Genomic DNA, 134,452 nt, shown 5'->3' with positions numbered 1-134,452 from the left:
GAACTTCAGAATAGCTATTATTTCTAGTTTAAAATCAACACGTAGATCAAATACATCTAAGTAAGATCGACAACTTAAAACCAGAATAAAATCAAGTAAATTAAAAAGTAAGAACATAATCAAAGTAAAATCAAACATAAAACCTGAAGGAGGTAGAAGGAGAGGTTGTATCGAGTTGAAGGAAGTTATTATTGGGCAACAAATCGTACATAAACTTGAAAATGAAAAAATTCTCCTCACTGTGTGCTATGACCCTTGCAGCTCTTAGGTAAATTATTGTCATCGTCGAGAGACTTACTTCAAGCCTTTGATTGAGATGATTATATGAAACTCTTGATTGACATAATTTCATGAAGCCCTTCATAAACCCTAAAATCCTAACTTTATGTACGAAAGTTGAAGGTCTTGAGAAGAATGGGAAGGGAAGAAAGGGTTAGGGTTAAGATTTAGGAGAAGAATCGGCCACAACTTCAAAAGAATCGTACAACGATGTTTTGATGATTTTGGGATGGAATAATTGTTCACTTTCACTTTTAGCGCTATGAATTTAAGAAAGGAAATGGCACAATTTGTTTCAGCGCTCTATAGCAAGATGACTTAGCAAGAAAACCAGTTGAATATTTGTTTTAACGCTCTAGCAAGAAGACCATGGTTCGATTCCATCGAGGACTTTTTCACAAATAAAATTTGTTTTAATCAAACATAGGAGAACGGTCTCGTATAATTAATATTATATTAAAAAAATTAAATACTATATTAGAACGATTTTAACATGTTAGTAAAAACATTTCTCTTGTCATCAATAAGAAAGGTTTTCAGCCGTTGTATAATATTTGTAAAGATACATAAGAAATAACAAATAACACAAACAGTCAATATCACTCATGTGAAGGGGGCTACCTAAAAATGGCCACAACTATTGTAAAATCACCTCGCTACTCACATGTTAGATCTCCAATTAACCAGATTCACCATCAACAGATATGATCCCATCGAATAAGAACCAAAAACTCAATCACCAACCTTTGAATCAAGGCAATGACACTATTCACTATATGTGCAAGTAAATGATTGGATTCTCAAGCCAATCTGTGAATGTGCAAGAGTTCACTCCAAATTTACTAAAAAAATCATTTATATGCTAAAGAAATACTCTTCTCTTCCACTTCATTATGGACTTTCCAATTGAACCAGACTATAATGTGTCTATTAAGCTGAAGTTGCATCTATTTGCCTGCCAACTATTTAATTAATTATTTGTGAAAAATTATAGTTTTTTCAATTATTTAAAGGAGGTTCGGTACCCCACAATGTGGCATACCACGCCAACTTTCATTAGATCAAATATACGGCAAATACCGAAAATGTAAAGGGAAAATTTTGGAATGGTCATTATTTAAAAAAAAAAAAATAGAGACTAAAAACAAATTTTACAATATTTAGGAGAACCACAAACTTATTTAATCATTAATTAAATCAACGATAAAATATTTAAATAGTTTTACAACCAAAATAAATCTTAAATGGAAATTATGAAATAAACTCTTGACAATTTGACATTAATCTTGATAATAACTCCACAAATAATTTATTTTGATTAGAGAAAATGACAAGAAATTAACAAAATAGAGTTGTTAGAAGGCATAGCAAACGTGATGAATTATTTAACTCTTGATAGTTCAGTTCTCCTTTTGTAGATTTTCTTATATTCACCCATCTTTGTCAACAACATTTGTTTAACTTCTATGATTAATTATGTTTAGTGAAACAACTTTTTAATTTATAGATTGATGACTTCAAACCATTTGATGCGTGACATCTAGATTCCATCATTCCACGCAAAATTTATTACTTTCTTTTAACAATAAAATTTTATCAAAGAAAAATAAGATTGACCAGGAATAATTTATGCCACCATATATATTTAATTTGTACCAAAATAAGCTATACTGTTATATTAAACCAACTCTCAAATTAGCTAGCATCTATCTATTTTCAAGTATGCTATCTATCTATAAATAAAATTGAGTTATGAAATTGATGTATTTAATCGAAAATTGATAAAGGTTTAATGATAAAACAGTGAGTAAGAATATGGAACAAGTAGACTTTTCTCTTCTTGAACAGGTAATTTTGCATGCAAATGTCATGTTAACCATTCAGATTGATATTTGAAAAAACCACAAATTTTATTCAAAATCAAATATCAAAGAAAAGATATGAAATTATAATTTACTTTCAGGCTGTGCTACCACATTAGGCCCAATAGTTTTTTTTTTAATTATCAAATTAATATATTTTATGCTTGTTTCTTAAAAAAAATATAAAGTTATAATTTATTTTCAAAATCTATTTGTGTAAAATCCTAACTTGTTTTTAAAATCTATGATTTTATATCGGGTTTTTTAAAAATTTAATATAAATTCATACTTTTTAGATTTATTATATAAAATAAAACAGAGGTTCTGAGGGGCGGAGTTCAGCTAGTCCGGGCAGGTGTTCGGGTTCAACCCTTATTTTCTTTGTATTCCCTCCAATTTAATAGTCGAATTTTAGACAAAATCAGAAACAAAATTAGAGACAAAATTAATAAAATTAAGGTGTGAAAATTAAAACAGATAAATAATCAATAATGTAAAATTTGTGTCCAGACTGCATAAAATTTCTGGCTGACTCCGTCACTGATTAGACCAGCCTTAAATATAACAAATAAAATATATAAACTACTATGCATAATTAAAAAAAAAAACAGATAAACAACTTGCCAGTGTTTGTATTTTTTTTGGTTTAGTGCCAGTGTTTATATTTACATTTATAATATATTGTAATGTAATCACATGAAACACGATAATTCTGTCTTTATTATCTACACCTTTAATTGGTAAAATATCAAGGTAACCATTATAATTAGGAAAATGACAGATATTCAAAATAAAGTATAGAAAGAATAGCCTAGATAGGAAATATATAGTACTTAATTTGGCATCAAAAAATAAAGGACTCTTTCTTTCTTCTCCGTCTCAATTTGCTTTTTAAAATGCCTAAAAAGGTTTTATGTATGTGTTTAAGTAATAAAAGCGGAAAGAGTTTTGGCTTAATGCGTTTGGCCACTTCTAATTGTTTATTCACTTAGCACTAAAAGCGAATAGTAACACTAAATCAAAATAATACTTATTTAAAGACAGAGAAAAATCTTTTGGTTACTTGAGGAAGATTGTTGGAGCAATAGGCAGCAGTAACATCCAACCAAATATATTTGTATATGGCTCAAGACGACACAGGAATTAATTAATTAATATTCATATAATTGAATTGTATAAAGAAGTAAATAATTTAGCTTAAGGGGTTAGTAAATTCTATTTAAGACAAATTATTTTTTAAAAAAACTCAATTTCAAATTTTGGATGGAATATTTTGTAGTAGACTTTATTTGCTTTTCGGCTTAATTAACAGAGTTAACAAAAACATATATTTAACACATTTTATACTATATAAAACACTCTCAAAACACTAAACTAAAATATATGTGAGAGATCGAAAGATTTAAAAAAAAAATGAGAGAATAAAAAAGTGAGATCAAATTTTGTTTTCTAGATGAAATAAAATGATAGAGAAGTTCTCTATCTATAAGTAAAACTGTAGTTTAAATTTGGAAACTACTCATGGGAAAAAATGAATGTCGTAATCGATTAGGCCAATTGATACCCTAAATAATCGATTATGCAAGCCACAAAGTGTAAGGTTTTTATATATAGTTGTTATTAATCATTAAGAGACTGTAGCAATCAATTTTAAATTTAACCAAATGGAAATAATTGATTAATGGCTAAATTATTCCCAGGATCCTTTAAGTTATTTAATTGTAACAGTTTGATCCTTCAAGTTTTTTTTGTAACAACTTGGTCATTTTGGGTGATTTCTGCCTTCTTTTTCTCTCATTTTAAACATTTAGAAATGTTGATTGTTGTATTTTTTATTGCACTTCATCATTTTTATACCACTCAATATAATTGCATCCATAATTAGCACATTTTCTCTGTTAAAAAAGGATAACGGTGTGTACATTTGATAACATAAAGGACCTAGTTGTAGCGCAAATAACATGAAGGACCAAACTGTTACAATTAAATAACTTAAAGGACTCTGGGAGTAATTTAGCCTTGATTAATTGATTAGATAATTAGAGCTAATCGATTATCCAGTTGAAAAAACTCATCCAATTGATCAGACGATCTCTTAATCAATTGGTTAGGCCCTAAAAACATCTTCAGGTGGTTTTCATCAAATATGAGAGACTTCTCAAAGGATTTTTGTGTGTGTGATTTTTCCATAGTATTTCCAAAAGTATCCTTGTGCCTTTGCAAGACACTCCTCTTTCACAACTATGAAGCTTTAAGTCTTAGTATCATTATCTTTGAGTTTAACATCACACAAGAACCTTGAATCTTCTTAATGAGACTTGACATATATATCTTCATCTTGATTACCATCGTCTAAGAGTTTAGAGGTCAAACTACTAGTGAACCTTGGAACAGAATTCTTCACTTGAGTGTGATTTAATCACAGTGTTGACTTCAAAGAGATGACTTAATCTTCATTCAAGAGCATCTTCAAATGATAACTTATTTCAAGAGGATAGATAGATAAAACATCTTGAGCATCTTTGACCGCTTGGACTGTCTTCAATAGATAAGAACTTCACTGGATATCGTTTGATATCATGTGTTATAATCATCAAAACCAAACAGCTAATCGGTTGACTACAACTTTGCTATCAACAAACTTCACCACCTTGGATCACCTTGACATACCTGCAAGCACATAAACTCACAAAAAAAATTATTGAGAAAGAAAGAACACAAAAGGTGAGATTAGTCGCCAAGAAATTATTGATCCCTTTGTCACAAAAAGAGATTTTAAAAAACGGCTATAGATGCTTTGAGTGGAGTCAAATGGAAGAAGATAGTCATAATGAGGAGGAAAAAGACTAAAAGGGAAAATGGAAGTACATCGTAATTATTACAGGAGGTCTTCTCGTGCCTAGGAACCCTTCCAATGGAACTATTAAAAGAAAAAAGTCGAACTACTAATCAGCTGACTACAACTTTGCTAACAATAAACTTCACCACCTTGGATCACCTTAACAATACCTGCAAGCACATAGATCCACGGAAAAGATGACCAAGAAAGAAAGAACATAAGAGGTGAGATTAGTCGCCAAGAAATTATTGATCCCTTTGTCACAAAAAGAGATCTCTTAAAAAAGCTATAGGAAGTGGATCCAAAGGGAAAAAGATCGTAGCAATGACGAGGAAAAAGATAGAAAGAAAAAATAGAAGTACATTGTAATTATCACAAAAGGTATTCTCATGCCAAGGACCCTTCCAATGGAATTATTAAAAGAAGAAATGTCGAATTGATGGCACTCAACAGGAAGGAGAAATAACTCCTGAGGAGAAATCAGAGAGACCCGTCCATGGGTTTGGCGATAGTAAAAAGGTGGAGAGAAACTCGAACAAAATATTTCCCTCAGCAATAACGGATTCTCTGGCCAACTTTGATATATCTAGAACCCTCATAGATGATGGGAGTTCATGTGACATCATGTACACAGAGCTTTTTTACAAGCTCGGGTTAAATAGAGAAAAATTGTCGTCATACGAAGGATCATACCTACAAGCCTTTAACGACACGGTAACTCAACCCTAGGATACACTAAATTAATGTTCACTCTTGGAGAATGAAGAGATACTAGAATGGCCGATTTGTAATTTTTGGTTGTCTTTGTAAGAGTATCTATAACTACATTCTTGGTAGATCTTTCGCAGCAACACTGGACATTGGACATGGTGACCTCTCTAGTCCACCTGAAGATGAAATATGATAACACCCATGATGAGCCGGTAACGATATGTGTTGATATGGTTGAATTCCAAAGGATACCAAAAGTCTTACAACACGACAGAGAAAAAACTGGTATTCACACTAGATATGACTTTTTTTTTGACAGACACTAGATATGACATGAATAATTCTAAAATTGATAATTGTAGGAGATAGATGCAAAGGAAGGTTGAAATCAACCACAAAACATCGTACTATGATGCCTAGAGATCAATAAGTAGCGACATAATCGCTTGGTTAAATATCTTTATTTTACATGTGTAAAATTTACTATCATATATATATATATATATATATATATATATATATATATGTGTGTGTGTACGACTAAAGCAATCAAAACCTCATAACAAAAATTGTAGAAATAAAGACAATACACCGCGTAATGAAGCGGTGATCAATTTAACACAAAATTAATGTAGTAAATTTTTCTAATTTTTTTAGAAGCACGTAGAATATAATTTTTTTTAACAAGAGAATAAAATTTTAAGCAAACTAGTGTTAAGTTGGACTTTGAAAAGGTCAAATTTTGACTCAAATAAAACTTATGACAAATAATATGTCGGACTTTGATTTTCATTTTTTTTTTAAGTTGTCTTCTTTTGTTTAAGCAAATTTTGACTAGACATATTTTACTCTTATTGCTAATAGAAAATGAATCTAATTTACAAAAATGAAAAATTAATAAATGTTACTTGGCACATCTAGAAGCATGGAATTAAAAAGCAAATTGAAACCATTTATTTGGGCCTTCTAAATATGATCTCATTAGGCCCACTTGATTCATTATATGGTTTATGAATAGCTTAGTGTTTCAAACTCAAACTTGTATTATTGACCTCTAGCAGCATATGTTTATTCATATACGTGAAGGCTAGTGATGTTAATGATCTGCTCTCACTTTACATTCGATGTATCTACTCTAATATAACATTTTTACAATCTTTAAAGAATTTGTTACACATAAAACTCAATAGATTGAATTATGTTTAATTATTTCTAAAAAAGACATTAGCCCTAAAACCATCAAAAACAATTATGATACATATATGTCAACATTTGAGGTAACATTTTTTTGTAACAGTAAATTGATGCAATATGAAAATATAACAAACTTTTATTGAAAAAATAGTTTTAGTATCTGAAAAAAAAGGCCTTATTATTGATTTTTTGGGGTGGGGTGAAAATTCTTGTTAGGGGTTTGAACATAATAAAAAGAAACGGAGACAAAAAGCCCATATGAGAAGTGGAAGGGTAAGAAAGCCCATTACAAAGAGTTAAAAATCGTAAAAAAAATTAAAAAGAGACAAAAAGCCCATATGAGAAGTGGAAGGGTAAGAAAGCCCATTACAAAGAGTTAAAAATCGTAAAAAAAATTAAAAAGAGACAAAAAGCCCATATGAGAAGTGGAAGGGTAAGAAAGCCCATTACAAAGAGTTAAAAATCGTAAAAAAAATTAAAAATCGCCCACCGTGGGGCTCGAACCCACGACCACAAGGTTAAGAGCCTTGCGCTCTACCAACTGAGCTAGACGGGCTTGGTGTTTTATTTTCATAGTTTTAGATATTTAAACCTAATAACTAAATGGTGAGTAATTACATTTTAAAACAATTGAAAGAACAAAAGAAAAAACAATAATTTTTAGTAATTTTTTATTTAATAAGGTTTATTATTTTACTTTATTTCTTTAAAAATATATATCTTTTAATGGTAAATTTTTTTGTTTTCACTATTTTTAAAACATTTTGTTTATTTTTTTTACTATCAAAACGACTCATATGGATGTAATATGAATATGAGATGCAAATGCTAAGTATTTGTAAGTGGCACTTTCTTTTAAAATCGAAAGTTCTCATTGAAATTAACTAGGAAGTGTTATGTGATGAATACAAAAAACTAAAGGAGATTATTAATAAATGTAAAATTATTTCATGTGTGATATTTAATTATAATTTAGCGCAATTCAACATAACTTCGTATTACTAAAATTTACGAGTAAGATGTATTGGTTCTTTCATCATTGTTATGAGTTTGTTCAAACACGTTCTTCTTAAAGATATTTTGGGCTTACACAATTAAGTGTTTAACTAAGAGATTTGAGCTCCTTTGTCAACTGGAGGTGAGAATAAAGAGATATTTGAATTGTGTTAATAGATTAAAACTTTTTCTGGATTTGTTAAATAAAGTTCAAGTCCATCACAAATGATATAAGAAAAATAGATAATGGAAGAGATATTCAAACACAATATTTATCATAGTTCACCCCCTTAATTCGAAGTTGCGTCCAGTCCCCTCACAAATAGAGATTTTTGTTATAGTCAAACTTAATACAAAGATCAATGAGATATTTTCTGATCTAATTAACACATATATTTAATTTCTCAATTACAAAGAATTGGTCTCAATTGAAATCTTTGTCTTCTTAAATAATCTAGCTAACATTTAGTCCTTTAAGGATTACAATCAGATAAAAGATGGACTTATTACACAATATCGCTCAACAGAAAGAGTCTTACAATGATATTACTTTCTTATTTAATTATTAACTTTCATTAAAGCTTCTTTTCTATATGACGTTCTTTTGAATGTTATTTTCTTTTCTTCTCAAGTTGATTCTCTTAATGTTTATTCACATCAGTTTTTCACCTTTTTGACTATTAAAGAGGTTGGGATTATTTGAAATTTAAATTTCAAATATTCCCTTATAGTAACTAACACAAACTCTGGTGCTCTTTTGGGTTATGAACCTCTCGAACATCATTACCCAGTGTTTGATAGTGATGGCTAGAATCATACTAGTTATCTAGTCTTGTACTATCACGTATGGGTGTTATGCTAAAAAGACTGAAATTATTGGGCCCTTGACCTCCCTTAAAGTCACACACTCTAATGCAAAAATAATCGATTTGAATGACCCATGTTATTTATTGACCTACACCAGGGTCTCATTGAGTAAATACTTGAATATATCAATCTTACATATGATCAACACCTCTCTAGATAACCTATAATACACAAGTTTAGTGCAAGCGTAACATAAATACAAATAAATTTTTTAAAGATAGTTGTACCTAGTCTCTACTCAATTTTGAATTCGAATCAAATAATACACTTATCTCTTTGTCCCATCCATTACATTGTTAGTTAGCTTGAAATGTTGGTGTAAGCCCTATATGTCAATAGTTTCTCATGATTAACTGTCCATGATAATACTACATAGAATGTTATTCAGGTGTCATAATTTATTCTCATGGTGATAGTGGTGTATCCCACTCTTTGATCTGAAACCACTATGGATTATATGTGTGGAGTTAGGTGCTTTATTTTCTCTCAAATATTGTCCATAATAAGATTACCATAAAGATGGTTGATGGGTACTCCATAAATTGTGTTAAGGGACATAAGTGACCTGTGTAGAATTTGTCCATCTTACATGTAGGATAAATGTATAACGGGCCCGTTATTAAACTAGACAAAGGTGACATGGTTTATACCATATGTTAAATATATAAATGAGGCAAAATGGTTATTATACACATAATTCTCAAAAGGTTTCATCATATCACATGACATTTTCGTCAATAGAGTAGAAGTGATGTGTCATTAATTATTGCTCTATGTTTATTATAATAAATATAAGTTTTAATATAAGTGTTAGTGTTATAAGAACCTACATAGTCACACATATAAGAACAAATTGATGACAGGTAAAATAAATAAGTGAAGCTTATTAGATAGTACAATCTTGCAATGTGCTGATGTTAATTTGAGAAACATGGTACACCATAAGGTATGGAGTACTTAAGTAAAGTATAGAACATTGTATGATACGTTGTACTTAAGTGAAATAAGACACACAATAAGGTACGATGTTCTAAGAGGATTTGTTCATCTTATATCTTGCACAAGCAGTTCTATTAATAGAACCCTTGTGTTGAAGTAAATTTCACTTGACCAAACCCAGTTTGAGTAACTCTAGTTTTCTAAAACCTAAGGTTTCATTATCTCTCTCCAATTATTTATTTGAATCATATATCATTATGAGTTAATACATTTTGTTTGTGTGGATTGAGTATAGGTGTTGTCATTTATGTCTTACTTGTGATCTCTTTACAAATCCAGCTTCAAGGGTTCATCACTATAAGAGGTAATCATTTGATCATTAATAATGACCATTTGTAAGGATTCATAAAAGGGGAAATTATATATTCGCTGCATATTGCACTTAATTTCCCTTCAAGAAACTAATTGGTTCATCTTGACTGCAATGTTAAGATCAGAAGTCTTCTTATTACTGGTGGTATGAGCAATAGTGAATTGAATAAGGCTTATTTTATTTGATCAAAGGACTTTATTTAATCTTCTATCTCTACCATCTTGTTTTAGTCTTTTAGTATGAGGAGCGATGTGGGTTGACCTCACTTACAAGATTTTCTTAGATTTGTTATTATCCACCCTAATACACCTGTTGTGTCCTAGAAAACCTATATACATTCACAATTAAGACCTAAAAGATAAACTTATTATAGAAGTTTCTAGACCTGGCCACCACATCATGAATATAGACTTTCAAACTTTACCAATGAGGTTATGGGGGATATCATTTATTTATCTTTGATAGGTGGCGTATACATTCTTCAGTGAGAATAACATAACAAGACACTCATAGATTCCAAATGCATTTATACATCTGATGATTTTTATAGATATCTTACTCAGTTACGAATATTTGTCTGTAGCTTGAATACACATCCTTAAAAATAAGAATTTCATGATGTTCCATGTCATAACCTAACATGTCGAATACAAGCATATTTTTGTCTAACATGTGAGGCCTTTAATGATAAACTGCACTTATTGGAAACTCGAAATTAAATGGGACGAATTGTGTTATAAAGATAAATCATAGAATAATGATACTGAAAATTCTCAAAATTCTATCATACATGTACATTATTTTGTGTCATTACAAAGTTGGATATTTTGTTTTAGAATTCATGCAGAAAATGTTTGGGCGTGGCTGAATTGAAATAGATGTAACTAAGGTTATAAAACTTGGATTGGGATAAAACCAATTATGTTTGCAAGATAGTTAGAAGCAAAGGAATTTCTAGAAGGTCTGGATTAAAAACTTGGATGGCAGATGGTAGGAAGACCTTATCAGATCTTATTTTTCTGCTGTGTATTACTTGTAGACATATGTGTTGTTTACATTCTTATCTATAGTTTTGTGATTTATACGATTTTTATTATGTCATCTTCAACTTTTGTATGTTTATTTGTACCATATTATAACATCACTACATATTATTCTATACGTATATGTATGGGGTATTACAGTTTTATCCTTCCAAGTGGCATGGCTTGGGTTTATGTAATTAATGTAAACCCTGACTTAGCCCCGTCTTTTTTATTACTTTCACTATGTTGGATAGTCATTTCACATATACATTTGTTCTAATATAGCATACTTTGAGTAACCTCTCAATTTCATATTCAATCTAAGGCATTAGTTAGGGGTTAGATCTCCTTGGGATTTGTTCGTGTGGTAAATACCATTCTTTGATATTTAGCATGCGTTAAACAATTCTATATTCAGAACAGGCGTTGTGTGATAACTTCATAGGAAATAATTTTTATATCTCTTAATTAGTTTAACCAGCTGATCTCTTGTCATTGGCATAAAATGATTGATATTAGTCATCTTAGATTTCTAGATTAACTTCACTAAGCGATTTTTCGGGTTCAAAGGGTGGAAACCTCATTTGGATTAATTATTTGATAGCTTGATCCCTTCCACCTTCAGTCGAAATTGCAAGTAGTGTCATTTCTTCTAGTTCACTTTCATTTTCATGGAACATAGAATTCAACACCTTTGATTCAAATCATAATATCTATAGCCCATCAATTAACTCCCTTTGTTTATGGTGAACTAACCATTGAGAACCTATTTAAAAGGTCATGAGATTCTCATTTCTTCATCGACCCACACTTCTATAGAGAATTATCATAATCTTCCAAATCATCTCCCTCATTTAAGACAATATAACTTTATATCATATTTTCAAAAAACGACATCCTCTTCCAATATCAACAAGTGTTGATCATTGGTTATCAACTTTGGGAGTACAAGGCTTTACGAGGGTGCAGTTACCGTGCATAGATAAAAATCTATGCACCATGCATAGATTATTATGGACCCTTGGATCATTAGATCAAATTCTAGACATCAATTGTTATTACTCAATACTTAATACTCACCACTCAATACTCAATACTCAATACTGGATTAAGAACATGATCCAATGGCTTATGTAGGCTTATGCATGGTGCATAAGTAAAATCCTTATGCATATTAGCCAAAGCCGCTTTACGAGGTACTGACTTGGCTACTTTAGGAACAAATTCATGTTGTTTTCACATTCTTATTTGCCTCATAAGGTAAAAAACATGTTAGACTAATCAAGTGGTACCTCGGGATTGGCCAAAGGAAATGTCTTGTCCAACACCTCTATAACATGGAATGGTGATATCTTATTTTCACATTGGTTATGAGTTTTATCAATGAGTTTGAGAGTTTATTTCATATTAAGTAAAGATCTACTCTGTTTTTTCCTTTTTTTTTTCACTCAAGCAAGGGTGATTACATGGTCTTGCATATTCTTGTTGAACTTAACAAATGGGTAGTATATTGCGTCAAACAAAATTTATAAGCAATGAATATTATTATCGTATCCAGTGATATTTTCATAATTCCTACGAGAATAAAGAAATCGTAGTTGAGTCTAGGAAAACAAAGTACATAATTATAAATGAGGGGTACACGTGGCATATTGAATTGGTTTATGAACAATGTTAAAAATGCATAAAAGAAACTAAGTGTCACTACTACAAATAACGCTTTTTATGACGAAGTTTTCACCTCAAACAATAAAAAAACTGAGGGTTTAGGTTTTGGGAAAGCCATGTTTTATTTTTTTTTAAAAAAACAATCATTTCCCTCTGTTATTACAAAATCAAGGGAATATATCTATAAGGGAGTTCGCATTTTAAGATTTTTTCCAATGGTTTTTAATTTATATTTCTCTGTTGGCGGCTTTCCAGCTTTCCTTTTTTCTTTGTTAATTTTTCTTTTCATTTTTTTATCCATATTAACCTCAATTATTTAGTCCAACTGAGAGTTAATATATTTTGCATCAATATTTTCAAGTTAATATTTTCAAAAGCCCATTTTAATTTTTTTATTTTGTATATTCAATTCCCTCTGTTTTCACCAAAAATCGACGTGATATATATTTTAAATGAATTCCCATAATATGGTGTTATTGTGATTTTTATATTTTCTAAGTTTAATTAATACTTCCACGTCAATTTTAATGTAAAATCGGCGTGTCACATCTTTTGCATGAAATACTTCATAGAACTAGATTGTTTCTAACTTTTCATTTACATATCAATGCTCTGACGTCATTTCATCATTCTTTTTTTGCAAAAACCCTATACGATTTTCATCGTCAGTCTCATCAAAACTCTTACAACAGATATTCATCGAAACTCGGACTTTATCTTTATTCCAACCAAAACTCGTTTGAGGTACGTCTGTTATTTTCATCACGCTTGAGGTTTATATTAGTGAAATGATTTATATCACTTGTATGTTTGTTCTTCGTTATCACATTTGAGGTTCATATCACTGAAATGGTTTATATACTTAAATATTTTCTCTTAATCATTTTGTTTTTCTATTTATTTTTCACTTAAACGTTGATGTCTGATTCAGGTTGCTTGATTCACTAAAATAGTTTCTCTTGATCATTTTGTTTTTCACTGAAACGTTAGTTAGTCTCTTGATCATTTTGTTTATATACATGTTTGTCTCTTGACAGTCATGGCCGATTCAACAAGCACCTACCATACAACATTTGTTGCAACCTCTGTTAATACAAAACGTAAAAGAAAAACTAGAGGTGCCACGATGTATGCCAAGGTGAAAAAGGCCCACAAAAGTGGTGTTCGCTACTCGGTTACAATTGATATAGAAACCGACATTGCTTAAGGTGAACATGCTGAGGATTTTATGGGTTACATTGTGTTACAAGGTAGAAGTAAAGTGAGTATTTTGTTATATAGTTGTCACGCAGTTGACGATGAATTGAAATATGTCATATGGGAGGATGTTACAATATTTATTTTAAGTTGTATGCATTAAGTATATATAATCATTTTTTTATTGTTTAATACTAATAACATCTCTATTGTGTAAACATAGAAAGTGTTTATTGTTAGTTCAAAGGATAGTATCGTGAAAAAGAAATTTCTTACATATTATGGTGAGTGTTGGAGGGGCTTTAAGACACAACTCACCAATGATTTATATTCATTATCCTAGTGATAAAGACAAACCTTCAAATAAGGTGTATTCACATATTGATGAGGATGTTTGGGAGAAATTCGTAGAGTCTCGCACCATTCCTGACTTCTTGGCAAAGAGCCAAAAAGAAAAGGAAATCGAGCTAGAAATATATATCCACATAGATTATCTCTTGGAGTATATCAAAAACTTGAAAAATAAGATGATTGAAGAAAAAAGAAAAAAGGGAGCTAGATTTGGGAGATTCTACAAGTCTTGATCATACTTCATCTCCACCATCACACCATGAGAAATGGAAGATGGAAGGTTAAAGAAAAGACGACGAGTTCACATCAGGTGTTACAGACGAAGTGGCTCAAAAGATTGTAAGTAGATACTATTTTCAACAATATTTATTTAAGTTAAATTAATTTGGTAAAGATGAAATTTCATATGTGTTGTAGGATTATTTGGTTGAACAAGCTAAAGTCGGCCTCTTCCTTTCACAAGATCGTTGTGATATCTTGGTAGAAGCGATTGGAACCAAGGAACATCCTGGAAGTGTCTGTGGTCTTGGAAGAGACGTTGACTTCAAGATATTTTTTTGAACCATCTAAATCACCTACAAGAGTAAACCATAAGAGATAGATTGAAGATCTTTGTCGTCATGTAGTGTTAATACATTGTTTGACTTCCACAGAAAGATCCTTGTCGCCCTACGAGATAATACATCACTGGACTTCCACAAGAAGATCCTTACCGCTCTACGGGGTAATACATCACTAGACTTGCACATGAAGATCCTTGTCGCCCTGCAGAGTAATACGCCGTTGGACTTCCACAAGAAGATTACTGCCTTCCTACGGGGTAATACATTATTGAACTTCCACAAGAAGATCATTGCCGCCATACGGGATAACTACATCATTGGACTTTCACTAATGGATCTTCCTCGCCTCAGTGGATTGCTTATTTAGCATCAAACTATGAATCACTCCCTAGCCTTCTCTCTTAATACACTAGTAACATAAGAGCTATAACTCTAAGAGTTTCACAAACAAATTCTCATATGAGAAACTCAACTAAGTCTCATCCGGAAGACTCAACTAAGTCTCGTCAGAAAGACTCAACTAAGTCTTCCCTGAGGGACTCAACCAAGTCTCACCTGAAGGAATCTATAAAGTCTCATATGGAAGACTCAATTAAGTCTTGCCAACAAGGCTCATCTAAGTCTCATCCGAGGGACTCGTCTAAAGTCTCGCCTGAGGAACTGAATTAAGTCTCACACGAGAGACTCAACTAAGTATCGTTCGGAAGGCTCAACTATGTCTCGCCATAGGAACTCAACTAATTCTCATCTCAAAGACTCATCTAAGTCTCTTCTGAGGGGTTCATCTAAAGTCTAGCATGAGGGAATCAACTAAGTCTCGCCTGAGGGACTCAACTAAGTCTCGTCAGGAAGGATCAACTAAGTTTCACTAGAAAAGTTTAACTAAGTCTTGCTTGAAAGACTAGACTAAGTCTCATCAAGAAGGCTCAACTAAGTCTCTCCTGAAAGACTCCACTAAGTCTCTCCTGAAAGACTCCACTAAGTCTCATCAAGAAGGACCAAATAAATCTCGTCTGGAGGACTCAACTAAGTCTCGTCACGAACGTTGAACTAAGTTTCGTCCGAAAGGCTCAACTAAGTCTTGTTTGAGGGACTCAGCTAAATCTCGTTAGGAAGGCTCAAATAAGTCTCGCTTTAGGGACTCGACCAAGTTTTTTCGAGAAGGTTCAACTAAGTCTCATCGGGAAGGACCAACTAAGTCTCGTATGGAGGACTCAACTAAGTCTCATCACGAATGCTGAACTAAGTTTCGTCAGGAAGGCTCGACTAAGTCTTGTTTGAGGGACTCAACTAAATCTCGTTAGGAAGGCTCAAATAAGTCTCGCTTTAGGGACTCGACCAAGTTTTGTCGAGAAGGTTCAACTAAGTCTCATCAGGAAGGATCTTTTAAGTCTCACTTGAGGGAATCTTCTAAAGTATCACCCGAGGGACTCAAATAAGTCTCGCCTAAGGGAATCAATTAAGTCTCGTCATGAAGGCTCAACTAAGTCTAGTTAGGAAGGCTTAACTAAGTCTTGCCTTAGGGTCTCAACCAAGTCTTGTCAGGAAAACTCAACAAATTCTCGCATGAAAGACTTAACTAAGTCTCATTAAGAAGGCTCATCAATATGGCTCATCTATGTCTCCTTTGAGGGACTTACCTAAACCTCTTTCAGAAGGTTCATGTGAAGCTTTGAGAACTAAATGTAAAAATGTTTCGACTAGGCTCATATGGAAAGCCAAAGATGAGTAAGGGGTTTAAACACTTTGACCTCTATGAGCCATTGTGCTTAAGGGACTATGTGGTGGTATATTTGGAAGATATCATAGGAAACATGGTGAATGCGAACGAATCGGCAATTGTTCTTTCCAAGTTACCTTTTTATTGTTTTGAGCGCCTCTCTTTCGGATAATGCATTCCTTCTCTGGACACGTCGCCTAGATCCTTAGTGTCTTCGACCATAACACACGATCGTGTGTGAAACGTGTATTGTATCAACAAATGTTACATAGGGGGCCGTGGAATTTAACTACGCTCCTTGGATTTCAAGGAATCAACTGCCCATTCTCAAAGTGGTTGATATATCATATGAAGACATATGCTCAAACTCTGGAGATTATAAATACCCCAACATTGTAATAGACTAAACTAACAACAACACAAGAAATATATAAATACATGAACTCTCACTCCACGTGAGGTAGCTCTTAACCCTACAACAATCTTAAAGTCTTTGACAACCCTTAAGCATTAGGAATTGTCACACATTTGCACCCTTTTTTAAATCAAAATAGAATATATTAATTCAAAAATAGATGAATACAAGGTGAATTCGAAGTTCCATCCCTCCTACAAGACAAATAACCAACATACCCCTATAGCACCAGCTTTGCTATATGTTTTCTAAGGTGTAGAGAATTCCACCCTCCATACACGATTTTTTCTATAATACTTCCTACTTTATATGTATTCTATTTCCTCTAAAAAATGATTTCATTTCTATACAACCATATTCCATGTAATGATTCAGTAAGAGCAAGCTTCAACATGTTGGCTCTTCAGCCTTTCCTTTTGATATACTCTAATGCCCAAACTCTTTCCTCAGTCCACCCTTTATGTTCATGCTCAATCTCTAACCAGTTTAAAATCTCTTTCCATATTGCTTTTATTACTCTGCAGTCAAAGAATAAGTGATTATTTCATTCCTCTTCTTCTTTGCACAAACTGCACATACTATCTTGTAACATTCCAAACTGCCTTAACCTATCCTTAGTGGCTAGTTTGTCGTGGCACACAAGCCACAAGGTGATAACAACTTTAGGTCAGACACATTTTTTCCTGATAAAGTATCTTGAAGGCACATAACTGTTATTTCTAATTATGTCTCCATACATATCTTTCATAGAAAATTTACAACAGTAATTTTTCCCAAGTCTGGGAATAAAGCCTTGCCTTCTCTCTTTGCATCAAAATATTTTGAATCACCCAAGACCAAGTGTTACCAACTTCAGCCTCCATAACATCCCTATTCTTCAGGTGGTACATATGCACCCATTTGACCCAGAGGTTATCCGTTTTCCTGCATAAGTTCCATAAGTACTTCAACATTGTCACTTGGTTCCAAACTGCTAGATTTATGATGTTTAGTCCTCCTTAACTAATTGGGATGCATGCAATTTCCAGATCACAAGGATTTTTCTTTTCACTTCATGTCCACCAATCCATATGAAAGATCATCATACACTATCTATCTTGTGAATTACAAATTTGGGCAAGGGCAGACATTGCATTCAATACCGGGCAATGTTAAAAGCAATACTCTTCACCAACTGTATCTTTCCTGCATAGCTGAGTAGCCTGGTTGTCCAGTGCCTTATCCTGCAAACAATTATATTAACAAGTGATAAATAATTCTTTATGTTAAGCCTCTTACTAGTAAGAGGCACCCCTAAATATCTTACAGGGAGTTGCCTCTCCTCAAATTTAGTTGCCACTTAGATCTCATGTTTATTATCCTCATCAACACCCCCACAATAGACTTTACATTTACTAGAATTTACCACCAAACCTGTAGACTCTGTGAATCTCTGTACATTCTCCATCATTATCATCACAAATTTGATATCACCTCTGCAGAACAATAGCACATCATCAACAAAGGATAGGTTGGTAATGCTAATCTTCTCACATTTGGCATGATGATTAAAGTTATGATCCAATTACATTTTCACCAGCATCCTATTAAGGTACTCCATCATAATAACAAAAAGCAAAGGGAAGATATGACCCCCTTGCCTAACCCTTCTACAAGCTTCCATAGGTTTAGACATTTCCATTAATGTTAAACTCGTATGATACTAAAGTGACAACAACCATTATTCAGTTGGTAAACATCCTAGGCAAACCTATCTCAAGCATGATTTCCTCCAATGCCCTTCAATCCACCATATCATAAACTTTTTGGAGGTCTAATTGCATCATACATCCGAGTGTTCCTCTTTTTCCATCACACCCTTTTATAAGTTCATAAACCAACATAATATGATTATGTATATGCTACCTTGATACAAAAGCAGCAAGCCCTGACACAAAAGATATATATATATATATATATATATATATATATATATATATATATGAAAAATATAATTTTATTATTAAAAAGACATTTTTTTTAAATTATTAAATAAAAATTAAATATAATTAAAAACTAAAATAAACATTATTTTAATCTACAAATTTTACAAATTCATGAATTGTTACGGAATTGATTTTATTTTCTTTATTTTGTTAATTTTTTATTGTAATGAAAAGATCTATATATATATATATATATATGAAAAATATAATTTTATTATTAAAAAGACATATTTTTTTTTTAAAATTATTAAATAAAAATTAAATATAATTAAAAACTAAAATAAACATTATTTTAATCTACAAATTTTACAAATTCATGAATTGTTACGGAATTGATTTTATTTTCTTTATTTTGTTAATTTTTTATTGTAATGAAATACGAGCATTTCTTGCATGGACACGGACCTAAATCCATATATTTAGGAACAACCAATAAGAAGAGAGAGAATTTAAATTTATTTAAAATTTAATTTCGTTTTTAATTGCCAACATGGAGGGTGATTGTGATAATGGAGGAGAGAGATAATTTTAGTTTTATTATTTAATTAATAAAAATATGTGATTGGTTGTGTGTAAATCCAGGTGGTGTAGCTGTGTCCATCTAAGTATTTTCCATGAAATACCAACTACCTTTAAATCTTTGTTTATTCTATTTTAACTATAAACATTTATTTATTTTTATACTATTTACTTTTCCTTTTTTCTCATTTCAAAATTTTAAATAGTTTTATTTTCTATCTTTCCTTCATCAATTAAATAAAATTTAAATGTGGAATTAATTGATAATATCGCAACTGAGATGAGGAATAAGAGTAAAAGAATTCATTATTCATTATTGGTGAAAGAATGTACATGGAGCTGTTTATATATATATACACTTGTATTAGTAACTAACTGCACTAACCACTAATATAAGATAAGCTAAGTGTAACTAACTTATGCTAAGTGATAGCTGTATGTGCATTATCCTGATACCTCCCCACAAGTTGGACTATGGATATTACATAGACCCAACTTGGACAAAAAAGACAAAAATAGAGGAGCATGGAGTGGTTTGGTCAAAACATCGGCAAGTTGAGAGCTGGAGGGAACAGGGAGAAGATGAATGAGTTTTGAAAGTAACTTCTCACGAATGACATGACAGTCCAACTCTATGTGCTTGCTGCGTTCGTGAAACGTGGGATTATGAGCAAGGTAAATCGCAGACTTGCTGTCACAATACAATGAGGCAGGTGCAGAGAAAACAATGCGGAAATCATCAAACAAATATTTCAGCCATTGAATTTCGCAAGTCAGAGACGCAAGGGCTCGATATTCCGCTTCAGTAGACGATCGAGACACGGTGTTTTGCTTCTTAGAACGCCAGGAAATGAGAGAGTTACCAAGGAGCACACAATAGCCAGTGACAGACTTGCGTGTGTCTGGACATCGTGCCCAATCAGAATCGGCAAAGCCATGAAGTCTGAGCTGACTGGAGCTGCTGAACAAGATACCTTGAGCAGGAAAGGCTTTCAAGTATCTTAAGACTCTAGTAGCTGCCTGGTAGTGAGAGACAAAGGGATTGGCCACATATTGACTAAGGTGCTGTACTGAATAAGAAATATCAGGCCTCGTGTTTGTGAGATAGAGTAGGCGTCCAATTAACTTTCTGTAGGATGAAGGGTCATCAAGTGGAATCCCATCTGAAGAGGAGAGTCTAACATTGGGATCACAAGGGGTTGAGACAGGTTTGGCTCCAAGAAAACCTGTATCTTCAAGCAATTCTAGAACATACTTCCTTTGATTGAGGAAGATACCTTTGCTAGAACGAGCAATCTCCAAGCCAAGAAAAAATCTGAGGTGACCAAGATCCTTAATACGAAACTTATTGTGTAGAAAGGCCTTGACATGTTGAATTTCAGCAAGAGAATCACCTGTTAAGACAATGTCATCAACATAGACTAAAAGAGCAGTAAAACCAGAAGAAGAACTTTTAGTGTACAGGGAATGATCAGCCTCAGATTGAGTGTATCCCAATGAAAGTAAGGAAGAGGAGAGCTTAGCATGCCACTGCCTACTAGCCTGCTTCAAACCATAAAGAGACTTTGTTAGCTTACACACTTTATTAGAATCAGAAAAGCCATAGCCAGGAGGTAAAGACATGTAGACCTCTTCATGGAGATCTCCATGAAGAAAGGCATTGTTGACATCAAGTTGCTCAAGATGCCAATGCTTGATAGCTGCAAGAGAAAGAAGTACCCTTACTGTGGTAATTTTGGCCACAGGAGAAAATGTGTCAAAATAGTCAACACCCTCTAACTGTGTGTACCCTTTTGCAACCAATCGGGCCTTATATCTCTCTATGGAGCCATTGGCATGGTATTTAACCTTGTAAACCCATTTACAGCCAACTGGGACCTTACCTGCAGGGAGATCCACAATAGTCCAGGTTTGGTTTTCTGCAAGAGCAGCCATCTCAGCATCCATGGCCTTTTTCCAACAATCCAGTTTAGATGCTTGGGCATATGTTTTTGGTTCAGGGATGGATGAAATGGTGCAACAGAATTGTTTGTATGTAGGGGAGCAGTTTTGGTAAGAGAGAGAGGTAGAGAGAGGATATGGAATAGAGGTAGAGGAGTTGATGGTAGAGTGAGGGAGAAGACTACAATGGTAGTCTTGAAGATAGGTAGGTAAAACTCTGGCTCGGGTAGATTTTCTAATAGGGGGGGCAGGAGCTGAAATAGCATCCAGGCTGGCAGAAGAAGGAGTATTGGAGTTATTAGTATTATTAGTATTAGGGTCAATGTCAACTAGAATAGGACTGGAGGATAAAGATTGAGAGGTGTGAGAAGGAGACAGATCAGATGAAGTAGGTGTAGAATTCAGAATAGGTGACTCAGGTGTAGCATGCTGTAATGTGGGACCACTGTCAGGGGAAATTGGGATAGGAGCCACATCAGAATCAAGGAGAGGATGATTAATATCCAAGGGGTTTTGGGTTGGGACAGGGCTGGATTTAAGAGGTCCTTTGAAAGGGAAGGTAGATTCATAGAAAATGACATTCCTTGAAAGGAAAAGTTCATTGGAATTTAAATCATAGAGGAGGTAGCCCTTAGTGCCATCCTTATATCCAAGGAAAACAGCTTTTCTGGCTCGAGGCTGGAATTTTGTTCTATGGTTTTGAAGAGTAGTGGAGAAACATAGGCAACCAAAAACTTTAAGGTGAATGATCACAGGAAAAATATTGAAGAGTTTTTCATAAGGGCATTTAGAGTTTAATAGAGGACTAGGAATGCGGTTGATTAAGTGAACAGCATGTTTGATGCTAAAGTTCCACAGATTTAAGGGAATGTTAGAGTGGAAAGTGATAGCTCGAGCCACATTCAATATGTGCTGGTGTTTTCTCTCGACTACCCCATTTTGTTGGGGAGTCTCCACACATGATTTCTGGTGTTGAATGCCTTTAGAGAGGAAATAAGACTGTAAAGTGAGGAACTCTGTCCCATTGTCAGACCTAAAGCATTTTAGAGTAGTATGAAAATGATTTTCTAAAGAAGAAATGAAGTGAATAACGCTTTGTTTGGTTTCAGATTTATTTTTGAGAAAGATTACCCATGTAAACCTAGAGTAATCATCTACAAGAGTAAGAAAGTATTTATGGCCTAAAATGGAATCAGTGGCAAAAGGCCCCCATAAGTCAGCATGTAGAAGATCAAAAGGAGAAGTAGTACATGTATTGCTAATGGGAAAGGGAAGTTTCTTTTGTTTAGCATAATGACAAGAATCACATGGATTCATGTTGTTTTTACAGGGAATGATAGGACAAGATTTTGCAAGTAATTGTAAACTAGAATGAGAAGCATGGCCTAATCTTAAGTGCCATGTTTCAAAAGAATTTGAAATAGCAGAATTGCACATGGAAGGAGCATCAGGAATATCAAGAATGTAGAGACCCTGTTTCAAGCTAGCTGTACCAATCGTTTTCTTCGAATGGTTCTGCAAAATGTGACAGAGATTGGAGGAAAAATTAAGATGACAATCATTGTTAATAGTCAACTTAGGGACAGAAACCAGATTGACATGAAAAGAGGGGATATATAGAACATTTTGCAAAGATAAAGAGGAAGAAATGGCAACATTACCAGCTATGCAGGCATTCATAAGAGAGCCATCAGGCAATGTAACAGATATGGGAGATATTGTATGATAAGAAGTAAAGAGATCAAGACTAAACGTAATGTGTTCAGTGGCACCGGTGTCTAATATCCAAAAGTGTGAAATCTTACCAATGTGTGAAGAGTGAGAGTTTAGGGCTAAGGGAGATGAAACTATGGAGTTAACAGCAGGACTGGATTTGGATTGCTGAAGCAAGGCACGGATACTTTGAAGTTCGTCTTGAGTAAAACCAAAAGAGGCCTGTGACACTTCTGCAGGAGGAGCAGTTGAGGCATTGTTGGCTTGTGGCTGAGAATTGCAGTCGTTAGCCGGAGGAATTTTGCCTTTCTGCTTGAATCCAGGGGGATACCCATGCTTCAGGAAACATGTTTCCACGGTGTGATTTGTGCGTCCACAATGTGTGCATACACGACCAGTGCCTTTGGACTGCTGAGACCATTTACCCTTTTGATATCCTTTGCCTGAGGAAGAACCTTGAACATGTAGTGCAGAAACTGCAGAATCAGTTGAATCAGTAGGAGAGACAAGACCTAACTCTCGTTCTTGCTGAATCACGAGTGAAAACACCTTGTCAATGCTAGGCATTGGATTCATCATCATTATCTGCGATTTAGAACTGGCAAATCTCTCATTCAAGCCCTTCAAGAATCTAATCACATAGTCTTGTTCGCGGTAGATCTTGGCGGAATCAACGGCACCACAAGAACAAGTAAAGGAACATCTACAACATGGTAGGGGACGGTAATTCTCCAGTTCGTCCCAAAGCATTTTCAATTGAGTAAAGTATTCAGAGACATCAAGAGTACCTTGGCGGAAGCGATACAATTCCTCTTGAATATCTGAGATTCGAAAAACGTCACTCTGCGAAAACCTAATTTGAAGATTCTTCCAAACGCCAGCTGCGGAGTCGATCCATAGAACGGATTTCGCAATCGAAGCAGAAATCGAGCGTTGAATCCAAGAAACAACCATGGTGTTGCAACGAGTCCATTGAGCGAATAATGGATCGGTGATGAAGGGTTTTGGGAACGAACCATCGATAAACTTCTCTTTATTCTTGGAAATCAGCGCAAGTAGCATAGATCGTGACCAGGTGTGATAGTTCTTGTTGTCCAATGGTGGAGCAACAAGAATCAGCGCAGGGCTCTCGTTTGGATGCAAGTAATAGGGATTTGCAGAGTTTGTTGCGAAATCGGCATAGCTCTGGTGATCCATTGAAGAATCAGAGGAAGCTCTGATGAAGAGAAGGAGAGGAATTCAATATCTGAGGAATGAAAAAAAAAGGGAGCAAAGGAGAACCTTCCAGAATATTGATGCAGGGTAGAGGAAGAAGAAGCGGTGTGGTCACCAGAGCTCATTGAGCTCTGATACCATGATAATATCGCAACTGAGATGAGGAATAAGAGTAAAAGAATTCATTATTCATTATTGGTGAAAGAATGTACATGGAGCTGTTTATATATATATACACTTGTATTAGTAACTAACTGCACTAACCACTAATATAAGATAAGCTAAGTGTAACTAACTTATGCTAAGTGATAGCTGTATGTGCATTATCCTGATATTAATCTATTTTAATATTTTTAATATTTTTCATAATTTATTTGTATAAATTTAATTGAATCTCATAATCGTATTTTTAAGGATTCAAATGAACCTTCACTTAATTTTTTTAATTAAACGATATTATATTCTAGAATTGATTACAAATATGACTTTTTTAATAATAATTTTTTGTAATTTAATATTTATTGTTTTTTTAACTAGAAAATTGAGATTACTATAGTCTATAGTGAATGAATAATGTAATGATAAGAACGAAAATATTCTCTACTTTGACCATAATACCAATTCATGATTTTATTTTATTTTTAAAATTTAAATTTATATAGAAACTTGTGTAATCAATAAATACAATAAATATAATAAATATTCAAATTTTAATTTCTTTAAATGTAATTTTTTATCTAGAATTGTTGAAAAAGATATTAAATATTTTGAGAAAAAATTTATTTATCTAGAATTTCCAAAATTTATATACTTTTTTAATAAAAAGAAAGAAAAAAAAAGAGTAGGAATTTACGCAAATAAAAACCTCGTGTTCTGTATTCTACAACAAGTACCGAAAACTCTCTCTCTCTCTCTCTCTCTCTCTCTCTCTCTCTCTCTCTCTCTCTCTCTCTCTCTCTCTCTCATCGGAGTACAGTAGCTTCTTCTTCTTTCACTGTGTCATCGTGTCTGAACCCTAATTCCACCGCGAAATTCTGCGATATCATCAAATTTAGGATTCAACATTATCAACTAAAAGCCCTTTCAATTCATCACATTTCGCTCCTTCATTTCTGTCTTTCGAAGAACCGTTTCATGATTTTGTGAAACCAGTGTTATTTACTTGGAGAGAGCTCTGATCGGGGTGAAACGGAGTTTGTACTGTTTTGATTTTCCGGCGGTTATTTTCCCGGTTGCCGGAGGATGGGATTTGAGCAATGAGCGATGCCGGTAGGGCGTAGTGGAGCGCGCCGGGGACGGCCACCGAAGCGACAACGACAGGCGCAGGGGGAGCAGCGACAGAGTCCGGTTGAAGAGGAAGCGATTGCGAATAGGACGAGACGGAGGCGTGCAGCTGCAGCGGCTGTGAACGATAAGGTTGATGAGCAGGTGGCTGTGGTTACGGCGGGAAATGAGAACGTAGTTGTTGCTGCGGTGGAGAAGGAAGGGGAGGGTGATCGGGTATTGGAAGAAGGGGGAAAGGAGAAGAAAGAGATGGAGGAATGTGATAACGGAGGTCACAGCAATGGGAAAGCTGAAGCTAGTGAAGAGGACAGTAACGCCTTGGTTATTCCTGAAAAGGTCTCTTTTTATTCTTCTTCTTCTACTTCAGCATTTTTTATTCGGCATGTGTATGTTCTGTTGCGATTCTTTTTATCTACCATGCAAGTATTATCTTTTAGTTTTAAGTAGGTGTTAGGATTTGAGGACTTGCATGTTTTGCTGTGTTCATTTTCTAGTTGTGTTTTAGGTCAGAGGTTTGAAATGGTATTGGGGATTGTGATTGAGGCTTGTTTGTGGAGTGAGTTATTGTTAAATTTTAAGTTTTTTAAAGTAAGGAATCATGTTTGTTAATTAGATCCTCAAGGTGAGCCTAGTGGTTTAGAGTATCTAGGGTGGGGGGACCTAGTCTGAGGATGGTGAATATGTCATTGTCTTTTTGTTGTGATTTGTTGGTAGTATGGTTTTTCAGACAGGAAAAGGGGCACCGTCACAATCTGTTCAAGCTCTAACTGGAGCTAATTCCTTAAGTAATAATGGCCGTAGTCATGATTGGGTATCACTTACCTGGGGGTGTTATCAGGGGGTGTACAACCAAACAACTCATTTTTCACTGATATTATGACTATATGACTTAATTATTCAGTTTTGAAAACCAAAAGACATTCTGTTCGTAAAACTGTACATATACATACAAGTTGAAATATTGGTTGACAAAGTTTGTCTTTACTAAACAAAACTTCTCTACTTTCTTTACTTTATATCGGTCATAGAATGAGAACATCATATTTTTATTTCATCTTACCGCTTTCTAAAATCACAGCATTTGGATTTCTTGATTCACACATTCCATTTTTTTCTGATACTCTATGCCATCATAATTTGTAAAACTGTGTAGTTTTTAACATGTATTCACATCAGCCCAGTCTCTATATAAAAAGTATCCATGATAGTTTATCAACCCCAGCCCATATGTGACAATCCGACATAAAATCATAAAGTGAATATTACATAATCATTTTTGATTCTTGATGACATCCAACCAACCTATTGTCTCCACCACTTGAACTATAGTCAACTCTACTCAACGTTTCTCAACTCAACACTTCATGATCTTATAAAAGTATGATTTTTTGCTCTAGAAACTGTGTATAACATTGGTCTAATGGCATACCCTTCCATTTATAATAATGATTGGAGTGATGTTATGTATGTAAGCATAGTAGAAATTTTGGCTTTCCATGCAGCCTTGACATTTTGAAAAGTAACTCTTGAATACATTTAAAAAAAATAGTTATTGAAAAGGCTCAGGTTGTTGTTTAGCAGTAATTTGTTCAAACTATTTTTTTTATTGCTAGTTTTCTCATGGTTTTATTCAATCATGGACACCAATAAAGTATAATAATACTTTGCTACAAATGTTCCAGTTTCCCTAATCTATAAATCTGTTCTGGTAATACTTATATTGTAATTTTGTTTTCTTCTTATCACAGGTTCAAGTAGGCAATTCTCCTTTGTATAAAACAGAGAAAAAACTTGGCAAGGGTGGATTTGGTCAAGTATATTTTGGTCGGCGTGTTTCTGGTGGAAATTTGAACGAGAGAACTGGACCTGAAGCTGTAGAGGTATATGTATCCTATCGCTAATGAGTGATGAGTAACATTTCTTATATTTTTGCATGCTAAAGCATTTTAATCAGGAATTCACGGTTCTTAATTATTTAATCAGGTAGCAATAAAATTCGAGCACATTAGTAGTAAAGGATGTAACCATGGACCACCGAATGAGTGGCAAGTGTACAAGTGAGTGTTATTATTGCTCATTCTTGTATTTTCTCTTAATTTGCTATCTATTTTTAGGGTATTTTATGCATGTTTTTCTATAACTTTTGTTTGTTTGTACAGCACCCTCGGTGGAAGTCATGGTGTGCCACAGGTGCATTACAAGGGTATGCAAGGTGAATATTTCATCATGGTATGTTATTGGGTTTTATTCTTTATTCATTTGGATTTGATTTTTTTTAATTATTATTTGAACGATAATGTCATTTTTCTTTAATTTGAGTTTGCTTTGTTTGAAGATCCCTGTTTGGCTTACGGCTTTCATATGTGCAGATTATGGATATTCTAGGACCTAGCTTGTGGGATGTTTGGAATAATTATTCTCACACGTAAGTCTTTTGTTAATTATTTGTCAGACATGCATAAAAGTATATTCCCTGTTGTTAATTTTGACTTTCAATTGCAATGTTAATATTTTTTGTCAATTCCAGCCTGTCCACCGAAATGGTTGCATGTATTGCCATTGAAGCAATATCTATATTGGAGAAGATGCACTCTCTAGGGTAATTTTATTACCACTCACCTAATTTATTTCCATGCATGAACAATCATTTGCATTCATTTCTTCTGGGTTGTGCATGTGAATATTGGATAGAACCTTTTTTGTAAAGATATACCTATTCTTTCTCCTTTTCCTATTCTTCTACTGACATTGGTGATGCACATAGGAAAATGTGAATTAAGATATTTTATAATTGTAATTGAAATTCTGTTAGGTATGTGCATGGAGATGTGAAGCCTGAGAATTTTCTGCTTGGCGCTTCTGGGACACCTGACGAAAAAAAATTGTTCCTGGTAGATCTTGGATTAGGTATATTTTAGATATTGACTGATTATTTACTGGTCACATGTTATGTTTATATTTTAACATCAGCTAATAACTCATTTGGCTTTTTATGTGCCATTTTGTGCTTGCAGCGACTAAATGGCGGGATAGTAAATCTGGTTTGCATGTGAAATATGACCAAAGGCCTGATGTTTTCAGGTATATTTATAATTAATTTGGGATTTTGGAGAAAATGTTGAAATATTTTAGAGTACTCTATTTATATTAACTTGTATCGTGTGAAAAATATTTTCAGGGGCACAGTCCGCTATGCAAGTGTGCATGCACATTTGGGGAGAACTGGAAGCAGGAGGGATGATTTGGAATCTCTTGCATATACACTAATATTTCTTCTTCTAGGCCGTCTTCCTTGGCAGGGATTCCAGGTTGGTCATATTTAAACAACTTTTCATTTTTTTCTCATTTTGAGAATGTTGTTCTTAAGCATTTTTATCTCAGGGAGAAAACAAAGGATATCAGGTTTGCAGGAAGAAGATGGGAACGTCTCCAGAGACACTCTGTTGTTTTTGTCCCCAGCCTTTTAAAGAGTTTATTGAACATGTAGTAAGCTTAAAGTTTGATGAAGAACCTAATTATGCAAAATACATTTCTCTCTTTGATGGGGTTGTCGGTCCAAACCCAGATATTAGGCCACTTATTACAGAAGGGGCTCAAAAGGTATCAGTTTGTCTATCCTTTACTCTTGTGTTGTTTTATATAGAGACGTAGTTTGTAGTCTAACCCTTGATACTGCTAATTTTATTTTGCTTGAAGCTTGTTGGTCTTAAAAGAGGCCGGTTGGCTTCCAACGAAGATGATGAACAACCCAAAAAGAAGGTTCGAATGGGTTTGCCAGCCAACCAGTGGATTAGTGTTTACAATGCCCGTAGACCGATGAAACAAAGGTATACACCAATAAGTCTTCAAAGTTTGTTGATACAAGGGGATGACTTCCATTTTCCTGTTCTTAAAATTAAGGTTGAAGAGTGTGATTCTTCAGCCCATACCATATGTTCGACTTTCTTCAGATTTAATATTTGGATTACAAAAATTAGATGCTAAGGATTATTATCCGGTTTTAAAGCTTATGATGTAAGGGAATTGTTATGTAAAAGGAGTGGGTTTCTTTGTGCTGTAGATATCATTACAATGTGTCAAGTACAAGGCTTACCCAGCACATTGAAAAAGGAAATGAGGATGGCTTATATATTAGTAGCGTTTCTTCATCTCAAGGCCTATGGGCCTTAATCATGGATGCAGGGACAGGTTTCACTTCCCAAGTTTATAAACTCTCCCCCCAATTTTTGAACAAGGTAAATTTCAATTTACTGCCATATATTCTTCTACTCGTGGATTATTAAATTTTCTGCTTAGCGCACCAAATGTGCATGCTTGTTGAAATTGTTAATCCTTATATTTTCAAGCTACACTTATTATTTACAAGGAATTTTCTGTTTTTTATCTATTAAAGGAATGGATCATGGATCAGTGGGAAAAAAATTATTATATCAGTGCAGTTGCTGGAGTTGTACATGGGAGTTCACTTGTAGTAATGTCTAAAGGTTGGTTCCTTTTAAGATATATATTGGCTTATGTGCTTTGGCAATTCTCCACTTTGCTTTTCTTTTTAACTTAGATCATGGATTTCAGGCACCCAGTATTTGCAGCAATCGTACAAAGTTAGTGATTCATTTCCTTTCAAATGGATCAACAAAAAGTGGAAAGAGGGCTTTTATGTAACTTCAATGGCCACCGCAGGGCAAAAATGGGGAGTAGTTATGTCCCGTGGGGCAGGGTTTACAGAGCAGGTCATTTTTTATTTCAGCTTTTATCCGTCAGTACTTAAGTCATAATGCAACTTAATAGTATGAATTAGTATTCATTTAAGTTTATAAATTTGCAGGTGGTGGAACTAGACTTTCTGTATCCTAGTGAAGGGATTCACAAGCGATGGGAGTCTGGATACCGAATCACATCGCTTGCTGCAACTTGGGACCAAGCTGCTTTTGTTCTGAGTGTTCCTAGTAAGAAGCCCCAGGACGAAACTCAGGAAACGCTAAGGACTACTGCTTTTCCTAGTACCCATGTTAAGGTGGGTCATATAGCCACATTTGTTGTTTATGCACCTAATTTAGAGTTAATTGAAATCTGATCATATTTGGTTTTACAGGATAAGTGGGACAAGAACCTCTACATTGCCTCTATTTGCTATGGACGTACCGTTTCTTGATACTGCCGATCCTCCAAGGTGCGGAAGTATTTGGATTTCAGTTGAAAAGCTCCAAACGAAGGATTGGACCCAAAATAATTAAGTTTTTTTGGGACAAACATACTGTTGGACTCTAGTATATATCAAGAAGCATGATGAGCTGGGGACAGGAAATTTTGATGGCTATTATGTATGTAGGAGAATGAATATTTTCAGTAAAACTAAGTTAACACAGCTCACTTTTCCGATCTGGTGGAAATTGAGTTTATGTCAGTGATAGTTAATGTTTTGCAGAGGTTCTTTTAATACAGGTACAAAGGTATACAGATTTTAAGTTTGGTAGACCTTAAAAAAATTCTTTATGTTAATAAGGTAATCATCACATCACATTAAAAGATAACCTTCATTGTCTATTAAGTATCTGATGCAATCAGATAAATCTCTTTACACCATTCTATCCGAGGCCCCAGGAGCCTATTTAAGCCTATAGATAACTTTGTCTAACCTACAAACAAGCATTTTATCCGAGGCCTCAAAACCAGGAGGCTGCTGCATATACACTTCCTCCTCAAGAAGACCATTGAGGAAAGCATTGTTTATATCAATCTGCTGAACGTTCCACATGTGAGTGATTACAAGTGTTAAGACAATTCTAACCGTAACACGTTTCATAACAGGTGAACATTTTCCAGTAAAATCACTTCCAACCCGCTAATGAAAATCTTTGGCCACAAGTCTGGCCTTGTATTTATTTATGGATCCATCAGGATTTTCTTTCACCCGAAAAACCCATTTACAACCAATAGGTTTCTTAGAGACAGATGATGACATCAAAGTCTAGGTCTGATTTTTCAGAAGGGCCTGATACTCATCTTTCATAGCTTGAAACTAATGGGGAGCATCCAGGGTCTGACTAATTGAAGTAGGTTCCATGTGAGTGAGAAAAAAATATAGGGTTAAGTCTAGGTTGAGTAATACCACTCCTGGTTTTGGTTTGTATGACATGAACATTGAGAGGATTAATTAAAGGTTGGGAGGGATGAGAAGGAATGTTAACATGTCTGGCAGGGGAGATAGATTCAAGGGAGATGAGGGTAAAACAGTGTTGGATTTAGCTAAATCAGAGAATATAGAAACATGTGAGGAGGGTGAAGCTGAAGAGAAAGTTGTAGGAAAGCTAGATGAGGCTGATGAATCAAAATTGGCAAGAGGATTGTGAGAACTGTGGATAGGATTAGGTTCAACAGTGTAGTTGACAGAATTATTAGGAGAATAAACTATATGAGAAGAGGGAGTATGACCGACATGATGGAGAAGAATCAAAGATGATGAGGTTGTTGGCATAAACCAAGAGGAGCTAGTGAAAGGGGAACAAGATTTAGTGGAAAGGGAAGTTGAAACATTGTTGAATAAGGGAATTTAGATTCACGAAAGAGAACATCCTTAGAGATATATATGATCATCAGAGGTTAGGCATTTGTACCCTTTATGGGTAGTAGAGTACCCAAGAAAAATGCATTCCTGGGACTTCAAGTCAAGTTTATGACAGTTATAGGGGCAAAGGAAGGGAAAACATGCACAACCAAACACTCTAAGACAATTATAATTTAGGGTTTTGTTTAGAAGTTTGGAATAAGGAGAGTGATTATAAAGAGTAAAACTAGGAAGCCTATTAATAAGATAGGCTACAGTGACAAAGGCATGGTCCTAAAATTTGAGGGGTAGTGTGGACTGTGCAAGTAATGCTAAACCAGCTTCCACAATGTGACGATGTTTTCGTTCAACTATAAAATTTTGATGAGGAGTGCGGGGATAGGTAAATCTATGAGTGATTCCTAATTCAGTAAGGTATTTGGTGAAAGGCCTGAACTCACCACCTTCATCACTTTGAATACCTTTAACTATACAATTAAATTGGAGTTCAACCATGTTTTTAAAATGAATAAACTGGGCAAGAGTATCAGATTTCATCCCGAGAGGAAAAACCCAAATAAACCTTGAATATGCATCAACACATGTAAAAAAAATATGTATATCCACCCGAGGATTGAACTGGTGCTGGTCCCCATAAGTCACAGACAACTAATTCAAAAGGATGGTGATACATAGTGGGGGACAATGAAGTGGGGAGCCTGTGAAATTTACCTAAACAGCAGGCAGCACACATGTTATTTGGGATTTTTGAGGGATAGGTAGTTGACATAGCTTGAGCACTTATGCATGAGCATAATGGTGAGGGGGCCCTAAGCATATGTGCCAATATACATACTTGTTATTAGATATGGATATGTGATATTAACATTCTGGGGTGAGTTAGGAATAGAAGCAGTAGCAACATTGGGATTAGGAGAAAAATGACAAACTAACAAATTTTGTTAATGGAAGAAACATTAATACATAGAGAAGTGCTATTGCACTTAGCATTTGAATTCAATGCATGATTAAATGAAGAGCTAAGATTAAAATATACATAAGATGAAGGTACATTTTTATTAAAGCTAGGAGATGACTTTGACGGTTGTTGAGTAGGGTTGGGAAATTTGTAAAAAACATTAGCTCCAACAAAGCCACAGAGCAGAACTTCAGACGAAACATGTGATTTGACAAAACAAAGTTGAGGGTGAAACTCAAAGAAAACATGATTACATGAGCAAACTTACTAACAATGATCAGGTTTTGGGTTATGTGAGGTACAATAAGTAAATTGTGTAGAGCGAGAGACATGGAAGGAAAATCAGGTAAAGGAAATTGCATAGAACTTACTGAGTTAATAGTAAAACCTTGGCCATTTCCCATAAACACCTGCTCAGATATAGGCAATGAAACAAAGTTAGACATATTTGAAGCCTCAGGTATAACATGGTGAGGCACACTTGAATCTGGGTACCACCATTGGTTGTTGAAATTAGGATTTAAATCAGTTAGGAAAGCTTGAGGAAGTGGAGGTCTGGAGGGAGCTGGCCTTAACGCAGCATATCCAAACGAAGAGAGATACATAGGACGTGAATCCATCATAAAGGGATTGAAGGAAGCTCTCCTCTGAGAGAACGAAGCAATGTTAGAGTGTGAATATTTATGATAGCAGATAGATGCGTCAATGCGTCATGTCCAGACTTGTGACATATATGACATTGAGGTTTTCCAAAGCGACCTCTTCCACAGCCAAAACGGCCACCGCCACGACCAAAACGACAACCTCTTAAACCATAACCATGATTTTCAGCGTGTGCAGTAACATGACTAGTTCTAAGAGGAAAGTTAGGGAATCATTCCGTACCAGCAACAAACTATTCAGTTGTGATCAGCGAAGATGATGACCGAGCCTGTGTCAAATTCACCGACACCGGATGAGTGAGGACATATTTCTGATACTTTTCAAGCCTTGATTCATGCGCAATGAGACATGATTCGAGTTCATCAAGTGAGCCTAGATTTTCTTTACTATTCACAACTGCAACAATCAGATCATACTCCTAAGGAAGCGCATCAAGCACAATTTCAATTCGGTTTCGAAGCGGTACAATAAGCCAAACAAGCACATAGGCAATGCTTTTTTTGGCCATAACAACGCTTTAAAGCGCTGCCTAAACCAACACTGCTATAAGTAAAAGCAACGCTTTGGATTAATGTAAAAGCGCTGCTATATGTCCCCTTTAGGCAGCGCTTTGAATTTAAAAGCACTTTCTTATGCACCCCTTTAGACAGCGCTTTGGAAAGTACCCCTTTACCAGCGCTTTTGGTCATCTTTTAGGCATCACTTTAGACAACATTTTCTTAAAAGCGTTGTCTATTCCCCATTTTAGGCAGCGCTTTCCCACTTTAGGCAGCGCTATTCCCACTTTAGGCAGCACTTTTACCCACTTCAGACAACACTTTTCTCTTTAAGCGTTGTCTAATTTTCACGAAATTTTTTAAATATAAAACTTATTTTCACTTACAAAAAGCGCTGCCAATATATAGAATAAATTTTCACCGGATTTTCACCATATTTTGCACCAAATTTGATAGCTTTAATATATACATAACAACAACTTAAAAATTCTACATATATATAGCTCCAAATTTGCACATACAAAAAATCTACATATATATAATTGATGATATATACAAAAACAACTTGAAAGTTCTAAAATGCTAAATTGATGTTAAAACTACATATTACTATCTTCGAGAATTTCTAAAAAACAACAACAATGAACTTGTTAGCTCTATCTTCTACATCTGCACCTATAACCTAAAACAAAACCAAAAGATCGAAATTCATACCATGATAAAACAAAACTTTATTCGAATTTATACTCAAAACTCTAAGGGTATGTTTGGTTCGGGGTAGATGGAGGGGAGGGGAGGGGAGGGAATATTTTTAATTAAATGTGTTTGGTTCAAATTTCATGAGGGGAAGGGAGGGGAGGGAAGGGGAGGGGAGCAAAACCCCTCCAAAACACACTTTTTGCGTCCCTCCAAATTGGAGGGATTTTGAGGGGAGGGGAGGGAATCTCAATTTTAATATTTTAAAAATTATTATAATTACTATAATATTCTCAATTTTATTTAATATTTCAAAATTATTCATTTTCTTTTGTATTATTGTTCTCTTCTGTGTGACTTTTCTCAATTGTTTCTATCAACTTATTATAATTATTCTCCATCTTCAAATTATTTTGAAATTTTTTGTCCTTAATATAAATCATAATCATTTCTCTTTTTTGATTTTTTTTATAACTCTTCTATGTTTTTTCATGTTTTTTTTTCTAATTTTGTTATGTATCCTATCGTATTTTCTTTTATATCAAATTTTAAAATTTTCATTTTAATTTATTTATTTATTTTATTAAAAGATTTAAACCATTTATATTTAATAATAAATTATTTTATGTATTTTATGTGTTAAATAATTCATTACGATTTCAAAGTTGTTATCAACATATAGTTTAATTTGTTTTTGAATATTTTGTTCAAATTAAGTGAACTCAATTTTTTAATGTTATATAATAAATTATAACTTTTTAATCACTCAATATTAGAAATTTTACTAACAAAAAAATATGTACAAATTTTTCACATTTGAATATCATATTGTATTACTTATATAAGAAAATAAGGATAAAAATGTAAATTATTAGTAAAACCCCTCCCCTCCTGAACCAAACATATTTTTAATTAAAATACCACCCTTCCCCTCCCATCCCCTCGTTTGAACCAAACACCCATCTGATTAAAAAAATTCCCTCCCCTCCCCTTCTCTCCCCTCTATTAAAATCCCTCCCCTCCCCTCGTTTGAACCAAACACACCCTAAAGTTATACTCAAAATTCTAATCAATGAAAGAAAGACAATATACCTTATAAAATTCTTAACTCCATAATGAGTTGACACCATTCCTCCATAAGTTTATCCAATTGATCTTTTGAGTAACGAGCACGCTTGAATTCATCAAAATACTACATAATAATATAACATAGTATGTGATTTAGTTAAAACACTATGCCATTTTACGAGAAATATTAAAATAATTCCTAAGTTAGAAATCCATACCGTGGATGAAATCTCTATTAGATCTAAAAGAAGAGTTTCTTTCATAAACCTCAAGATGAAATAACCGCAATCTATACCATTACGCTGACTAGGACACTACACATGGAAAAAATTACGGATATATATCAGGATATACCCCTTAACTTGTTTCATCAAGTATCACCACTAATATAATCAAAATTGTGAAAATATACCTGCACTCTAATCCATGTAATGTTGTTGGCTCTACTCTTTGGTACTTGAATATCTCTTTGTGATCGAAAAGCTTGTAGAACGCTATAATAAAATATAAACAACTATTTAGAACAATCTCACATAGATAAATAAATATACACACGAATATTTAGAACAATCTCTCTTATGTATCAATCACCGTCTTCAAATATGGGTATGTACTCCAATCATTGTCTAACGAATCTAGATAATATACAACTTCTCTTACAGGATTAATCGCAAGCATTAGAAAAAACCAGTGTCCACTGTAAGATTAAACAAATGTTAGATGGAAAGTTTCTACACAACATCAAAAAACAAAAAAAATATAATAGATGAAGTTAGGATGAAAATGTTGTAATTATTAAAAATAAAATAAAAAAGTAATTAAGTTTTTAATATATTTTATTAAATCAATTAGAATTCCTTTTAATTAAACTTCTTTTTCAAAGTTAAAGTATTTATCAATAATTAATATTTTAATCCTAATGAATAAACAATAACGGATAGAAATAATCCGTTGGTTGCTCTTTATCATGTGGTTGTCTTTTAAATTATTGACAACAATAAATATGAGTTAATTTGTTCAAATTAACGTATATGTCTTTAGTGGTCTATAAATTTAAAATATTTTAAATGTTTAGTGAATAATTTGAGTGCAATCAAGTGAATTGAATAACTTTGATTTGGTTTTAATATCAATTTATTCTATTCAATTTTGTGTTACAATATCTTTAAAAAGTTGAATTAGAGTATATATTCTCTAACAGTTTTAATTCTAGGCAATTAATGTGATTGGCAACAGAGTTTTTATGCCAACGTTCTAATATTGAGAAAATTCAGTTTTGTCAATATACCTTTAAAAATACTATTAATTTTTTTCTATGAGTGTCAGTTACGGGTTGCTCTTTAAAAGGTTTTGAAGTAGTTTTATTTAGGAATGAGAAAATTGGAGAGATATTAGAAGAAAAAAATACAGCATAGATTAATTTCAAAATAAATATATTATGGGTTAAAACATCTCAAATAGAGAATTTTTCTTGCAAGTTCTGTATCCTCCTTTAGCGAGAAGAGTCTGTTAAATCCTGGAGGACTAGCATAATACGCAGAAAATCCTTGAGGACAGTGCGGCCAACACGTCTCAAACTATCTTACCGGTTTTTATTTTGCAGGTCTTCGTAGCATTATCAACTACAGAAAATCTAACCCGTTGCCAATATTATATGGTAAAAAGAAAAAAATTTATGAATATTTGCGGGCCACAAATAAATCGAGTACATACGCTATGACATCATCTGGTTTTGTTTTGATTAACCATGCGTTGACAGTGTTGGGAGCTAAGAAAGTGAATCTTTCTTCCAATCCACGCGGGCGCATCACTTTGTCATACGGAAACCTTAAATAAAAACATCATTAACATTAGACTATATTCATTCAAATGAGTAAATAAATTGCTCATTTAATTAAACAAAGTTGATTAGAGTATACTTGATGTATATACTGATAACACTGAGGCCTAATTCCAAATGTTTAAAAATTTGATCCATATCCTCTCTACCAATTGCTTCCATATATTCAAAACCAAAAATGTGTGCATTCATAGGTATAAGACAAGTACCACCATCAGGAATATCTGTTATTCCTAGATATGTCAGAAGGCACGTCCTATATTGAGAAATAGGTTTTTTTCTAGCCGCAGTCTTCTTAGGAACAACCTTTTTTTGTGTGAAAATGTTGCTAATATCAGGCTCCTTACCCCTACTGACTTGTTTAATCTCTTTAGCATGAATCTAAATTTCATAAAATTAGTTAGGTGAAATATAAGATCAAGAATTAATATTTTCTATACATAAATATCATATAATTGTGTTATACTTATTCACTAACATCTCTTTCTTTTCTTGGTTGGATTGTGAATGTGAATGGAGCTTGCCCTTCTTTAACTAACCAAACATATGTTGATTGAAGTTTTTCTTTGTGGCTTGAAGATTGTTTGAGCTGTATATGAATGAAGCAAACATGAAGTTGTTGGTCAACTCCTCTATAGGGTATTGGCTCCCAAATATGTATTACATGTAAAAGAAAAGAACTGTTTTGATGTTTTGATATTTTTTTTTGTATGTTTCATTCTCATTTGTATTTTATGCTATAAGGTAATTTGTTTAGAGGCTTGTATTTATACAAATAATTTAGATGCTTGTATTTATCAATCAATCAAGATGATTTAATTTTTATATGAGGCAGGAAACTCAATCATGTGCAATTGAAAGATGCACGAACCTTTGTTAAGGATATTTTAATTACCTTTGTTCCATTGTTTTATAATGAACATGGTTAGTGTAGGATGAATAATTGACTTCATGCTAAAACTGGAATCTTCCTAGTTCTAGTTAAAATAAGTTTTCTCGTTCCTATTAAAACGCCAATAAATATTTGCATTTTTAATTATCGATACAAGTTATTGATCAATTAATTATATGTTGCATTTACATTTTGTATGAATTTATCCAACAATGAAGGTGTAGTTATTGCACGGGTATAGAAGATGATGGTGAAGAGGGATGATGTTGAACAACTTAGGACTTGATATGGACGGGATTTTATTGAATTAATTGGGTTATATTTATTTATGGTTTATCTCCGTTTTATAGAAAGTGGACCAAATGATTAAAGTTATTTATAGATATTTATGTTATTTTAATTTGGTTGATTTTGGTCTATATTTAGGTAAAACAATTTATTGATATTTATTTAAAATTTAATTGTGATGATTTGGTGCTATAATGTGTACGTTTTCATGTAACTTTTGGGTTTGATATTAAAAATTACAAAAATGTATAAAAAATCAATATTGGGCTTGAAATAATTAATACTTTTTAATTCAAATATTCAATATATTTTTTTATAAAAAATCAGTTAATTTTTTCATTTTTAAAAATAAATAAAATTTATATTGGACTGAAATTGGACTTGATATTTGTGTTGCCCATTTACTAGTTTGGTAATAAGAATATTAAAAAAAGTAAAAACTAAATTTAATAAATTTATTAATTGGGCTGGATTTCGAGTTAGCCCAATAAAAACTGCAATCCGAAATAAATCGGTCTAGTTACCCGAATCCGTTTTAATCTGAATCAGAAAAATCGATAATTAAACTGGTCGGAATTAGGCAACTAGAAGCCCGTCGATGGTTGGGTCGAATTTAGGTTTTGGGTCTGAACTTGAACCGGCCTGAACCAATGCTCACTTCTAATTGAAGATTTCCTCAATATAATTAATATTTCTTAGGAGAAATTGTATTTAAGATAATTAAGTTAGTAAGATTTGAAAAGTTCTCCCGTGAAAAAAAGTGCAGTGTAGTATAAAATTATGGCAAAATAAAGGGTGCAGTGAAAAAAGACACTTTACGGAGATTCGAAATTATTTCGGAGACGTATCTCCAGACATTTTTCTGGTAAAATTAAAAGTGTCTCATTCTAATAAAAAAATGTCCCATTTGCAACGTTTTTTTTAGTGTGATTTTAAGTGTGTCCGAAGATATATCTCCGGACAATAGAAACATATTTAGATTTTCAAAAGTGTGGGACGCACCCATAGGATAGAAAGATCAATCACATGTTAGAATGTGTTATTTCTACATATTGTTGAATTGTGATCATGTGAATGTGAAGTTTTCTACATGTTGGGCGTTGCTTGCAGATAAAGAACTTTACATTCACATAGGAGAGAAATCCTTCAAACTTTATCTTTATTACATGTGTGAGGCTAATTGCTCACATATACAAGAGATGACAGAGGAGGTGAAATGTATTAAATGTGTGAGGTTTAAGGCTCACATATACTAAATATGATAGGGATGGCAAAATTTATTATATGTGCGAGGCTTATTGCTCGCATATACTTAATATGATACGGAAGGTAACATTCATTAAATGTGTGAGGTTTATTATTTGCATATACAAAATATGATAGAGGAGGTAAAATTCATTACATATGTGAGGCTTAATGCTTGCATATACTAAAGATAACAGGAGATAACTAAAGATGACTTGAGAGCTAAAATTTTGTTTAACATCTCATATGTAACGAATAAGTATCGCATTTGAGAGACAAGCTTGAAAAGAATGCTTTGATTATGTCTTGATTTTCATTACAATGGTATGCCGGACAATTTAAATGAGATGTGTTATTCATATGTGGCCGTGTGCGTTGTTCATATGTGGCCGTATGTAGAATTGCACGCTATTTAAGCCAAAAGTCAAAATTATGAAGGTTATAACTTAAAAATCCTTAACCATGACTTTGGAGGTTTCTTTATACCTTTTAGAGCCCTCTTCTTCAAACATTAAAATTCTCTTGTTTAATCTTTTATTTCAGATCAATTCTTACATCTTTAATCATGAGGAAATTATTTTTCAATCTCAAATCATTTCTTAAAATTTTGATCATGATCAATTCTTTGATGGCATGTGTATATTAGTTAATAGGTTGAATGATAATGTGTTGATTTCCTATATTTTTTGGGTGAGAGTTGTCTTTGGAAGACAAAGGAGTTGATGTGGTGCTGCACGTTGCTTATGGTAATTTCTTGTTACCAATATTTTCATAACTCATTTGTTACACTTGTTATGAATCATTTCCTACTTTTTTCTCGGATCACCGAGTGAGAAGTTGCGCCTAAATACAAAGAGGATTGGCCTCGTGCATTCGATTTTGTCCCGTACAGGGGGAATGGTGCGGTTGAGTCATTCAGAGTCTCTCTTGACTGTATGGTACCAAATGACATTTGCTTCTTTCTGCTCATACGAGGGTTACAGCCAGACACGTCAGGTTGGCGTCATTTTTTTATACTCTGATTGGCTGGGATGTGGATAATCTCTTATGTATCCATATTTGCTTGAGCGAGTGATGCGCCAGTTTGGCTACTTGAAGATTATTTCGAGACCTCCCCACGAGTCTACTCCTCCCACTGTCCCCCATAGAGACCTACAAGCGATACTGGATACTTTTGAAAGCCACCTGATACTAGAAGAGAATCGTCGGGAGCTAACTCATGTACATTGAATTTGTGCTAAGGGCTACATGACATGATTTTATAGGGTGCCACATCCTATCATGACACCAGACGCTCTTGGAGAACCACATTGACCGGCTAACTACGAGGTAAGGCATACCCAGTAGTTTATATTGGAATGTATTTTTTTGTCGGTATTTTCGGACAAATGTTATGTATGAATTTTTATCCTCCTTTAACTCTAATAAAAAATGAAATACACTTTGATTTTACGTTAATATAAGTTGACCTCACAAAAATTAAATGTTTAAACAATGGTGTTGATCTGATATGATTCAGGGAAGATTACAGATATGCATCTCCGAAATAATTTCCCCTTTGTATTTACCACACTTACAAAAATTATCAGAAGACATTTCGGAGATGCATATTTGAATACTCTAAATATCCATACGAAGATGCATCTTCGTACCATGTTTTGTTAAAAAAGAAGATGGATCTCAGAATAACACCTTTTTTTTTTTTGTAATTTGGGTGTGTTCAGAGAAATAAGAGCAATTTTGAATTTTGAAAGATGTGGTATACTTATATAAATTATAAATATCTAATGAACAACTCCCTTCAAATTTAAAAACTTTCACTCCTCCCCCCCACCACCACACCAAACTACCAAACAAACTTTAGAAATTGGCAATGTATTTCTTTCAGCTCATTATAGTGTGTCTCTATAAAACTTTGCTTCCAACAAATGATAAAATAACAAGTTTAATATTAAGCATATGTATACACTAAAGATAATATTATGATAATAATGGTATTATTTGACTTATCATGTACTAATACTCATAATTCTAGAGGAAAATACACTATTATATTCAAAATCCCATCTAACTTCTACACAATTTACTAAGTTTAAAAATTAATATTCTCATATGCACCTATTGTTTGATATCTTACCAAATTTTCATCCTAAATTTTGGCATTTGCTTGTAATTACCTTTTTTTTTTATTTCTCTCCATCAAAATTAATTTCAGTGAATGCTTTTGCATTTCGGGTTATCTGGTCAAAGTTCCGTATATTCTCTTTCTTTTTTTCCTAATCTTTTGGTAGTAATATCCGCATATCAACTTTCAAGTAACATTTTGATAGACAGACACAAAGGATCTAGAAGGGAAAAATATCAAAACAACATGATTAAAAGACATGGGATCAAAGAAAAATTTTGTTAAAAAAACTAGGTCAAATAACTTATTTCAGCCTCGAAATTCAAATTCTTCTTATGTTACATGGTAGGAGACAAGAAATATAGTTCCCAAAAAGAAAAGGGAGATATGAAACAACAATTGTTTTTTCATCCCCACAAGGTCGCTATGGGATTCATGAAAGGTTCTAAGGGGGCCTCAGCTTCTTCCTGTGTTGGTCTACAGCACAAACTGTCACAACGAACCTCTTCCTGCAAAAGACACACGCATGAATCAACATCAGTAAAGATAAATCAGCGAGAATGTTGATGACATGGAATGATTTTATCTATAAAGAAGGTAAGATATCAAAGATCACCTCAGACATGTCATGGTAAAATCGGACAGTGAAGGTGCAGGTACACTCTTTGCTATCATGCACCCTCCTCTCGATTTTCAAAACACGGGCATCACAGTAGAGGGCATAATCAGATTTTACCTGTGAACAAACAATGAAGGGTCAAAAGAGTAACCATAGTTAGGGTATTTATGGATTAGTTCAAGGCAGAAAAATATCCATCTGGACACACATCATGTTTATGTAGTAGAGTAAAAGGGTTGGAATCATTTACCAAGAAACATAGTACAAGATGTCCTTCCTTAACCTTGTGACATTCGGAAGCTTCCAGTGGGATGGATCTCTCTCGCACCCCTTCTTTCACATTAACCCATTCATCTTCCTCCTTACCAAATCCATGATATCGTACACGAGCTTCCTTAAATCATGTGACAAGAAACGAGTCAGATTCACCAAAAGCATGCATAACACTTGGGGAACACTTGACTATCAGTACTATGATCTTTGGGACTATCTAGAGTTTGATGCTTAATGCAAAGGCTTAATGAATTGAAAGACATCATAGAGTTTGTTGAATTCCGCAAAAAAATGGCATAGCATAACAAATGGACACTAGGGGAACACTTGACTATCAGCACTTAGATGCATGATTTCTTATGCTAGTTTGAGGAAATCATTTTGGGCTGTAACAGCCACAAGTTCAACAACTTGTTTTCACGAAATCAGCTCCCCTCAAGTATAATTGACAAAAAAACCCATCTTGAGGTATGGTCCGGTACTCCTACTGGTTATTCTATTTGTCATCAGAAAATTGAACATATAATAATGAATTAATACCCAGCCACAAGATGTGACCAGATACTAAGCAAGGATTACAACTCCCATGGACCTATCAAAGGAACACTGTAAGATAAAAAACTGACCCACATCTTAAAACACAAACTCTACCTCCACACACCTCCAACAAACTGCCCTCCTATTCTGGCCTAGTATCTACCTTTGCTTGGTATTGTGCCCTGCCCATGCATGATTTTAAGCTTGAGCAGTTTAGAAGTAATGACACCATTTTTACATAGTACAACTTGCATTTGAGAATGCCCTTTTTGTAAATGTCCTGTCATGTACCAATTTTCAACCATAGTAAGTTTGATTCTCCTCTGCCTGAGGTTTTTCCTATCAATGGCTTTTCTGCGTTCTTGCTTCATTATCTCTCGTGTCCAAAGTTTGACATTCACTTTTAACGGCTGAGTTTCTATTGCTTAAAAAAGTTTTAGAGTTTTTCTTCATTTTTAACTCACTATGTTGAAAGAGACAAAATAGTTTATATACACTGTGGCAGCCTAACATGCACAATTCAAATTCAAATGAAAGAAAAAGAAAAGGCAAGCTTAATAGTCAGCCGCCATGTTTTATGCAAAAAAAAAAAAAAAACTAAATATAAAGATGGGTATTTTAAGTAAAATAAGGAGAGTGTTGCAGGTATGAAAGGAACTATTGCTTCTATACTAATTAGAAATTCAAAACAATTCAGTTTCTTAACAACAAAATACAAGAGAGACTTACAAGTTCGCCTGTGCTTAGAACTCTATAGTTAAGAAACATTGCAACATCATGCCTGTAATTGGAAAAGAAAAAAATCACCAAATGGTGGGTCAGTATCTAACTAACAAACTATCTAACGATAAAGGCTTAATGGCTGTGAAGGGGAGATGGGTTTGTTAATACTAATAGTGTTTAAATAAATCTTTTTGGGGTAAAGGGTAGTTGGTGGGAACACCTCATTTTTAATCTTGTTCTTACTGCAGCGCCACAAATAAAAAACCAGACCATGTCGTATAATTATCACGTAATCCGAGATATTTAAAAATGTCACAATGCACAAAGCACAATATGCCTAAACTCAAAATAGAACTGCAGCTTAATCAGAACTTTGTTCCTCACCATGCTTTGTCTTTTATAGATATTGATTCATATCCCAATTCCGACAAATCTTCCGCTTTAATACCTGGTATTATGTGTTAAGAATCAAAAATCAAAGAAAAGTAAATAGCAGAAAAAAGGGGGAAATCGCTGGAAATATGAAACTGCTTGTATTATTGAAAAAGAAGGGTAACTGGATAAGCGTGAACATCCCTAATGCCTACAAAGCCATGCTCATATAGAGAACGATGTTCTATGCCCATAACTATCACAAAAAATGCTTTTCCAAAAGATACCCCTCCCGTCTCTATTGAATTCCTATATAACCAGATTCTCTTACACAAATAGCACCCTTTACCTTACTCTTTGCCACATCAACATTTTCCTTCGTCCCACTTTTATTTTCTCAACAAAAATTTCTACCTAATGGGCAAGGAAGTAGGAGTCTGCAGTTGGGATCCTCACACTGATCTGAAACTCTAATCATAGTGTGGAATTTTTAATTATAATTTATCCATAGACCTGCACTGACTGTGTTGATCATCATTTATTAATTCTGCATTGCCCATCATTCCTCCCGATTGCTTTCTGAAAATAGGCTAAATTTGTGTAGTTTATAAAACTCTGTGATAATTATTATCATTATTGATACTATTATCAGGATTTCTTTTTTGGTATGCTATTATTATTTTCTTCAGGTGCCTTATTTTTTCAAAACAAACTGGACATGGCTCGGGAATTCTATGAACCTATGACCTACAATTTGCACAGCTAAATAAAAGAAAACATGATTAAGTATAACAATTGCAGATGTTCAATGATTATATTTCCATTAACATATATTAAGTATTGTTGTTTGTCTAAGACAACAGGCTACCTCGTGCAATTGAAAGGATCAGGGTTCTATATGTAAAGGCTTCGCTCATGTTTATATTTTCATTGTTTGTAACTGCGAGAGGACAACTTTTTTTCTAAAATAACAAATTGTCTCATTTTAAATACGGATACTGTTCACGTTGCTTCCAAAAAACAATTTACCACTAGGCCATAACGTTAGGATCAGTATTGTCAATTGTGGATAGCATTAAGTAGTGGATTGTTAAAATTCCGCTATGCAATAATGCTATAGTGCCGAAAAAGCGGCTATTAGATGATATTAGTACTAAATTACGTATCACGAAACAATAGCGGTTAACAACATTGGTTAGGATGACATTAATAAAAGCCAAACATATTTATAACTAAGGTAAATATAAAATTAAGGAATTTAACAGATGCTCGTGCATGTGGTTTGATCACATTGACTAACTGGTTAGCATAATAATAATCACATAGTATAGTACATTGACCGAGTTAACAATCAATCTAAGTCTGATAACAACAACTTTATTTATAACTTGTGATACGTGAACAGAATATCAATTCATTCAGAACATATTCAGTCTCCTTTAATTCTATCTAATTTTCTAGTTTTATCATTTTGTTTCCGCATTTCATAGTTGTCTAAACTAACGGGATTTAACTTAAAACAAATGAATGCTAAGTAATGCCAACACAGTAAAGGTAACAGTCACAGACAACTAAAATGAGAATGTGTTTCAATGCTTTAGTTCTATCTTCCTTTTTTGAATTCATAGCAACATTAAAATCAAAGAGAGAAAAAGGACAACCTTTTGGATTCGGAGAGATCTTATGTTCCTTTCTTGAAGAAGATTCATCCGAAAGATCAACATAAAGATTCAGCCCCTCAAGCTCAACTGATGAAACAACTTGACCCGTCAACTCTCTATGTTTATTTTGGAACCACTGCTGCACCTGAAACCCATTACAGCCAAACACATCATCATAACATCACGCTGCAATTCCTATAGTCCAAAATTCGTCAAAATGACAAAGAAAAAACCATTACCAACCTGTTCCCATGATAAGGATTTTTTATTTGATAAGGAACTGCAAAATCAAAGCATGTAGATCACTTATAACACATTATGATAATAAATAGACTAGTAATCTTTGATACACGGACACCAGAAACAGAACACCGGTCACCGACACTAACATGTCGACCCCAGTAAAAAAAAATTTAAAAATATATAAATTAAATGAAATCATAAATGTCGGTGTCAGTTCCAGACACTGGCATAGACACATTTTTTTTGCCAGAGGTGTCTGTGCTACAAAACTAATAATCCTCTTTATCTGAGGCTATGATTAAGAGAAAAAAACTGAATTGACCTCAAACTTGTAGCAATCTCCATGCAGAAACTCTGATCGAGTGATTTTTCTCTAGCACCATTATAAGCTCTTTCCAATTCCAGTATCTATAAACAATGATGAAAAAAAGGGAAACTGTTAGGGTTAGTCAATAAAATTTGCATGCAATGAAAATGAAAGCAAATAGAATATTAAAAACGTGATATGGAATTGTTACATATAGCACTAGAAAAACCTCTAGTTGAATTTGAAGAGTTTGATACAGAACGGAAATTACCTCATCCATCGAGAGGTTAAGGAACGGTGATTCGTTTGAAGTTAACTCTTTCATAGCTATAAAATGTGAGAGAGATGAATGTGTATATACGTTTCTAACGGCGGCAGAATCGCAGTGCCGGCGGCCGACTACCAACTCCGGTTCGTTTTCCGAGCAGTTAAGTTTCAGACTGCACAACCAAATTGTTGTTTTTTTCTTTCAAAGGAAGAGGATATATATATATATATATATATATATATATATATATATATATATATATATATATATATATATATATATATATATATAAAACGTTAAATTTTTTTTATGAGTTCACATTCAATATTTACCGCTTACTTTTTTTTATTTAAAATATTATTTTCAATAATAATATTTTAAATTAAAAAAATATTAAAAAAACCGGATGTGAACACATATAAATAATATACAGCAAATAGGGATTCAACAAAGATTAAGATAAGACTTAGGGCCAGTTTGTTTCAGCTTTAAAAAAATGGATTTTTTAAAATTGTTTTTTAAAATATTACAAGTTTTTTTATATTCGTTTTTTCTAAAATGAAACACTTAATTTGACATCCTATAACATAAACATACATAATTGAAGATCAAAACTTAGTCAAAATCATAATTTTTTCAAAAAGTTGTATTTCAAAAATGATTTTTATGAAAATCTATTTGAAATAGCTTCAAAATTAATTGATTTTTTGAAATTTTGATATCCAAATTTTTTTCCCATAAATAGATGAAATACCTAAAATCACATTTTAAGAATAACTATTCGAACAAAATTTTCATTTGAAGCTTTTATAAAAAGTTTCTTTGTAAAAAAATTTTTCACAAAATTTGGTAACACTATAAAAATCATTTTTAAAAAAGCCAAAACAAACGGGCCCTTAAGTTATTGATAATAAATTTAATTTTATGTTTAAAAGATTGATCATGGAAGTGATTTATTTATTATAGCGTGTGATGAAACAATATCGGTTGAATCAACAAGACCTGCATTTAATTTTTATTAATTTGGAGAAGACGTATAATAAAGTGCCTAGAGAGATTTTGTGGAAAGTCCTAGAGAAGAAAGAGATTAAAATTGCATATATTTGAGTTATCCAAGATATATATGAAAGAGTATCGATTAATGTTTAGACACAGGGTGGAGAGACAAATAGTTTTTTCATTGCAATTGGTTTGCATCAAGGTTTAACCTTAAACCCCTACATTTTTACCTTAATTTTGGATGTACTCGCGGAACACATTTAAGAGATAGCATTGAGATACATGTTTTTTGTAGATGATATAGTCCTTCTTGGTGTGAGGCGAAGGAGGATTTAGCTAAGATGTTGGAAACTTGGAAACAAGCCTTAGAAACGCATGGTTTTCGTATTAGCAAAAGTAAGATAAAGTATACGGAATGTAAGTTCAACAAAAGAAGAAGCGTTTATAACTTAGAGATGAGAGTTGGAGATCATATTATCTCTCAAGTTACACGGTTTAAATATCTTGGATCCATAAAATAAAATGTTAAAAAAATAGAAGGGAATATAAACCATCGAATTTAAGTTGAATGATTGAAATGAATAAAGACATAAGATGTTTTAGAAAAAAAAACAGAAAAACATAAAAAAGATATATAATAGATTTTATGTATTAGAGACAAGAGAAAAATAGATGAGAAAAATATTTATGTAATTTTCGGAAAGATACAAATATTCTTAAATAAAAAGTATAATATTATATATATGTATTAAACTTTGATATATTTTCAATAATATTTAATTATATTAATTTAATACAATAAACTATTTTATTTTATTTTATGTTAGAAAAAATTAAACTTGTTGAAGCAAATGGGTTAGTAATTTATAAAAATATTTTTAATTTAATTAATTAATAAAAATATTGCTTAAAAGAATTCTATAGTACATCTTTTAAACATACTATTAATTTAGATAACACTGTGCTAGTTAATTTATTTGTTAAGATATAAATATATTTAGATGATCAATAATTTAAAAATGAATTATCTAATTATAAGATAAATACTAATCATATGAAATTATAAACTAAATTGTCCTAGAAAAAATAAATTTTGATTATACATGAAGTATTATTTTAATTAATTAAACAATTAAATTAAGTGTACTAATATATAATCTTCACTTCTAAAAAGAGACACATAAGTTAAATTATAAAAACGAATATAAATTTTTTAAATAACCTTGTGGAAATATTACTACCATTATCTTTTTGCATTTTTTAATAGGTTATGAAATTTAATACATATTTCAGAAGAACAAGATAACCAGAGTAGAGTCTGTTATTTACGGATTTTGAAAAGATTGTCACGGAGGAAGTTATCGGTTGAGTCGTGGAACAATATGCTTTGTTTAAGACGTTTCGAGGTACTTCCAAAATTGAAAATTATGCAAAGCAGTTCTTAATAACCACGATATCTCTATGATAAAACAGTTCGTTCACAAAAGGGTTACGATTATCACTTGCATTGTGATGAACCGTTCAAAGAAATACACCTTCATATGGTATTTAAACCACTTGTAGTATCTGAAATAATTTCAGTCGTTGATGGCACACAAGGCCATTCGAAAAATAAAGAAGGAAGTATTTGTTTTGAGATGAAGAGAAAAGAGAGGGATAAGAGAGATTCCAAATTTTTAGAAATCTGGCGTGCGTTTCTAATAAACCTAAAAATCATATCAATAGGTAAATGATTCAACTAAGTGGAAAGGAAATAGTGGGAGAGTGGAGAGAAAATTATGGGAGGAAATTACTTAGTCAAAACTAGGTTTTGATGAGTGACTCATGATTAATTAATATTAATAATTAATTCCACTAGAATTAACTCCCATCAAAATAAGATGACCCTTTCAATTTACATTAAGTTTCCAACAATTCCCCACTTGAATTTGAAGGTGATATTAAAAGTAACGTCAAAATGTTTCTAAGATTGTGCATAAGCAAAGGTGTCTACGACTTGAACCTTTGCGTAACAAGTAGAATTCTGATTCAACAAGAGCGACACAAATGTATTGAACTCTATCTCAGACATCAGACCCGCACACAACCTTTCTTAAGGTGTATTCTAATAGCACATGCTTTAATGGCCATGCACGTGTATCCCAATTTAGTGAAGGCTCTAGGAATTCTGCCGCAAAATTCCATAGGAACCAGCCTCAATTCCACAATCACATAGGTGAGTCTAACAAGAGTACTCTTGTAGCCCAGGTACTCCCTCATATAGAGTATAGATCTCATTAAGAGTTTTTATTATCTCATCCTCTTATCGCTTTAGGAATCATGCTTTTCTTATTTACTCTAGCATGATCGCCTCATATTACTCACAACTTGTTATTACCCATTGAACATATTTCCTAGGATCTCCAATCATTTAGGTTGGGATACCATCATGAGCAACTCATATTCTTATAGACATTGGTCCCATCTTATATGATGTATTATAGACTTTCTCTCTAGCTAATCCTTTCGTCAAAGGATCTGCTAAGTTCTCATCAGTGCGTACATGATCCACTCTTATAGCTCCTTTAGAGATACAACTCTAACAATGTTGTGCTTTCTTATAATTTGACATATTTTACCATTATAATAACGGTTCTCGATTTTTGCAATAGCCGCGATACTATTACTGTGGATCAACACAACTGGCATAGGTTTTTCCTATAAGGGAATCTCTGTTAGCAAGCATTTTAACCAACTTGCTTCTTCACTAGCATTCGCTAATGCTCTCATTTCAGACTCCATCGTGGATTGAGCCAAGATAGTTTGTTTTTTTATTTCCAAGATACAACTCCTCCAACTATTTTGAATACATAACCACTAGTATCTTTGGAATCATCTGATAGGGTATTCCAATATGCATCACTGTATCCTTCAAGTACAACAGGAAATCCCTGATAATGCAAACTAAGGTTCATTGTCTTTTTAAGGTACCGCATGACTCGCTGAATAGCTTGCTAATGCTTCTTACTCAATCTACTCGTAAACCTGCACAATAATCCTACAACATGTGCAATGTCTGGTATAGTACAATCAGTGGCATACCTAAGACTGTCAATGATGCTTGCATATTCTGTCTGTCTAACACTTTCACCAATGTTCTTAAACAGTTTCATGCTTGGATCGTATGGTGTGCTCACTGGTTTACAGTCAAAGTAATTATATTTCTTTAAGATTTTTTTCCATATAATGTGATTGATCCAAAGAAATTCCTTGCTCAGATCTTGTGATCTTGATACCAAGAATCACACTCGCTTCTCTGAGGTCTTTCATATCAAAGTTGTTGCACAACAATGATTTCATATCATTAACAGCTTGAATGTTTGATCCAATTATGAGTAAATCGTCTACATATAGACATATGATTGTGCATATGCGATTCTCAGACTTGTAATAAACGCATTTATCACTTTCATTCACTTTGTACCCATTCGATATCAATAGGTTATCAAACTTTTCATGCCATTGCTAAAGAGCTTGTTTTAGTCCATATAGAGACTTATCTAACTTACATGCCTTTTTTTCTTGTCCATGGATCACAAATCCTGCTGGTTGTTCCATATAGATTTCTTCTTCTAAGTCACCATTTAAAAAGGCTGTTTTAACATACATTTGGTGTACAATTAAGTCATAAATAGCAGCTATTGAAATAAGTACCCTAATGGATGTAATCCTGGTGACAGGAGAGAAGGTGTCGAAGAAGCCTATATTTTCTCTTTGTCTAAAACCCTTGGCTACAAGGAGAGCCTTGTATTCATCAATAATTCCATCAGGTTTTAATTTATTTTTCAAAACTCATATACAATCGTTTGGTTTGCAACCAGGAGGCAAGTATACTGAGTTTTAGGTCTTGTTAAATTCTAGAGATTATATCTCATGATTTATAGCTTCTTGCCATAAATCTGCATCCAGAGATGACAAGGCTTCTTGAAGATTTATTGGATCTTCTTCTATATTATAAGTCGCATAATCGGGCCCATAGTTTTTAGCAACTCTTACTCTTTTACTTCTTTGAAGTTCTGTTTCTACATTATTGTTGCTTTTTGTACTTCTTATCACAGGAATGTGACTCGATTGGATGCCCCCACTATTTCTCGATTTGAAAGGAAATTTGTCTTCATAGAATTCAACATCATTTGATTCTATGATCACTTTTTCATTTAGGTCATAAAACTTGTACGCCTTACTGTTTGCTGCATACACAATGAATACGCATTCATAGGCTCTACTAGCGAGTTTAACTCATTTCGAATCCAGAATCCTGACATAAGCCAGACATCCCCAAGTTCTCAAATAAGACAAGTTTGGTTTCTTTTTCTTTAATATCTTATAATGTGAGATCTTACTTTTTAACTTGGGAACTCTATTCAGGACATAGCAAACAATCAGTGAAATTTCCCCCCACTAGTGAGGTGCAACACAAGAATTCATCATAATTGCAACAACAAGTTCAGTAAGAGTTCTATTATTTCTTTCTTCTTTATTATTCATTTAAGGAGAATATGGAGCAGTCATTTAAGGATATTCCAGTGCTTGAATAATTTAAAAAGGGATGGAGCAGAGCAGAATATAGTGGTATGAATTCCATTCCATTCCATCACTTACCATAATATTTCTTCCACTCTGATTTGGGAGGAATGAACAATTTGCCTTAGAAAAGGAGTCTTGTTGGGTTAAGGTGTATGAGTGTTATATATAAACTACCCCTTAATTCCTAATAAATGTGGGACCATTTTCCACAACTCGAGGCTAATGGGCACGGTGTGAATGTCGAGTTCCAACGGACGGCGCCAATGTGATGTACCATCGACCTCAAGTCTATGCCATTGTGAATACGAGGTATTGTCTGCTTTGGGTGTTAGAACCCTCGCGTATTTTTCCTTTAGAAAAGGTGCCTCGTTGAGTTGAGGTGTAAGAGTGTTGTATATAAATTATGCTTACCATCAATTCTCAAATAATGTGGGACTATTTTTTCCAGACTGGAATAATTCCCGTTTGAGAGCAACTTACTGGTGCATTTTCAATTTAACAAAATCATGTATTATGTTCATTGACCGGGGAAAGAAACTTTACACATCTATCATAAGAAAAGAAAACAACATTGTTATCATGTAAGGAAACAAAGTTTAGTTATGATATTTACTACCAAACTCAACATTTAAGTAGTGAGAAAGGTAAGAGTCTTGGTATATTATATATAAGCATTAACATTTAAGTTACATTTAAATCATGGACAAATTTATCATCCTCAATGTCATTCATTTTGGGATGATTTTTTTTAGACATAGCTATGAGATTCACACAAAGAAGCTAAAATATAACTTGTTTACTACCTCTCTCCATTACATTATTAATATTATTTGAGTTCCTAATTTTAACGAACGTGTTTAATTAAGAATACACAGTTGCAGAAAACAATTGACATTATTAAAATTTCAAAGCTATCCATTAAAAGTATATTTTATCATCCAAAAATATAAATGAAGAATAAAAGGGTCGGAGAACAAAATGGAAGAACATTCAATTAATCTGAGTTGTCAATAAATAGAAATTTGTAAATGCAATTTATGAAAGAAAAATTAAAAACTACCTTAAATGAATATATGAAGTCTTTAAGCATTTAACAATATCATGAATACCAAGTACATCTTGTAAAACTGCAAAATAAAAATAAATTGATTCAAATCTATATATGAACAAAGCCATGAAGAATAAATAAAATCTATTTTATTAAGAAAACTTGAACATGCATGATAGTGTCAACAAATGTTTTAGATTCTGCTTGAATTGATATTTACTATTGGTGCTCCACCCATGAAAACAACAAACTAGAATGCTCAACATGTGACTCCACACACAAGAGGGTGAATTATGAGGGTTTGAAAAATGATAATTTAAAACAAAATTATTTTTAGAATCAGAGTTTAAAAAAACATTTTTCTAAGAAATATTTGAATATGCAGTGGAAAATCAGTGTAAAGAAAATAAGCAGAAAACATAGAGTTTAGAGAAGAGAGATGACACCGGTGATTTATAGAGGTTTAATCTAAAAAGAATGAACTACTTGAAACAAACAATCGGTAATAAGTAAACTCACGAACCCCTGATACAAGGAAAATTGAAGTTTCAGGTTTACTTGAAACAAATAATCGACATTAGATATAATAAACCCAACTCAACAAAACAAGATGAGAGCTTCATAAAGAATCACAAAAAATATAAACTCAATATCAATAAAAATATAAAACTCAAACTAAATAACAACACATAAGCAGGAGATGACACGTTTTCGATTGCATGCACTTCGTCTCTTGCAAGCCTCCACGCGTCCTTCTCAAGGAACAAATAAAGCCAAAATACCGTTATTGGCCTATTATTCATGTAGAAGTATCCAGGGGGACCTAGTCTGAGGATGGTGAATATGTCATTTTTTTTTTGTTTTGATTTGTTAGTAGTATGGTTTTGTAGACAGGAAAAGGGACACAGTCTCAATCTGTTCAAGCTCTAACTCGAGCCAATTCCTGAAGCAATAATGGTCGTAGTCATGATTGAGTAAAGAGCATAAGCAGGAAAAATAGAGTTTAGAGAATAGAGATGACACCGGTGATTTATAAAGATTTAATCTAAAAAGAATGACCTACTTGAAACAAACAATCGGTAATAAGTAAACTCACGAACCCCTGATACAAGGAAAATTGAAGTTTCAGGTTTACTTGAAACAAATAATCGACATCAGATATAATAAATCCAACTCAACAGAACAAGATGAGAGCTTCACAAAGAATCACAAAAAAATATAAACTCAATGTCAATAACAATCTAAAACTCAAACTAAATAACAATAAATAAGCTACAACATGTAGATTTTTATAACTTTAGGTAGTAGAACAACTTAACAACAACATCAACAATAACATTAACAACAACTTCAACAACAACAACAACATCAACACCAAGTCTCAACAACAACAACTACATAAAACCTTTAGGGTCTCAACAACAAGTCTCAACAACAATAACAACATTAACAAACAAGATAAAACATATAACATAAATTTGTTTAAACAACGACAACAAGACAAGTCTTATAGCATAAATCTGTTTTAAAACAAACAACTACAAGATAAACTTCTAGGGTTTCAGATCTCAACAACAACAATATGAGAGTGATGTTTGACGTACCATATCTCTGAAGAAGAAATGAAAGAAAATGATTTAGACCTCTAAAGAAGAAATGAGAGCCCTAAACACATATCATATTCGTATTGAAAATGAGATGTATTTATGGATCACTTAGTTTAAGGCTCCCTTGTTGGCTCTCTTGTTAAGAACTCTTCGTTAGGATTGTGTTTGTGTTGCTTATCAAAGTGAAACTGAAATCTACAAGCTAAAGCTATATAAATCAGAGAAACAAATTCACCTCGGTTGGAAAAGAAAACTGAGGTGAAAAGTGATGTATTTTTGGACTATAAATAAAATATCCCGTAAGGCATCACTTTTAATGGAATAAAAAAAAAATATGAAGTTGCTATGATTCGAAGCATGTACACTAAAATAGTTTACCCATCAGTTTTCATAAAAAGTTGACTGAATAAATTGTATATTTTTTAAGAAAAAAACATGGCACGTCAAGGACTTATACCTTGTTTTTTTTATATGTGAGGTGAAATCATTGTCATGAAAAGTAGTTTTCTAGTAGTGAAAGTCTGTCTATAATATTTTGCATACAAATTTTTGTATATTTCATCAAGCGTGGTGATTTTCATCTGTAAGAAAGTTGTTGTATAGATTACAGGTGTTTGCAAATAAGGAAGGTGTCATTCTATTTATTGGAAAATGTCCTTTGAACCGAGGTAATTCAAAGTCTACCATAGTTGTTTGGTGTTTGTAAAATCAAGAAAGTGGTGTGCTTTTTTGTTGTTGTTATAAGATTGTAGAAGAAGTCTTGGTGTGAGTCTTGTACAAAGATCTAACAATAGTGAAAATCTCTTATGGCATGTGAAGAAAATAGATGTACCATTGGTTGATAAGAGAAACTATTATATATCCATGTGTCAATTTTCTTTACTGCATTGTATTTTTCCAGCAATATCCTTCATTTAAGACGTGAAAATCTATTTATTAAGACTCTTATATAAACTAATTCGACTACAACAGTCTTTTACTCAGAAGATTACACGTTTCCGATTGCATGGACTTCGTCTCTTGTAAGCCTCCCCACGTCCTTCTCAAGGAATAAATAAGGCCAAAATACCGTTATTGGCTATTTCAAAATCCTCAACGTTGAACTCCAAGTCCGATTGACTCAAAATATTTCTAATTACAGATAGAACAAAAATACTTATCAGTTTGACTAGCTGTTCGTCAAAACATTCTATCGAAAGTATCTTCATGCTATGTCGAAGTTAATCTTTCTTCACGAAATCAATCCTTTGTTTCAGAATCTTATTTTCAATGAGTGTTGAATTTGCAGCTAACAAGGGGTTGGAGTGTTAATCATGCATATCAGCCTTATCTCCACCGAATCAGAAGAAGCAAACCACCATACGAGATTATGAATTCACTCTTTCGATTATCATCTAGTTATATGGCATATCATTGGCTCTATCTATGGGATTAATTTATGATTCTTGCGATTTTCCACGACCCAACTTGGATTGGTTTATGATTCTTGCGATTTTCCATGACCCAACTCCCCTCGATTCAATCTAATTTTTTCCAATAGAAATCCATATCTCCTTCGATCAAAGCACGAATACTCATTTCTTGATCAATCACTTCAAATTCAGATCTAAGCTCTCTTTCGGTTTGTCTATCAAATATGGTGGCGCTAATTATTAACGTCTCAAGGTGGAGACATTATTCATTTGATGTGTAGAAATTGTTAGCTTTGACTTTGGCCTACACCAATTTTAAATTTTGGGTGGAGACACTAGTTTTTTGATGTGTAGCAATTGTTAACTTTGACTTTGATTGACGTTAATTTTTAACGTCTCTTAGTGATTTTGTTGCCCGTATAATGAAATTAGATGACAAAAATCTATTGTCCTACCTAACAATGCTTGAAGGAACACCAGAACAAAGAAAGAGTCTCAAAATTTCTAACATAAAACAATTACTAGTGGATTGGAAAAGAATACAATAAAGGATACACCACTATAGACAACCATGGACTCCTCCCGGAATTCTTTCAATGGAAAAACTCGTGAAAATAGGAAGAATATGTAAAATGAAATCAAGACATACATATACATCATCCAATAAGAAATTTTTTATCAAGTATAAACAACAAAACTAGAGGTGTAACATGCTGTAAGTTTATAAATTAATATTGGGTCTTGCTAACTTGTGCTCTAAGGGCACATGTTAAGAATACCATAATTATAAATTTTGAGTGAAATAAAGTCATATTTAGAGTTTCGAAAATTTGATTACACGCATTCCAAGAGATTATTTATATAAATGGTTTATTAACTAATGCCCTTGGAGCACATATTATCATTTTCCATTAATATTTAGTTGAGCGAGAAATGATACTAATAAAGCAAGAAACCACCTGATATAAAGGAGTAGACTCACTTGCATTATCACTAACTGCCTGATTAGGCTCATACTCACCAAACAAGGGGTGAAACCCACGTTAAATATTGTCAAAGTATCTATAATTGGACCAAAGAAAATGCAAGGTATATAGGTACATGTTTCAACAATAAAAACTGAATACATTAACTTATATTGATTTATAATAACCATATAAGCATACCCCATATACTAACCTAAAATAATATAAATATTAATGTATATCCATAAAATGGGTAACTTGAGATCAATCAAATGGGTAACATGAATAGGATACTTCAAAGTTGAATCGCCACCATTTTTACACAACTTTCCGACACAAAACGTAATGTTCCTTCTATTTGTTGACTCATATGACACTATTTTTGTAAGTACTAATGGCATCACTGGCTTCGAAAATAATATCACATTTTATAAAACAAACAAAAAATCTAAATGCTAGCACAAATAAAATAATTTAGAAATAAAACAAGCAAAAGAATTTCATCTATATAGTCTGCAATAGAAAAACCCACGTTTTGAGTAACTTCAGTAAGGCAGGTAACAACCATGGTCAAAACTTGAGGGGGGTGAAAAGCTTTCTGATTTTCAAAATGAAAATATTAGTTTATGGTTTAATTATACATTCTAATCATAAAATTGTTTGGTTGCAAACTCACAGTAAATTTAATCAAATGATCAAATAAACTTACAAAAATGGAGCAAATTGAGCACCCGTGGCGTTTGCAAATGCAGGGAGAAGATAAAAAAATTGCATCCATAAACACTTTATAATGTGAATTATCATCGTCATCAACTTTACTGTCTAACTCTATCACCTGACAAACATATTGCTCATAGAGCAACAATGAGGTTGCATATACAGGCTTAGGCAAGTCTGGTAACAAAAAATCTCATATTAGCCTTAGCTCTGTAAAATAACATTAGGTGATAGGTCAAATAATTCGATGTTTACATGGCTCAATATTTTCATAATCATAAATATCTAATGATGTCAGAAAAGAAAAAAACAATGATCAACCAAACAAATTGGAAAATTTTCATTGATAATGTGTTAGAAAGAGGTTTATTTATGAGAAACATGTCACGCTTTTGGTATATATTTCTAGTAGAGCATTCAGCTGTAGACTACTCTAGTTGCTTCAAGAAGCTTCTACATTACCTAGTCAACTATTCTGGTATAGTTAGTTAGCATTAGTTCATTATTTGCATTTATCTACTAGAATCTACATTTTTAGATCAATTTTACATAAAGCAACTCTTAGATCCTGCCTAAAATTTTCTCTCACTTTCTATCTTTCCTTTGTTGGGGAAAACAGAAAATTGGAGAAGAAGAGAAGAGAAATAATAGTGAAATTGAGAGGAGGATCAATTATATTGAGTTGGTTAGTTAGTTTGTATACAACATAATTTAGATTTCACTCAACATCCCTTCTTAATTCAAGCTATCAAAAGATATGACTCCTACTCTAAGTTCCCTTATCAACTTTATGAATTGCACTCTTTTAATGGATTTAGTAAGAACATCAGCCACTTGTTCTTCTGTTGGACAATACACGACTTCAAGCTTTCCTTTGGTGACTTAAGCCCTAAGAAAATGAATTTTGGTTTCTATGTGCTTGCTATTTCCATATGCAATTGCATCAGAATGGGATTTAAAAATAGGAACCCATGACAAAATGAGATCGTAGTCACATGTGGGACAACAAAGCCAATCGCATCAGAACACGATTTAGAAATAGGAACCCAGAAGAAGATCAACACACGAAAATTGTTACCAAGGATGATGTAAATATAAAACAAATTTAATCTTCCAACTATACATCTTTTTTTGTCAACGTTTTAGTCTTGCTTCCTTTTTTTCTCATAAAACTACTTCCAAATAAGGTATCCTATTACATAATCACTGTTCATTGTTTCTTATTGCTTTATGATAAATTTTGGAAATAATTTGTCATTTTCTTACAAGTTAATGACATAATATTAAAATGTTAATTTTGGAGGTGGCATTTAAGTATTTGGTTGTGGTTGGGATGAAATCAGGCGCAATTCCTACCTAGGTATATATGATGCATTTGTTATAATTGTAATTGCTTAAATATTTTTATTTGTTATAACCGACTTCAAGATTTTCTTGATTACTTGCTCTCTCTTTTTCCCCTTTTATTTTACTGGTTCTATATTCTGATTTTTACAACACAAAGATGATTTTTATAGTAATCTATGTACGAAGATATGTTATTTTATATTAACGAAAGAACGCGTAAGTGTTTACTATTTGTAGTTTCAATATTAATAAAAGGATAATAATTTTCAAGCCACAATTATGATTTCACAATCCTTAAATAGAAGATAGTACATCAAACACATAACAATTTTATTACTTATTATCAAATACAAAGTACATTAGACTAATGAGAAAGTCTCACAATACACAAAAGCTCACACATAGCTCTAACATATTAGAACTACTTTTATTTAGGATACATATATTATACTTTTACATAAATTATGATGTTTTCACATCATATTTCTCTTCATATATAACTTTAAAACAAGTTTCAACTTGAGATCACCATGAAGGTGCAAATTTGTAACCATCATGTTCAATTTTAATGTTAAAAAGTAATATATAAGAGAAGTAATGTGAATGATTAGAGAAGGCCTAGATGACACGAGGACAATCATCATACTCACTCACATTATCATTAGGAACCCATGCTATAGCCTTGTTGCCAATAAAATGACAAATAGGGACAGTTCCAGGTCTAACTTTGAGAACTTTATAAAGTGCATTAGCATTCATACCTCTTGTATCATGGTGGCAAATAGTAAGCGCATTTGATTTAGTTCCATCAGAGGCCACTAATGGAACCTTGTAAATGGTTGTGGCATTGACTTGGTGGCAATAGAATACAACATTTTTTAAATTCATTTTATGGCACATAACTGCTTTGTCTCCGATTTTCCTCACTTCCTCCATCACATATTGATTTTGATTTTGAGCAAATGAACTTGACATCACTTTAATATTCTTCCCAAGCTTTGAAATGGCGAAATCCATCATTGATTCTAGTGATGTTACACAATGCCTATCTTCCCCTATGGCTGATGGTTTCTCACAATAATCATGAATAACGTGTGCCTCTTTTTCACCTGATGGGCGAGTTATGGAAGTTTGACTTACTTTTTCAATTTTTTTAATGGTTGTTTTATGAGGCCATACTACAGCTTCAAAATGTTTGTTTGGTCTCTCAATTTCTTTATTAATCTCTTCATTTCGCCATGCCTCAAAAGGTTGGATTGGCTCCTTAATTTCTTTTTCATTCCGCCATGCTCCAAAAGGTTGAATTGGCTCCTCTATTTCTTTTTCATTGCGCCATGCTCCAAAAGGTTGTATTGGCTCATCTATTTCTTTTTCATTCCGCCATGCTCCAAAAGGTTGAATTGGCTCCTCTATTTCTTTTTCATTGCGCCATGCCCCAAAAGGTTGAATTGGCTCCTCATTTTCTTTTTTAGCTGCTTCATTGCGCCAAGCTCCAAAAGGTTGGATTTGTTCCTTTATATCTTCTTTAGTTGCTTCGCCATGCCATGCCAAATCTTTTAAAGGTTTCATTGATTTCTCAACTTCTTCTTTAGTTGAAAAATGTGGGCTTGCTTTTTCTATAAGTATTTGTGCATTTGATCGTGATGGTTGAACATATGATTGCTTTTGAATCCCCAAACTTATTTGTTTTCCAGGATAAAGATCATGGTTGAAAAAGACAGTCCAATATTGTTTCATCTCTTGTCCTCTAATGAGCTCTGTGTTATCTGTAATATTAAAGACCAAAATAATTTAATTTTCTAACTCATATATATATATATATATATATATATATATATATATATATATATATATATATATATATATATATATATATATATATATATATATATATATTCGCGGGAACCAACCCATATATATTATAATCATATACTATTAATGATGTATATTTTAAAATATTTTATAATTAATATAAATATTATATTCATCTACCCTCTTATTCTCATGCAACACATTTTTATAAAAGACATTTTGATAAATGTACATACTTATTTATGAAATCAAGAAGATTGATTATATTTAATATGTTTTTTTATAAGTACAAAATTATTATTATTTGCTTACAATTAATATCAAACTAATATTTACTAACCCATTAGCACCAAATCTGAAAGAATCTTAGGTACAGGAGTGTCTGGCCAAATTGATTTCCAATATTCTTCTCCTGACTTAGATGCATTAGTTCCCATAAGAGCCACCTGAAATATATATTCATGTTAAAATTTTAAGAGAAGAATATTGAAAATCTATTAATACATCTAAGTAATTCATGATTTCATCACAAATGAGTTGCACAATGCAGCAAAATGAAATTTACGGTACGGCCGCGTGATTGGTAACTATGCCTCTCTTTATAAATGGCACAAAATAAATTGAGTATATATATCATATTTTTATAATGGTAGTATATATTTAAAACTATGAAAAATCTTTAATCTCTATACTTTAGACAAACAACAAGGTGATTCAATAATCTATGAGAATAATATTGATGTTGCAACAATGACCTAATCTTGTAAAAACATTAAACTGAACTGATGTGTAAAGTGTGTATTAAAAAAAGCATATGTGGTAAGACAGATAAAAACGTTTGTGAGATGCTCGTGATATATTTTTTTATACATATAACATTGCTTTAAAATGCACTATCTCCGTTTTTTATTATTAGTCATTTAAAATTTTTTATACATGTTAAGAAAAATAATAATTAAAAATAATAATTATTATATGAAAATTAAAAAATATAATTTTATAAAGAAAATTAAAAAATATAATTTTTTTTATAAAATTATTATTCATTGATGATATGTGAAAGATAAATTTACATAATTAAAAAGAAAGAAAATAATAAGGCTAAATTACAGTTTTGGTTCCCCTATTTTGGCCAACTCATGAAATCAATCCCCCTATTTATTTTTAAACAGTTTTGGTCCCACATGTCCATTTTTCATTAAAAAAACACTATTGTGTACTATTTTTTAGATGCGTAGCATACTTTTATTGACTTGGAATAAGAAATATTAATTATTGACGACGTTTTCTTTCTTTAATCGTCTTTTCTGATCGTCGCATTTTTCTCCCAACTTGTTCGTTCATCTCTTTCATTCTCCAAAAAACACTCTCTACGTTCTCTCTTGTTCAAAAAGTATCCCACGAATAATTTTTTTTGAAAAAATCAACATTTTTTGGACGAAAAATAGACATGCAGGACCAAAACTGTTTAAAAAATAAATAGGGGGACTGATTTTGTGAATTGACCAAAAATAGGGGACCAAAATTGTAATTTAGCCAAATAATAAATATTTAAAAATATAATAGAAAAAATATCATTAATTATTTATTGGAATTGTAAAACGACCTATATTTAAATACAATTTTTTTTTCAAAGCGACTTATTATAAAAAAAAAAATAGAGGGAGTATAATTTATAACTAAATATATAAAAATTACGAAATAGTAGACAAAGAATAAAGAAAAATATATGACTAGAAAATCATATAAATATGATTAGAAAAATATAATAATGACAAATAAAATAAATATGCATTATAAATAAAAATATAATAACTTATTTTTGTTATTTTCTTATTTGAAATAATCTCAAATATAAGCATTATTAAATATATAAAACAACAATTTATGTAAACAACTTTAACTTCTTTTTTTTATCCATTATACCACATCATTGTGTCTCCAATAAAAAAATTAAACAGCATTCCATAAACCCACTTAGATACTTTTATTGAAAATGCTCTAACATAATTAATTATTGATTAACAATTGATAAAAATAAAATAAAATATTCTAAATAATATAAAATATTGAGTAAATTTGACACAATCATAAGTGGTGAAGAAAAGCAGAAAACAACTTACACAAAGAAGAGCTAAAATAGAGAGACTTGTAAACTCCATTTAAGCTGTAAAGTTGTAGAAGTGAGTGTGTATGAATCTCAAGACCTACAATGCATTATATATAGTAAATTTGATGACCATAGCAATAATTGTCCGTTGTCACTTTGCTATAATAGATTAAAAAATAAAACACTTCTATAATATTAAAGTATTTTTTTCTTTCAACAAAATTATTTCACATGAATTTATCCTCAACTGACCAATGAAAATTAATCATTAAATTTTAATCTTATTTTAACCATTAAAACCATATCACATTGTCGGAGTATAGAACTTTAATTTTTAACTTTTTTAAAACAAAAAATATATCCTACCAGAAAATGAGAATCAGTAAAATAAAATGGAACAAATATAGGTACAATTGAGATAATAAAAGAGTGGACAATTATATAACCGTACAAGCTGACTCACAACAAATAACTTCAAAATTTTAAAGGCTTCAAACTAAATATTTTAGTTTAATAGTATACTATATAATGCATCAAAGGAGATTTATAAAGCAGGTGTTTCATGATTGATCAACAACACATCATTGAATTATGCTGTGGCGGAGTCAGAGTAAAAATTTTATATCATGTTTTTATTAATTTTACACTCTGTTTTAATTGATTTTGTCTAAAAATTCTGTCTTTGATTTTGTTCAAAAATTTTACACTATATTTTTACTAATTTTGCTCCTAATATTGTCTAAAAATACAAAGAAAGAAATGGATGAGTCTGGGCGCATGCCCGAGTTCGCTGGATTGTAGCTCTGCCCATGGAATTACCATGGAATTACGCATGAAAAAGAAATGTAAGAAAAAGGTAACATAAGATTATGTATAAACCAGGATTCAACACCATAATTTTTTACTTTTTACACTCCACATCATCTTCTCTTTCTTCCACTTAATAATTCAACACTTATTCAACTTTTACTCACTACAATGATTTTTGTTTAATAAAATTCAACACCCTATCCCACCACTTTTATTTCATATTCATATTTTCTTTTATGTTTTGTTTTTGTGATTATATATTAATAACAATTATCAATTGAAATTAAATTAAAATAATTAAGCGTTAAATATTTTTTTTCTAATTTAATAACTTATTTGAATTTTATTTTTTTTAATTTTATATATTAGTAGAATTTTGGGTGTTAAAAGGTTATTATTGAGATCTATTTTACTAAAAAGATTGTTAGTGTTACAAACAAAATTTTACTTGAGACTAAATAGAAATATTAGAGAGAAAAATCTCAATTTTTTCCGTGTCCTAATCTAATAAACCAAGTCTCTATTTATAGAAGAAAAAAATAATAAATTTTGATGAAAATAAAAATAAATAAAAAATTGACTTAAAATAAAATAATTAATTTTAAATAATTAAAGTGAGATAAAAATCTAAACAATTACAACAACCAATAAGATTTTGCAAAATATTATAGTGGCCATCACTTCCTCCTCATTCAACATGTTGAATGTTTTCAACACAAATTAATCCACATCATTTTCAACACTCCATTGTAACTATTCAACTATTAGTTTATAAAAAAAAATTCAACTATTGAATAATTTTTCAACACCACCATTATACATAAGTGGGGGCAAAGTCATGTAGAAGCCTTTTCATGTAGGTCTCAGGTGCCAATTTGATTGACACATGCAATAAATAAAATCCAAAATCATTTTTTAAAGAGATAAAGACTTGTTTGAGTGAATTTTAGTTTTTACTGTATCATGCTTTTTATCCTTTTTTAATGGTATGATAAAAGCCATTCTAATGTAGAACTCTCAATAAGAGTTTTAGAATTTTATTGATTATTTTTAATAAGTAAATTTTATAAAAATATATTTAAATTAGTAAAGTTTTTTAATTTTTTAATATAGTCCATATTAGATGACTCATGAAAATTATTATATCTTTTATTTGACTTTATTTATTTAGATTCTTAATTATATTTTCAATTTTATTTTAGATCCCATATTTTCTATTGGTTCTATGTTGCTCTGTTATATTTCAATACCAAATACTTTAACACTTTAACTTTTATTTTGATGTTTTATTTTATTTTAAAAGTACTATAGGTTATAAAATAAATTAAATAACATTGCTTTGAATTTTATAAAAAATGTTTTAAATTAATAATAAGTAAACTTCAGTAAACCCCTTAATCATCTTCAACAGCAGAAAGTTAAGGCTAGGGAGGAACTCAAACAGGCTCATGAGGAGCACATGGTGAACAAGTTTGAAGCCAATATCATTGATAAGGTGAAATACCATACTGATGAGGTTATTCGAATTAATGAACTGGAGGAAAAAATTCTAAGGCAAAGAGCTAAAGTAGATTGGCTTAGGATGGGGATGGGAATAATCATTTTTTCTATGCCTATATCAAAGCCAAACAAACTAAGAGAAATATGAGGGGCATTACGAAGGCTGATGGCACTATTCTTCAGGGGCATGAGGAGATAGAGGCTGAAATTTTAGAGTTCTATGGTCAGCTTATGGGTAAGAAGAGTAATGACATTCGATGCATAGACATTGAGGCCATGAGAGGTGGCCCTCAATTGAATATGGATCAGAGAGCTAACCTTATTAGCACCATTTCTGAGGAAGATGTTCTTAGAGCTCTCAAGGGGATTGGCGATTTGAAAGCTCCGGGCCTGGATGGATATGGTTCTAAGTTTTTCAAATCTTGCTGGAATATTATAAGGCAGGATGTCCTTGCAGCTGTTCAGGAATTCTTTGATACAGGAGTTTTGTACAAGCCCTTCAACAGTACTATAGTAACACTCATCCCAAAGGTTGATTCTCCTAAAGGGATTAAGGACTATCGGCCAATAGCAGGATGCACAACTTTCTATAAGATTTTGTCTAGAATTATGACAGACAGATTGGGGAAAGTTCTACCTAGCATCATCAACCAAACACAAGCTGCTTTTGTGCCTCAACAGAATATCCATAATCACATACTTTTGGCATATGAGTTACTTAAGGGGTATAAGCAGAAGAATGGCACTCCAAGGATTATGATGCAGATTGATTTGCAAAAAGCGTACGATATGGTTAACTGGCATGCACTGGAGAGTATATTAAAGGAGATAGGGATCCCTAGACAGTTCATTGGATGGATCATGGCTAGTGTATGCACTGTGTCATATAAATTCAATGTTAATGGGGAGCACACTAAATTCTTGAAAGCTAACAGGGGTATACGTCAGGGAGATCCCATCTCACCTATGTTGTTTGTGATCATAATGGAGTATATGCATAGACTGATGGCCAAGATGCAGACCAATCCAGAGTTCCACCACCATGCACAATGCAAGAAGCTTAGCCTCACAAACCTTATTTTTGCTGATGATGTATTGTTGTTTTGCAGAGGAGACAAAAGATCTGTGGAGCTTATGCAGGGAGCTTTCACCACATTCACTAAATCTACTGGGCTCATTGCAAATGCTAACAAAAGTCGAATGTATTTTGGAGGCATAACTGAAGGGATGAAACAAGAGATGCTTCGGATGACTGGGTTCACTGAGGGTGAACTGCCTGTAAGATATCTGGGTGTGCCACTTACAAGCAGAAAGCTGAATGTCCAAAACTACATGCCTCTAATTGAGAAGATTCTCGGGAGAATGCACCACTGGACGACTAAACTGCTCAGTTATGCTGGCAGAATTCAGTTAGTGAAGAGTGTAACACGAGCCATTGCACAATATTGGATGCAATGCTTTCCCATACCGAAAGCTGTTATTAAGAAGATTGAAGATATTTGCAGGCGGTTCGTTTGGACTGGGAACACTGAGATCAAGAGAAGAAAATGCCCTGTTGCATGGAATAGAGTCTGCAGCAGGTATAAGCAAGGTGGGTTGCAAATTATGAACCTGTATTGGTGGAACTGTGCTCTCCTTATGAAGTGTTTATGGAACATTAGCGAAAAGGCTGATAATCTATGGGTTCGATGGATTAACTGTCATTACTTAAAGGGCATGGATGTCATGGATTATGATATAAAAAATAGTAATAGCTGGATGTTTAAGGGTATCCTGAAACAAAGGGAGTATATGATGAATATGATGCAGAATTGGAATGAGGCCAAGGCAAAGCGTAGATTCGTAACCACGAAATTCTACAATTGTCTAAACTCTGATGGCAGCAATGTGTCCTGGGCCAGTGTGATACAGAATAATAAAGCTCAACCTAGGGCTATTGTGTGTTTGTGGATGGCTTGCCATATGAGGCTTCCGACTAGAGATAGATTGAAACGGTTTGGGATGTTGCAGGAGAGTGTGTGTCTTTTATGTCATGCTGAGGAAGAATCACACAATCACCTTTTCTTTGAGTGCAGAAAAACTGAAGCTGTTTGGCAGAGCATTCTCAACTGGGTAGAGGTGGATCATAAACCCCTTAAGTGGGAGGATGAACTCCTTTGGATCACTGCAGTAACTAGGGGGAAGGGTTGGAGAGCTATGGTAGTTAAAGTGGGTATAACTGAGACCATTTATAGCATTTGGAGATTGAGAAATGATACATGTTTTAAGAATAATGTGGATAATACGAATATAGTGGATAGAATTAAGGACAGTATAGTTTACAGATTGTGGAACATTAGGAAGTTTAGACAACATGTAGCTCGTATTATGATGTAATGTTGTCCGTGTCTATCTAGATGGTTGGATCGTGTGTGATCACCATGGGCTTGTATAGATTTTTGAATTAATATCAATAATATATTCTTTGATTCAAAAAATAATAAGTAAACTTATTATATATGAATTTTGTTAAGATAGAGCCATTTAATTTTTAGAAGGAGTACTTTAGTAAACTATAAATAAAGTAAATTGTGAAATGTATTTTAAGATGTATCTTATTAAAACATTTCTTAAAAAAAAAAATTGTAAGTTAGCATCTTCTATAAAATTTGTTAAAATAAATCCATTTATTTGTTTAGAAGGAGTCTGTTAGTAAATAATAATTAAAATTTATTAAATACACGCTAAGGTGCATATTGTTAATAACACTCCTTTATAAAAGAAGTGTGTGGTAATAGCCTCTTATCTTTTCTGTTTCGCCTAAAAATTCGACCAGCGATCTCTTGAAGGGTTTTAAGTTCTACAAGTTTAGACGAAGCCTCTCGAAGGTGCTCTAGCAGAAGATGTATGTGGAGCTTCCCTGATCAATCAAAACCCTTTTGATCTCCCAATCATCGTGTAATACGGTGAACTGACTTTTTATCAATCGAAATGTCGCGGTTAAGCATGAGTCGCCACCGACTTTTATTTTATCCAAATTTAATTAGAAAGGCTAAAAGAACAGGAAAAACCTTTTAAATAAAATAGGGTTCGGGGGGTAATTATGCGAAGGGAAGGTGTAAGGCACCCTTTGCATCCATGGTTATCCATGGGCTCTTAACTTGCTTTGCTCTTTTTGTTTCAGAAAGGTAGAAGAAGAAGATATGGACTTTAGCTCGTAAATGAGCGTAGCCATATTGAAGAATTTTGAGAAAGAATATTTGAAAATATTTAGAGCAAGGCAAAGCAATTTAAGAGCAATTTACCTTATATTTGAGAAATCTGTTCTTTCAGCCTTTCAGAGCGAAAGGGTCTATCCTTGCCATAAGAGGGCAGGAAGCCTTTCATTTGGAGGTTTAAGGGTCATCGAAATATCCTTTGCCATAAGACTGTCCCATGCCATAGAGGGGCAGGTAGTCTAAGGCAAGGATCAGAATAAGCCTTTTCGTAGGCAGCCAGAAGATACCTCAGCCTTTTCCGTAGGCAACATCCGAGGGTCGAGGTCATTTGTGTATCGAAGGCAGCATCATTAGGGTCGTGACCTTTTTATCGAGGCAACACGGCTGAGGTATCCTCGAATTCGAGGGACATGGCTTATTCTGCAGAAAAACGAAGGCAACAGGCAACAAGGCAACAGGCAACAGGCAACAGAGAGGGTTACCCAAAAAGCGTGCGTGTGTGCATCAATCACGTGATTCAATTCGGATATTTATCTTTTAATTAATTATGCTAGTCAGTTTAAGGTTGCCACTCCCTATTTTACTAACCACGCAGTATATAAAACAATAAAGGGAAGGGGGAAAATGAAACCAGCGGAGGAGAGGGGAATTGTAACCAGCGGATCCCTTAATAGGGTTTGACACAAGTAATAATTAAACAGAAAAATAAAAGGGTAGAGTTTAGGGTTACCAAACTCGTAGCTTTGGCAATCCACAAACCTGAAAATGCAAACCAATAAATAAATAGGGTGAGTGTATGGTTAATTCAAAGGCGAATGAGATTAACCCTAAAATAATAAAAAATATAAATAAATTTAAAACAATAATATAGGCTACGGTACTTAGCTTTGATTTGATCTGATATGGTTAGAGTCGGAGGAAACCTCGGAGGTAACCCTAAAAAATGGCAAAGGCAGACAATAGGTGAATGTATGCATAGTTCAAGAAATATAAGAGCAAACCCTAAAATCAAAGGAAACCAGATAGACTTTGAAATAAATTAATACTTAACTTCGTGAAGGGCGTGGCGTACAATCGGGAGGTATCTGAAAATAACCTTAGCTGCTGTGATTGGATGTGGTGCGCTCCTGCTGGTACATGGTGGTCCGGCACCTGCGTATGCATTGGATTGATGGCTGCGAAGATCTGATAGTTGCAATCCAAAGGTGTACCATGGTCTGGTGTACGTTGGAGGCACATGATCGCGCTAACAACAATTGGCAAAATAATTATGTTGTACATGGGGATCGAACTCAGATCCCCTCGATTGCACTAAGGCGCCCTTGGCCATCTGTGCTGAGAATGTTAGTTGTTTAATAACGCAAACGGACGTAATATGTATGAAAAAAATAAAAAAAAATCAAACTTCATGAGCGCGCGCCCAGCCTTCTCCTTCATCCTTCAAATTTTCTGGAAATTCTGCAGACCTTTACCCACGGATTTCGGCCATTGCTAATACCTGGAATCACACATATAGCTAAACACAAAGATTAAACATCAAAACTTAACATGATTCGATTAGGAATCACGCTCTGATCACGATGGTATCCATTATTTGCACTGATTTTACATAGAACAGAAACCCCCTTTCTAAGACCTCCGCGACCTAACAATGGCAAATCCTTGTATCTATGCCTAAAACAAAATTAAATTGTCCAGAAAGCTCAAAGATATCATACTGAATAAGAATATGCAAACGAATTATGCTACGGATGCAAGAATCGTTAAAACCGAAATAAGAAAAAAAATGGCATTGAACCGTGGACGCGTTCTTGCTGTTTATGGTGCTACACTCGATGGTAACGATGTCGTTATCTCCAGAGAACCACGAAGAAGCTTTATGACTGCTTCGAATTGTTTCAATCGCTCTCTAACCTCGGTCGTATACCACCTTGTTTGTTACGGTTTTTTTTTTGTCTCCGAGCCAAGTCTCCTTGCGGCCAAATCCTCCCCTTATGATCAGGTTTGGTTGTGGTTTTATAGTGAAACAAATTAGGGCAAGAGAAACCATCCAAGTATCTTTGATTTGTCAATTAAATCTTTGATTTGGAACTTGATTGATAGTTTTGCTAGTTTTGAGGAATATCTTGCCCAAAATTCTCTTTAATCTTTTTTTGCCACGGATCTTTAATCCAATACTCTTAATATTTGATCCCAACACAAGTTTGGCATAAAATCAATGATTTTTCCAATATTTATTTCAATTAAAACTGAATTTAAATTACTTAAATCCAAAATAAATAAAGGAGAGCATGTGATTGGGCTTTATGGATATGTTTAGGGTGTTAACTTGGGCCATTGGATGATTAGAAATAAAGCTCCATAAATTCACCCATAATTTTATATTTTTATGTAATTTATTTGTCATTTATTTGAAATAAAATTCAAACAAATATCAAATAAAATTATTAAAAATATGGGAATTGCCTTAGAGCCATTGGTTCATTGATTTTCTTTCATAACAACGAAACCCTAATTCTCTGAGCCTTGTTTCGGAAAGGATGTCTTTGAACATTGTGCCTTGATTTGAATTTGAAGGAGAGAAAATGTATGGGCAAATTTTGGGGTATGACACATCGCAATGAACAAAGATAACCACGGGGTCATCATTGTGAGGGTGTACCCCGACAACATCCTCCTCTAAAAAGGTAACACTGGCTTCTGGTACATTTGATTCATCAGTCTCAGGTTCAATGGGAAAATTATCAATGGTCAAGACCTGTCGGGCTTATTCTTGATGGGTGAGACTAGAGATATTTCCTTGAACAAATCCTCCTACAATTGTGTAAAACATATGGAGAACAAATTGATTTTACCCTGCTTTAGTTGGCTCCCTATCCTTCCTAGATCTTGGAATGCCCGACGAGCCTCGGCCTTGGGAATGGGATCCACCCGATCCTTCGGTGGAGTTTCTCTTGATATACTTTTTAGGTATCCTTATTAAATGAGGTGATTTATCTCCTTTTTTTGGTTGGTAACGATCTTTTGTTCGATGTCCTTTCACCTCATGAAATTCACACTAGCTGTGAGGATCAGGCCCTCATGACTCCCGTCTTAGGAACCATTGGTTGTAGTAGCTCCTGCCATTTTTATTCCCAAAGGAATTCATGGGGGTGAAGCTTTCGTTAGATTTCCCACTTCATTTGAACGTCGTCATGTCCCTCGTGAATGACATGTACTAGTTTAATCTCAAGCCATCTGTGTGCTATTTTGCGTCACGAGTCTTCTTCTTAGCATTACTTTCCTTCCACTTGATGTAACATTTCGCTTGTGTCACTACCTCAACCAATATTGTCGTTGGGCGAGGAATTCATTGAAGTGTCCCTCCCTAAGACCGTTCTAGAACGCTCATATGAACATTTCCTGATTGGGGTGGACTACATTAATGGTTACCTCATTGAAGCAAGTGAGACACTCCCTAAGTAAATCTGATGGATCTTGGTGTATGTTGAACAGGCTGGTGGCGGTTAACTTTTGATGCTTACTTGTGGCCAATCTATGGACTAATTTTTTCACCAGATCATGATAGTTGGTGATAGAGTCAGGGGAGGCCCATATACCATCTCAGGGTTGTGTCCCTGAAGTTGTCAAACAGGAGTTTGCACTTCAGAGAATCACGTGCTTCGATAATGGTCATCTAATTGTTTATGGAGGCCACGTGCTCGTACGGGTCGTTGCGTCCATCGAACTTAGTCAATAATGGCAGTTTGAAGTTCTTGGGGATGGACGCCTCCCATATCTCATCTGATAGAGGCTAAGGGTCCAATGCCTCCATTTCGTCAACCATACCAACTCCCTCTTGGCTTTGTTGGATATGGTGAACATTGTATTCTAACATTTGGTTCTGATGTCGAACGTCGTCTATAATGTCACAGATCTTCGCTATGGCGCTTCCCTCACCATTTGATTGTTCAGTTGTTGGAGTAGTCGTCTGCTTATTCATCGTGGTGTAAGGTGAGGATAAATTTTTTTTTCTAGTTGGATGTAATGGGGTATCCGAATTCAGTTTTATCAGGCCCCACTATGAGCGCCAATTATACTAGACAAAAGTACAATTAACTAACGTAACAAACTAAAATGTATTAAGTTTATTAGAGGTTTAGGTTTTGTTAAGGGTTAGGGCTAGCTCACATGGGATGATATGAGAAGCTCTGTATAGTGGTTTTTCTCTGAGTGTTAGAGATTGTCCTTTCAATATCAAAGTCCTGGTGTATTTATAGCCTCCCAGGGACCTTAGATCAAGCGAATAGTCTTCATTCCCCCATGATCCTCGTGTAAGTGAGTGGTTAATATCTATAAATTTATGATAGAAGGTTAAACCCACGACTTTATGGGCATTGTTTGTTGACTTATTACACGCTGCACCCGCAAATGCATGTTATGGACGAGGAAATGGAAGTTGGGCGATATATCCAATCAAGGAACAACCGAACCAGAAAAAGGGCGCTCAAATTGATAAAGAGACAACTCCTAAAAAATAAAGCGTGCGTATTCCTCCCTTACCTCATGGCTTTCCTCAATTATCCCACTGTAAACCAAAATGGACAATAAAATCCTCAAAATTTTTTTGCAAGATTTTGAATGTACTCCATAATTTAGTCACATGATATTTCTTTTCCAATATTAGTAGTACGCAAATAAATGTCAATCAATAAAAAAAGTCACTAATAAAACAAACATAACTAACAACATTGTACAAGTATGTGAACTTATAATGAATGAGAGTATTTTGTATTTCATTAAGTTCATATTCTATGAAAACATCAAAAATATCTCAAGACAAAAACTAGTACATGGTACATAAGTGTCAAAATTACAACAAAGATGGCTTGTTGGCTAATTGAAATGGTTCTTTCTCGACTGGTTTGAATTTTTTTCTTACTGTTTTGAGTAGAATAGAGGAAAGCCATTGAAATGTTGTCTTCTCTTTCTCTTTTAAAGATTGCCTTTCCAATCACATCCTTGTAGTGTCCACCACTCAAAATCTGCATTCAATCAATATTAAACTCTTTAACTTAGATAGATTATTACTTGAGTCATGTAAACTTTTTGAAGGTTTTATGTAAGTTAACCATGACAAATTTTAAATTATGTGCGATAATTTGTCTTGTATAGCCTCAAAGACGATTCTGATTAAAAATTCATATATAACATAGAATTATTCAAAGTGATAAGAGAGGTAAAAATATAAAGTAACCTGTAATTGATCTCCGGCAGTGATAATAAGAGCACCTTGTTCAGGACAGAAAGACAACCAACTTTTCTTAGAGTAAACATGAAATTCTGAAGAACCATCACACATGTGCAAACACAAAGAATGAGAGTAATCAGTTCCTCTAATCAGCATCCTAATCACATCATATTTCAAAGAATCAACCCATTGATCATTCCTATTAACATCTCTGCGATGCTTGTAAATACAACAAAGTGGCCCAACTTCATGTCCCTGACCAATTATGTCACCATCACTTGCTAATTTCTTAGAAACATTTTTCAATATGATAGGAAATAATTTCTCTACCACCTTCTCCACACGTGATCCTAGAGTTTCCATCGTCTTGCTGAAAATTCAACAAATTTCATATTAGATTCTAACATTTTAGAATAAATAAGATAAAACAAAAATCAAATAACAAGTAACCATCACTATGATATCCGAAAAAATACTTAACGATCTCGATATATTTATGCTAATATATTGACATTAATAATAATTTTTTTAATTAAATAAATTAAATATAACTATATTGACATTAATCATACACATATTTATTTTGATTTATTGATTCTTATTTAATCCTATTAATATTGATGTACAAATATATTATACAGTAAGATTTTGGTAATGTATGTGGTGTTACCTAAAATTAGGATATCCAATAGGCCAAATTCCCTCCAATTTCAACTTCAACTCATCATCTTTGCACCAAATAAATTCTTCATTCAACTCACTCCCCTCATCTTCTCCTTCATGATACACCTCGAAACCCCAAAGCTTCTCCGGCGATCTCGATACCACTTCTCGCTTTCCCGGCGGCACCAGAAATACTCCTCTGGCAGCCTCGACTGCAGCAGCCATAATTCGCGGCGATATTCCATGGTTGATAAGCTGGAAGCATCCAAAACTAGCTATGGAGTCCGAAACAATGTTGATTAGATCTTCATCTTCGTGGAAACACAACGAAACGAAATCGACTTTCGGTGGCGTTTCGTGATGGCTTTGCCTCGGGAAAATCTTGTTCGGTAACACCAGATCTGGTACTCGAAGCGAGGTTTCCAAAAACTCCGTCAGAAATTCGTTGTTTGTTATGGATGTTGATCTACGGCCGGACGCAACCGGAGATGGTGGCGGTGCACGGAAATCGACGGGGATTTCCGGCGTGGTTCGCGGCGTTAATGTTAACGATCGCATTGAGAATCATATAAGTGTGAGAGTGTGAAAAAATTTGGAGATGGTTTATTTGAAAGCAATGAGAATGATTTGTTTTGTAAAGAAAAGGGAGAAAAAGTGTGTCTGTTGCATCGGTGACATTGGTTCCGGGAATTATGATGACGACGACGTCGTTTGCTTTACCTTTTTCTGTTTTTGCTTTTTTGATTACTTCGGTTTCCTTTACAGTCGCTACCAGTGAGTTTCTCATTATTTCGTTTCATTAGGAGGAGCCCAGTAACAACTCATTCTGTGGGGGCTATTTTTTTATTTAAATAGAATAATATGAACATATTAATTAATAAAAAGTTATAATTAAATTATGTAAGCATTTTAAGTAATTAAGGTCTTAGATTTCTTTTAGTATTGCGTGAATAAGAAAGATTCTTGTATGATACATAGGATTTAACAAATTTGTTGTTGTTGTTGTTCAGGAAGTTCGAGACATTTTGAAATAGTATATTAACTAGTAATAAACCCGTGTATATGCACGGGGTCTGGTCGGTCACACGTATTGTTTTCTCGGATAATAATTATTGTTTATAAAAAAATATATATTTATGATGACAAAATTAATATTTGAAGAACAAAAATATTTTTATTCAAAGTAAATTATAAATAATTTTTGAAAATAAAGTTGCATGGTATTTAGTAATTGTTTAACAACTAAAATGTATGATTAAAAAGAGAAATAAAAAAAAGTCAAAGGATGATAAAATTTGTGACATCAAGAAATGTTTTATTCGAAAAAGCAAAGTTGAATATCCAAAATATATAATAATAAGGAAATAATAAAATAAAAATATATTTTTTTTGACATCATTTAAAAAAATTCCAGAAGTTAGTAGTATAATATTTAGATTAATCATATATTGTTTTTTCGTATTTTGACATAAAAATATTTGAATCAATAGTAAATTTTTTCCCATATATAAAAATAATACTGAAATATTAATATAATATTTGACATTATATCAGTCTCGTAAATAGTGAAATATTAGTGAAATGTTTTCCCGTATACAAAAATATTTTCAAAAATATTCCCATGCAAACATATTCTTTCTCTCAAACAAATTTGTTTTCAACTAAAGTATATTTTAGAAGATGATGCTTGTAGAGTCAATGTTATCCCAGCATGGTTTCTAAATATCCCTAATTTGCTTTGCATGGAGTGACATGTCCATTTGACACTCATAAGGTTTCTAAATGTTTTCCCAGCATTTGCCAATGCAAATTAAGTGAATAATTGAATTGAAATGGTCACATGGTTCCGAACCAAAATAAAACAGAAATATTCTTGCAAAAGCTTGAGGAACAAATGAACAACTATGATTAATGGAAGGATAACATTCTACAGAAAATACTTGTAATGGAAGGATAACATTCTATAGAAAATATATGACATTATAATATCTAAAACTAAATTACACTGCTACTTCTAAGTTCTAACCACTAAGATTTTGTTTTGCCTAACACTACTTGTTTAGTCCTAAAAAATAAAATTTAATTTTCCATCAGAACATTCTAATGATTAATTATGCCAAAGCAAGTTTATCTACACTTCTTCATCATAATCTTCCATATCTTCATCAATCCTATTATTTAAGATGTTCTTACAAATTATACAATAAATATTTGTATCTCTTTCAACACAAATAATACTATCTTAATCTCTCCTTTTCAGCCTTTGAGTTCATGCTCATTTGAGTTCATGTGACTAAAATAAGAGGAAGGATAGAGGAAGTAAAAAACGTTATCTCATAAGCATTATATACTGTAAATATTTCTAACTGCATCTTCAAGAACCAAAGATGATTTTCGGTGCATTTCCTGTATGCCCCTTGAAAAACCAGCAAGCCACAATTTCTGCAAGGTCCAAAGAAACTGCCTTAGAATCAAATGATAAAAACAAATTAACAAAATCTGTCCCTCTGCAAGCTAAATAAAAAGGAAACTATCAGAAATATCATAGATCAATAAAGTTAGTATATGAAAATCTTATTCAAAAAACATCATTTTATGACTTGGCAACAATAACACGGGTATATATATATATATATATATATATATATATATATATATATATATATATATATATATATATATATATATATATATATGGAGAATGCTATAACACACCCACTCATTTTAATGAAGCTGTGTATTAGCATGATGCACCTTCTTAATTTAACATTAAAACTTCTTCTCTCTCTCTTATTTATGATTTATTTAATTTCATTTTTAATTATTTTTATACCTAAAACTCATTTTCTCTCTCTATTTTTCACTCAGTTGATTTATGTAATTATTTGACATCTACACTAAGATTAAAATATAAAAGACTAATTACTCAATAATAAAGGGATTATTTTTGTTAAAGAAAAAATTAAAAGTTGCTTTTTAAAAAAAATATAATTGTAACTAACAAAAAATAGTAAAAAAATTACTATAATGTTTCACTCAACGTGTTTTCTTTTAATTATAAATGTTAATGCAATAAAAGATACGTATGAACTAATTTAATTAAAAAATGTTTTTGTCAAGAAAATAAAATAAAATAAAATAGAGGATTAGAATGGAAATGAGCAATGTTAAAGGACTTTTATTATTAAATTGATAATTAAATGTCAAATAATTACATAAATTAATTGAGTGAAAAATAGAGAGAGAAAATGAGTTTTAGGTATAAAAATAATTGAAAAAGAAATTAAATAAATCATAATTAAGAGAGAGAAAAACTTTTAATCTTAAATTAAGAAGGTGCATCATGCTAATACACACCTTCATTAAAATGAGTGGGTGTGTTATAGCATTCCCCATATATATATATATATATATATATATATATATATATATATATATATATATATATATATATATATATATATATATATATATATATGTATATATATATATGTATATATATATATATGTATATATATATATATGTATATATATATATGTATATATATATATATATATATATACATATATATGTATATATATATATATATATATATATATATACATATATATGTATATATATATATATATATATATACATATATATATATATATATATATACATATATATATACATATATGTATACATATATATATATATGTATATATATATATGTATATGTATATATATATATATATATGTATATGTATATATATATATATATATATATATATATATGTATATGTATATATATATATATATACATATATATATATATATATATATATATATATATATATATATACATATATATATATATATATATATATATACATATATATATATATATATATATATATATATATATATATATATATATATATATATATATACATATATATATATATATATATATATGTATGTATATATATATATATCTATGTATATATATATATGTATATGTATATATATATATATGTATATATATATATATATATATATATATATATATATATATATATGTATATATATATATATATGTATATGTATATATATATATATATATGTATATATATATAACAAACTACTCATTATCTCGGTTCGTTTTAAAATTCGACCAATTGGATCTTCCATGTTTGCAATAATTCGTATGTTGTTGGCAAGGACTGCAATTTGTCGAATATCATAGTTTATCATGAGAAATTTAGCAGTTAGTTTAAAATTCAACAATTATGTATAATTAGTTAGTTAGCTAAAATTTAAATAATTTCTTCTTTACGTGAATTGTCATGCCTTCTCGTTTTTTAAAGTCAGCCTAACAACTAATGATTTTTCATATCTAGCTTCTTGAGTTGCTGCAACATCAGCTTCATTTTCGATCCTGATCTCTTTTTGATGCGATTCCAAAGCATCGGCTATATTTAACAAAATTTGTTTCCTTTCTTCTAAAGATGCCGCCTGTAAGTGTAATGTAAGGTTGGGAGATTAGCATGTTTAGGAAGGAATGGTATACTGAAAGCTTCGCGATGTTTAAGATATAAAAGAGACCTAAAGCCGTCTGGAACAGTCCCTAGCTGCAAATGCCATTTCACGTACATCAACCTCTTTTAAGCTGTGTTACCACTAAAAGGAGAAAAACAAAATGTTGCATAACCAAATTGCAAAAATGAGATTCAGATGTAGAAATAATCACATTTTTTATAATCCCGTAACGAAAAAGCCCAAAAAATGGTGCCTCTAAAAATGTGTTAAATATAATATTTAAAGAGGTGATACAAGTATGCGTTAAAAATGGTGCTTTTGAGAAATGCATACGGCACTGCACCTGGTAATGATAACAGGAATGCCGGCATCAACAGCATGAATAGAAGCTCTTACTTTCGCCGTCATCCCACCTCTTCCTACCCTAGACTTGTCTCCAAAAGTAATTTCATTTTGATGTTTTTTCTTAATGTATGTGTGACTGTGAATGAGCTTTGACTGTGGATCACTTGGAGGGCCATTATAAAGACCGTCTACATCACTCAACAAAATAAGAAGATTTTCTTTTAATTCCAACTCCAGCAAAGCCGATAAACTGTCGTTATCCTAAAATATGCCAGAAGAATCCTTGTATGGTGTTTTCCTAGTACTAAATATACTAATAACTATAAAAGTACATCAAATTCGAATCAGGGAAAGCATAAGATGCCACATCGACTAATTAATCAAGTTAACAACAATCACCTGACTAAACAAATCATCATAAGTAGCCATAAGACTGCTTTGTCTAACAGCAGCACAAGCCTTGCCATCAAGTTCAACTTGTGGCTTCTGAAGATCAACAAAACTGTAAAATTCCCGAGTAAATTGTAATTTCAATTCAACTACTTCGAATGCTTAAATGAAGTGAAACCAATCAACAAAACAAACCAAAATTGTTAAATCTACATTACATCTTACTTACCTACTATGAGTCAATTTTCTATATCGAAGGCTTTGGTGACCTAAACCAACAGCACCAGATGAAACCAAAATATTTTTAATTTCTAAACAATTTGCTATTTTCCACAATTGATAACAATGTTTATTATACAATTAGAGCATGAATCAAATAAAGTGTGGATTTAAATCAATTTAGTTATGGAGGTAACAAAAATAAGAAGATAATTAAAATAAAAAATAATAAAAGGGTGGTTGGTTTTAGATTTTAACAATCTGCTATTTTTCACAGTTGACAACAATGCTCATGATTAGAATTAGGGCTTTGATCAATCACACAATACTTTAATGAGTTGAAAACTCTTTGGGAAGATTTGGAGGCCCTTAGAATTCTTCCTAATTGCACTTGTGAAGGACATCTCACCATACAAAAGCAGCAGTATGTGAAGTATGTCATCTGCTTCTTAAAAGGTTTGAATGACAACTTCAACAATGTTAAATCTCAAATTCTCATGGTCGAGAAGGTATTTTCTTCAATATTGCAACAGAAACGATAATCAACCCCTCCCATTATTTATGAACCTTAAAAAATTCTCCTTGCCAACACCAACAATCTTCAAGCTAATGGAAGATTCCAGTGGAAATTAGGAAAAAGTCATGGCAAGCCCACCTTTCAAGGCAAAGGCTCATCCAATTCCAAAGACAAGTTGGATTTTCTAACAATGTTGATTCATGTGATGAAGATAATAATCAAACAACACACAATGTTGATAATCCAAATAACAAGGTTGAAATCACGTATGATATACACAACATACCGGATAACATTACTTAGCAAACTTGAGGACTTAAATAACTCTAATTCTCACATCATCCATGCATCATCATCAGGTTTAGCCTTATTCTCCATTCACATTGCAGGTGGTTCCTTAAACACAAGTTGGATTATTGATACAACTGTATCATATCACATTTTTTCCTCCCATAATATTTGTGGATTTCTTATTCCACCCCATGCACTTCTTAAGGATCCCTGCGAAATTCTCTTTTTGCCCCCGGTTTACCGGAAATTAATTTCCGGTTTGCACCCTAAGCCACCCTACACAATGAACTCCAATTTGGGTGCAAACCAAAAATTTAGATACGGTATGCAACCGGAATTAAATTTCCGGTATACTTGTTAGCTTAAATCGCGCCAGAACCTTTCCCCTCCCCATAACTGTTAAGTGCCAAAATGTAGTTATTTTATGTTTGTAAATAGTGGCACTTATCGATACTTTTTGTTAATACCGTTCGAATAATACCCCGTTTTGTGTATAAATACGTATACTTTGTGAATAGATGTATTTTCATATACTTTTATACTTTTTGATAGTTTTCTACTCTTTTTGTAGGTATTCTTGCGTATTTGGAGCATGAGCAATAACGTGTCGAAGACACGGCTTCAAACGCGCGATTTTGAGCGGCGGAATCAATTCATTCGGCGAATAAAGCTCAAAATCAAAGAATAATAAATCACCAATTTGGTTGATATGTTATCATTGTTAGATAGGAAATTGAATAAGCTTTCCAACGCTTCGAACCGGGCGCGAATCGGAGTTACGGTTCTCAAGTTACGCCATTTTTACTAAAAGCTGTTTTTCAATTCCGCGTGTTGGGCGCGATGCGCGCTCCTGTGCGCGACGCGCGCTGTACCAGATCCAGAATTGTATAAATAGGCGGAAATCAGATATTTTAGGGCATGGTTGGATATTTTAGAGCTCCAAACCATCCAATAGCATTTTTTGAGTGGAAAGATGCTAGAAAACACATTGGAGCTGTCAAATGGATGATCCGAGGTTGAATCCTTCATCAATCGGAGCCGACAAACCGTGAGATTTTTGGGTTTTTCTTCTTTTCTTCTCTTTGTGGTTTCATTTGTGGGTTTTGTATATATATACTTTGATCTCATGTATATTTGTCGCCCATGGTGTTGTATAAAGTTGCTTTACAATATAAACTTGTTGTTTTTCCTGATTTTTTACATCTTGATGTTTGGGTTATGTTTGGTGGGTTGTTTTGCATCTTGATGTTAGGGGTTTGTGTTGTTGTAGAAATAGACCTCACAAATCTTGATTAGGAGAGATAATCATTAGCTTCTTGATTGTAGAGATAGATGAAGAGTTAATGTTCACTTTGTGTTGGTTCGTAATGCTACCGGGTTGTTTGATTGGTGGAGAGATCGTCGATCGAGCAATACGGTAAGCTACCGTATGTTTGGTTGGTGGAGAAATCGTCAACTAAGCATACGATAGAACTCGTGGCGGTGTTTGGACACGAATGCCGACAACGGGCAACACGTGAATGGTTTAAGGAGTATAGTAAACTGAGTGCAACTGGTCGATAAGTTTAAGTTTGTGAAGAGTAGATTATATGCAATACTTGATAGTTTCTTCTATTTGAAGAATGTATTCTTTTTGTGTTGATATTTACTTTTCCATTTCATTATTTAAATTCATTCAAAACCAAACTCATAACTAAGAATCCGTCGAACGGCAGTTCGGTAGCACCGATCTCTGTGGACACGATAAATTCCCGGATGAATATTTCCAAAACTTTTGTTGCTTGCCGCTTTACCGCCACAACAAAATGGCGCCGTTGCCGGGGATTGGTGTTTTTTATTGAATTCGCATTGCGATAGTTTCTTTGTTTTTGAGTTTTGTGAATATCGTATATTTTGTGCATATTCTCATACTTGTATATTTTTGTATATTTTCATACTTATACATGTTTGTGTGTTTGATTTTGTTCCTCTTCACTTTTGCTATTTAGCAAGGTAAAGTTGGCTAAACAAATTGAACTCGGATAGTTCGTAAATTCTAAATCTTCACTTTTCAATTTGTTTAGCCAATTAAGGATTTTGTAAATATTACGTTTTATGTATATTTGTGTTTTTACACATACTTGTGTATACTTTTGCTTTTGATTCGTTTGTTAAGTGTTTGGGCAAGTTGCTTTCTTTAGGTTGTGTTTGAGGCGAAAGCATTGGCGTACCGCGGGGAAGTTACTTACCATTCACGAAACAATAAAAGGCGTCGAGCTTACGACGTAAAACAAGCGCTTGTTGGGAGGCACCCCAACGGTTGTATATTTTCTGTTTTAATTTTCTGTAAATGAGTAGTGTAGGTGTTAAGTGGTGGCGCACTGGAAATTCTGGTTTTCTGAACTGGTTTGGTTTTTCTGGTGTAGCGCGCGTCGCGCGCAAAGAGGGCGCGTCGCGCGGCCTAGGAGCTGAAGAGCTTGGTTTGGAAGAACATAGGGCGCGTCGCGCGGTCTTGAGGGCGCATTGCGCGCTGTGTTGCTTTTGTCAACTGAATTCTTTTTAATGGTTCACTTGGCTAGCCTTTTTCCCACTTACACCAAGGCTTTATAATATAGTATTTTATAGTTTTATTTTTAATTCTTTTGTTTGTGTTTAGATTCAAATTTTGCCCGATCGCTTGAAGTAGCATTTGGTAATTCTCCAATTTTGATTGATTCAACATGCCAATTGTGCGGTAATGATTGTTCAAATTTGTACGTCACAAGGTACTCGTTTATCGCTTTCTATAGCATAACATGTTTATGAGACTTTTCATTTGTACAAATTTCATATTACTCATTCTTTTTGCATAACTTGCTCATGACTTGAATCACAATTAGTTTTTCCTTTTTACCATAAATGTGAGGTGGCTTTCCATTGTATATATATGCGAGAGACCGATAATTCTTGTTTTAACTGGATATTATTATGTTTAATCTTTCGTTTGTATTGTTTTTGTGAATGCACGAAAGTGATCAAGGCACTTGTTTGATTTTGAGCACAACTACCATAGCCAAATATTCAATTCACCTTGTGAGTGTGTGATCATTAGTATCCCTTTTGAGCCTTTTTGTCAATGTCCATGTTGTTTTTGCTAAATGCTTGTCTATGAGTGTTTGGTTCTCATTTTTGTATGGATGTTGATTCTTTGTTTTCTTGAACCCTCAACCATGATTTTTGGTTTGAATTTTTACCTTGCCTTAGAAAGTAGGGAGTATTCACACTTTGATACCATGGTTGAATTCAAGTTGGGGAGAGAATGTTTACTTACTTTTTGGTTGATTGATTATGAGGTTGTGAAAAGAAAAGAAAAAATGTGAAAAAGAAAGAAAAAGAAAAGAAAGAAAAAAATAGAAAAGAGAAAAAATTTGAAGAAAAAAAATATATCAAAAAGAGTTTGGAATAAGATTTGTGTTAATAAGTATTGTGTTTGGTGTGAAACATGTGATGAAGAAGAAGTTTGATTGGAATTGTATTGTTTGAAACTTTGTGGAAGTAATTACTCCCTTAGGTTTAGGCAAGTTTTTGTTTCGATTAGCTTTAGGACTTATCATTTGTTTGTTAACCGAGCCGCATTACAACCTTTAAAGCCCTTGTGATTCGTGCGGTTGCATTTTCAATACTATTTTTAGATAAACGCATAATTTTGTCTTTTGTTTGCAAGATTGTTGGATGAGTGTTCAAAGTCCTCACCTTTCGGTGTTTTTCATCTACCGATGAGTTTTTGCTAGGCGTGATTCGTGATTGAGCATGTTTTGTTTAGAATGTTTTTGTATGAATTTTTGTACTTAGGAATTGTTTCATTTTCATGTTGTCGTTGTAGGATAATGGTAAGTATTTACTTTGTTCGTACGTTTTTTGTTTGAACCGTACAATTGTTTCATTTTTCCAAATCTTGTTGATTCTTGATTCTTTGGATTTTTAATTTTGATTCTTTGAGTGTTTGGCCTTGTTTGAGGACAAACAAATTCAAGTTGGGGAGAGTTGTTAAGTGCCAAAATGTAGTTATTTTATGTTTGTAAATAGTGGCACTTATCGATACTTTTTGTTAATACCGTTCGAATAATACCCCGTTTTGTGTATAAATACGTATACTTTGTGAATAGATGTATTTTCATATACTTTTATACTTTTTGATAGTTTTCTACTCTTTTTGTAGGTATTCTTGCGTATTTGGAGCATGAGCAATAACGTGTCGAAGACACGGCTTCAAACGCGCGATTTTGAGCGGCGGAATCAATTCATTCGGCGAATAAAGCTCAAAATCAAAGAATAATAAATCACCAATTTGGTTGATATGTTATCATTGTTAGATAGGAAATTGAATAAGCTTTCCAACGCTTCGAACCGGGCGCGAATCGGAGTTACGGTTCTCAAGTTACGCCATTTTTACTAAAAGCTGTTTTTCAATTCCGCGTGTTGGGCGCGATGCGCGCTCCTGTGCGCGACGCGCGCTGTACCAGATCCAGAATTGTATAAATAGGCGGAAATCAGATATTTTAGGGCATGGTTGGATATTTTAGAGCTCCAAACCATCCAATAGCATTTTTTGAGTGGAAAGATGCTAGAAAACACATTGGAGCTGTCAAATGGATGATCCGAGGTTGAATCCTTCATCAATCGGAGCCGACAAACCGTGAGATTTTTGGGTTTTTCTTCTTTTCTTCTCTTTGTGGTTTCATTTGTGGGTTTTGTATATATATACTTTGATCTCATGTATATTTGTCGCCCATGGTGTTGTATAAAGTTGCTTTACAATATAAACTTGTTGTTTTTCCTGATTTTTTACATCTTGATGTTTGGGTTATGTTTGGTGGGTTGTTTTGCATCTTGATGTTAGGGGTTTGTGTTGTTGTAGAAATAGACCTCACAAATCTTGATTAGGAGAGATAATCATTAGCTTCTTGATTGTAGAGATAGATGAAGAGTTAATGTTCACTTTGTGTTGGTTCGTAATGCTACCGGGTTGTTTGATTGGTGGAGAGATCGTCGATCGAGCAATACGGTAAGCTACCGTATGTTTGGTTGGTGGAGAAATCGTCAACTAAGCATACGATAGAACTCGTGGCGGTGTTTGGACACGAATGCCGACAACGGGCAACACGTGAATGGTTTAAGGAGTATAGTAAACTGAGTGCAACTGGTCGATAAGTTTAAGTTTGTGAAGAGTAGATTATATGCAATACTTGATAGTTTCTTCTATTTGAAGAATGTATTCTTTTTGTGTTGATATTTACTTTTCCATTTCATTATTTAAATTCATTCAAAACCAAACTCATAACTAAGAATCCGTCGAACGGCAGTTCGGTAGCACCGATCTCTGTGGACACGATAAATTCCCGGATGAATATTTCCAAAACTTTTGTTGCTTGCCGCTTTACCGCCACAACAATAACATCAAACTTTCAAAACTTTTCTCTAAACCCTCTCAATAACCCTTCACCCCAAATTCAATTTTTTTCACAAACAATCTACACAAGGCCCAATAAGTCATCAAACAACAACTAAGGATCGGTCAATCAAGCAAAAAACAACTCTTAATCAATCAAGTAAGTGAATTTACACATTTATAGAGTTTATGTAAAATCGATTCAAACTAGTGAAATAGGGCTTGAAATGTGTTGTTTTTTGTAGTTTAAATCATTAGGAGTCATTGTTATAGTATTTGTAAAATCTTTTTGACGATCAATCCGTTTATTTTGTGGCATTTGGGGTGGTTGGGCGCTGTTATGTTATTTCGCAGGGGTAACCGAAAATTAAATTCCGATTTCAGGGAAGAACAAAACCGGAAATTAATTTTCGATTTCAGTCCGTGTTGTTTTTTTTCCTTTTTTTCCTCTGTGACTTGCGTCTGTTGCTAACCTTTTTGTCTTTCTTCTACAGGAGATATGTCTGACCGACAAGATTGTTTGAGGCTTGGTAGGGTAACACAGTATGCTTCCTTGCGGAGGGAGAGGAGTCAGACCACACGGTCTCCGAGGACTGAGGCCTCACAGGCCCCGTCGATATTCAGACAGGTTGTGTCCGAGGCCCCATCGACATCTGGACCATCTACTTCTTCCTCCCGTAGCAGACGAGAGTCTCCAGTCCACCCATCTCCGCCTCCGTCATCCCGCAGACGCACATCCATACCATCCTCTCCACCGCAGGTTTATGAGTTTGGGTCTACACCTCCTACACCACCAGTAGATCAGGTTCCAGATGTACCAGTGCCAAGAGAGGTACCAGTTCCAGGAGAGGCACCAACAGAAGAGGCCGCACCGGCATCGGCGGCACCAGAGGTCCCTCAGGTCTTTGGAGGGGGGCCTTCTGATTTATCTGTGCTAGTGCGGTAACCCACCCATACGGCTAGACATTTATGGGATGGAGAGGTACGAAATTTAAATTTTTGTTTCATTTATTATTTGTGTTGTATTATGAATAAGATTATGAATGCTAATAATAGTGTTGTTTTTTCTTGCAGGATCAGGAACCATTAAAGGTCATCAACCATGGGAGGAAGATCAGCAAGCTAACTCCCCTAGCGGAGCCATGGTTTGATGATATTGTTAGGAGTGAATTAATGGTAAATTCATGTGTTAATATAAGTAATTTCTTTTCTAAACTAATGCAAATTGTGATAGATCCATAGGTTTTTAGTAAGAATTGAACTGAATAGGTTTAGTTCATGTGTAAAGCAAATCGAATCACTTGTGAGTACTATTGATGCAGGTTTGGAGCTGAAAAGGAGCTTTATAAGAACATGAGGAAGAGAGATAGCTAGAAGTCTCAAAGGCAAAGCAAAAAGACAAAGTTTGACAAGGGCGCGCCGCGGGAGTTCTAGCCGGCGCCGCGAAAAAGTCTCTGTTTTGTGTCGCGCCGCGTTCATCCGTTGCCGCGCCGCGGCCGCGACGTTAAAAGCCCAAAACTTATAAATAAAAGCCCTAGCTTCCAAGTAAAGGGCAGATCTTTTGTGAGCGAAATTAGGAGAGCATTCTGAGTTTGAAGCCGAGAACAACAATCGAAGGCCAAATCTTTACCAATTGAAGACATTCCGTTGATGAAGATGAATCCCTCTATTAATTCTTGTGTGTTCTTCATGTCTATGGAGAGCTAAATTCCTCTTGTTGAGTTTAAGGTAGTAGTTAACCTATGAATATACAATACCATTGATTCTTTCCTATGAACAATTGTTTGAATTTATTATCAATAAGAAACCTTGCTTTTATATTAAATTATCGTGGAATCTTTGATCGAAAGAAAAGGTTCTAACTTTTGCCCTAGGTTACTATATTGATTCAATCTCAATTTGCAGAGATGGAATTGTGATTGAGTTTTCATAATTATCGTTCTTTATTACTATTATCGATATTTATGTTTGGAGAGATCGAATCTCATACCGGTAGAAGTTTATCTAATTTGATTTGCAGACATGGAATCATATTTGGGGATAAGTGAAGATAATAATTCAAATGATTGTTCACTTGTGATTTGATACATACATTGTATAGGAATAGGTTGATGAACCCTGAAGCTCAACATATTTCCTTAATCGTTAACAAACTTTCAGTATTTGCATCTAAATTATTGTTTAGATTTGATAGCATTATAATCATAAAACAAATCCAATTACTTTTTCTCACTCAAAATAATTAACTATAGAACGGCAGTGATATTAAACCAATCCCTGTGGATACGATATATTACCGAAAATATTTACCCACAAATACTTTCAACAAATTGGCGCCATTGCCGGGGATTGGTGTCAATATTGCACGCATTGCAATAGTTTTATTTTGAGTTTTTGTTACTATTTTATGGAGTTGGTTGTTTCACTCGTGTGTTAGTTTTTGCAGAAATTCGTGTATGCGCAGCAAAGTTCCCAGTGATCAACTTCTTTTTGATCACGAGATCGAAAGGACCGCTAGGAGGTTAAACAGCAAAACACGAAGAAGAGCAAACATAGCAAGAGCCAGAGACAACGCAACCGCGACATCGTCACAACAACTTGAAACAATTGACGAGTCGCAAGAAGGAATTTTCTTTCACGAACTATTTGCTGAAGAAGAACAGGACGTTATTATACAACCAACTGTTGTCAACGTGGCTGCTACTGGTCCATGTGCAAATAGTCCAAGACTCAACCCGCAGTTCGCTAGAACTGCCGCCAACGGGCGACCGACAGAACTGAAAACCGGTATCATACAATTGATTTGTGCAAGTCCTTTCGCCGGATTGGACCATGAAGATCCGTACACGCATCTTACTCGGTTCTATGAGTTAGCGGGTACAACTAGTGTAGCTCAAGCTGATGAAGAGACACTATTCAAGAGGTTGTTCCTACATTCTTTGTTATCTAAGGCAAAGGATTGGTACTTGGATAAACCCGAAACAGTGATGACCGACTGGAACACCTTAGAAGAAAAGTTTTTAGAAAGGTTTTACTCTCAGAATCGATTCTTTGAAGCAAAAACAGCCATAGCCGTATTCTCTCAGGGAAGTAATGAATCATTAATGAAGCATGGGAAAGGTATAAAGCTATGTTGAGAAAGTGCAAAGGACACGGTTTTGCAGAGGTCGATCAAATCCACATGTTCCGTAATGGTCTCACACCTACAAACAAGACACTCTTGGATGCCACAGCTGGTGGTTCACTTATGTCCAAGACACCTGCTGAAGCTACTCAGATAATAGAGCGAATGGCTCTGAATGATCGTCAAGGGAATCATGATTGAACTGTCAGAGAGAAGAAAGCCGGAATTTTGGAATTGAATAATAGTGATGCTCTGTTGGCCCAAAATAAGTTACTAACATCGCAAGTGGAACTTTTGACACAACAAATATCTAAACTACCACAACAACTCAAGGAGCTGAATGGTGTATCTAATTCTTATCAAGTTGCGAAGTGTGAGTTGTGCAAGGGAGAGCATCAGACAGGATTTTGCCCACCGGTGTTGGAAGAAGAAGTGAATTACATGAATAACAATCAAGGACAAAGACAGAATCAGTATCAAAATCCTCTGTATCAACAAGGTTATCCACCAAGGAATAACAATCAAAGTTATCAACAAAGGCCACATAATCAAGGATATCAACAACAAACCTTTCAACCTTACACTCAACCGTCGCCACAACAACAAGGAGGACAATCTAAGTTGGAAGAAACCATGAATCAGTTCATACAAATGTCAATGACAAATCACAAAAATCAAGAGGCAGCTATAAAGAATTTGGAAACTCAAGTGGGCCAACTGGCTAAACAAATTGCTGCTAATCACTCAAATGCAACATTCTCAGCCAACACTCAAGAGAATCCAAAAGAGCATTGCAAAGCGGTGGTGACAAGGACTGAGCAAAAAAGAAGTAATAATGAAGTTGAAAAGAATGATGTTGAAGATGAGACGGGGGAGGAAGCTGAAAAACATGATGGAGAAGATGAAGAATATGAAATTATTGATACTAATGCTGAAGAAGAAAAGGTGAATAAAGAAGTTAAGAAGAAAGAAAAGCTAAAAAGAAAGAGTAGTAGAGAAAAGATGGCAAGCAACGTGATACCAAGTCAACATTTGCCATATCCCCATGCTCCATCAAAGAAGGACAATGCGAGGCAATATGCAAGGTTTATGGAGATTTTTAAACAACTACAAATTAATATTCCATTCTCCGAAGCAATTGCTCAAATGCCAAAATATGCGAAATTCATGAAAGATATTTTGACAAAGAAGAAAAGACTAGAAGAAGAAGAAGAAGTTGTTATACTTGATGCACAATGTAGTGCTATAATATCACGCCTTCCTCAAAAGGCAAGAGATCCTGGAAGAGTCACATTGCTGATTACAATTGGCAATCAAAATATTGGGAATGGATCGATCGATTTAGGATCAAGCATCAATTTAATTCCTCTATCAATAGTGAAGCGGTTGGGAAATATTGAGATGAAGTCAACAAGAATGACTTTACAATTAGCAGATAAGTCAACCACTCTTCCGTATGGAGTTGCACAAGACATGTTAGTAAAGTAGACAAATTTTTGTTTCCGGTAGATTTCGTTGTGATTGACATGGAAGAAGATAGGGAGTCACCTATCATACTTGGAAGACCATTCATGAAAACAGCCCGGATGATGATTGATATTGATGATGGTATAATGAAGTTGAGAGTTCAAGATGAAGAGATATGCTTTAATCTCTTCGATGCCATGAAGCAACCAAAAGACAAGAATGACTGTTTTCGCATGGATGTTACTGAAGAGAGTGTAGTTGAAGTGGCAAATCAAATTTATCTATCTAGCCCTTTGGAGAGATCTCTTGTTGAATCTTTTAATGTACTCACTCAAGAAGAAGAAAAAGAAATTGAGTTGTTTTTAAAAGAACTAGAGAAAGGTGGCAACACAATCACGAAAGAGGACACGGTAGAAGATCTGGAGCTAAAAAAGGGAGTTAAAGAGTCAAAGATAGAATTAAAGCTACTCCCACCTCATTTGAAGTATGTCTTTCTAGATGAAGAGGGAAATAAACCAGTCGTTATCAGTTCTAAGTTGACTACAAATGAAGAGGCAAGACTCATTCAAATCCTCCAAAAGAATAAACCTGCAATTGGATGGGTATTGGCGGATCTGAAAGGTATAAGTCCTGCATATTGCATGCACAAGATCATGTTAGAGGAAGAATTCAAACCGGTGGCTTAACCGCAAAGAAGATTAAATCCAACAATGAAAGAGGTAGTAAGGAAAGAGGTGATCAAACTTCTAGAAGCAAGTATGATTTACCCAATTTCTGATAGTGCATGGGTCAGTCCAGTACACGTTGTACCAAAGAAGGGAGGCATGACAGTAATCCGGAATGACAAGAATGAACTTATACCAACAAGAACTGTAACCGGGTGGAGAATGTGCATCGATTATCGTAGACTCAACAAAGCTACGAGAAAAGATCACTTCCCTATACCATTCATGGATCAAATGCTAGAGAGGTTATCGGGGCAGAATTACTATTGCTTCCTAGATGGGTATTCCGGGTACAATCAGATTGTGGTAAACCCAGAAGATCATGAGAAGACAACTTTTACATGTCCATTTGGAATTTTCGCATATAGGAGGATGCCATTTGGATTATGTAATGCTCCAGCCACTTTCCAACGTTGTATGCAAGCCATATTCTCCGACCTCATTGAAAAGAGTATTGAAGTATTCATGGATGACTTCTCGGTATTTGGTAAAACCTTTGATACATGCTTGAATAATTTGGATGTGGCGCTTGGAAGATGTATCGAGACCAATTTGATTTTGAATTGGGAGAAATGCCATTTCATGGTAACTGAAGGAATTGTACTCGGACACAAAGTATCTTCAAGAGGACTTGAAATGGACCAAGCCAAGGTGGAGGTAATTTCAAAACTCCCACCTCCAGTAAATGTCAAAGGAGTAAGAAGCTTTCTAGGTCATGCAGGATTCTATAGAAGATTCGTAAAGGAGTTTTCAAAGATTGCCAAGCCTTTGAGTAATTTACTCAAACAAGGTACGAGTTTTAATTTTGATAAATCTTGTGAACAAGCCTTCAATGACCTAAAAGAACGGCTAGCCACCGCACCTGTGATCGTAGCACCCGAATAAGACCTTGGCTCGCCGATCTTGCTAATTATAAAGCAACCGGTATGATTCCGGGGGACTTTGATTGGAACAAAAAGAAAAAGTTGTTAGCCGATGCAAAATACTATGTGTGGGACGATCCATATTTGTTCAAGATAGGTAAGGATGGCATTTTAAGAAGATGTGTTACTGAAGAAAAAGCCCAACAAATCTTGTGGCACTGTCATAATTCGCCTAGTGGTGGGCATTTCAACGGATGGAGGACGGCAACAAAAGTTCTCCAATCCGGGTTTTTCTGGCCTACTATTTTCAAAGACGCTCACCATCATGCAAAGAATTGTGACAAATGTCAAAGAGTTGGTGGGATAAGTAAACGAGATGAGATGCCACTTCAAACCATTATTGAAGTAGAAGTTTTTGATTGTTGGGGCATCGATTTTATGGGGCCATTTCTTCCTTCTTTTGCTAATGAATATATTCTAGTTGCAGTGGATTATGTCTCCAAGTGGGTAGAAGCCATCGCTACACCAAAAGCGGATGCCAAAACTGTGCTAAAATTTTTAAACCGCAACATATTCACACGTTTTGGCATGCCTAGAGTGATCATAAGCGATGGTGGATCTCATTTTGTTAACGAACAGGTGGCGAAAGTGCTGGATAAGTATAATATCAACCACAAAATTGCATCACCTTATCATCCCCAAACCAACGGGCAAGCAGAGATTTCAAATAGAGCAAGTGTTTCAATCACTCTTTGATTGCATGATGATTTAGTTGTGCAAAGATTATGAGAGAAGATAATTGAGAGATAAAAGAGAAAAAGAGAAAAAGAGAAAAATTAGTGTTTTGGATGAAAAGGGAAGAAGACATATTATATAGTATGCAGAGTTTCTCTCTGCTTTCAACTAGAAATTTTTATTCAGTCTTTTTCTTCTTCTCATTTACAACAACAGAGTACCTCCCTATTTATAGTTGAGTTTCCTTGTTCACCAAGCAAACTCTAATTAACTTTAACTAACTCAGCTAGTACACAAAACAACTGCTAAGTTCAATTTTGTCAAAGTACACTCCTTCGACAATTACTTGTTGTATTCAACTCTGTGTTGAATACAATTAATACAAACTCTGTCAAATACTATTTTGACACAAAAAATTACATAATCAACGGTCATGACGACTTACATTGTTCAAAAGATCAAATTTGACTCTTTTGTTTCAGATGCCCTTACCTAACGAGAAAAAGACAGAATTAATCATTTGTTGCTCAAACAAAAGAAAAGTTTGACACTACTAATTAGGACTAGACGGCCATCCACAAGTATGGACAAAAAAGTAATGACTAAAATCGAATGATTATGCTTCACTAAGATAATAGCAATTCTTTATAATAACGGTTTATACGTATAAAATCTTGAAAAAGTATATTTTAAGACCTAAATCATTTGATCATATCAAAAACAGTTGAGATCTACAAAATATATAATATATTTAGAGAGAGAGGGAGAAGTTGGTAAAATAGTAATGTGAGTGCATGATAAGAGTGGGTCAGTACTACCCTGCACTTTAGTTGCCACAATGGACTTTTTATTCCCTCGTTTTTATAGTACTAAAAGAAGGACAAATTAATGTCCAAGTGTATTACAATGATAGCTTATAACTTAGTCAAGAATTCAGGCAAAATAAATTTTAAAAAATAAACTTGGTCATGCTTTGATAATCAAGAATTTTTTTGCAGTAAACAAGTTTTATAAAAATAATTTTTATTTTGGAGAATATATAGAAAATAACACTAAATAAATAATATCACTGGATTTTCCAAAGTGGAACTGGAATCGGTCTAAAACAACCAAACATTTTCCATCTCCAAAAATATTTAAACGAGAAAATCAATATATATATATATATATATATATATATATATATATATATATATATATATATATATATATATATATATATATATATATATATATATATATATATATATATATATATAAACTGTGTGTTTGCAGGAAGTTGGTGAGAAGGCTGAATTAGCGTTCATATTTGAATTGACTCTGATGTATCTACAGACCCAAGTTGCATTCAACATAAGAAACATATTATTTGTTATTATCATTATATAATTTGTTATTATCATTATATTATATTATATAAAATAAAGCCACTTTGCCTAATTTTTTTACTTAATTAATATAATAACCAAGTACGACAATTCTTCCAACACATACTACTTTGTCATACTCATCAACTACTATATAATAAATATAAAACTTATAACAGATTTAGATTTCTCACAAACAAAACTTTTCAATTTCTTGGGTCAGTGACATATAGTTCCAAAACTCTTAAATGAGTTGAAGATAATCCTAGGAACAAAGAGAAGAAAAAAAACAAGAGGGGAAGAAGTTTAGTTTCAAACCAATATTCTTCCCCTTAAGGAAAGTAATCAACTATATCCAAGTAAGTATACCGCTTTTTTATTGTGTTTGTTTATACGAATCAAAACGACAAGGGCTGAATCTCAGTTGATCGTGACGGCAAAATTATAATTTTGTCATGTTAATTTTCATCTAAATTGATTTCAATTTTTTTTTCCAGAAAAGGAAGCGAAAATGGATAGTAATTTAAGTCGAAGTATAAGTCGGAGTTTGAGCCGATCAAGTTGGAAGATGGAAGAAGTGTTTGCTAGTGGAAGATATTCAAGAAGAACTTCCCAAGTTGATGAAGATGAAGAAGCACTTAAATGGGCTGCAATTGAGAAATTACCAACCTATGATAGGTTAAGAACAAGTATTATGCAAACATTTACTGAGGAACCTCAACAAGGAAACAGGATGCAACACAAAGAGGTTGATGTTAGGAAGCTTGATATGAATGAAAGACAGCAAATTATTGACCAAATTTTCAAGGTTGCTGAAGAAGATAATGAAAAGTATCTCAAGAAATTCAGAAACAGAATTGAAAAGTGAGTTTCATCCTCTTGTTTTTTATCACATGGGTTGTTCCTTTCACATTGAAATTATTAATTTGTTCTGTTGTCGTTGTAGTCATATCATCTTGAATGTTGAATATAGATCAGACGACTCATATTTAATTCGATTTTTCAATTTCAATTGTCCGCATCAAATTCATTTCTCCAAATTCAAATTCAGAATTTCACATAAAATTAATATTTGATCACCTTAAATGTAAATTTAATAAGTTGGATGACACGAATTCAAACTTGCAACCTCTGCAGTCGGATATCCTTGCAAGTTGCAACTGACTTATCTTAACGGAATATTAAAAATAAAAATTACAGTATTATTTCAATTTTTACAAATTTTGTTGAAAAGTTTCTCCATGCTAATTCTATTTCAACTTTGGTTTTCAATAAAATTTTCTCCCACAATTTAATTTAATTCAATATGACTCTACCATAGGGGTCCATACCCTATGTATGAACATTATTACAGAAATTACATTAATTAGTTTTGAATAATTTTTTTAAGGTATACTCTTAACTTTGCTAATCAGAATAGACAATTAATTAGAGCTATTAATATATTATGGTACATAATTTAATTTAATTCAATATGACTCTATCATAGGAGTCCATACTCTATCTATGAACATTATAACAGAAATTACTTTAATTAATTTAGAAAATAGTATTTTTAAGGTATACTCTTAACTTTTCTAATCAGAATAGACAATTCATTAAAGCTATTAATATATTATGGTAGATGTATTAATGTCATTAACTGATTCAATTTAATGTTACTTACAAGAATGTGTAAACAATTTGCAGGGTTGGAATAAGACTTCCAACAGTAGAAGTAAGGTTCAAGAATTTAACAATTGAAGCTGATTCCTATGTTGGAAGCAGAGCTTTACCAACATTACCAAATGTTGCATTAAACATTGTTGAATCTGCTCTTGGAATGTTTGGAATTAGCACTGCTAAAAGAACAAAGCTCACCATTCTTAAAAATGCTTCCGGCATTATTAAACCATCAAGGTGATTTCATCATGTTTTTTCTCTTTAAAATTCTCTGATTTTTTTAGTCAAATAAAATGTCGCAGATTCGTGTATTTGCAATCAGATGAATTGGATTAATACTAATAAAATCATCAGATGTCACTGCAAAGCTATCGATTGAACTAGTTTAACCAGTCAATTTTATTTTTAATATTAAATTAACATTTTTGTTTGTGTATAGGATGGCCCTTTTACTTGGTCCCCCTTCATCAGGTAAAACAACCCTATTGCTGGCATTGGCTGGAAAATTAGATGCTGAATTGAGGGTACATTCCAACCTCAAAAATTTTATTTAATTACAAATTTGACTTTTATTAAATGTAATAAATGTAATTTAAGGAACAATTTAATTTTTTAATGAAACAGGTGAAAGGAGAAATTACTTACAATGGACACAAACTTAATGAATTTGTGCCAAGAAAAACTTCAGCATATATTAGTCAAAATGATGTTCATGTTGGAGAAATGACTGTTAAAGAAACATTGGATTTCTCAGCTAGATGTCAAGGAGTTGGAACTAGATATGGTAATTTAAATAAATCTCCCACAACTATTTTTTTTATAAAAATTCTATAAATAATTTATTAATATTTTTTATTTTAATTAATGTTATTAAAGATCTATTAAGTGAGCTTGCCAGAAGAGAAAAGGAAGCTGGTATATTTCCTGAGGCAGATCTTGACCTTTTCATGAAGGTACTTTTATTATTATTATTATTATTATTATTATTATTATTATTATTATTATTATTATTTTTTATTATTATTATTATTATTATGTATTATTATTATTATTATTATTATTATTATTATTATTATTATTATTATTTAATTCAATTATTGTTATGCATTGTAGGCTACTGCAGTGAAAGGAACAGAAAGTAGTCTCATTACTGATTATACTTTAAAAGTAAGTTTATTTTTCTTCCACCATTTCTGTTTCACTTAAAATGAGTGGGAATAAAAAAATTAGTTAATGACTTTTTTGATAAATTAGACATTTTAACTACTACCACCAGCCAAACTTTGTCTTTTTTAACAAAAAGACTTAGTCACTAAGGAAAAAGTATATTAACTTTGCATAAATTTTCCATTCACCTAACCTACATTGTGACTCCTTTTAAGATATTATTGTTAAAGTAGGTCCCACCTAAAAATCAATTTGTTAAGATATTATATAAGTGTATATAATTTATATGATTTGAGATTTCTTGGACATATCTATGACTATTATATTTAGATCATTTATATGATTTGAGATTTTTTGGACATATCTATAACTATTATATTTAGATCGGACGGTCTAAACTGATCGTCTGATTCTGATCAAATAGTTATTTAATTTTAATTGAGAAAATTCAAATTCATAAACTAGTATAATAGTTTGGTTCATTTACAAGTATCATAATTATTGCTAATTATTATGTTTAATGGTTTGATTATGATTTTAACAAATGTTCATTATTTTTAATGTTGTATGAAACAGATATTAGGGCTTGATATTTGTAAGGACACCATAGTTGGAGATGAGATGCATAGAGGTGTATCTGGTGGCCAAAAGAAACGTGTCACTACAGGTTAGTCACAAAATTATATGCATATAATATATCTACTATAGTCAATATCCACTCAAAAAAAACTATACTATAGTCATATTTGTCTGCATTAATAGTATTCAAATTCAACGCTTGTCCTTATGTTTGAAATTTATTGCAAGTTGCCACATGGGTCCATGTACTAAATTCAATCATATATGATGTTGAATAGTTCAATAAATTATATAATTACATTTGTATATAGATTTGATATATCCGTTATTCAATGAATTCGGCCATTTTGAAGAAATCAAACGGTTAAAAATTATAGTTATATTGTTTTTTTATAGGTGAAATGATTGTTGGGCCCACAAAAACACTATTCATGGACGAAATATCAACTGGTCTTGATAGTTCAACAACATTTCAAATTGTCAAATGTTTGCAACAAATTGTTCACCTAAGTGAAGGAACAATCTTAATGTCACTTCTCCAACCAGCTCCTGAGACGTTCGATCTTTTCGATGACATTATTCTTATATCCGAGGGTCAAGTTGTTTACCAAGGTCCACGTGATCACATTGTCGAATTCTTTGAATCGTGCGGCTTTCGTTGCCCCGAAAGAAAAGGAACCGCCGATTTCTTGCAAGAGGTATCATCATCATAAGGACTACATTAATAACTGTGCACCCTCACACACCTTACCTTAGCAAAAACGTTACACAAATGAGATTCAAAAAATTAGTCTATGCAGTTGTGCGCAGAGGATATTTGATTTATACTAAAAAAAACTTTTAAAATATTTGATTTTTATTATAATTATCTATAAAATCGTGTTCGTAAATAAATGTTGATGGTTCATGACAGTTAAACTCAAAATTATGAACAGGTTACATCGCGAAAAGACCAAGAACAATATTGGGCAGACAAAAACAGGCCATACAGATATGTTTCTGTGACAGAATTTGCAAACAAATTCAAACAGTTCCATGTTGGAATCCGTCTCGATCAAGATTTATCCGTTCCATTCGACAAATCAAGTGCGCACAAAGCGGCTCTTGTTTACAGCAAAAACTCAGTTCCTACAATGGACATTCTGAAAGCATGTTGGGACAAAGAATGGCTTCTCATCAAAAGAAACTCATTCGTCTACATATTCAAAACCGCGCAAATTTGCATCATTGCAATCATAGCAGCTACTGTTTTCTTGAGAACTGAAATGAAGAGAAATAATGAAGACGATGCTTCGCTTTACGTTGGTGCAATTTTGTTCTCCATGATTATGAACATGTTCAATGGTTTCGCCGAACTTGCTCTTACGATTCAAAGACTTCCCGTGTTTTATAAACATAGGGATCATCTTTTCCATCCTGCGTGGACTTACACTCTCCCGAATTTTCTGTTGCGTCTTCCAATTTCGTTGTTTGAGTCTCTTGCTTGGATGATTGTTACCTATTACACCATTGGATTCGCTCCTGAAGCCAGCAGGTAAGCTCGAATGATAAAAAACTCTTCGAAAAATATATCGTTCATGCCTTTTGATCTTCTCGTAGTTACTAACCATGAACTTTCGTGTTTGTTTGAATTTATAGGTTCTTTAAGCAATTGTTGTTGGTGTTCCTTATTCAACAAATGGCAGCAGGAATGTTTAGATTCATCGCTGGAACATGTAGGACGATGATTATTGCAAACACGGGCGGAGCTCTCATGCTTCTCGTTGTTTTTCTACTCGGCGGTTTCATCATTCCGAAACGTGAGTGATCGTAATGCAAACCTCTTTTAAGTAAAAAAGTATTTGAAAAGTGCTTCTGAAGTTACATTATTAAGCTTAATTATTGATTCCAGGTGAAATTCCTGACTGGTGGATGTGGGCTAATTGGGTTTCACCATTGACATATGCTTTCCATTCTTTAACTGTCAATGAAATGTATGCTCCAAGGTGGATGCATCCAGGGGTAAGTTAATATCACACCATAAGCATTTTTGAAAAGTGATTCTAAAGTTACTTTTGAGTTAGGTTTTGACTTGAACTTGTTCTATATTGCAGAGTTCTTCAGATAATACTACAACATTGGGTTTATCTGTGATGAAGAACTTTGATGTTTATGCCAACCCAAATTGGTTTTGGATAGGTGCTGGAGCTCTTGCGGCTTTCACCGTTTTTTACAATGTTCTCTTCACCCTTTCACTTATGTATTTAAATCCTCTTGGAAAGAAACAAGCGATTCTATCTGAGGAAGATGCGAGTGAAATGGAGAATGAAGGAGATGTAAATGAACCGAGACTCGTGAGGCCGCCTTCCACCAGAGATCCGATGCATCGGTCGTTGTCTAAAGCTGACGGAAATAACTCAAGTAAGTTTCAAAGCAGACAAATTAGGCCTTGTTTGGATAAACAGATTTGTTAAGCGCTTATGGCATAATTGCTTATAAAATAAAGTCAAACTACTTTTATTTAAGCTATATATCATATCTGATATATAAGCTCAAATAAGTTAATTGAAACGGAATTCTGATCAAGCTTGATTTGTGCATCAATTACTTTAGGAGAAGTAGCGATGCAAAGGATGAGTAGCCAAGCTAATCCAAATGGATTAAGAAATGCTGACGCCGACACTGGAAATGCGCCAAGAAGAGGAATGATTCTACCTTTTCAACCACTTGCGATGTCCTTTGACAGTGTTAACTACTTTGTGGACATGCCTGCAGTAAGTATTGCAAAATCAACGATTCACAAGATACTAATGATTGCGATTCTAACTTCGATTATATGATTTTTGGCAGGAAATGAAAGAGCAAGGAGTGACAGAAGATAGGTTACAATTGCTTAGGGAAGTAACCGGTTCGTTTAGGCCTGGAGTTCTTACTGCACTAATGGGAGTTAGTGGCGCGGGAAAGACAACTTTAATGGATGTTTTGGCTGGAAGAAAAACCGGTGGCTACATCGAAGGCGACGTTAGAATCTCTGGATACCCTAAGAATCAAGAAACCTTTGCACGAGTTTCTGGTTACTGTGAACAAACTGATATTCATTCACCTCAAGTTACTATCAGAGAATCTTTGCTTTACTCGGCTTTCCTTCGGTTACCCAAAGAAGTTGGCGATGAAGAAAAGATAGTAAGTGTTCAAACCTATAGCTTTTATTTTACGTCGACTTTCAATAAGAGTCGAGAGTGTTTTGCATACATAGCAGAAGGATTAGAAATAACAAATTTTGAATTAATTGATGTTTTCAGCAATTTGTGGAGCAAGTGATGGATTTGGTTGAGTTGCAAAGTCTTAAAGATGCTATTGTGGGGCTACCGGGAGTTACAGGGTTGTCAACTGAACAAAGAAAGAGGCTGACAATCGCGGTCGAGCTTGTTGCTAACCCTTCAATTATATTCATGGATGAACCAACTTCAGGTCTAGATGCAAGAGCAGCAGCTATTGTTATGAGGACTGTAAGAAACACTGTGGATACTGGAAGAACAGTTGTTTGCACAATTCACCAGCCTAGCATTGATATCTTTGAAGCCTTTGATGAGGTACATAAACCAACCTATACTTAACCATCTTTTCATGTGTCTGCGTTTTTCGTATCAGTTTTCTTTTGAACTAGGAATATTGTTCTAACAATTTCCTTTTGTACCAGCTCATATTGATGAAAAGAGGAGGGCAACTGATCTATGGAGGACCTTTAGGTCGAAACTCACACAAGATTATCGAATACTTCGAGGTATTACAACCGATTGATTATATTTTTTTCACCATGTGCTCTAAAATATGGTTCTAGTTTCATGTTAACCCTTTTGTTACAGGCTATTCAAGGTGTCCCTAAAATCAAGGACATGTACAATCCTGCAACATGGATGCTTGAAGTTAGCTCCATAGCAGCCGAAGTCCGGCTTGGAATGGACTTTGCCGAATATTACAAGTCATCATCTTTGTTTCAGTAAGTAAACATACAACTATTTTACAACCGTTCATAAAGAAATTCGAACTCCGTTCCTGAGTATATTTAAGCTAACATGTTTTTCGTATCGAGCAGAAGAAGCAAAGCTCTTGTAAAGGAACTAAGTACACCTCCACCAGGGACAAGTGATTTGTTTTTCCCTACTAAGTACTCTCAATCAACCTATGGACAATTCAAATCGTGTCTTTGGAAGCAGTGGTTGACATATTGGAGAAGTCCAGATTACAATCTAGTCCGATATTTTTTCACCTTGGCTTGTGCACTTATGATTGGGACAATATTTTGGAAAGTTGGCAAAAACAAGTGAGAAACCGCTTCATTTGAATTGAAATATAACCTTTAAGTGCTTTTTTTCGAGAATTATTATTAGTTCTGAATTTTTGCTAATTTCTTTCTTATTTTCTTTCTTTAGGGAGAGTTCGAGCGACCTGACGCTGATTATAGGATCAATGTACGCTGCAGTTGTTTTTGTCGGAATTAACAACTGTCAAACAGTTCAACCAATCGTAGCCGTTGAAAGAACAGTGTTTTATAGAGAAAGAGCCGCCGGAATGTATGCTCCTTTGCCTTATGCCATATCACAGGTCCGAATAACTTCTAGTGCAAGTTACTTGTAATGATTCTCATTGCCGTGCGAATGTTTGTTATCTTACGTTATATGCTACTTCATTTTGAATTGCAGGTTTTCATAGAAATACCATTTGTCCTATTTCAAACACTATATTACTCCATCATAGTGTATGCTATGGTGAGCTTTCAATGGAAAGTCGAAAAGTTCTTTTGGTTCGTCTTCGTCAGCTTCTTCTCGTTCTTGTACTTCACCTACTACGGAATGATGACTGTTTCGATCACACCAAATCATCAAGTTGCATCGATCTTCGCAGCAGCATTCTATGGAGTCTTTAATCTCTTCTCCGGTTTCTTCATCCCAAGACCAGTGAGTAGCAATCTAGTTTGCTCATTTTATATATCAAATCCTATAATGTTTTTTACTAACAATATTTTGAACCGATTTTTGTGATTTCAGAAAATTCCAGGATGGTGGGTATGGTACTATTGGATTTGTCCAGTGGCATGGACAGTGTATGGACTAATTGTATCTCAATATAGAGACATAGACGATCATATTAACGTGCTTGGATCTCCTAATCGAAATTTTACTGTCAAAGAATATATCGAAGACCATTATGGATTCAAACCTGATTTCATGGGTCCAGTTGCTGCAGTTTTGATTGCTTTCCCTTGTTTTTTCGCCTTTATATTTGCCTTCTGCATCAAGGCACTAAACTTTCAATCAAGATAAATGAAGTTATGTTGCTGCAAAGTAGTACATTACAGTCCATGTGACTTGTGTATGTATAGAAGAGTGCATGTGATTTATGTTGCAGCATGTTTTATATTACTTATAGATAATTTTGTTAACAGAGAATTGTGTGTTGTAAGTGTAAATTTTATTGATCATGCTACTTGGTTTGCTACTTAGAAGAAATTTCATGTTTAGTTTAATCTGTTATTGTATAAATGTTTATTGTCATAAATAAAAAGAAACTTATTCTTTTGCCTTAATATTATTGGATTATAATTAGTTTTAAAATAGTGTATTGATAATTAGTTAAAAAATATGAATTATTTTTCAATCAAACTTATATAGATGAAAGAGGATTTAAATGAGAAGGAGTAGACTAGACGAACTTTAGAAACACGGTTTTGGTTTTCGTCTAAACAGAAATAAGACGTAGTTTATGTAAAGAAAGTTCAACAAAACGATAAGCGTTTTTAACATAGAGGTGAAAGTTGGAGACCGTATCACCCCACAATGTGGTTTAAATATTTTATATGTCTGTAATTCAAAACGCTGGGAAAATAGAAGAGGAGACTATAAAAGATAATGGAAAATAGATTTTAGATGATTTGGACATATATGAGGTAAGAAGAGTAGATCAGATAGAGAAAAGTAAAACAATTAGAGATAGAAATTGACTTACTAAAACTATAAAAGAAGTTATTAAAAAAGATTTCGAGGTTAACGATTTAGATAGAAACTGATCTTAGACAGAAAATTATAACAAAAATTAATCCATATAACCGACTCCACTTAATGGTGTAAAACTTGATTGTTGTTGAAAATGACATTCTTTTTACAGGGAAATCAAGATCGGTGACCAATACTCATTACTACAAACACTTCAGTTAGGGTCAACCATAATGTGGATGCTAATAGCGTTGATGTAGTATCAATTTGGCTGATGCTAATGGCTTTGATTGTTGATATGGTTGTGTAGAAAAGTATGAACAATAATGTTTAGTAAATTATTGTTTCAAATACCGAAAACTCGAATACTCTCGTCATAAATGCCAGAACATAATGTCATCGATATTAGAAGATACAAAAATAGATTCACGCATATACTGTCAAAGAAATTAGGAACAAATTTATCTATACATAACATCCTTTGATAGAATAGGATATAGGGAAGTCATGTTCTTTTGTCTCCCCATACTGAAGTCCTATATTCACTAAATAAAATACACAAACTAGAATGAAACTGGTTCAGCATGTCTTAATTCAACATTTTAATATACATAACATAACCTGTTTCCTCAATTTCATCCAGACGCCGAAACAGGTTGGTCAAACACGACTCGCGATTGTTCATACCTTGACTCGGCTAAACACGACTCACGATTGTTCATACCTTGACTCGGCTACTAGTCGAGCTACTCCAACACAACCAGGGAAGGACTACTAAATTTGCATGAATCTCAAACTAACGTATCACAATTTTTGAGTAAAGCATGCTTATTACTCATCTTGCTGATTGTGATTGAAACCCGGGAAGCGCCTGCAAAGGTCCATTGGGAACAATAGATTACCATTCTGGTTTAAAAGATCTTACAACCTTATGTTTTAATTCTTATTTTTTTCTCCATTTCCACCTCTAGTAACAGAACCATCCTTCCCAGAGGGTACTCCCAAAGCATGAGCAAACATTCTCTTCGCAGCTCCTAAGTGCTCTTTTTTCATGTGCTCTTTGCTCACACTTTGCCGTTGCTTCGCGTCTTGAGACAATTGCAGCAAGTTTTTGTTAACTGGTGTTTGATCATTCCTTTTATTCGGTGAGGTTGCATTGGAAGTAGAACTGCTACTGTTTCTTGTCCTGCTGTTTCTTCTCGATAAAAACTCTTCAGAATCTTTGGTGTGATCCGACTTTTCTTGAGCATTGAATTCCTCTGGGAGCACTCTATCCTTCGCACTATCACTCACCAACTCATTCGGATTCTTTGTATTGATTCTTTGACCTAATGCATGAGCAATCATTCGACGGGCAACCACAGGCACACTTCGTGGTTTTTGTTCATTAGGCTCTTTTGCATCTTCCAAACTCATAGAAAAAATTCGCTCACGTGCAGCTAAATAAGCCGCTTTTCTTTCTTCTAGTGTCTGCTGAATGGATGTCGTATTTGTCTGTAATACTGAAAACATTTTTGATATAACTAGTTTAGAGATTATTCTTTAGAGACTTTTAAAAAATATATAAATCATGGTTGAAAAAGCATGCAAGTTGAAAACTATGCATGTTAAAATAGTTTTTCACTAATATGGTTGAAAAAGCATAGACACCATAAATAATGCTTTTCTCTCCCTTCTATTAAATCTCATTCATTAGATGTATTACGTGTTTTGTGTTTTTTATAATGGTGAATCCAACGGGTGGGATCAGTATTACTGTAATTGACAGAGAGGAGAGTTAGTTTAGTAGTGTGTCGTACCAGGAGAGGCTTCTTTTCTTCTTAATATTTGGTGCGATGAAATGAAAGACTGAGGTTCATCATTCTGCCACAGGATGTCACTAACAAGAATTGGAGGTCTGCGACCCATATATAAATGTTATTTTGCAAAGGAAAACTTACAATAGTCACTAAAATAATATAGTAATCCAATATAAAAGGAACCGGGAGTGTAAAAGGGTGTGGTTTTTACATGGATGTATCTGGACATCTCTCCAGAATCAAATGGCGATCTTCTCCTTCACCAACAGATTCATGTGCAAACCTGCCACCAGTTATTCAGCTATCAAATTAAGGAAAATTTGATGCAGGTTTAAAACGAAACTAGAAAAAAAATTGGAAATGGGCTTGTGAGCAATAAAATTTATAAGAAAAATACCCAAATATCTCAGCAAGGCGATGTAAGAGAAGACGGTTATAAGAGTTCATTGGCTCCAATTCCAAGATCCCGTCTGAACTATAGTTCAATAAAAACAGATATTAAGAAACATCTTCTATGGTATCCTATGAAGCATCGACACTCCTAAGTTTAGCCATGTCTGGTGTCTATGTACGAAATTCATATATGGTACCGAGGAAACTTAAACCACTATTTAACATATCATGCATGTGCTAAACTGTCACAAATGGAAGTTACAAAACAAAATCATATGCTACAAATGACCAACCAAACTTAGATATAAACATAACATCGTTGTCTATAACCATCCCTCTCATGTCTTTTGAAACCTAAATGATTAAAATACAAAGATTGAAAGAAAGAAAGTAAAAGCAGCAAAAAGTAAATTGTAAGAATCCATTGAGAGCTTGAATTTGTCCATAACATTGTTAGAGACAAGTACAACATTCATTCAAGGCTATCAATTTTAAATTTAAAATGTGTATCAGAAGAACTTACAATTTACTTTTTATACACACTTTGAATTTCAAATTGATAGCCTTGAATGAATGTTGTACTTGTCTCTAACAATGTTATGACAAATTCAAGCTCTCAATGGATGCTTACAATTTACTTTTTACTGCTTTTACTTTCTTTCTTTCAATCTTTGTATTTTTATCATTTAGGTTTTAAAAGACATGAGAGGATGGTTATAGACAACGATGTTATGTTTATATCTAAATTTGGTTGATCATTTGTAGCATATGATTTTGTTTTGTAACTTCCATTTGTGGTAGTTTAGCACATGCATGCTATGTTAAATAGTTGTTTAAGTTTCCTCGGTACCATATATGAATTTCGTACATAGACACCATGGCTAAACTTAAGAGTGTCGATGTTTCATAGGAGTGTCGATGTCATTTTTATTGGGAACATATCAACCTATAATTTGTTATGTTACTTGTTTTTCACTTAATAATGTCATTTTTAAGTGAAAAACAAGTAACATAACAAATTATAGGTTGATATGTTCCCAATAAAAATGTTATGTTTAAGTGAAAAATAAGATACATTCAAACTCTCGGAGTCTGTTTCAGATACGGGCACACATTTTTTCAGAGGTGTCAGTGCTACATATGTCTAAACAGTAAACACCACTCAAAACCCATGTCATAAAGTTTACCGTGTGTCCTCAGCCTGAAGATAGTTAACTAAGAGTTCTTCCAATGTAAGAACAAGATGCTTGCAAGGAAGATTGTCCTTCACAAGAAAAGCCAACTCCTCAACCTAAAATCAAAATAATTATGATTAGGACCTAATTGAAAGTTTAAGCACATAGCATCATGGCAAGCCCTAGAATTTCAAAACACATAATTTCAAGTTCATAATCATCCTCACACATCCTATCAAGTTACATAACACATAGAATTTCATCAGACTAGGATTTTCCCTCAATAAAATCCTTCAATTAACATGAAATAAAGCAGCAAATTTGATGCTGAAACTTAAATTAGGGTTCTAAAGTTTGCAACTTTACAGTAAATAATGCAATTGGGTAGCAGAAAACTGAAATTGAAGAGTGATAGGAAGAAAGAGAATTGAGAAAACATACCATGGCGAATTGAGTAATACTCATGCTGAAGGATTGAAGAAAAAAAGTTTTTTTAGGGTTCTAAGGTGTTCCCAATTTACTACAAAATTTGAAACATTTTGAGTTTGCAATTCTACTTCAGATTTGCTCAATCTTATGGCTGCGTGTTTTACTTGCCTCCAACTTTTTCGTTTTCTTTTATTTTATTCAAAATGTAAGCTATGATTTTATGTTATTATTATTGTTTGAAGGAAGACTCGTTTTAATTTTTTGAAAAAATGGTGAGATTCAATTTAATTCAAAAAAAATGTAAATTCTTTAGTATTTTTTTTGTCAAGAATTATTTATTATATCTATTAATTTTAGTTGAGTATAGACATTCTTATTCAAAATTTTATTAAATTTTAATTTATTTTAAAATAAATTATTATAAAAATAATAATAAAAATCATTATATTAATTCAACTAAATTTAAAGTTAAGAGTATAGAGTCTTCACCCAAAAAAAGATATTTTAAAAAATAATAATATTTTAGTTCTCATATATTAATTATTTAACTATTTATTCTCTTAACTTAAAAAATACGATATTCATCTTTTAATTCTTCAAAATATATAATATTAATTTATTAATGACAAAAAAATATATAAAAACGAGTTGCTAAATTCATTATTCATTAGACAAAAAACATCATTAATATGTTTTAAAAAATTAAATAATCAATATGATATTTTTAATTTAAAGAATTAAAATGAACCACAAAGTATTAAACTTATAAAAAAATATCAATTTGAAAAATTTAGTTACTACTCCTGAATTTACATAATGGTGGTCAACTTAACGTTTCCTACTATTTTATATAGTTTCTTTTGAATTTGATGGCATCATTAAATATTTTATTTCTAAGTTGTATTTGTTGGTATAATATTCTTTGATATTTATGTCATTTTGTTTGTTTTGTTGGTTTTATTTTTGTGATATTAGATGTTTTAAATTTTAAAGTTTTATTTGTTGGTGTAATGTTTTAGAATATAATATTTTGAATTTTATTATAATGTAGGATTGAACATATGAGACTAATATGACCTAATTTTATAAGGAACTAAATAAGATTTTTTTTAGGGATCAAAATGTATTAAGTAATGTTAATAATTAAAATAAAAAATACATTAATATAAGTGTTATTTATAAATTAAAATATAAAAAATATACATAGGTGCAATTTTTTTATTTTTTTATGTACTTCATATCTTAAACATGTGATTGATTCAAGGTAATTCTTTCTGATAGATTTTTTAATAAATTTCTAATTTTATTCTATAGTTTCATTTGAACTTAATGTTTTTTCTCTTATTTGAAATTAGAAAAATTGCTCTAGAGGGCAATGAGACTTAGTGGTAATTTATTTATCTAATTGGTAAGACTATGCGATTATAATGATCGTTCGTGTTGCAACAAAAATAATCTCGGCCATTAGTCTAGTTTTACGCTATATAAAACTTTTGTTTTAGAGATTGAAGACACTCGGTATTTAGAGGGTTGTTTTGATGAAGTGGATATCTTGCAATTGAAGACTCCCAACATACGAGGGTTGCGAGGTGTAATTCCTTATTTTGTAAAACTTTCTTTTTATTTTACATGCCACAAAATATTTGTCATTGTGATTGAAGATTCTCAACATTTAGAGGTTGCTTTAACGAAACGAGTCGCCTTGTGAATGAAGACTCATCAGGGAGGTTTCAAGGTTGTAGTTCTATATTTTGTAAAAAGTCATAATTAAGCTAGATTCATTATAAAAATAGTCATACGAAATCTAACATTTAGGAGCAGATGATTTGAAAGGAAAACTTAATTGTTTTTTATTATCTTTGTCAACTGTAGTTTTTTTTTAAATGTAGTTACTAATATTCTAGTTTACCATTACACAATCAATTGTATTATACGCACCCCCATTTTGTTACTCACACTACGTTAAATTTACAAGTGCACTCACAATATCTTTGTACGAAGTTAATACAGTCATTGTGGATACAATAACTTTACTTGTCACTCTAATTTTTCTTAGAACAATTACGACGACATCAATTTTTACTCCAACACAAAGTTCAGCATACCAAGGGAGCATGATTGAAAAGAGAAACTCATATTCATTCTAGTTAGTTCTAATGTCATAAACTAAAACAAAACAATGATCCACGAGACACTATTGACCCCAATGTCAACCACAAAGTGAATGTGATTGTTGAGGAAGGAGAAGAAATATATTCTCACTGTTGGATGTTCCCCATTACTAGATACATTGCAATTGGATAGTTACTGAAAGGTAGAATGGAGACATCAAAGATTCGACGAAGGGCATGGTCGTATTTGTTGATTGAAAGTTGTCTATAAAGACAAGGTTTTACCAACCCACTTACTAAAGTGCTTGACAAAGAAATATAGAAAGAATATTCTAGAGAAAATACATGAAAGGTCGGTAGGACATCGCTTAGAAGGGAGAACTTTTGCCAAAAAGACTATGTGGGCTAGATATTTTTTGCCATTGTTGGACCCAAACGTAACAAAGGACATTCAAAAGTGAAGTGTTAAAGACACAAGGACGTACATATCATCCCTACTAAATTGAGTGTCTTATCCTTCATCCCCTTAGTTGTTTGCGTAGTGGGGAATGGATATCATATACCCTTGTCGTTGCCTAATTTACAAAATGGATATAGGAGAAACCTTCTGTAAAGATAACAAGCGGCATTTTTTTGTGCTTCTTCAAAAAGGGTTTTTCTCGCAAGTTTTAATGTTCCAGAGGTCGTCGTGAGTTATAACAAGACACAATTTACACAACATTTCACCTTTGTAGAACACCCTCAAATCAACGCCAAGAAGAATCAATAAATAAATTCTTATTGAAGGGACTCATATGAAGATTATATAGTGCTAAAGGTAGGGGAACTTCTCTAAGTCTTGTGGCATACACAATGACACATCACTCATCGACCAAAGAAACATTTTTCATGTTACTTATGTGACGAAGACCATGGTACCCGGCCTTGGTACCCGTCAAAATAAGGGAGTTTTTTTAGAGAACTTAACACTTGTTACCAAGAGATGGGAATGAAGAAAGATGTAGGGATAAGTTAGACCTCTTAGAGGAATGTAGAGATTGAGTTCGTTAAGAAATATGGTTGGGTCTAACTCAACCCTACAAAATCGATTTGTAAGGTGAGGTTAGCGCTCACTTATAAGCACGTGTTCAGACCATATATTGTCCAATGTGGAACTCTTGACGTACTCCCTCACGCCCAGGACTAAAGAACTTAAGCGTGAAAATAAATTGTAGATGACCCAATAGCGAAAACCTGGTAGTTGGTGACCTACCGGATCTTAAACGAGACTCTTGATTAGGGGTGGCAAAACGGGCCGCCCGCCCCGCCCGCCGCCCGCCCCGCCTTATGCCCGCCTAAAAACGAGCGGGGCGGGCATGCCCGCCAAGTAAAATGGGCATCAAAATCATGCCCGCCCCGCCAAGATGGCGGGTTGGCGGGCGGCGGGCTTACCCGCCTATTTTTATTTATATTTTTTTAATAGATTAATATGCTTTTTTTACCTTTTAATTAAACTTTTCACTTATTTTTTAAAACAATTTTTTATAAAAGTAATTTTTTAACAAATTTACTCTAAAAAATATTACATATATTTATAAATAAATGTATAAAATAAACCATCAAGAATTGCAATTACTAGAATTAACTAAACAAAGAGTGAGTTTTGGAGGAGGAGCGGGTTTTGGCGAGCGGCGGGCTTTGGCGGGGCGGGTATGGCGGGCGGCGGGTTTTGGCGAGGCGGGCTTTGGCGAGCGGCGAGCCTAAAATCCCAACCCAACCCGCCAATTTTTGGCGGGTGCGCGGGCGGCCCGGCGTGCCCCGGCCTGCTTTGCCACCCCTACTCTTGATATTATGTTAAGAAATGTGATTGGACCTAATTAAACCCTACAAAACCAACTAGTAAAGTGAGATTTGCTCTCACTTATAAGCACATATTCAGACTATATATTGTCTGATATAAGACTTTTAACAGAGTTGTGATGAACTAGGTCGTTGTAAAGAAAAAATGGCCTCAAAATAAAACAAAAGGGTCGTCCTAGAGAATTCATGCAAAGGGACATCGTCTTTGAGAAGGGTCAACGTGGGGAAGAACTCCTCATAAGGGAAACGTGGAATGCTTCCAAGCTAAAAATATTCTACAACTAGATTGAAAAACAAGTTGTAAGTTACAAGGATAATCAATATGAAAGATCTTGTATTTACTTATCTGTGTTTTCTTTTGTCTATATTTCAATTGGTCATCTCAAGTTGTAAACAAAGCCTTAAGAGTTAAGACCATTATAAATCATCCCAAGAACTCAGCTTAACAATCATCAAAAAAGAGAAAATTCGACCAAGTTGAATATCAATTTATAACTCAAGTAACAAGTAATACATTACTAGACAGGTATGCAAATTTACGGTATATTGACACCAAGGTTGTCAGAATCGAGTTTTTACCTTAACTCGTTTTACCTAGGTAAAATCGAAACGTAAAATCGAAACGTAAAATCATGGAGTTTACCTCATACTAAAATTATATTAAATTTATATATACGACATATATATACTGATATAATATTCTAAATGCATTAATTATTTAAAATTTTAACTTAATTATAAAACAAAAATATACTATATCATCATAATAAAATGTAATATTCACAAACATGTATCAAACTACATAAATTGTTCACCAAATCATAAAATGTAACATCCAAAAGATTATAAAAAAACAATAATTTCAAAAGTTTTTCAAGTTCAAAAAAATAAATCTTTTCATCTTCTTCTTCAACTTAATCAAAAGTTCAATCCATCTACAACATCATCTTCATTAATTAGAACATTCATATTCGACTTGATTAAACCCATCTCCAAATGTTAAAAATTCTTTAGTATTATAACCAAGATATGAATGTGAATAAAATTAAAAATCCATAGAGAAAATTTATGGGGCAAAATATAACATGTGATTTTTAACTTTGACAAAAAAAAAGTAAAATCAGGTCAAAGAGTAAAATCCAACGATTTTACATGATTTTACACGATTTTACCGATTTTAGAAAGATTTAAATCACGTAAAATCGTTCCAGAATACGATTTTACATAAAAAGGTTTTTACCTGCGATTTAACACGAAATGCTGACCTAAAAACGTGAAATCTAAAGAGTTTAGGTTTTAAATCGAGATTTTAACAACCTTGATTGATACCATTCAAGATGGAAATAGCCATTCAAGACTTGACCAAAAATACATCCTATAACATGATATGAAACTAATTACATTGCATCTATAATTTTTAAATGTTTAACACCCAAAAAAAATACGCAAGCCCATCCTCAAGACCCAAAGCATGTGGCAAATGTCAAAACCTTGTTACAATTGTTCAACTGTTTCCGCATCACCTTTTTTTCCGTTGAGAGACTATTGCAGCATTTGAAATTTTCTTCAAAGCAAAGATGACGTCCAAAAGAATATTACAAGTCAATTATGCCAATTGAAAGCACAAAAGTAATCTGATATACTAGACGGGTTACTGTATTCTAACACGATCACCAGTCACCTGAAGAAAAAAGCCGCGTACAGATTTGACATTCCTTCGTCCCTGGCAAGTGGCAATTCAGTTTACACCCCGGACGATGATGTCCGATTTATTCGCTGAGCACCTAATTTTGGAGCAGCGGGTTTGGCTCCCCGACCTCTGCCAGATGATAAAGGCTTGGCCCTTGTAGTGGGCGCAGGAGCTGCAATGGCAGCCCAGGGATCATCATCATCAGTTACAGCTGATTTCAAATTTAAAGGTTTTGATGTTTTTGGAGCAGGAGCTGCTATGGCACCCCACAAATCATCATCTTCATCCTTGCTCAACTTTGGCGTACTTTTGGGGCGTATACTTGAAGCTACAAAATAAAAAATTAAAACCCTTTAATCAATACATGAATTAAGTGTTAGAATATTCCTATTGCATTTGATGAATCTGTTGGATCTTCAAGCCAATCCTAGCATAAAGCAAAAGCTCAAAGTCCATTTATTAGGGAAAGGTGACTGACTAAAGTCACTGATTTACTTAACGGAATTCTTACCCTCACCACTAACTTTCTGAGAATATTGTCATTGATGTTATTAATCATGGGCATATATACAATTTTTTTTAACTCTAGAACATACTTAAATAACTTCCAATCTAACATTGAAAATTATCAACAGTACCTAGTAACTAAAGTCACTGATTTACTTAACGGAATTCTTACCCTCACCACTAACTTTCTGAGAATATTGTCATTGATGTTATTAATCATGGGCATATATACAATTTTTTTTAACTCTAGAACATACTTAAATAACTTCCAATCTAACATTGAAAATTATCAACAGTACCTAGTAACTAGCAAACATGGAAATGAAGAAATCACTGGCAAAATATTAACAGTTAAATAATTAATTAATACCTTTTGTATGTGAAACTGGTTGAGAAACTGGCCGCCTTTGAGCTGCTTGAATGTTGGTAAGAGCTGGAACTGGCTTTGTATCTTCAAGTGGTTCTAGATCATCCCACCCATCCTTGTCATTTTCAGGTTCCTCATCGATTCCATTCTCTAGTTCCCCCCAACCATCCGTTGATGTAGGAGATGGAGGGGCATGGTGCTCAGTGAAATCTGGTGTGGAACTTACACGGACGGGTGCTGTTGAAGGAGTATCTACAACTAGAATACCCAAAAAGGAGATGACATAAACATGTTAAATAGTAAAAATGTATCAATAGAAGGAAACTTTCCAAATGAAGCAAGAACAAATCATGGCAGCATTAACAGATCAGATGGAATAGTAGCATTAACATCTTTGCCTTTAGGGTTGTGGATAGGGAGGGAGATATGGGATGAGATTTTCTGTTGTCATTTCCCTCAGTTTTCTTCCCTTTATTTTTCTTCATTTAATAATTAATTAAGACATAATCATACCCAGGTAAAGCTAGTTTAAATTTTGGGGCTCCAATGAGACAAACTATTTCAAAGAAAAAAGAGGAAATCAAACCCCTTCATCCAAAAAATAAAATAAAGACATGTGTCTTCAAACGATTGAAGACATGAGGGCTGAGGTTCTGGCACTGCACCCTTCGCTGACTTCATCCATAATAAGAAGCTGGTTCTCAATTTTCTACTACCCTCTCAAACAATAGAGAGAAACTCCATGCAATTCATTATTCGAGGGAAAGATTCCATTGTTCCCAATGCAAAGACAGAGGGTTATCATTCTAAATTATCATAATTACTTCGCATTTGTTCATCAGGGATATAGCATTATTCAAGTGAAATAAGTGTGAATTATTGAACTTGGTGAGAAAGTATCAGTAGGGTACAAAGTTATATGGATGATCAAGTGGTTGACCACGTGTTACACTATTATGACTTACTAGTATGAATTTAGTTGTAAAAGTACACACTACACAAGACCTTAATGTAAAGCCGGCCAAAATGGAGAGGGCGTAGATCTCATGACATATTCAGAGGATTATGCAATTAGCTAATTTAATATATGAGACTGTCATTAAGCATACCTGAGCTGGCATTAGAAGATGTTGATGTAACGGCGCTAGAACTCGCAGAAGCAACTGGAGCGTGATCAGAAGGTTTGCCCTTCAGGGTCAAGGAGCTCATAGCCCATCTACACAGTGACAAGAGTTAAGTCAGAACCAATGGGTTAAATGTGGAGAAAATGCCCAGCAGTTTAGACGTAGACGTAGTTAAAGAAGACTGAACACAGAAGCCTCACTACAAAATCAGACACCCTACGGTGATGCAAAGCTCTTTAGGACTATATAGACAAGGCAGCTACAGCTGACACCTTTTCTTTAAACCAGGTAAGTACCTTTCCCAGAGTAGGCATGCATCAAAAGATATCATTTGACTAATTTATATTGTAAACATTCAGTCTCTACATCAACCCCAAAATTATATAGAATATATGCTTTATTACACCATCACACTACATTACATATACACATGCATGAAAGAACGTGTGGTACCAATAAGAACTAAAATAATAAATACCAGCTTCCGGGCATTGCTAATAACCACTCTGTATTCAACAACAATCCTCCCCCATTTATGGCCACTTGTTAGGAATCCAAGAAATGGATTCAAAAGAAAGAACAGTTTTATTAAAAAGGACGAAATAACAAAAGAGTAAGCTCTCCTTTTGCATCTCTTTCACAATAAAGTTGCTACTCTATTCACAAATGATCCACTCTACATTGTATTCTCCTATTTATACCAATAGCTTTATAACAATTTCAACTAACTAACTTCTATAACAACGCTTAACTGATCTCTAACTACTCTAAATTCTAATTAACCGCTGGGCGTGTGGATGTGGGGGGGGGGGGGGGGGGGGGGGTAAGAATTGTGCCAGCAGGGTGTATATTAAGCCCTTGGGAAGATTAGGACTATAGTCCTATATAACCTTTTGTTCTCTTTCTGTTATAATCAATCAAAAATAGAATTCACAGAATATTCTAGAATGCATTTTTGCATCTCATTCACTATTTCTAAAACTCTTGCACTTGTTGCTTAACATGTGGTCTGCATGGCCACACAAAGTTGGAGCAACTTACCCAAGTAAACTTGCATTTCCTGGAGTTGATGAGCTTCCCGTGCCTGCACCCCCAGTAGCCTCTGCTGTGTTTGTCTATAATAGAAAGACAGATAAGAGCATGAACATGAGGAACACAAATAACCAACAAAGGGGAAAAGACAAAATGTCACCCAAAAAAAAAAGCATCACTTTTAGTCTATATAATGCGATGCAGATATTGGGAAGAACCTACAAAGACATGTCAAGTAATTGTGCTTTCATCACACAAGAAATTTCCTACTAGTAAAATGGCCTTTTATCAATAAATAAATGAAATATATAGTAAAAATGTGTGACTGGAGATGAAAGGTAAAGGAAAAAAAGAAACTAGCAAGTATTCCCTATAAATTTTCACAATATAAATTAAAAGAAATATATTTATGATATAACATGTTTAAAATTTTAAGGGAGATATAAACAACTAATTTAGGTAAAATTTAAAAAATATAGATTAAAAGAGGAACATGTTTAAAATTATAAATAAGAAATTGATTCAAAAGAATGCATTTTAAAAATTAAAGGAGAAGTTAGGAATGATGTGTGTTATTCTTTGATGGAGAGTAGACTAAGATTAAGTCACTCTCAAGAAAATATATTTTAAGTTAATAAATAAAGTTGTATTTCATGAAATCAGAAGTTGGGCTTAAAAAAGTAATTTCGGAAATGACATCAAATACATACATGATACATTTAAGTTCAAGAACCACAGTGTGCGTCTAATAACAGCCAAAAAGAACCCGATATTATACCTTTTCATAATGTTGCTTTGCCATCTGCAAAAATTGATCAATAGCTTGAAATGCCTTCGATCGAACATCACTGTTTGAACCATGAAAGGAATAACATAATCATGGCGTTGAAAATGGAAAATAATCAAAGTGCAATGATAAGAATGGTCTATTTTCAGAATCTAAACACTGCCAAAACAACCAAAATAGCATGTAGAGTATAGCACAAATATAAACATAACCACTCGTACAAAAGAATACCCATTACGAAGATTTCAATATTCCAATAATAGTAGCAATGCAATAATTGTCATACACACACACAGAAAAAAAAAACAATCTGATTAATAATAAGAGTAAACCTACTAAAAATAGTAATTGATGTTTTAAATCAGTTTACAAGAGAACTATCTACAAATAATGGGGTATCATAAAATATTAAATCATCTGCGGGATATAACCTGTCAGGATCAATTGTGAGGACAACAACATTAGGAAGAATCCGAGTGGCAATTTCATTGATGTCATAGTTGGAACTAGTGGCACATAAAGCCATAATGCCTGAACAATCAAGATTTAAAGTGATTAGAGGAAATACTATTTTAAGAGTTCATCAACCCACAGAACTGGAGAAAATTAGTAACAAATAGATATGTGTGAACAAATACCTGCTCCTCTAGCAGGTGGAAAGGTATCACGTAAAGCACGGACTGTAAAAGCATTAATCAACACTCTTTTTCTTGTCTGCAAAAATAGTCCTAAAGAGTTAATTCACCAATGAACATATGCTACTATTATGAAATCAAATATAGCAAATTATTTGAATTTGCATATATCATTTCAGCATACCCCTTCATTTAAGTAACTTGCAATATTTCCTAGCAAGATAGTAGTATTTGTTCGTATTGCTGCCTCTTCATCGACCTACAAAACAAATTTCCAATCTTATAAATTCTAGAAAAGAAAGAAAACAACTATGATATGTTTGTATGCACGACCCTCGCTCCTAAAATAAACATTAGTTTGACTCCATTTCAATTAAAAAAAAATCAATATTGGCAGTCAAATGACGGGTAAATTTTAAGAGTCATAAGTCTCAAAAAGAGCTAAATGAAAGCTTTGTCTATTATTCTTCATTTCCTAAGTCAGCATAAGCAATTTAGCCTTTGCTCCCAACACATAAATCATTGAAGACTTGGAGCAGTACCTGTAGCTTCGACAGATGCTTTAATAATGATCCAGACAAGGTCCTTTGAGACAGCTGCAATGATGAGACAAACAATATTTTAAATAAAGAAACAAAATTGCATGCTAAAGACTCATCAAATAGAAGAGAAAATTTAGAGAGGAAAAAAGGAAATGAACTGTAAAAAAAAAAACTTGAGCTTTCAAAAACATTTCCTTTTAAATGGGGTGCACTATAAGATATCTTGAAGGACTAAGGCCATTTTGTTCCATTGATTTTCTTTTAATTGACTGGTGCTTCACTGTTTTTTCTTTTGTTTAAAAATTGAAAAACTAACACCCATAAGTCGAAGTGGCAGAGTTTTGCTAAATAAGGTCTCGAGTTTGTGTCATGTGAAAGAAAAATATATGTCAGGAGAACTTTGCCCCTTTAAGTAGATCCACACCTGCTTTACTTGGATTAGCTTAGGTCTGAAGTGATTTCAAAATACAAAGAGCCTCGAACCGAAAATAAAATACAAATTGAAAAGACAAGTAGTTATAAGAGCATTGACAGCTGTATAATTCTAATTCCCAACCTCAGACACAAGCAACACCTCTACTTAACTAGCCAAGATAGTAGATTACTAAACATGAATAGTGATCAAAGCACTATCCTTTACCTCACACTTTCCATCGAGATTCCAAAATCATATTAGATCTAACCACATCTTGGCCCCAAATCCCAACATAAACAACACTTTTAACTCATTTAATTTTACCTTAAATTGACAAAATTTAAAATGAGGTCTAAATTATACCTTCTATCAAAGCTTAAATAGAATAGATATCCCTTCTAAATAAAATTCACAATTACGAGGGCATACATACTACTGTACACACTAAGAAACCATTACTGGCAATAAAACTGTCAAACAAATTTGTGTCCAAATTTCTTATTAGACCAATAACATATTTCATTTTCCAACTAGAATCAAAAGCAAAAAAAGATTTGATAACATGAATATAAACAGACGTACTTTTGGAGCCAGAACTAACATGGACTTGAGAGTAAGTTCCCTCAAAAAAGCAGATGTATCGGAGAAACCAGTAGCAACGTGAGGGTAAACCTGATCACAAGAGTAAACAATACTGTAAATTAGAATGCAGAACATGAATCTTTGTATATTTTACAGCAATGAAAATAAAAAGCAGGGAAGTAAGGAAATTTAGACATCTTATCCTGACTATATACCTGCTCATCAACAGCTTGAGCTGATAATGACTCTCCAAATTGATCAATATGTTGGAGAAGGCTAACACGGACAGCTCGATCGTTGGAGGCAAAGAGTTTAATTATTGTAGGAAGAATCTGAATATTACATATTGAAAATAAAATCCAATACAGAGATGGGTCCTGATAAGAGAGACATTTACACTGGTATTCAAATTATTATTTACCTTGACACGAAACTCCTCGGCTGAAAGCCACGAACCCATTTTCAACAATGCAGTCAGAGCAGGGGCAGCAGCTGAACCAAATTCAAGGGCAGAAGCTAATAAAGGAAGTAACTGTAAAAACCAAAAATTACCGACATAATCAATTGGGATAAACTGTTGATAACATCAAAGGTTAAGAATTATAACTTCCAGAGAGACGTACCTTCTTTAACACAATCTGACGAGGAAGCTGCTCTGCTAAATTTGGAAGCTTACGGAAGAAGGTGTCCTTCTCAACACTATCTTTCAAACTGAGAATTTCCATGAAATGTATCGTGTCTACCAACTTATTTTGAAAATACTCTGCACATCAATTACCAACAAACTCAAACTAAACACAGGAAGAATTGCAGAGAACTATACCAGGACCACGAAAAATGAGTACTATCAAAAGTTCTAAAATAAGAAAGGCGAACTTTTAAAACATGGTATACTATAGATTGTTTAAGTGGCTTTTAAGTTTGCAACTAGTTATGAAGCACAGAAGTTTTCCCTCCAAAATGTGGAAAAGCTGAAATCAATTACATTAGAATATGCTCACAATATCACATCACTCCTTTAGAATATCCTATCAAATCACCCTACCCTAGTGTACAAATACAAGCTCATAAGGAAGTTAGAGAAATGATATTTTGACAGTGAAGGAATCAGATTGCTTAGAGTACTACAAGGAGTTGTGATTTCGCCCCTTCAGACACTACCACCGGCAAAAACTGAAAATTAACCATTATCACCAACCTTTTTGTCACTCTTCATCATACCAAGAATCTGATCCCTGCCCATTTATTGTTTCTTCTCTGGTGTCTCAACCAATTGCTTCACTTTATCTATGTTGTTTTTTCCCTCCCTTTGCACTTCTTGCTTCAAGGTTGAAAATCCTTCAACAACACAGTTATCATAGCATGTTCTGATCTTAGGATCAAATTTGAAGAGGATGAAGCCCGATTTAATTCGGGTCCTCTTGACACCAAGAACTGAACTAACGCATGGCTTCTCCCTCCATGCCTTGTGAAATCCCATTGAAAGTGATCGAACTCACGAGTTTCTTGCACTTCAAAACAAAATTCAGCCCTTGCAAGCTACTCAATGGGGTTCTCCCTATAAAAGTTGGCAAGATGCCTCCATCTCCAATAACACTGGCACACCTCGTAGATCCGGCAGGACCAGACCAATAGTTAGGAACCCAAGAATTGGATTCTAAAGAAAGAACACTTCATTAGAAATGGGAGGAAAATCTTTCCTCCATGGGTTTGCCCTTCACAATAGAGTTGCTACTACTCTATTCACTAATGATTCCAATATTCAATAACTATCAACTCTATGCAGACCCTACATTATATTCTCCTATTTATACAAATATCCCTATAACAACTTCAACTAACTAACTAACTAACCAACCAACTAACTTCTATAACAACTCTTAACTTCTCTAACTACTCTAATTAACCACTACTCTACATCCTAACATGTATATACTCACACATTTCAGAGTTAACTACATCCTGATCAACCAAAGTCTTACTTGAACAAATAAGTAAAACATGAAACTTCTTTCCATATTATGCTAGTAATCCATCTCGAAAACCATTTAATCTAAAACCAATATCTAATACCATACTGTCAAAAGACAATTAGTTACCATATATTATCATGCACCTCTCAGCTATTGCCCATGACAATCCTAAAGTTTAATAACAATTAACTCAAATACTTAGATATAACAAGTCAAAATGTAAGTATCCTTGTACATCAATATAGTGGATCCTGTGTAGCTCATTAGCTGACCAGAAAACACATGAATCATCCAAACAAAACAGTAAAACTACAACAATGTTAAGCTAAATAAAGTTTCAACAATTGATGATTATAATATATCAACAACACTCACCACTGTTTTCTATAAGCTTTGAAGTATTCAATCTACGAGAAGGTGTGGAACTCAGTAGCCGCTGGTAATCTGGAAGCAGAGACTGCGAAACAGAAAAAGAGACATAAAGATGAAGAATGAATATTTCATTAAAATGAGAATATAATTAAACAGAGTAAATCCCCCTTAATCTTTATATGCAGTAATAAATACAAAAACAAAGGTTGATTCTTGAGAAGTCTGACCTTGGGAATGGAGGCAGTGTTACGTAACTCTTCTGTTTTGCTCAACTTCAAACCAGAAAATAGCTCATAGATAAGACAGCCTATGGAATTATAATTACCAGTAATTTAGAGAGGTCTACTTGGAAAAAAAAAAAAAAAGTGAAACAGACAGGGATAAAATTATTCTGTGACTCTACAACATCTACACAGGTTCACACTTTACATGATTTACACTAAATACTAGCCCATAAACAATATACGTACAAATTCCTTTACTACCTATGTTCCTATATGTAAGACCACCGGCTCCTTGATTAATTCACAAGTATTAAGAAAACTGCTTTTCATTTAATTTGTAAACAATGTACATTCTCTTTCCAAAATTATCTTTCAATTATTAAGAGAAATAGTTGATCTTTTAATTCTCCCCATTTAATTAGGGGCATTATTGTGAAAAATTCATTAATGAATCTTGAAATTTGAAATAAGTCTTATAAAAAGGGACCAAAAAATTATAAGAGGGTCGTAGTACAGGATTTGTATTAGAGAAAGGGCTAAAAAAAGTATGGAAACATTAAATCCAAAACACATAGTATAATGTATTAGGCAGAGTGGCAAGAAACATTTTGCGAACGTAGATGTATTAATTAATTAACAATACAAAAACAAATAGAAGAGGAGGTTTGGTCAATTTTAAGGATAAATAGAGGATAAAAACTTAATATGGAAACATATTAATATGTAAATTACATGTTTAAATATTTTCACCATATAGAAGAGTAGGTTTGGTCAAACAAATAGTAGCCCTCACTAGAGGCAGAAGAATACTGAAAAAACTATAGGTGACTATTAAGAAATATTTAGTGGTTTGGCAAGATATACATAATTCGTGATAAAACATCATGGCACCGTTTGATCGATGTAGCTGACCTTGCCTGGGGAGATTAAGGTTGGGTTGTTGTTTGTTGCTAGATAAGCAAGGAAGAGAGTATTCGGTATAACCTTTAATTATTATTGTGGTTTAATAAGATGATGATTCATGATACAAAATACCAAGTATTGAATCTTATTTACACTTTACAAACACCTAATTCAGGTGAAACAGGAAACTAGATCAAAATAATATTAATAACTAAGAAATATGAAACTAATCGTAAAAGATGCTCTATGATAAGAAAATAAACTAAGATACATTAAGATAAGTTTAAATATCATAAGATATTTTCTTATCCTCTAACAAGAACAAAAGTTTAACATGAAATCGTATGTATTTTCAAAACGGGGAGATAAATATGTCATATACTTGTACAAGAACTTTTCGTGAAAACATATCCATATGCACCATACTTGAATTAGATTTAAATATTTTAATTTATTGAGAATAAGAAAGTCAAAATGCTAGCTAAAATGAAACAATACAAAAAAATTCCTTTTTCTATTTGTCTCTCCTAAATCCTAATATTCCAAATTGTCATCAGAAAAGGGAAAACTGGTGTTGTAAAGCTCCCACTATGATGAACCCCAAAAAAGGTTAAAAGTAAGCCCATTACAGAACTATTTGCATTGCAAATGAGTGATTCTACAATCAAAATCCAGGACCTCCTAGTCACACGGCAACAACTCCAACTAATGCTCCAAGATATTATCCCAAATTTTCATCATAATTCAATTTAAGTTATAAATTCATCATAAAAAGGAAAACAAATAACATACCCATGCCCCAAGAATCAATGGCCCATGGAGGAGACTTCTTAATTACAGCCCAGTCAGATTTTGCCAGTTCCATTGCTTTGTATTGAGTTGCAACAAGCCATGCATATTGCTGAATGAATGCATTAACATACAGGAGGAATATATATTAGGTTTCGATACATGATATCCTTTTATTTAAAAAATATAAAATATGAATAAAAAGCCTGATCAAAGCCAGCATAATCCTTCATTTAAGGGAACATTGACAATGTCAATTAATTTTTTCACGAATGCTTGCCATGAATATTAAAGAGATAGTGGCTCACATGCTAAAAAAGGACCAGTAAAGTAAAACAAGACATGAATGAAACTGCACAAAATCAAACTTAAGTCTGGGGAAGAGACAATCATAATAGGTCATGGATTTCGAATATCATGACATGACAATAAACTTTCCACCTTGTGAGGGAGTGGTTGTTTAACTACAAGGAAATTCCTTTTTTTTGGGTAAACCATGGTATTCTCCACGTGCAACTATGAGGACTAATTCTTTGAGATAACCGAGGTCCATTTAAGGGGTTGACCTCTCCCAACGTATATGTTTCCATACACACCAGCCCAGAATCGAACCCAAGACCGAATAGTTAAGGGACCCAAGTATGAAGTATCTACCACTTGTGCCAACGTGGCTACAAGGAAATCCTAATGTCTCAATTCTAGAAAAAAACAAAGAAATGATAAACCTAACAAGAAAGCAAAGTACTTCTATCTAAAACAGTAAAACTAAATTACCAGCATTTGCGTGGAGGATGTTTCATTGCTCCCATCAAACTCTGAGAGAACATCAAAAGCATGAAGTTTCCAGTCCAGAGTTTGTGTGACAACAACACTAGCCAAGCAAACATTGCCATGAACCTACATCAGACAAAGTTTGTAAACAATTGATACCAAAAAAAAACAAATAACGAGAAGAAAACCCATATTTAGCTCATGAATACTCACAAGTTTACAATCATTATTTAAGAAGCTCACAGCTTTCGATATCTGAAGCAGTCCCCAAGCATAATATTCATCCCTACAACCTCACAAGGTAAATAACAGTGAGAAATCCATATTTGACAGCGAAATCAAAGCCTATGCCCTCGTGCACTGTAATTTACATATAACATTGCTCAAGTCACTACTGTTAGACTTCTTTTTTTTTGGAAACTCAGCTACTGTTAGACTTCTTATTATGGCAGTTATATACTATCTCTTTCCATAGTTTATATTATATGAAAATTTTGCATTCTCTATAGCATGTGTAACTCTGTTTCTGTTTTCTTGTTTTTTTATTAGAGTGTGTAACTCCGTTTCTGTTTTAAACTTGTTATGCCAACAATAAAAGTCAGTTCTTGGTACCAGTTAGTTTCTAACATAAACAAGATAAGAGCATCAAATAATGATTTAGCAACTGAAACACTTGATAAGAAGCAAAAACTAACTCCACCAATACCTTTGTGTACTCTCAAGTCCCAGCTCCTTAACCTTATCTGAAAGTGGCATTACAGGTTCTGTCACAATATATATCGTGACCTTAGAAGCACCACCATCAAAAGTTTCGATCTCGGTACTATGAAGAAACGACAAAATATTCGGATGCCTAACCTGAAAAAAAGAACACCATTAAAAACAGAACTGAAATCATTCAGCACCGAAAAACAAAAACGTAAAAAAAAATAGATTAGATAAACTGAATTTACAGTTCTTAGACGCTTGACACCATTTCGACCCGCAGCTAAATGTCCATCCTGAGCATTACTTCCAGATAAAGTAAAAATCGAAACCGGAGAACCGTCATCCTAATATTAATACCAAAATTAACACCAAATCAGTCTTCAAATTCAACCTAAAACAATATAAATTGATAATTAATCGTTCCATAACAAATATAACATGAAATCAAACAATATAGTGAAATTGAACCTAAAACACTAGATATATTATTGATAATTGATTGCTCCGTAACAAGCATTATAGAGAAATTGAACCTAAAACACTGAATATGTTGATGATTGGTTGTTCCGTGACGAGTACAAGATGAAATCAAGCAATATAGATGAGATAGTTTGTTTACCTTCGAAGTGCCACGGTGATGAATCCACGAACCCCAAGCGGAATGATAAGGTTCGCCGATGTTGTAAGGGAGATCTTTGATGCCAGTTCCAGATCCGCCAACGACGTCTTTGAGGAATTTGAACATTTTTGGTTTCGATCCGGAATCGAAATTGTGATCTGATTAGTGTAGAATGGGGAATGGTTAGCGACGGTGGCGTGTGTAGGTGTGGAGGTTAGTGGTTGTGATGGGATCTGATTCTGAGAATTAGGGAGGAGGAGGAGGAGGGATTTGATTATTCATCAAACCACGCAGTGGTAAACTGGAGGAGGGAAAGGTCACAGTGGTTACTCACGTTATTTACTTCCAAAAAAAATCAAATGCTTACTTTACCATTTTTACTTCCGAAAGTTTAATATTCTTTCGTTAAGAACTCTTTTTTCAAATGACCATATTTTTTAAGAAAAATTCCCCTAATAACCTTTTTTTTAAATGGACCAAATTAACCTGTTACAAACAAAAAAATTGCCACCCACATGAAACACCACTCTATGTGACGCATGCAATTGAATTGAAGAGAAGGCGTCACATTGCATGGCACATGCTCCTCTGACATGACATGCAGTGTGGCACATGCATTATGTTTGTAAATAGGATGCGACATTATACGTAATTACTTAGTTGTTTTTGTTTTTTTTTTTATAAATATACTCATCTATCTCCATTATTTCACAATTTCTCAATTCACTTTTACCACAAACCTGCTGATTCCACTCTTAAATATGTCTTCAAGTATACTTTCAATATTTTCAATTACCAAAAGAAATGTAGATCTTATTTTTTTTAGCAATAAAATCTTTGATGAAATCTGACTTTGAAACATATAGACCTTTGAGCATTTTTAGAGGAGCTTGATCTGCTGGTTAGACGGAGAAATCGTTGATGGTGAGAAGATTAAAAGAATTGATAGGCTTGTTACGGTGGCCAACAAAAATGGATAAACTCGTTCCGGGAAGCCTGTTAAAATCAACAGTGATGTGATCATGATGATGCATGAACCAGTTGATATTGTCTTGATGGTTGTAATCTCATTGTTATGTTGTTGTGTTTAATCGTTTTAATTGTTTATTTTCTTATTGTTTTATGCATGGTGTTTTTCATTTTGTTGTATGTTTATGTTGTCTGGAAAATAAAATAAAAGTTGAATTATATAAAAATTGGCATATAAAACGAGTAAATTGTTTTCTTGGTTACAACGAATAAATTACATATGAAGAAATACTATAAAAATTATGTTGCAAAGCTAGACCCAATATTCAGACGATTTTTTCGGTTGAGTCTAAATTTACGGCATATACTGCATAATCAAATCATTTTGGTTGGGCGGCCCTTTTTTTCCTTCGCATTTGCTCACTGTGGCAAACAATGTCCCTTTCATAAGCAGGCCAATAATTCTTCTTTGCTATCATCGAGAAGGTATTGATGTACACACGTAATACATTTTTGACTTTGTAAATGGGGGATATATGTCCTCTTGGGTCCAGGCGAACATGTGAACATGCCGCTATGACATGAGAGCAATGCATATGAAAGGCTTGAAACTTACTGCAATCGCACCAACTTCTATCTAGTTCGACGCGATAATATCCCCTTGGCCTCCCCTCATTATGGCCTGTTGTCTCCTGTACACTAAACTAGCCTTTAATACTGTCAAACACAGTAGCACCATGTGTGTTAACTTTGGCAGTTTCCTCCTAAATAAATTTCATTCACTAAACAATTGCCCTGATTGTAACACTGATCTCAATTTTGAACCCTGATATTGAACAGTGACCCCGACCTAAAATATGTTGCTCTCACCAATGATATTGTCAGTAGGTTTTTGATGCCTTTGAAGATAGAGTTCATCGATTCCACTAGATTTGTGGTCATGTGGCCCCATCGTTGACCATTGTCAAATGCCCAGGTCCACTTCTCCACATGAATGTTATCGATCCACCTTAACACTTCCGCATTTGTCAGCTTGATATCTTTGCGGTAGTGTTGGAATGATTGTTCTGTTAAGGCATACGCCACGTTAACAACTTTTTTTTCGAAGCGTCTTGTCTTTGATCTTCCGCAAGAAGTTTTATCTGATATGCTTAATGCAATAGACATGCGTAGAAGGGGGGATATTGCAAACTGTTATCAAGGTTATTGTAAGCATTCTCTATAGATGGATGTCTATCTCTAATCAAACACATGTTAGGTTGAGGAGCAAAGTGTAATGGAAGACGTTTGACAAAGAAACTTCAAGCATCACCCGTCTCACCTTTAACTAGAGCGAAGGAAATTGGAAAAATATTATCGTTGCCATTTTGTGCCACTGCCATAGTAATGTTCCTTTATACTTCCCGTACAACCATGTTCCATCAATTTGTGTAATAAGTTTGCAAATTGCAAAACCTTTAATGCATGGTTCATACACCCATAGCAGACGATGAAATATTTTATTTCCACTAACACAAGTTATGTCTGGTGTAAATGACGGGAGGGTCTCCAAACTTATAACACTTCTCGGAACATAATACTTGAGTGCCACCAAAAATCTTGGGAATTCTTTGTACGAATCCTCCCGATTGTCGTATATTAGTTCAATAGCTTTAGTCCTCGTGATCCATGCCTTTTGTAGGAGGGAGTATAATTAAATCGTGCAAAGATATGAGAAATAATTTTACTCACCTTCAACGATGGATCTTGCTAATGAAAGGCAAAATTTCCTGACATATTAATTGAGAGCTAAGTTTCCGATGATCATGCGTCAGAACGGTGATGATGCAAATGTGGGGTGGAATCACTTATCTTCTTGTAATATGCAGTTAGTCGAAACAGGAAAATTGGTTTTTGAAGATATAGAATGATGTACCTCCCTAAATTGGTGCAATCTACAGAGAAATCACCAGAAATTTCCATGTGAAACTTTTTATAGCTCTCATACATTCTTCTACGAAAGATACTTGAGGCTGATTCGTCTTCTTCCAAGTTCAAGTTTGTCATGTGAACAGGAGGAACGTACACATGGCTCGTAGGTAATGGCTCATGCTTTTGGTCTACAAAGTCATCATTCACCATAAAATCAACCGGTGTTTCATCTTCTTCTTCGTCATCGATAACATCGACTTCGGTGTTGTCGTCGTCGTAGTCAAATTCTTCAAAACTTGTGACGGATCAATTATTTGAGACTGTTGAGGTTGTTCTAGTAAAACATATAACTCAATTTCATTGAACCCAAAATGTTCATGAGTTTGAAACATAGTTTGAACATCATCGTCACGAGCCATTCCTGAAATAACTGATCATACTATAAATCTTATGCATTTACCTTTGTTAAGAGATTTCGGTAAAATAAAAACATTTATTTGAGGCTCAGTTATTTTGTCCCAAACATGGGGTGGGTCGAGAATGTCGACATTCACCCTCGCAACGAGAGGCCCTTCATGTTCCCTTACGCAACAAAGAAAGTTTACAACATTATTCAATTTACTTACTTTATAGTATAAACAACAATAATTAATTTATTTCCACTATTTTCGTCATCGGTGGTATGTTCCAAAGATGAACTACAACAAAACTCCAAGAAACACAAAGTAGTCTATCGAAATCTTCGGGATCATGTTGGACCCGATGAGGTATTACAACTAGACACCTCTTTAATTTAGTTTAATATTACTTTGTGATTAATTTTTTCTCTCTATAATTTGTCTGGAGGCCGTATATGGGTCTCTACCATGAAATTAACTCGGATGATGTTGTTGTTTGGACTGCAAAAACAACAATAATCCGGTTCACTATTATGGAGATGCACTAGAGTGACTGTGTGAAGCTCCAGTTTGGCATGCTGCAAGGTATCCCAGACGCCCCAACGTGTTTGAGAGATTGGCACCAATTAAGAATAGTTGATCATTGGAGATTCGCTGATTTGATAGACTTCACAAGAGATGCATGTTATCAATGGAGGCACTGGCGTGAACTAACCATAAAAAAACAACCTTGTGGGGAGATGTTAGACCAACTTGCCATTATATGAATTAGTATACATCGGTTTCAACAAATTTATTTTTGTCTCCCCCAACATATTTGATCAACCCACACCAAAGAGCTTCATCATACGCTCAATAACCAACCTCACAACAATACCAACCCCAACAACATTGGCAACCCACCCAAATCCAACAACCTTACACCACCACATGCACCCAAATCCGTCAACAATTCATGTCACACACACAAAACCAAGAACAAAACCCAGATCACCACCAATAATATGCTGCCACCACATCTTACCATAACACTGATGACACGTGTGATACATCCCCTTCCTACCATGGCACCTAACCAATGTACAACCAAACATCACACCAGCGAAGCATCCAACCATCATATGTCTTTCAAACACCACAAGGACCATTGTTTTTTTCCAAAACGATTCATCAACCCAATTCTCCCAACCACCCCACCCACATGTAACCCAACCAACTCGACCCAACTTCGACAACATGGGAACCAATCTCTTTGGAAGCACCACAAACTGTGGAAAAATGGTTGATGAATTGTATGATCTATATGTTGTATTGGGACAATTGCATCAAGCACTTATACCTCAAGTGAATCATAACAAACCCCCAAACACCTAAGGGAGATCAGAATCAGAGAACTCAAAAGCAAACACGAGGACGTTATTGTTTTACAGGTGAGCGTTTAGGTGGAGGGGTCGGTAAAAATATATCCAATCGTCGTGTAATTTATTTTCTAGTAATATCATTATAATTTTTTTTACATTTATTATTATTTTTTAATTAAAATAAATTTAAAAAAATCAAAACAATCGTATCACGCATATAATATAACTAAAATGCGTCACACTGCATGGCATAATAGAGAAGCATGCACCATACAACATGGTGTGACACCTCCTTTAAAAATTGTATGCATGCGCCATGCAAAGTGGGATCTCCTATGTGTGAAATTTTTTTTGAAATATAATTAGTTTGATACATTTTCTATAAAAAGATGACTATTTGAGAAATTTAAAAAAATAAATAGTTATTCAAAAAAATTCTCATATTTTCTCTTCTAACTTACTGAAGAAGAAAAATATTTATATTTAAGTCTAATTAAAGTTAAATGTAATCAAATTAATAATTGTAGAATAATCAGTACTACTTTAAATTGTTTATTCAGGAAATCATCAAATTGGCCCGCGTTCTCAATTAAATTCTAACTCTATTAATATTTCTTTAGTGGTAAACATTTTCTAATAAATTTGGCAGCAAAGGAACCATATCATTTTTCAAGACTGTAGTACTAGCTCAACTATTACAGATAATATTATATCTATTGTTAAAGTTAGATGTAGTGGTATAAGGAAGTTAAATATACATGTTAATGTGTATAATTAACTTGTAGTCCCTGTTGATTCCTGGATCTCCGGATCGGATTGTAACCATTGTTTTTGGTATATAAAGTAATGCTTTGATTCCAAAAAAAACATTTTCTAATTTAGCTGTCACTAAACATTTCTAGGTGAGTTAACGATATTAACTGTGTTAATTGTTTGTGTCAAAAAAAAAAAAACTGTGTTAATTGTCAAATGAGTGAGAAAGAGTTTAGAAGAGAGATGGAGACAAAGTCCCATGTCTTTGGTGTAACAAAATCACTCAATATCATTTCATACATAGAGAGTCCAAAGAACAAAGACATTAAAATAATTAAGTTTAATTGCATTGAAATAAAAAACTCATTTGGATTAAATATTTTAAATTATCCATATACTAAGAATCAATCAGTTAAAATTAATAAATAACTAAAAAATTTCAAACTCACAACTATCAAAACCTAAATTTTATATGAGAATCTCCTACTCCACTCCACCCCTTATCTTTCAACGACCATATGAATTGTCAAAATCGCATTTTAAATTAATTAAGTTTTAACATTTCCGTGATGCACCTATGGAAAAAATCAAATTTTAAAAAAAAATTCTTTCAGAGATGCATCTACGAAAGTAAATGACATAAATAGAATTTTGTCAGGTGACTAAGAGATTCAAGGGGTGGATTGAGAAATTCTCTTTTACGTAATCTTCTAAATTTTAAAATTATATGCCTAAATAAAATAATATAATTTTTAAAAAGTTATTTCCCTTAACTTTTATAATTCTATATATAATAAAAATAAATAAAATTTAAAAAGGTGTCACTATACAAAAATATTTTACTTCTTACCTTTTTAAATTCCACTTTCTTTAATTTGATTATCACTATTTTTTATCATTTTCCATTTAAAAGCTCAAACTTTAGTATCTAAAAAGATAATCAATTTTATAAACTTCTATACTTTAATATAATAATGAATTTTTCAAAAAAAAAAATTATTAACTTTTATAATTCTATCAATTAAAAATGAACAATTTATTCTATAAAACTTAGCTAGAAAAAAAGTATTAAAAATTTATGTTATATTATGTTATGTTTGCATATAATATTTATAAATAAATAATTAAAATAATATTTGATTTTGAAGCATTAGAATTCAATAAGTTAATATGTAAAGTTTTAATATTATAAGCACACAAGAATTATGAGTTTTTAAAAATTCCATAGTCAATAAATTGTTTCACTATCAAAAAGTGGTATTTTTCTTTTCAAATTGATAGTGATAATTTTATTCATAAGTAATAAAAATATTGATTATAATTAAATTGAGATATTTCTTCAACTTATTATTCTTTATTACATCAATTTCTTTGTAGGGCTCAGGGAACACAATTTGAATTCTCTTTGATATAACCCCCTGAATCGAGTTTCTTTGTGGAGGCTTTCTTCGAGATGAAACTATATTTTTTCTATCGCTAGAGAATTCTATTTCTGAATGATGTTGTATATGTTGTTCAACAACTCGTTGATGCTTTACAATCCATGGTTAGTTCGCATCAGTTGGAAATCAGATAAGATTTCATATTGTGAAACTAAAGGTGGAACCAAAGGTTCAACCGGGTTGTTGGACATATCCAACAATATGCGGAGTCTGAATTAGATATGGCTACAATGGAACTTCTACTCCTAGGTTCGCACTGTCTTGAAATAGTGGAGGAGGTGGATGATTGATCGCTACTTGAGCTGCAACAACGATATCAACTTCTCGCGTAACACTGAAACATGTAGCTTTGAATCTAACCATTACTTAAAATCAGAGAGACCAGAAATTTGGAAAATCAATTAATCAAAGTTGAAATGCTAATTGGTTGAATTAAACATGATGAATCTTCATGTTCGACTACGAATGATCTTGACTCGATGACCTGAGAAGGTCTCAGACTAATCAATCGAAGAACAAATTTGGGAATGTGGAAAATGTAGAAATCATATTTTATTTTATTTTGAAGGAAATATTTTGAGGAGCGAAAGTGTGGATAGAAAATTTTAGAAAAATCATTCTTAGAAGAAAATGTTTTGAGGAATTAAAAACGAAATTTGAAATATTTAGAGGATTACAAACATATTTAACCCTTCTTTTATTTATGAATTTTCAAATTATGGTTACTGAAGGAAAAAAAAAAGAAGAAAATGAAAAAAATATTAAAAAAAAATAGTAATTATTATTTATTGTTAAAATTTTCAATTGATCATATTCATGGGAAGCAGATCACCTTCTACTGTTTGAGTCTACTATTCCTCATGTCCTTTATCTAATGGCTCAAAATTAGTTTAAAAAGATATAACTTCTTTGGAGAGAAAAATTGATGGAGATGAATGGCTAAGATGTGAGTTGAATGAGCCGCACTTAAAAAAAAGCAGGAGAGGATTCAGGTCCATATC

At 33.3% G+C, this 134,452-nt stretch overlaps 9 protein-coding genes, 1 non-coding gene and 1 pseudogene across 12 annotated transcripts; 3 read left to right on the top strand and 8 right to left on the bottom strand.

Annotated features, from left to right (window-relative positions):
* Positions 1–7,368: 7,368 nt before the first annotated feature.
* TRNAK-CUU (transfer RNA lysine (anticodon CUU)) lies at positions 7,369–7,441 on the bottom strand. The gene has a single exon. It is a non-coding gene; the product is annotated as a tRNA-Lys (tRNA).
* Positions 7,442–25,291: 17,850 nt separating this feature from the next.
* LOC131616335 (casein kinase 1-like protein HD16) lies at positions 25,292–31,129 on the top strand. The gene is made up of 16 exons (XM_058887641.1): positions 25,292–25,992; positions 27,405–27,536; positions 27,640–27,713; positions 27,816–27,885; positions 28,026–28,081; positions 28,184–28,255; positions 28,469–28,563; positions 28,671–28,737; positions 28,835–28,964; positions 29,038–29,256; positions 29,353–29,483; positions 29,717–29,891; positions 30,050–30,140; positions 30,229–30,386; positions 30,482–30,670; positions 30,749–31,129. The coding sequence occupies exons 1-16, from the start codon at positions 25,636–25,638 to the stop codon at positions 30,806–30,808; spliced, it is 2,076 nt and encodes a 691-aa protein (XP_058743624.1). The 5' UTR covers positions 25,292–25,635; the 3' UTR covers positions 30,809–31,129.
* A 4,999-nt stretch (positions 31,130–36,128) lies between these two features.
* Positions 36,129–38,849, bottom strand: LOC131619890 (uncharacterized). The gene is made up of 7 exons (XM_058890929.1): positions 38,839–38,849; positions 38,422–38,575; positions 38,023–38,324; positions 37,817–37,930; positions 36,516–36,597; positions 36,322–36,417; positions 36,129–36,227 (listed from the first exon to the last, which is right to left on the bottom strand). The coding sequence occupies exons 1-7, from the start codon at positions 38,847–38,849 to the stop codon at positions 36,129–36,131; spliced, it is 858 nt and encodes a 285-aa protein (XP_058746912.1).
* Positions 38,850–42,743: 3,894 nt separating this feature from the next.
* LOC131616334 (protein SAWADEE HOMEODOMAIN HOMOLOG 1-like) lies at positions 42,744–47,703 on the bottom strand. Its single transcript, XM_058887638.1, has 9 exons — positions 47,500–47,703; positions 47,244–47,329; positions 46,922–46,958; positions 46,679–46,823; positions 45,030–45,093; positions 44,652–44,703; positions 43,363–43,506; positions 43,110–43,229; positions 42,744–43,002 (listed from the first exon to the last, which is right to left on the bottom strand). The coding sequence occupies exons 1-9, from the start codon at positions 47,551–47,553 to the stop codon at positions 42,901–42,903; spliced, it is 804 nt and encodes a 267-aa protein (XP_058743621.1). The 5' UTR covers positions 47,554–47,703; the 3' UTR covers positions 42,744–42,900.
* Positions 47,704–60,452: 12,749 nt separating this feature from the next.
* LOC131618126 (unknown seed protein USP-like) lies at positions 60,453–64,204 on the bottom strand. The gene is made up of 3 exons (XM_058889392.1): positions 64,093–64,204; positions 62,310–62,415; positions 60,453–61,923 (listed from the first exon to the last, which is right to left on the bottom strand). The coding sequence occupies exons 1-3, from the start codon at positions 64,129–64,131 to the stop codon at positions 60,776–60,778; spliced, it is 1,293 nt and encodes a 430-aa protein (XP_058745375.1). The 5' UTR covers positions 64,132–64,204; the 3' UTR covers positions 60,453–60,775.
* Positions 64,205–74,329: 10,125 nt separating this feature from the next.
* LOC131618125 (flavanone 3-dioxygenase 2) lies at positions 74,330–76,262 on the bottom strand. Its single transcript, XM_058889391.1, has 3 exons — positions 75,487–76,262; positions 74,823–75,186; positions 74,330–74,610 (listed from the first exon to the last, which is right to left on the bottom strand). The coding sequence occupies exons 1-3, from the start codon at positions 76,035–76,037 to the stop codon at positions 74,389–74,391; spliced, it is 1,137 nt and encodes a 378-aa protein (XP_058745374.1). The 5' UTR covers positions 76,038–76,262; the 3' UTR covers positions 74,330–74,388.
* A 1,591-nt stretch (positions 76,263–77,853) lies between these two features.
* LOC131619889 (delta-1-pyrroline-5-carboxylate synthase-like) lies at positions 77,854–81,768 on the bottom strand (annotated as a pseudogene).
* A 5,901-nt stretch (positions 81,769–87,669) lies between these two features.
* LOC131619888 (uncharacterized) lies at positions 87,670–91,782 on the top strand. The gene is made up of 6 exons (XM_058890928.1): positions 87,670–88,071; positions 88,245–88,346; positions 90,122–90,290; positions 90,506–90,793; positions 91,058–91,379; positions 91,536–91,782. Exons 1-6 carry the CDS (start codon positions 87,670–87,672, stop codon positions 91,780–91,782), a joined length of 1,530 nt encoding a protein of 509 aa, XP_058746911.1.
* A 3,839-nt stretch (positions 91,783–95,621) lies between these two features.
* LOC131616332 (ABC transporter G family member 36-like) lies at positions 95,622–104,288 on the top strand. The gene is made up of 22 exons (XM_058887635.1): positions 95,622–95,810; positions 95,949–96,315; positions 97,141–97,350; positions 97,553–97,637; positions 97,738–97,897; positions 97,990–98,066; positions 98,227–98,280; positions 98,857–98,947; positions 99,256–99,557; positions 99,795–100,393; positions 100,498–100,658; positions 100,751–100,860; positions 100,953–101,259; positions 101,452–101,612; positions 101,689–102,021; positions 102,141–102,431; positions 102,539–102,622; positions 102,705–102,838; positions 102,935–103,162; positions 103,272–103,443; positions 103,542–103,796; positions 103,887–104,288. Exons 2-22 carry the CDS (start codon positions 95,963–95,965, stop codon positions 104,160–104,162), a joined length of 4,443 nt encoding a protein of 1,480 aa, XP_058743618.1. The 5' UTR covers positions 95,622–95,810; positions 95,949–95,962; the 3' UTR covers positions 104,163–104,288.
* A 990-nt stretch (positions 104,289–105,278) lies between these two features.
* On the bottom strand, positions 105,279–108,808 carry LOC131616333 (uncharacterized). Of its 3 annotated transcripts, XR_009288090.1 has the most exons (7): positions 108,640–108,808; positions 108,211–108,314; positions 107,028–107,105; positions 106,842–106,913; positions 106,631–106,728; positions 105,556–106,333; positions 105,279–105,518 (listed from the first exon to the last, which is right to left on the bottom strand). XR_009288090.1 is itself a non-coding variant. In XM_058887636.1 (6 exons), the coding sequence occupies exons 1-6, from the start codon at positions 108,661–108,663 to the stop codon at positions 105,768–105,770; spliced, it is 942 nt and encodes a 313-aa protein (XP_058743619.1). In that variant the 5' UTR covers positions 108,664–108,808; the 3' UTR covers positions 105,279–105,767. The 3 variants fall into 3 exon arrangements, 2 of the variants coding, with proteins under 2 accessions (XP_058743619.1, XP_058743620.1); XM_058887636.1 differs by having other exon boundaries at positions 105,279–106,333; XM_058887637.1 differs by lacking the exon at positions 108,640–108,808 and having other exon boundaries at positions 105,279–106,333; positions 107,028–107,100.
* Positions 108,809–113,912: 5,104 nt separating this feature from the next.
* LOC131616331 (uncharacterized) lies at positions 113,913–126,995 on the bottom strand. Its single transcript, XM_058887634.1, has 21 exons — positions 126,618–126,995; positions 126,244–126,342; positions 125,997–126,148; positions 125,504–125,576; positions 125,294–125,416; positions 124,523–124,631; positions 122,831–122,910; positions 122,607–122,688; positions 120,882–121,021; positions 120,680–120,790; positions 120,474–120,590; positions 120,259–120,348; positions 119,262–119,315; positions 118,904–118,978; positions 118,723–118,798; positions 118,516–118,615; positions 118,076–118,145; positions 117,307–117,380; positions 116,251–116,357; positions 115,145–115,399; positions 113,913–114,595 (listed from the first exon to the last, which is right to left on the bottom strand). The coding sequence occupies exons 1-21, from the start codon at positions 126,741–126,743 to the stop codon at positions 114,321–114,323; spliced, it is 2,388 nt and encodes a 795-aa protein (XP_058743617.1). The 5' UTR covers positions 126,744–126,995; the 3' UTR covers positions 113,913–114,320.
* Positions 126,996–134,452: the final 7,457 nt, after the last annotated feature.

Source organism: Vicia villosa, linkage group LG7, assembly GCF_029867415.1.
Source record: "Vicia villosa cultivar HV-30 ecotype Madison, WI linkage group LG7, Vvil1.0, whole genome shotgun sequence".
Lineage (NCBI taxonomy): Eukaryota > Viridiplantae > Streptophyta > Magnoliopsida > Fabales > Fabaceae > Vicia > Vicia villosa.
This window is presented reverse-complemented; position numbering and strand designations above follow the sequence as displayed.

Bases quoted from the DNA above. Each gene is read 5' to 3' on its own strand.
- LOC131616335 (XM_058887641.1), top strand. From the start codon at position 25,636: ATGCCGGTAGGGCGTAGTGGAGCGCGCCGGGGACGGCCACCGAAGCGA. The intron at 28,256-28,468 runs GTAATTTTATTA...AAATTCTGTTAG, and splicing joins GAGAAGATGCACTCTCTAGG to GTATGTGCATGGAGATGTGA. The intron at 29,892-30,049 runs GTAAATTTCAAT...TATCTATTAAAG, and splicing joins CCCCCCAATTTTTGAACAAG to GAATGGATCATGGATCAGTG.
- LOC131619890 (XM_058890929.1), bottom strand. The intron at 38,325-38,421 runs GTTAGTGAATAA...TATGAAATTTAG, and splicing joins AACCAAGAAAAGAAAGAGAT to ATTCATGCTAAAGAGATTAA. The intron at 36,598-37,816 runs GTATGTACTCGA...ATTTTATTATAG, and splicing joins AAACCAGATGATGTCATAGC to CGTTCTACAAGCTTTTCGAT.
- LOC131616334 (XM_058887638.1), bottom strand. From the start codon at position 47,553: ATGAAAGAGTTAACTTCAAACGAATCACCGTTCCTTAACCTCTCGATG. The intron at 46,959-47,243 runs GTCAATTCAGTT...TTGATTTTGCAG, and splicing joins GAGATTGCTACAAGTTTGAG to TTCCTTATCAAATAAAAAAT. The intron at 45,094-46,678 runs GTTGTCCTTTTT...ACATAATACCAG, and splicing joins GATCTCTCCGAATCCAAAAG to GTATTAAAGCGGAAGATTTG.
- LOC131618126 (XM_058889392.1), bottom strand. From the start codon at position 64,131: ATGGAGTTTACAAGTCTCTCTATTTTAGCTCTTCTTTGT. The intron at 62,416-64,092 runs GTAAGTTGTTTT...TATATATTTCAG, and splicing joins CTATTTTAGCTCTTCTTTGT to GTGGCTCTTATGGGAACTAA. The intron at 61,924-62,309 runs GTTAGTAAATAT...TTAATATTACAG, and splicing joins TTCAGATTTGGTGCTAATGG to ATAACACAGAGCTCATTAGA.
- LOC131618125 (XM_058889391.1), bottom strand. From the start codon at position 76,037: ATGCGATCGTTAACATTAACGCCGCGAACCACGCCGGAAATCCCCGTC. The intron at 75,187-75,486 runs GTAACACCACAT...TTGAATTTTCAG, and splicing joins ATTGGATATCCTAATTTTAG to CAAGACGATGGAAACTCTAG. The intron at 74,611-74,822 runs GTTACTTTATAT...GATTGAATGCAG, and splicing joins CTGCCGGAGATCAATTACAG to ATTTTGAGTGGTGGACACTA.
- LOC131619888 (XM_058890928.1), top strand. From the start codon at position 87,670: ATGTCTGACCGACAAGATTGTTTGAGGCTTGGTAGGGTAACACAGTAT. The intron at 88,347-90,121 runs GTAAATTCATGT...TTGTTATCTAAG, and splicing joins TTGTTAGGAGTGAATTAATG to GCAAAGGATTGGTACTTGGA. The intron at 90,291-90,505 runs GTATAAAGCTAT...GAACTGTCAGAG, and splicing joins ATTAATGAAGCATGGGAAAG to AGAAGAAAGCCGGAATTTTG.
- LOC131616332 (XM_058887635.1), top strand. From the start codon at position 95,963: ATGGATAGTAATTTAAGTCGAAGTATAAGTCGGAGTTTGAGCCGATCA. The intron at 100,861-100,952 runs GTAAGTTAATAT...TCTATATTGCAG, and splicing joins CAAGGTGGATGCATCCAGGG to AGTTCTTCAGATAATACTAC. The intron at 101,260-101,451 runs GTAAGTTTCAAA...CAATTACTTTAG, and splicing joins AGCTGACGGAAATAACTCAA to GAGAAGTAGCGATGCAAAGG.
- LOC131616333 (XM_058887636.1), bottom strand. From the start codon at position 108,663: ATGAGTATTACTCAATTCGCCATG. The intron at 106,729-106,841 runs GTAAAAACCACA...TATGGGTCGCAG, and splicing joins AGATGTCCAGATACATCCAT to ACCTCCAATTCTTGTTAGTG. The intron at 106,334-106,630 runs GTACGACACACT...AAATGTTTTCAG, and splicing joins AAGAAAAGAAGCCTCTCCTG to TATTACAGACAAATACGACA.
- LOC131616331 (XM_058887634.1), bottom strand. From the start codon at position 126,743: ATGTTCAAATTCCTCAAAGACGTCGTTGGCGGATCTGGAACTGGCATC. The intron at 126,343-126,617 runs GTAAACAAACTA...TATTAATATTAG, and splicing joins ATCACCGTGGCACTTCGAAG to GATGACGGTTCTCCGGTTTC. The intron at 122,689-122,830 runs GTCAGACTTCTC...TCTGTTTCGCAG, and splicing joins ACACTGCCTCCATTCCCAAG to TCTCTGCTTCCAGATTACCA.